At 34.9% G+C, this 144,179-nt stretch overlaps 1 protein-coding gene across 3 annotated transcripts; it reads right to left on the minus strand.

Moving 5' to 3' along the window:
- Positions 1-31,398: 31,398 nt before the first annotated feature.
- On the minus strand, positions 31,399-90,889 carry LOC149555475 (splicing factor U2af large subunit B-like). Of its 3 annotated transcripts, none has more exons than XM_089829527.1 (19): positions 90,517-90,889; positions 82,543-82,709; positions 82,171-82,287; positions 64,444-64,511; positions 45,043-45,116; positions 42,240-42,299; positions 42,084-42,144; positions 41,863-41,975; positions 34,349-34,464; positions 34,108-34,206; positions 33,935-34,010; positions 33,742-33,830; positions 33,248-33,311; positions 33,046-33,165; positions 32,886-32,967; positions 32,671-32,741; positions 32,290-32,485; positions 32,064-32,192; positions 31,399-31,771 (listed from the first exon to the last, which is right to left on the minus strand). In XM_089829527.1, the coding sequence occupies exons 1-17, from the start codon at positions 90,580-90,582 to the stop codon at positions 32,348-32,350; spliced, it is 1,581 nt and encodes a 526-aa protein (XP_089685653.1). In that variant the 5' UTR covers positions 90,583-90,889; the 3' UTR covers positions 31,399-31,771; positions 32,064-32,192; positions 32,290-32,347. The 3 variants fall into 3 exon arrangements, with proteins under 3 accessions (XP_089685653.1, XP_089685652.1, XP_089685651.1); XM_089829526.1 differs by having other exon boundaries at positions 32,001-32,192; XM_089829525.1 differs by having other exon boundaries at positions 31,399-32,192.
- Positions 90,890-144,179: the final 53,290 nt, after the last annotated feature.

Here is a 144,179-nt window from a genome sequence, read left to right on the forward strand (position 1 = left end):
AGACATCTCAAACTCTTGCCTCATTTCATCTACAAATAAATTACACAATGCATCCTTTTCTCCAAATATGATATCATCCACAAGTATCTCAGTTAATAGTATCCCTTTTTCAGATTCAATCTTAAAGTATAGATTCAGTCTTCACCAAATAGGTGTGCAACCTTTCATACCATGCTCTAGGGGCTTGTTTCAATCCATACAGTGCTTTGTGCAACTTACATACCATATCACATTGTTTAGGTCAAAAAAATCTTCAGGTTGTTCAACATAGATTTTCTCTTCTAGAATTTCACTCAAAAATGCAAACTTGACATCCATTTGGTACACTTTGAATCTCGTGTAAGAAGCTCATGTAAGTAGAGTTCAGTGATAACTTTAAGAAACCCCTCCCAAAAAAAAATGCCTAAAATGCTAGCGAATCCAACATTTTGTGGGTAGGAAAATTTTAATGTCGAGGGCAATTTTTTTGTTCCACATACGGAAATAAAATATTATATGTTGGTGATTTTTTCTTTCCCTAGCAAAAATCATTTTAAATGTGGCGAATTAATGTTTTTTCTTGCTGACAAATAAATAAATGATGGGTATTTTTCCCTTGCCAAAAATGAATTAATAATGTCAGAGGCAAATTAATTATTTTGTAGGAAAATGAATAATAATGGTCTTGGCTAATCTTTAGTGGTAAACTAAAAAATTGTTTAATTTGAAAGTGAATTTGCACATGTATTGGCTAGTGACTGTACTGACTACTAAGTAGTCACTTCAAGTTTCAACTTGTGTATTGTCTTAGGTCTATTATTAATAATGTCATAATGTCCTTACATCAGTGTTACTATTACCAAGTCGGCTACTATCACTTTCATATTGTTAATAGTATAAACAATAGTTTTATTGATCATTGATTAATTAGAGATCAACAACAGAAGACGCATTTCAGGGCGACTCACTTGAAAAGACCTAGAGTTGCATGAAATTCTTTGAAATGGAGACACGTGAAAAGTTTTGCATGAAAACTATTAACTAGAATTCACTCAATGTGAGGCACTTTCAACTGTCCAACATTAATGCTAGTACATTTCGGCATTTCGCACACTTGAAAATTAATAGGAATACAAAAAAAAAGATATGAAAGATCGCAAATGCCGAAGAATTTAATGCAACTATCATTAAATAGCCTCTTCAATTCCTCTTTCATTATCATTAATCAAATTTTTCAATATTGAATTTGGTTTGCAGAGTTTCTTGATTCTTAGTCATGGATATGCCAATTCACTTGAAATGCACTATAATGGCTCTGCAAAATCCCTTTTTGGCAGGATTCTTAATGATGTCCTTGCCATGGTTTGCAAACCAGATGCCCAAAGTCCTTTTATCCGCCATGCTATATTCATGGTCCTCGGTCATGTATTCTTAAGAAATGATACAAGGTATCGTGTGTCCACAAATATTACCTCCCACTTCCTTGCATCTCTTCTTGACCTTGGAGGTAGTCAAATAGACATTCTAAAGCTTTTGCATAACATTTTTAGAAGATGTCAAAATTCTTGTATTGGTCGAGCAGGTACCAGGGTTAGGCATTGGCATCCTTTTTGCAGACGTAGCAGACAAGTTTTGGGAGCAAGGCATAAGGAGAATTATACAGAAGCATCATTTCCTACGCAGCATGAAAGAACGGCAATTGACTCACCATCGAAAGTGGGCGTGACTTAGAAGGGATTTTCTATGGAAGTGTTTGTTGTTGGACGACATCAACGAGATTGACTTCACATGGCTGGACGAGTTCAGAAACATCATCTTCTCCAACAGATTTCTCGTGGAGGGACTTGAAGACCTTTCTGATTGAAGGCTTCATACCTTTGGCCCCTCAGCCTGCTGATGCTTCCAGCCTCCCCATTCCTTGGTTCCCTGTTCCTTGTTTCTTGAATCTTATTTCATTAACCATTGCCCTTTGGGCAAAAAAATGTTTTTAAGATATCTATTTTTTCTTTGGATTGGGTCTTGCCCTTTAATGTAAATTATGAAATAGTAAAACCAGGCTAATTTAATCAACTATTTTCAATATCTATGCTTTGTACATTCTAAAATATTATCAATGAAAACAATAGTTTTTGGCTTCTCGAATCATTGTTCCAACTTAATGTTAGTCTACAACTTTTTTTTTGGCATCTTGATTCTCAATGCAGTGTTGAAATGTTAGTCTACGACTTTGTTTAAAATAATTAACTATTAATAGTTATAAAGTTAGACCTCAGAAAGAAAAAAAAAGGGTTTCAACAATCCCTTTATGGTTTCATATAATATATTTAATTAATGATTTATCGTTAAAAAAATATTCAATTGAAAATTATCCAATTAAAAGTTTTGTAATTTCTGAAACTATTTTTCTTTAATCTGATTGGATAAAACAAATGGAGTAATAAGAGCAGATTGCAAGGAAAACTAAAGATTATAACCTTAACAAAGTTAAATAAAAAAAATTCATAATTTATGTGTCAATTTTTTATTTTATACCTATCTTGTCACCTAACTTTTTTTCATTATGAAATATTTTAAATGATGAAGAATAGTTTATAAACAATTATCACAATTTTCAATATATGTTAATAATTTATAGATAATTAAACTATATTACATTTCAATTTTGAAACTAACTAATAAATATGAATAAAAATATCACATTTATAATTATATTTTTAAATTTTAATTATTTTATTTACATTAAACTATTGTCATTATTATTTCATATCTTGCACCAATTTTATTTTATAAAATTTACTATATCTTCATTGAATTTTTCATATCATCTTTACAATAAAAAGTTTATGATAGAAAAGAAAATCATTTCTATAATAGAAAAGAAAATCCTTTATTTATATTATATTATAACTATTATAATTATTATTATAAATTATATTATATATATAATATTTTATATATATAATATTTTATGTAAATAATTAAATTAACATCATGATTTTGACATGGTAAACTTAAAAATATAATAATAATAATAAATAACAATTTCTTTAACAATATTTATTTCAATATTTTCCTCTATATTAATCAATATGCTATTTAAATTATTTTCAATGATCGTGGCTCTTCGGGCCAAATTTTAAATGATTGAAGTTAAATTTTATTTCTACCTGAAATCGGGACACATGTACTTGAAGATTCTACCCGAAATCCTGACCGTTGACTAAAAGAAAGATCAACACCCCGAGATAAATTTCGGGCCAATTTGGAGAATATTTTTTCATGTGCCTAGATTCATCCAGAATCGTGACATGTGTTCAGTCATTGCAAAGTTCAATTAATTGTTAGGACTCGATTAATATTATTAATAATTATGTTTATAAACAATTATCACAATTATCAATATATATTAATAATTTATAGATAATTAAACTGTATTACATTTTAATTTTGAAAGTAAATAATAAATATGAATAAAAATATAGCATTTGTGATTATATTTTTAAATTTTAATTATTTTATTTGAATTAAACTATTGTCATTATAATTTTTTATGAGTACTTGTTGGTAGGCTAAGGGCTAAGTACTATTGTGATACATTTTGGATTTTAGACTTTAACTAGTGATTAAATTTGTTTCATGTTTTTATGAATGAGAATAAATCATTGTAATTTCTTTTATCAAACTAATATATTACATAGCATAGATGCCAAAAAAATTAACTTTAAAATTTTTATGAAATATTTTTCTAAGTTATGATTGGATGAATTCATTTAGCTCTTATATTGGCCAGATATAAGAGCTAAATATTTCATTTTCAATGTGTTTCATTAATGTTAATATTTTTATTTTTTTAATGTAAGTGCATTGGTTTATATTTTATATTTTAATAATGTATTTTTTATAAATTATAATTTTTTTTGTCATTCAATTAAAAATAATATTACTTATATTATATAATCATTTAAGATTTTGTACAAAAAGAGGGGTAAAAATTTATTAAGATAGAAAGAAATACAACAAGGAGAGCTCAACAAGGAGCTCGATCCTGAGCAACAAGATCATCAAATTCTTGCACCATCTCAAAGGACAGTTGCCTCTTATCCCTAATATTCCAACCCGGATCATGAGTAGATGCCCATTTGGCTAAACAATCAGCAGTTCTATTCCATTCACGAGGAATATACGTGAACCTAATGAACTGAAAAGAGGAAGAGAAGAAAAGAATCTGCTTAAGAACAGTGGCCAGCTGCCAACTAACATCCTCAAGCTCTTGCGAAGAAAGCATGTTCACCACCACCTGGGAATCAGACTCACAAATAATCTTACTCCATCCCCGCAAGCAACATTGTTCCACAACATATAAAATAGCCTAAGCTTCCATGAGATTGTTAGTATAATCACCCTTATGAACTGAGAAGAAAAATTTAACATCCCCAGAACTACAACGAGCCACTCCGCCAATACCAGCCGGACCAGGATTCCCACGGGAAGAACCATCAGTGTTAATTTTCAGAACTCCACAGGGAGGAGGAGTCCAGTGCCCATCCCGGTTAACCTGACCCTTCCTCTGATGGTGAAGCTACCTGGACATAGAAGGAAACCTATGAGTTGTAGCCCCATCTTGCAGATGAAAATTGAGGCGATTACAGATAGCAAGATCAACCGGATCCATAACCCCATCAAGCTCACACTTCACAAGAATAGTTTCCTGAAGAGAATGTGATATTTTCCACCAAAGATGCAAAACACCAAGCCGAACATCTTGGAATATGTGACGATTCCTCTCCAACCAAATATGCCAAAGCATGAAAGATGGGCCAGCAATCCAAGTAGCATGGAGAAAAGAAGACTTGGAGGGAGCAGTACCCAAGCGGGCCCAAAACTCAGGCAAAGAGGAAGCATGCTGACAAGAGCAACCCCAAGTGCTCCCCCAAAGGTGCCATATCTGAGTAGAATAGGAGCAATGGAAGAACAGATGGGAGATAGACTCCCCTCCATTACCACACAAAACACAATAAGAGGGGCCCTGAAATCCACATTTACAAAGATTATCCCAGGTAAGACAACGGTTGTGAGCCACTAGCCACATGAAAAAATTGCACTTGGACCAAGAAACTTTATTCCAAACTTGCTTCCACCAAGGGACCTCAGCATCCCAAAATAATTTTCTAGTTATCTCCTGATACCCAGCAGAGACATGATATTTACCAGACAAGGTACCGCCCCAAGCCAAAACATCTAGACTAAGCAAAGAAGAACACTCTCTAGAGGCCAAAATTTGAGAAAGCTCCTGACAATCCATGTCTATACCTCTAGGAGGCCAATTAGAAGAATGCTTCCATCTGTAACCAACAACAAGTCCCAATTGATAAGGAGTCTTGTAATGAGCCACTTTATCCCATCCAGCGGCAAGAAAAGAGTCACAAAGAGGCTGAAGATGAGGGTATATGGATAAAATGGAAGGGAATCCATCCCAAGCATCAAACCAAAACAAAGCCTGAGAACCTCCTTTACATATCCAAAACAGACCCCTCTTTACCAACATCGCACCTGTCTTCAAAGTATGCCAAACCATTGAGCCACGGCCTTCAAGAGGAAGTGCAGAAATAGAGCAAGGATCAGCACCATGAAAATATTTATGAGTGATAATACGAGCCCAAATTTGATGTTTTCCAAAGCACCATAGCCAATAAAGTTTAGCAGCCAAAGCTTGACTACTCAATAGAGCAGATCGAAGACCAAGACCACCCTCCTTTTTAGGCCTACAAACAGTTGCCCAATTAACCAGGCTCCATTTAGTACTACGAAAATTACCACTCCAAAGGAATTTTCAAGAAAGAGCATCAAACTCCTTGAGAAAGTAAATAGGTGCAACGTGAACCATGCTTCGATAAGTAGGAAGAGCTTGGATAACAGCTTGAAGAAGAGTAACCCGGGCAGCAGTAGAAAGCCATCTATGAGTCCAATGATTTACCTTATCCTGAAGCTTGGTAATAAATTTTTTCCAGAAGAGACATGGCTGCCTGGAAACAGCAATAGGGATGCCAAGATAAGTCAAAGGAAGTGATCCTATCTGAAACCGTAGGATACCAACAATCCTGTGCTGAATAGAATCAGGAGTGTTAAAAAAGTAAATGGAAGATTTGTGCTCATTAACTTTCTGGCCTGAAGCTGCCAAATAAACGTCCAAAGCATGTCAAAAGGCTTCATCTTCCTTGATCCTAGCAAGACCAACAAGATCGAAATCATCAACAAATTGAAGATGGGAAAGAGAAGGTAAGCCATTACCCCACCGCTAGCCTTGAATAGAATTCTGGGACACCTGATGCTTAATGAATCTGCCCAAGCCTTCAGCCATGATGATGAATAGATATGGGGAGAGAGGGTCACCCTGGCGGAGGCCTCTAGAAGCACCAAATAGTTGAGAAGGTTGACCATTAATAAGAACTGAAAAAGAGGTGGAAGTAACACAACTCATAATCCAACTCACCCAGTCAGAGCTAAATCCAAAAGAAAGAAGAATACTCCTTAGGAAGCTCCATTTAACTCTATCGTAGGCCTTAGCCATATCCAGCTTAACAAACATGGCTATCTCCCTGGAAGTAGCCATAGAGTGAATAGCCTCAGTAGCAATAACCACCCCATCCAAAATTTGTCTACCAGCAACAAAACCACCTTGTTCTTCTGAGATAATAATGGGAAGCCACCTTTTCAATCTCTCAGCAATCAACTTAGTAATAACTTTGTAAACCACATTACATAAGGCAATTGGTCTAAAACACTCCAATTGATTAGCACCCTCTCTCTTAGGAATAAGATTCAAGAATGTAGAGTTCAAAGCTCGAAGCATTTGCTTGCTAACATAGGATTCTTTAACCACCGCCAACAAATCATGATTAATGATGTCCCAAAATTCTTGAAAGAATTCAACTGGAAAGCCATCAGGACCAGGAGCCTTCCCCTTAGGCATGCCAAAGACCACCTCCTCCAGCTCTTCCAAAGAAATAGGACGCATGAGATAATCATTCATTTTTTGAGTGATAAGGGAAGGAATACAGGACAAAATAAGATTTTCTTCATTATCAGCAGGAGGAGAGTCCGAGAAGAGGGTAGATAAGTACCAAATAGCCTCTTGGAACAAAGATGGCAAGGGATTCAGTTGGATACCTTGATAATTAACCAAAGAAGAGATAGTGCTCTGATTCCGGCGAGATTGCACTGTTTTATGAAAAAAGGCAGTGTTACGATCACCTTCTTGGAGCCAATCAACTCTAGCCTTTTTCTTCCAAAAAATTTCCTCTCGAAGTTCCCATTCTTCTAGAGCTCTAGAAGCAAGGGATTCAGCCTTGCCAAGAGCCTCTGAGAAACCTCGATCTCTAATCTCCCTTGTGATGACATCAAGATCTTCTTGAGCAAGCCTTTTCATAAAGTGAAGGTTCCCAAAGCAATCCCTATTCCATATCTTGAGATGCCTTTTAACATATTGAAGCCTTTTAGAAAATGAGAACATTGTAGTACCATATGCAGGAGCACCATCTTTCCACCAACAGAAAACACAATCATGAAGAGAGGAGTCTCGAAGCCACATCAACTGGAACTTAAAAGGAGGATGCTTCGGAACATAAGCCCCTATAGCAGAAAATTTGATTGGCCAATGATCTGAACCCCTCCAATCAAGGATTTTTGAAGAGATAGTAAGGGTGTCACTAACCCAGAAGCAAGAAACAAGAAATCTATCCATACGTTCTGAGATAGCAGCAACACCAGTCCTGCGATTATTCCAAGTATAGAGACCATTAGAAGGCTTAACATCAAAGAGATGCAAAAGAGATATATGTTGCCGAAGAAGAGCAGAAGAAGGCCCCAATCTAGCCAAACCCCCATGCTTCTCCTCCAGACTTAAAACTGAATTGAAGTCCTCTGCTAACACCCAAGGATGATAAGGATGACAATTTCTAACATATTGAATATGTTCCCAAAGTTCCTCCTTTCCCACAAGATCAACAGGTGCATACACATTAGTAACCATGATTACCTCTCCTGAGTCTAGAGCAGAAGCTACCATAGAGAGAGCTGAGCGAGAAGACATCCAGCCAAGAGAAGAAATTTTTTGAGGATCCCAAAATATAGCTAAACCACTCGCACTGCCTATTGCCCCAACACACTAGCATTGGCCACGAGACCAAATACTAGAGGCATGTTGGACCATAGACTCCACAGAGAGCTTAGTCTCTTGGATACAAAAAACATCAGGGCTATGATCAACCACCAAGTTATGAATAGCCTTTTGTCTAGGGATGCTATTCAACCCCCTTACATTCCATGAGAGAATAATCATCATTGGGTAGAATTGGGAAAATGAGAATCCAAAGGTTTCATTGAACCAGACTCAATCAATATATCACCTATGAGTTTAATCTTCTCTTGGTCTATTTTGCACCCACTCCTTAGAGGAGTAGAAGAAGCCCGCTTAAAGGGTCGAGACATTAACCCCAAGGGGAGAGGAGAACCCTTGCCCTTACCTGATGGTAGCACATCCTTAACCAAGTCAGCTAAAACAACATCATTATCCTCCAACACTGCAGGAGTCACCAGAGCCTCTGTCATAGGAGCTATAGGGCCCTCACAGTTCTGATATACTACAACTTGGGATGCCCCACAAGCATCATTAGGAACAGATCTCTCATCTGGGCAAACTGGATCAGAAGAGATAGGAGGAGGAATACCCTCCTCTAGAACCATACTATCCAGCACCTCAAACCGGTTAAAACCTGAATGAAATAATCTTTCTTTCAAAGGCCTCTTTTGACCGCGGCCCTTAGCATGAGGGCGAACAGGGGTAAATCCATCCTTATCCTGCATTTGAGCCTTACCCTTACCTGTAGCATCTTGCGGATTCATCCCCTTGGTAGTATTAGCCATTTGAGATTGTCCTTTCCCTATCATATCTGCCAAACCACCAGTATTGCTAGCTGTAGAACCATCCACTCCTTTGAAACTTGAGTTACGGGGGCACTGATGTAGTAAATGACCATACTCATGACAAATTTGACAACGAAAAGGTAGAGATTCATAATCTAACTGCTGCACCCAAGAAAAATCCCCCATACAAATTTCCAAAGAATCTGGTAATGGGTTATTCAAATTAATTTCAACACAAATTCTAGCATAAGAAATAACCTTTTTATCGAGGAATTGATGTGCGATCGCAGTCGGCTTCCCCAACAAAGCAGCAATTTGTCAAAGGATGTCTTCACGCCAAAATTCGAAGGGAAGACGAGGCAAGCGAACCCAAACTGGCATTGTTGAAGGGAGATCCTCAGTAGAATTAAAACCTGAATGCCAAGGTTTGACAAATAACCCCACATGGTTGTAGAAATAAGGGCCTCCTTCAAAAACACGATCCCGATCAGACATGCAAGAGAATACAACAAAAAAATAACTATTCCCCGCCAACATAATCTCCATATCACCTTCCACTTGCCATGAGTGGTGGATCCATGCCTCAAGAACGGATAGGGAAATCCGGATTCCAAGAAATTTGCATATCAAAGCATGCTTGGTCCAATAATCAATGTCCTCCATTACAGCCGTTGGAGGAATAACCAGAACAGGGCGTTATTTTTATATTATAATTATTTATTATATAATAGAACATATAATATAATTATAACCATATGATATATATGTAATAGAACATATATATCAATGATTATATTTATGAATAAAATTTAAATTTAAATTAACATCATTATAGAAAAATACAATTATATAACATTTTTATTAATTAAAATATTTTATATATTATACTAAATTTATTATATTTATTTTATATTTATATAAAAACTAAAGGCAAGTATTAAGCCACTATGAGGGACTTGTTTCATATCTTGCACCAATTTTATTTTATAAAATTTAATATATCTACATTGAATTTTTCATATCATCTTTACAATAAAAAGTTTATGATAGAAAAGAAAATTATTTCTATAATAGAAAAGAAAATCCTTAAATTATATTATATTATAACTATAATTATTATTATTATAAATTATATTTATATATGTATATAATATTTTATATAAATAATTAAATTAATCCAAAATCGGGACACATGTACTCGAAGATTCTACCTGAAATTCTGATCATTGACTAAAAGAAAGATCGATGGCCTGAGATGAATTACAGGACGATTTGGGGAATGTTTTCCCATGTGCCTAGATTCATGTGGAATCGTGACATGTGTCTGATCATTGCAAAGCTCAATTAAGTGTCAGGACTCGATTAATATTATTAATAATTATGTTTAGTCTTTTAAAAAAATTATTACTTAATCCTAACTCAACAATGCCACAATTGTTAAGTAAAAGATAGATCAATGGCAACGAAAATGACCCAGGATGAATTTTGGGTAAATTTTGGGTCTGCCATCACTGTTGTCAAGAAACATCTGGAATCGTGACACATGTCCTTGACAAGTGTCACGATTTCGAATGACTCTTGACAACAATGATAGCATTCCACAAATTCACCCAAAAATCATATTGATAATTAAGTTTGATTTTTATTAATTTATTTATTTAAAATGAACAAATTTCAAAATTCAAATGTATATTAATGTATTAAATTTTTACTTTTTATTATTATAGTTATGTACAGAACTACATTATTGGGTCTTTATGTCATTTACATGTACATTGTACATACTATTAGTAAAGTACCTAAAACCATTAATTACTTAATACTTTCATTTTAACTTTTAACTATTAACCTTCTATGTTTTTAGAGTATGAAGTTGAAAGTTTTGCAAGTCAAGAGTCTGATACGATAGGCTTTTCAAATTTCAACTTTTCAAAAACTGATAGAATTCCATTTTGTGTTCTGAAGACTGAATTCTAAAAGTGTGAAACTTGAGTATCGAAGGACAACACTAACTATTGAATCTCAATTCTGGGTATTTAAATTTATTTTTTTTAAATCATTGCAATTTCCAGCAATAGAAATCTTGATTTTAATTATCTTAGGTTTACACTTTACAATTTTTTTAAATAGGGCTTGAAGAAGAATTTTATGTAATAACCAATAGTAGGCATGGGCAAAACAAAGTCAAAAACTTCCTATACGAGTGCAAGCATAAAAGAAAAGAAAGATATTAAAGAACTCAGGCAAGTGCTACAAACCCCAGGTTTCACTGATGAATGTCATGATATTTTTTTATCTTGTTATCCATGGAGATTTTGGAATCATGGGAATTAGACATTCATTGTTTAATAAGTGGAAAGATCCATAGAAGGGGAGAATTAATTACAAATACAACAATAGTATTCATGCACATACAAATAAACTAGTTGCTTTGGCTACTAGATTAGCAAACCTCAATGTACCCAAAGTATTCGCTTGCCCTGAAATTGTAATGTTATGTGCTTAGAATTATGATGAAAATAGAAAGGCAATTGTAAATCAAAACACTCAGGAGGAAATTTTATCCATAACTGAGAGTGAATTTTTCACTTTGTTGGACCTAGGGCTAGGGTTTAAACCAGGAAGCTTTAACAAGTGCATTGACTTGAATAAACTAGCCCAAGCTTATGAAAAATTGGAAAGAGTTTTTCAAGATTCATATATTAAGGATTTAATAAACTCAAAGTCCTCTACTAGTGTTACATTGGAGATAGACCATAAGCCTCCTTATCAGTGTGATATTTTTGTTCCATGGGTTCAGAATACTATTTCTTTGTTATCATTTTTTTTGAGATTGGACAGTAACAAGGAAGTGGGGGCTAGTGTTCTTGAAATGATTTATAATATCCATTGTCGAGGTCAGTCAGTTGAGAAGGTAGATGTAAGATATAATTTTGTTTGGCACATTGTTGAATCTATGCAACAACAATTACTAATGATTAAACAAAGTACAACTATAGGCAAGACGAAGACATTTAGGTTCACAAGTTACTTTTGCTACCTTCTTTTAGCAAAGCATCACCCAATTTTTGAGATAGAGAACAGCAAGTTTGATATTGAGGTCTAAAAGTTTGATGAGAAAATCCAAAAGAAATCAGAGACTCCAGGTCCATTATATGAGTGGACACATAAGATGAGGATGACTACTAACAATAAAAACTACAACCATTTTGTAGACTTCTTTTTGGCACCTATTTATCAAAAAATCATAGGGACTACGATGCCTAGATTGCATGTGTCTTGTAAAGATTGCATTCAATTGGGAAATCAAATTCAATTGGTTGACTGGTTCTTCATGGAAGAGTACACTATCTTAAGGTTTTATAATTCAGCGGTTGAACCCTACAAACTTCAAATGTATGTTACAGAAAGGGTTTTTGCACTGGAATATGTACGGCAGATGGAAAGTGCAAATGAATTTTTTACTGGACAAAAAAAAGAAAATAATATTTTCTTCCTTTCCTTTCGCAATTGGAGGCCTCACATTTGAGAGAAAGGCTTTCAAAGTGGCAAATGAATCGGTAACTTTTTTGGCTTTGATTTTGTCAGTCACTAGAATTATTATCCACTAAACATAATAAAAATAAGACTTATTGCGAATGGGAACTCTGCGAGCAAATATCAACATCAGGAGATGTCATTGATAGAAAAGTTTTAAAAAATAAGGATTCGTGGGATGAGGTTAAGAAAGAGATGGAGAAACATGCAACAGAGAATAATATTTTAATGCAAGAATTGTCATCCCAAGTTATGACATTGCACATATCAAAGTCACACAAATTAGAGCCTCTGACATACTCAAATTTCTACAAGAAAGTATCTCAACCTTCTAAGAGGTCTATGCTGAGAGAAATTAAAGAGGCATGCGCAGCTGAATTGTGGTGTCAAACCAAGATGACTAATTTTTGGAAAATGAGGCAAAATTTGGGTGAACCAATGACATCAACAGGTTTTGAGGAAATTGAGGAGGATGAATTTTTCAGTGATTATTGGAATAAAGAGCATCCAACTACATTATATAATTTTGGCAGTTGTAGTGACAATGATATTCAAAGACAGAAGGACCTCGAGTATAATGCCGACATTCAAAGTATTCAAGATTCTAGATCAACCGGGTGCAGACATATTTTTAATCTTCAAATGACTGATTCTACTAAACAAATGTATAGTATAGGGTAAATTATGATACAAATAATGGGTTATGCAGGTATAGGGCCCATTGCTTCAAGTGATGAAGGGATTTGGAATCCAGTTCTAGTACCAGACCCACCCAAAAGAGGAAGTAAACCAATCATTGGACTCTCCAATGATATTGAAGATAATTCATCTAGAAAGGGCAAAAAATTATATACTTCTACTTCTAAAGGTCATCCGAACACATTATTTGTTAAATCTTCAAATCTAGTTGTAGTTGATCTCACTAGCACTACACTGGCATTAGCATGGATGAACCTTGTGCAAAAAAGCAAAAAGTTATCACAATTACACTACAAGCAATGTCAATGATTACTTTACCAATGTATGCATCAGTAGCTTCTGTACAAAACCCTGAAAATAGTCCTAAAATGTCAGGATTTGGAATGGGCCATCTTCAGTATGTTGGCAATCCTCAAAATACAATTGTAGGTGGAATAAATTTAACTAGAGTTGGAGGAGCATACAATGATACAATTGATAATTCACCTTTCAAACACTCAATTGTGTCAACAAACCCAAATTTTAGTTTGAACGAGTTTGCATCAAAGTTTGATCAGACAAGCGAAAGAAATAGGCAAAGTATGAAGACTTTGAAAAGTGATGCACTTGTTGAATGTCAAGGATCTACTAACAAAATATTTCCAACATATGATCCAAATAACAAAATGATGAATTTCATGGCTATTATGCCCCTTGGTAGAGATAATAATCCATCAAAAAATGTAATCAATCGTAACAATATACAAGTTACTAGTCTTCAAATGGATTTGTCAAAAGTGAAAAATATTGACAAAATCAATATATCAAAAGAGAGCAACAAAATGGTCTACTCTACACTTTTGAAAGCAGAGAGGGAAAACAAAAGGCTTACAAAGAAAATAGAAAAGTTATAAGAAGACCTTGATAATGTGAAGGCCAAAGAGAAAGCAGCAAACAATAGGTTCAAAGAATTGCAAAACCAGATAAAGAATTCTTCTCCTATAGAGGCAATTGTCTAGCAAGAAAAGATGATTGAAAAAGTGCAAAATTTGACTAAAGAATTGGATGAGTGCCAAAAAAGAATTCAGCGTGAAAAAGCCTCTACTACATAGTTGTTCAAGTCTGTAGAGAGTAGTGCATAGGTCAACAATAAATTGAAAACTGACCTAGACTATGTTGTTAAGGAAAATAATGAATTGGAGAATGAAAAGAAAAAATAGGAGTCTAAGGCAAGGATAATTTATAATTTGCAGAAGGAATTGGGGAATGAGAAGAAAAAAGAAGAGTCTAGTGCAAACACAATCCACAATTTGAAGAAGCAATTGGAGAATATATTTTTAAAAAAAATAAAAAAAAAGAGGAGTCAACTGCAAAAACAATTATTGATTTGAAAAAGGAATTGGAGAATGCAAAGAAAATGGAGTCTAGTGCTACTGCAAGCAGTAACACAATCCACCATATGAGGAGGGAATTGGAGAATGCAATGAAAAAAGAGGAGTCAGCTGCAAAGAGAATCCTGGATTTGAAGAAGGAATTGAAGAACGTGAAGTAAGAGGAGTCTACTCAAACACTCCATGATTTGAAGGAATTGGACAATGCAAAGAAAAATCAGGAGTCCACTGCAAAGTCAATCCATGATTTGAAAAGGGAACTTGAAGATGAGAAGAAAAAAGAGGTAACTACTACAAATACAATTGAAGATTTGAAGAAGAAATTGGAGGATGAGAGGAAGAGAGCAACTAATTGGTTAAGGGAAACTAGAGGAAATATAGAAAAGGAGTGAAAATGGATGTTTGAAATGAAGAAAAAGATGGAGAATGTAATTGCAAAAAATAGAACGATATCTTCCAAAGACCATCATGTGAAGGATACTATAATAAACACAGTTAAACTTATCAAACAAGAAAATTGGGACAAAATAATGAAGAGTAGTGATAGTTTTTTTGAATGGCTTGAATTAAATAGCAATCTCAAACTTCTCTTTGAAAACGTTAAAAAACATGTTCAGGCTAAAAGAGGAATCTTCACCAATTCCTTAAAAAATCATGCTAAACAAATTTTGAATAAAGTATGAAGATCCAATGACAGGGATTTGGCAAACCATGGAATAAACAACTGCTCGGATGCCTCTGTAATGTCCTTTTCTATCTATCACAATTGTGAATAAGTAATGGAATAGATGAAGCTCTCAAATCTGCTTCCAAAGACTTGATGAAGATGAATCACAGCATACTGAACTCGCTAAATGTTGGATTACCAAATCCAGCTAACTCAAAGGGTAGATTCATTGGAAAAGAAGATTACATGAAAAAGTTGCAGAACACCATGAATTATAATTTAGGCAACTTTCCTGAGGAAACCACTCCAGAAAGAATTGCAAGTTGCATCAATCCACTATCAATAATGAATGTAGTTATAGATAAATTCTTTGATTCATGTAAAACTATCTCTGTGAAGTATTCATTGTTGACGAGGTTACAACTATTTAGCTACAACCTCAAATAAATGGAGCTTCCCAATGATATAGAATGGAATGCCCTAAAGAACTTCATTGGAGCTAGCTTATCTTCTCAAACTATTACTATTGCTATCAGTGATAGTCATAGCTAATAGCACTACAAAGTATCAACTTAGTAAGTGATAGTACTATAACTGTTTTGTTACTTGTTGCTCTTTAATTTCAAACTTTTTGATTTAATTTCAACTTTGTCTAATGTTAATTGTTACAGGAATCAAGAGCCAACATATCAGGATAGTTGGACAGCCAGGCACTGGCATACTATTACTACATAGAGCAGATGGAAAAAATTTCCCTGCTACTTGAAAAAATTTGTACAAATGGTAATGTGACAAGTTGGAAATGTGATTGTACACGCATAATGTATTATGGAGTAATAATCTGATTATGTATACAATTACAAACCGACCTACAGCTATTGTTACTCTCTTGTATCTACAAAAGGGAATTCAGGGTCATTTCAATTTGACATTGAGTCATTTGCAAAGGGTTGTAATTGTTTGTAATTGTTAAATGTATTATGTTATAGGCTAATTTATAATTATAAATTATAATACAATTTTTTTTAAATAGAACTTATTCTATTAAATGCATTATGTTACAATTTCTTAAAGAAACTAGAATCAATGAAATTCTAAAAGTAAAAATGTCTAAAAACTAGAATGAATGAAAATCTCAAGTTCAACGTGTACTATTGTATTAAAACTAGAATAAATCAAAATCCCAACATGTTTTAAAAAACCAATCAATGAAAATCTCAACATGTGTAAACTCTAAAAGTAATAACTAGTTTCAATGAAAATCTCAACATGTAAGTTTGTAAAATCAACATGTTGAAAAAAAAATTAAGCATCTATAAAAGGATAGTGAATGAAGGCTATAAACTAACTCCTACAAACATAATTAATTAGTATATAGAGTCTTAGATCAGATCTACTAGACTACTACTGGACTCGCGTAGAAGTTAGAACTTGAGGTTGAGAAGTTGTTATAGTTGTCACTCCGTATAGCATCACTATCATTAGAATCCTCATTTATTGCATATAAAATTTCATTGTTCATTGTGTTTTCTTCATATGCACTATTAGCGTCAGTATGCATGCCAAAGTCAACATCATCTTCATTGCTTCCAATATTAGGACATGAACCACTGCCACTGCCACTTGGGTTTGAAATGTTGGCAACCTCTCTTCTTTGACATTGGTTTCTCCAAATGCTGAGAGCCCTATCATAAGGGAAACTATCTACCTCATACCTAGAATTATAGAGCCTCAAACAATTATCCAAAATTTTGTCTAATTTGTTTCTAACCTTTGACTTCAAGAAGCCCAAAGTACTAAAAACTCTCTCATCCTCCACTGAACCCAATATCATGGTCAAACATAAATCGGTAAGCTTGAAATATTTTGGTATTGACTCTCTCAATTGATTTCTCTCACTAAGGTTTTTCCTAAGCTTTGTTACCACTCCCTTTTCATTTGGGTTCTCCATAAAATCATATTGTTCCCTCATTATGTTTGCAAAAGAATATGATTGATCTCTCAGTCGAGATTCATCTAAAATTCTATTTATAGTTACTTCATTGATTATTTAGGTTTGCAAAAATGTTAAATCAAAGTTGTCATCCTTCTTCGAAAATCAATCAGACAGTTTAGAGACCAATATTGTGGAAAAGCAATTGACATTGCTTCGAGCAGTTCCTCTAGCGGGAATCTGAATCTAATTTTTGACTAAAAATTGTAGCAAACTTGCTTGACTTTGTCTTTGATCTTCTTGAAGTATTCACTTGTAAAACGTGAAAGTACCTTCTCTAGTTCTGATTCAACTTCGCTTCTTGCTTCGTTGGGGTTGGAGTCATGGTTGACGTGGGCAGAGTATTGCATTGGTATGTTAACTCCACGTACCCTGGCATATACCTCATTGTTTGCAATAATTTGTAAAAAGTTCCCAGGATTGTTCAAATCTGTGATTTCTATCCACTTTCCAAACTTTGATTCATCTAATGGTAGTAATCGATACAAAGTATCTAGGCTATTACATGTTATTTTACGCAGCTTATTGTATTTTGCAATGTACATAGCTCTTTGTTGAACTTTTTTTATAATATTTATCATTTCCTATAGCATGGGGAGAATAGTTGCTAAAGTTAAGAGTGTCTTAACATTAGTTAGACTTGAATATAGTCAAGGGAATCTGTCTCGCACAAAGTGGATTAGTCCAAGCAATGATAGATATTCAGAGATTACTCGATGTGTTGGTCCATCCAAAGAGATCCATCTGGTATCATTGTCTTTAAGAAGCTTTCTCCCATCAGTAAGTCCTTGAGCAAAGTGTTAAAATTCTCGAACTCATTTTGGACTTCAACAAAAGTATTGGTAAATCTATTTGATTAGATATTTCACTTTACTTACAAAACCAAAATTGCTAACAATTCCATAAGCTAGATGCATTCAATGGGCCATGCAATGAAGGCGAATAGCATAGGGTGCCAAATCATTCTTGATCTTTTTGCAAAGACCACCTTTATGACCTTGCATAACCGAAGCTCCATCCACTCCAGCACACACCAACTTTTTGGCAATCTCCATATTATCCAAACCTCCACATTCAATTAGAGTAGTCTTTAATAATTCATATAAAAATTTTAGTTGTCACACTACAATTCAATTTAGCAACAGATAGTAGAAAGGGTTGACGACAAAGATCGTTTATAGTATAAATATGCATGCACACTTAGGAAGTATTATCAATTGTTGTAACTTCATCTAGAGACAATGTAATGAAATCTAAGTATTTTATTTTTTCCTTCATATCTTCTTTTTCAACCAATGCAAGACATCTAGCCCATGCCCACCCGTTGTTTACTTACCAATGACTGTTCAAATTGTTTCAAACTTTGAAAAAGTGCAATAAGGTAGTGATTGAAGGGTAGTCCATCATAGGATGTCCCCCACTCAAAATATAGAAGACCACACTTAATTGAACTACTTTTCCCATATTTTGCACTTCCATTGCTTTACCAATGAAATCTTCAATGGAACCTTTTACTATAGAATGTTTCCCCCATAATTGCTGGTGCAACTTGTATATTTCAAAATTTCTGATATGCAGACAATTGTCCTTTGTTTTTCAAGTTAGCACGAATTTTTCAACTCCATCTATAGTTTCATTTTTGTAAACTTTACCAACATGCTTTTCTATGGTATCAAGTCTAAGCTGCAACCTCTTCTCCTTCTTTGTTATCTCTATGCAAATCTTACATATGCATTCTATAGGAGGCTCACCATCAATTGGATTGGCCACTAGTTCAATGAACTAGTACTTTGCCACCCATTCTAACTAAAAATTCCTTTTGAACAAATCCTAGTGAGATCGATCTTTCATTGTTCCTATTTTCTTTTCCCCTTTTGTGCATGAACATGATTTATGGAATCACTTTTGGTTTTCTCACCCGACTAGTTCGAGACCGACTCCAACTCTATAATATCAACTTGTGACTCCCTACTCAGGGGAAGTGCCTCCAAATCATGTTCAAGTTTTTTCTTGATTGAGATATCAGGTTCACCAACTTAAACTTCTTCAATACGGTCTAAGTCTCCAACTTGTGACGAATCTCCTTTTTCAATAAGTACTGGAGATCTAACTTGTGAATCTTGTAGGTTGCCAACATTTCCACCACCAAAATATGCTGCTATGGTTTTGTGCTTTGGTAATGATGTCCTCCCTTGCCTTTTAGGGATCCTACTAGAACCCCTCTTGCTTGACATTGCAAACTAATAAAGGCTGCAAAAAAAAAAAAAAAACTTAGTTGTTGAACAAAAGACTCAAATAGTGACAACTCAAAGACTATGAACAGTGACAGTAGACTACTTAGACTACATATAATAACAATAATATGATTCATTCTCCAAAAAAGGGTACTATTGCTATGGTACTACAGTCTACGGTACTACCCAATATAATTCGCAAACCTATACACTATCTTAGCATGTGAGATGTCCAGTCACCAATGGACACTAGATAGTAAAACTAAAAAAATAACCTGTACCAGTACGGTAGTACCACTATTGACATAAAAAAAAATTAAAATCACTTGCCTTTTACGAAAACTAAGGTCCACGAGTCAATGGGCAATGCACTCAGCACTCTAGAACTTTGATAGCAATAAGAAATGCCACTCTCCAGACCAAAAAAGAGTGAATTGTGTAGAATAATAATATCTTATAGTCTAATCTAGGTTGTCGAATTACGCAGGATTAACAAGCGAGAATGTCAAATGTAGCATGAAATGCACCTTCCTATGCAAGCCCACAATAGGAAACAGTTGGCTAAATGGGGCTGGTGGTCAACACACGTCAAGAAAATGGTAGGTGATGCCCAACCTAAGAGAAAATTATTTGGTTGTAGTAATGGCGAAAGAACGTGGGCCAATAAGAAACAACATGCAAAGGATGGTGAAATGTTTAAAATAAATGTATCCAAAATGTATATTGCATTGGTGATTGAACCGATATTTTTGACCAATCATGTGATAACTAATGGGAGACTACCACAAGCATTGGACCCAAATCTAATAAATATCCAACAACGTGGTTGACCTACACACTATTTGCAAAATGACAATCGACCCATGAGACAGGATCACCAAAAGGAAAAGATTTTCCACTAAAGTAATCTCTGGTAGAGTTTTCACTCCTAATCTTGCAAATGTCTCCCCATAGTCAATTCCTTATTGTGCATATCCCTTACAAACTAGTCTTGCTTTTTTTTGTGACTTCACCTTTCTTATTCAGATTGTTTCTAAATACCCACTTTGTACCAATAATATTTTGTTCTTTAGTCCACTTTAGTGACCAGGATTTTTTTCTTCTCAATCTACTCAATCTCTTCATTCATTTCTTGAATCCAATATTCATTATCCAAAGCATCATTTACTAGTTTAGGTTCAAATTCACATAATAGGAATGTATCACTCTTGAGTCTTTTTCAGTGTTTTTCTTGTCATAACTCCTAAATCTTTGTCTCCAATTATTTGATCTGGTACATGGTGTCTTCTCACATATTTTTCTAGTGTACGCTCAGGTCTTCTCACTTCTTCTTCAGGTTCATCTTTTAGATTAGCTTCAGGTAGCACTTTGTGTATCTCAGATTGATCTTCTGGTCATTTGGAAATCACATGTTGATGCTTGGGATGCTCTTCCCGAAACTCGGTACCACTTACCTAATGCTTGACATGTTGTTGTTGTAACTCGACATTCACCGGCTATGGTTGCTCAATAGCTTTCTTCTCGAGTTCAAATAAAGTGTTGGACTCTCCTTCATCAATGTATGTGAAATTTATGTAATCTTCAGGTTCCTTCTTACATTCAACTTCATTTTTTTTGCATATTCATCAACTTTCACATTTGCACTTTTCACAACTTTGTTAGTGTTAAAATTCAAACACTTATATGCTTTTCTTTTAGTGGAATATCCTAAGAATATACCTTCATCACTCTTTGTATCAAGTTTTTTTATTTCTGTTATCCTTCAATATATAACATTTTCTTCCAAACATGGCTCCTCCTCAACACTCGATGTTGTTGCTCTGCCCGGCGCTCTACACTCAAACCATGGCCCCTCTCAGTAGTTCCTGAAGGGATCCTTTCTCTACTTGGTTGGCTTTCGGTGTCCATTCTACTAGGGGCAAATCTTTTTCCAATGTGGCAACTTTCGAGGCTGGAGTCCATGGTTTGGGGATTCCAACTATGGAACATTTGATCTTGTCCTCAACAATGAATCATTTCGCGGTTAGTTGTCTAATTTGTTTGGTTATGGATGATGATGTCATAGATGAAATCCCCCACACAATTGAGGACTTCTCTCGGAGGGCCACTATCTTCAGATTTCATGGATTTTGGCCTTCACTACAGGCTCTTCATGCTTGGATTTCCAAGCACTAGGACCCTCTGATTTCATAATCTATCTAGATTTTCCCTATGGCTAGGGGTTTTTTTAGCATAAAATTTGATGTTGATGATAGGAGGGCTATTTATGCAGCAGCTTCATCTAGGAGGATCGTTACCCTCTATTGGCCAAAGCTTAGCATGAGGATTTTGATCCTGCAATAGAATCTTTTTCTCACATGCCTCTTTGCGTTAGACTCCCTAATCTCCCCATCCACCTGTGGCTGGATTCGTATCTTGAAGCTATGGGAGATGCCATTGGTGACTTCCAAATGGTGGACTCTAAATCATCTAATATCCTGCATTCTACTTCTGCTCGCATGCTTGTGGTGGTGAATATGTCACACGGACTACCTGAGAAGATCAAACTTGAGGTCCCTAATGGTTCTTGGATTCAGACTCTTGACTATGAAGGAATTCCTTTCTATTGTAGGGTCTACTTCGAGACTAGTCATATTGCTACGCACTGCCCTACAAAAGTTAGAAAATCAAAGAAAAGACCCTCTTGGTGATCTGGGGCTTTGGTTCAGCATTACTCTATCCTTAAAGATGATGCTCTTAAGGATGCCCCCTAGTTCGTGGGTGTTGAGGGCAACAATTTCCCTACGCTGACTAGTCCAAATATTGTTTTGTTGAAGGATATGGTGGCAGCGGTTTTCCCTTCCTTTGCGGTTCAGGTTCTGTTGATCAAAGGTTCGGATGCAAACTTACTTGTTTCTCCAGTTGGGTCAGATGGCAAGGCTTCAGTTTGGGAGAATGAGGCTTCTCAGGTGGAGGAAGGTTGGACAAAGGTTAAAGGCAAAAAATACAAACATTCCCAACAATCCTCAGACCGCCTTCTTAGATCTCTCTTTTGGGAGTAGGAGGTCTTAAATGTTTTGAGTTGTAATTGGTGGCAGAAACGTACTGTGTTATATGTGGGATCGCCCTGGTCACCCTTTGTCAATTGGTGACGTGTTTCTTCTTTTTTCTATGGTTTCTCTTGTTTGGGCTCCATTGAAAATCTTTTGTATAAAGGGTTTCAGGCACCCTTCAAAACTTGTTTTCCTTAATCAAAAAATATTTTCTTCCAAAGAATTCAAAATATTTCACATTAGGTGCATATCCATACCATAACTCAAAGTGTGATATTTGTACCTTGCTTGATTTGTACTCTATTCAAAGTATAAATTGTCGTACTTACAGCTTGTCTCTAGTACTTATGTGAAATATTCTTGTACATCACCAATGTCCTAGCATAGTTCATGATTGATGTATTCCTCCTTTCAGCTATACCATTTTGTGGACAGGTCCTCGGTACAGACATTTGTCTCTTGATTCCTCTATCATTGTAGAATGTGTTGAATTCCTCATGTATGAATTCACCTCCTCTATTAGATCTTAGACACCTCAAGCTTTTCCATGTTTCCTTTTCAATTCTATCCAAATACCACTTAAACATTTAAAATGCATCAAATTTTTCTTTAAGAAACGTCATGGTCATTATTCTAGAGTAGTCACGAAAAAATAGAATAAAATATTTGTCACCATAGTAGCTTTGCACTCTAATAGGTCCACAAAGATCAATATGATTCAACTCCAAAAAAATCAAAAGTATAGGTCTTCCTCTTGAAACTAGAGTTTGTCATTTTTTACATCACATTCTTAGGCTTCTTCAATCTTGGTAATCCTCTAATTGTCTTCATCTTACTAATGCTTACCAAATTATCAAAGCTCACATGACATAGCCTCTTATGCCATAACCAAATGTCATCGCATTGTGCAAACAAGCATGTACCATAAGATAGGTCTAGATAGAACAAGTTATCTCTTATTTGATCTCCACTTCTAATCAATTCACCAGAACCATTGTAGATCTTAGTCTTCTTGTGCTGAAATTAAACTTTGTAGCCTAAATTGTTCAACTATGTCACACTCGACAAATTGTAGTTAAGTCCTTCAACCCAATAAGTATTATCACATTTAATCTTATCAATCAATCTTATTTATCCTTTACCTCTCACAAGACATGGTGCATCATTACCAAACTTAACACTACCTCCTTTATAATGTTCTAAAATTTCAAACTTACTTTTATCATCAATCATGTGATGTGAACAGTCGCAATCAATTATCCATCCATCACCTTTACTCACGTATGAAATAAGTGTAGTTTTTTCATCTTCGTCAGAATCATCTTTCATAGCAACATAAACAATGTCTTCATCATGACTATCAAAATAATCATCAGTCTCTTCTTCAGTAATGTAACAAGACTTGTTACCTTTTCCCTTGTAGTCTTTGTATCCTTTGTTATCTTTTCCATTTCTTGTTCCTTTAAACTTTTTGTCTTTCCTTTGATCCTTGTCATCTCTATCAAGACATCTTGTAGCAATATGACCAACTTTATTGCATGAAAAAATATACTATAGAAAGTTGACCAACAATATGCCTCTTGGTAGTCTCCTAGTCAATACTGCTTCAAGATCCTCAAGATCATCATCAGAAGATTCACTCTAACTATCCTTTTACTTTCCTTTCTTCTTCTTAGGCTTATGTAAAATTAATTGTGACTTGAAAGCATATTCAATAGCAAGGGCAGTAAAATTATCAAAATTTGACAACTCAAAAGCAGTAAATCTACCAACCAAACTGTCCAAGGTTGAGTCATTACCAAGAGTACATCTCAGTTCTTGTATTACAAAAACTTTAATAGAATAAATAGAAAGTAAAGCTCCCAGTGCCTTGTTGATCGTAGTTTCATCACTGATCTTTCCTTCTACTTCTCTGAAAGCATTCACCACTTCTTTTACTCTTCCAACATATTGAGTAATGTTCTCTCCTTCTACCATCTTTGTGGCATTAAACTTTCCTCTCAAGCTTTCTAATTTGGCTCTTAGTACATTCTTATCTTCACCATGGATCTTGGCCAACTTTTCCCACATCTTCTTTGCAATGTTGCAATCCTTTATATCCTCAAATTTTTAGTAGCTTAAGGCAGATGCAATCTCCAACATTGCATGATTGTGCTCTTGTTTCTCCTTTATTTGTTAGGTTGACATAGGTGATGGTATTGTTATGTATTCAATATCCAAGTAGTATATTGTTGAATCTCCAATTCTAGCAATGTGTAGCTTCATCAAACTTTTTCATGCAAGGAAGTTCTCTTTGTTCAAATTGGATATCTCCTTTTTGTACATCTTGATCTTTAGCTTTAAGGCCCTTCAAACTTTTCTTCACAAGCATCAAAAGCTTGATACCAATTGTTAGAATGATTTAGAATAACTAAGACAAGGGGGTGAATCAATTATCCTCTTCTCCAAATGTACCAATTAAACTTTTGAATACTTCAAACAACTTAGATCTAATCTTTAGTCCACTTGGTCTCTATAGAAACTTATCAATAACATAAACTTGCAGTCCATTGTCCCAATAATAACCAATTAGCAAAATGTAAAACTTTAAACAGTAAAACATCTCAAATAATATTCACACGAGTATAACACTACGATATAATGTAGAAACCCAATTTAGGAAAAACCACCAGTAGCATGTCACCAATTTTTTACTCTTCTAAAGTGAGCTATGTTAGGAGCCAACCATGTTAAAGGTTACAATAGACACTATTAGGTGTGACCCTATTAAAGGATTTAATCACCCTATTAGGAGTAGCTTTGTTAGAAGATTTAAGAACATTCCATTAGAATGTCACCTAGATTAAAAGATTTAAAAATGACTGTTAGGTCAACCTTGATTAAAGGAATTTAACTAATACAATGGTTAGAAAGTAACAATAGGTTGATCTGATAAATACAACTCAATTTGCAAATATGTATCACAATGTAGCTCATATGTTAAATCATTACTAAACTCCATTCATGTCTCCATCATTATCTCTGATCTGCTTGAAAAATCCTTTGAGCAATCACTCTTCACCTTAGCTCTTCTCCTTTTTAACCTTATGCTCAAGTTCATTAGTCAACAAAATTAGCAAGTGTTAACCTTGTTAGGTTAATCCTTATGCCTCCTTAAATAGGTAGCTTTGATCTTTTACCATTTAAACATCACTATTGATCTTAGGGTTAGGTCAAATTCATCAAATCCTTCCAAACATTTCATTTCCTCCTAGAAACTTCTCTTAGATTCTATGTCTAGGAATGCTCAAACATGGTTTCTCAAACATTAAATGCTCTAGCTAATCACTTATCCTCCACGCGCTTTGACCAATCCAAAAATTCAACTATGTCAACTGGGAATCTCAATTTCTTCACAAAATAACAAATGCTAACACTCAATCAATATTAGGTTCCTCAGCCTTGGTCATCACTAAATAACTCGGTCAATACTAATTGTCTTGCTTGGTTTACATTATCTTCGCTCGACCTAACTTTTTTGATACTTGATCTTTACTAGTGTTCAATCGACACTATATTCACTTGGCTTCTATTGTTCACTCAGTCAACACTAGCACAACTCGACTTTAACTATAAATTCCTTAATCTTCTGCTTTGTAGCTTGATTTAGCCTATGAATTTGGTCCTTCATTGATCATCTCAACTAGGTTTTAACTCAACTATCTTCTCCACTTGGTGTTATGATTAAACAACACATTATTTTGTCATGGTCTAATTGATCAAGTGCCCATTGTAGTTCCACATAACTCAACCTTTCCACTAGGTCTTCTTGTCTTGATGTGGCACTCTACTCAAGTAGCGTCTCACCACTAAGGTTCAACATCAATGACAAGTTTCCAACAACATTCATCATCGAGGCATATTGTAAGAATCTACATATGAGATTTTTTCTTAAATGATTTCTTTTTTATTCTTGTGTTGAGACAAAGCTATTGCATTAACATACTTGATCACATATCAAACATAATTGTATCAATGTTGCTTTGATATTCTACATTGTTATATTTGAGTCTACTATACGTTATCAATCATTTATCTATCTATATTTTAATTTAAGATTGATTCCTCAATCAGGGCATGCCCAAGGAAAATCCCTCCCCCCAACCAATTTCCCCCCTCTATTACATTCATTGTAGGTTCAGAGTATAATTTTAGGTATAGATCCAAGGGTTATTTCTAAAGAACTTTCAAAATCAAAATTTGGTTCTAAGACCAACATTTTGAGGTAAGGGATGAGGATGTCCCTCACCCTGTAGTTCAAGTGGCAAAAAAAACACAAATCTAACAATGTACAGTGCAAATTTGGGCCCTTAGAAATCAATTCTAGGCCCACATAAGGGATGAGGTTATCTCTTACCCAAGGTTAGCGATGAGGTTATCCCTAATTTATCAAGTTTCCCCTAACATATTCAAAATGAAACCCCAATCCAATTCAAAATTTGGAGTTTGAAGTTTGACTCGCATGAAGTAAATTGTGTTAATCCAGCAGTATAATAAACATCATGTAGTTGTGTTTCATTATCAAGTAACACAGTATTGTTCCCTTTGATTTGTATACAATCATTTCCAAATGTCATAGATACACTTGAATACCTTTCACAATGAACAAACTTACATCTATCACCATTCATATGGTGAGAACAACCACTATAAAGAATCCAAAGATCTTCCTTAACAGTAGGCAAAGCTATTTGGACAACCAATGCTTCAACCTTAGAATTGTTTATCTTTATCTACCATATAAAATTGAGTTTATTATTGGTTTCAAGTTTATTTAACCGCTTTCTTATTGCGAATTTACAAAAAACAATTATGTCCCAATTTTCCCACATCTATAGGCATTTCGATTTACAAATCTAGTCATTCTTATGGATATTATTTTGCATTCATTTTCCCTATACCTAAATTGATCATTATAAAAGTAATAACCAAAAATTGAAAGTTATGCTTGGAAGACTTCCTTCCCTTGTCAATAGTCTTTCCTTTTCTAGGGGCACAATTTGAAGATTACCCTTCTCGTTTACCACATGAATTGAGCTTTTTTTTAGAGCCAACAATTTTACTCTTAAGCGACCATATCAAAAAATGAAAGCTATGCTTGGAACACTTGCTTTCCTTGTCAATTTTCTTTCATTTTCTAGCAACACAATTTGAGGATTGCCCTTCTCGTTCTTTTACCACATGGATCAAGCTTTTTTTGAAAGCCAACAATTTCTACTTTTAAGCAACGCCATTCATCTTCTTTGGTTTTCAACCTTTCTTGAGTCATCTCAAGTATCTATCTGGTCTTTTCACTTTAAAGTTTAAGATTATAAAGGAAAATAAAGAAACAACATGTCCTCACACATGTACAAGAAGACAAATTACATACATAGATTCCAAAGGATATCCCAAACTAAATACAAATAAAGAAACCTAAGTCAAGTAAAGATTCTAACAAAATTCAAGTTTAAATAGTTCTAAAATTGTTTCTTGTTTTTCAACGAGGATATAATTGTCATATAAGTACTTCTAACCAAGTAACCCCTAGTTTGACTCTAAAAGAATGTTTGGCTCTGATACCACATGTTGGAGTACAATGGACACTGAGAGGGGTGGTGTTTTCAAATATACCAAACAAATATAAATAACTTCCATGATTTTGAACAAATATAAATAACTTCCATGATTTGCTTATGAAACAATGTTAAGCAAATGACCAAAATGAAATAGTGACAAGTGAATCATACAATCAAATAATTTGACACATTAATTTCAAGAGTAAAAAATCTTGTTCAAGAATAAAAACCACTCGTAAAATTGTACCACTTGCTTATCTAAAAATCTCCAAGTTTACAATGCCTCACCAGCAAATATGTCTTTTGTCAAATATGTCTTTTTGACAATACTATCTCACTAATATATTTGAACTACCTTACTGGTTATACAATGTCACTTTTTAATTATTTTGAGTTCACATATAGAGTATCATCTTTGTTTCTCCTTGACAACTTCTGATTTCTTATCAAAGGCAAAATACAATCAATTTCACATACAATATATCATATTATTTATATTGTGATTATATACAATGATACATTATACAAACCAATTATCAATGCTCTGCAGAAGCTTTTCAAAAATTTCTCGATAAATCAAATCACTGTAAATCTGAACCACTGCAAGCAGATAATCAAAATGATGTTTCTTTCTATAGCAATCACTCATGTCTCTGAATCCCTTCAACAATGTGTATCACTCGTGCCTCTGAATGCCTTCAACAATGTATACACATATAGTGTTCTTTGTTTACAAACTGATATAACATTTGGCATTCTTTAAACGGTTCCCAAATAAGTACTCAAATGTGTCTTTGAATGACTTCACAAATAATATAACTTATTTTTAGAAATCAATAATATAATTCTATAATGTTGCCAAAACTGAATACAGAATGTGAATATGATCAACAATTTGTTTATAGAACCAACAAAAACCAATACTCAAATTGGGGCTGAAATTTGAATTTCTCAATAAATCAAATCACTGTAAATCTGAACCACTGCAAGCAAATAATCAAAATGATGTTTCTTTCTAAAGCAATCACTCATGTCTCTGAATGCCTTCAACAATATACATATATAGTATTCTTTGTTTACAAACTGATATAAGATTGGCATTCTTTAAACGGTTCCCAGATAAGTACTCAAAATGTGTCTTTAAATGACTTCACAAATAATATAACTTCTTTTTAGAAACCAATAATATTTATTCTATGATGTTACCAAAACTGACTAAAGAATCTGAATATGATCAACACGTCGTTTATTGAACCAACGAAAACCAATACTCAAATTGGGGCTGAAATTGAATTTCTCAGTAAATCAAATCACTGTAAATCTGAACCACTGCAAGCAAATAATCAAAATGATGTTTCTTTCTAAAGTAATCACTCATGTCTCTGAATGCCTTCAACAACATACACTAAACTTATATAAGATTGGCATTCTTTAAACGGTTCCCAAGTAAGTACTCAAAATGTGTCTTTAAATGACTTCACAAATAATATAACTTCTTTTTAGAAACCAATAATATTTATTCTATGATGTTGCCAAAACTGAATAAAGAATCTTGAATATGATCAACACTTTGTTTATTGAACCAACGAAAACCAATACTCAAATTGGGGCTGCAATTGTACAGCAGAACAAGAGTGAGTGTAATAACTTAAATCATGATCAAATTGCAACTACAATAACCCATTTGGGTAGATATGTGCAAACAATTTAACTTGGGTTACTAGAATATACCCAACCTTGCCACAAACAAAAGGAATTGATCATGAGTCAAAACTTTAATGTGATACCAACAAAAATGCATAACTATTTTGAAACCAAGGTATACAAAACCGTTCAAAACTCAGGTTACAAATACATACTATTAAAACACTTTGACAATACACTAGGGTTGACAAAACTTTACCTCCTTTCAAAAACCCTTACAAGGGTCTTCAAAACTAGACACCATCTTAACAAAACAAAAAATTGTTACTCTAACTAGCATAGGACTAAAACTCTATTCACGCCAAAAAAACAAAAACTCCTTTGATTTCCTATTATAACACAAACCAGAAATTAAACAAATTTGCTGTGCAAATACTACAAGAAACAATGAATTAACTTGGATAACAACAAAATAAAAACAAAAACTCAATTCTTCAAAAGAAATAGAAAATAATGGAATGAAGGCATTTGTTTTCCTTACATCCCAGAACCATCTCAAAATGTCAAATGCCAAATCGAACAATCATCTTGTACTTGTTTATCAAAAACTAGTTTCATCTCTCTCTAGCCAACATTGTGTCAAGTGTCAACTCTCTCCAACCAACACTACGTGAATGTACAAGTAAGAAGCCCAAGGGCTTGGAAAAACGAGCCAGAAAAATGAAATAAAAAAATAAGCTTGAACCCTTTGGTTTGCCCTTTGTACATAAATGTCATATAAACTTCGAACTTAAACCGGGATGGAGTTTAGTCCCTCTCATTTGTTTTAAAAACTTTTACAAATACTTTAAGCGTATCAAATGCTTATGTTCACAGATATGATTATATCAATACCTGTAGGCTTATACTAAATTTCCATCAAATAAACCTTGTAAATAGTGACTTAACAATAAGTCAAGACCTTATGTTATGCATGTATAATTTGGTATAAGCTTATAGGTGATGTGTATCTTCAAAGAATCACTTTGTCATATATGATAATCAATTTATTTTCAAACCATGCGATTGAACTTGTAAATGATCACAACTTCAACCTCTTATGACATATGTAATCAAAATTAGAGTAAACTATGTATGCTGTAATAACCTTGTATCCCAATATCAAGTGATTGTCAAAGTATTATAAAGAAGAGACCATTAACTGGATTATCAAACCAATGTCACTTAGTTATGAACCAGACAAGTATGTCAAAAGAAGATGCAATCAAGAGCATCTTATTGTTTGACATTAATGCCATTACTTGCCAACCAGAACAACAGAAAGTTGTAGAGAAAATAAATACATGGCCCTTCTGACAACCATACTAGATCAGTCTTTCTGTATTTACTTTGTTATGATACAAAGGTTGCTTAACAACACTCATAGTCAGTACCCACTACTTCAAAGAATAAAATATTGATTCAACAAACATATCGGCATTGTACCTCACATATTGGTTAGCAGCCATCTAACTTCACATTAAATCTTAGACACAAAATGCAGAATTGCTTACTTTAAATTCAGTAGTTGTCAACAAAGGGCTTTATGTTTTATAAATGTTATTGTTGTCCCTGCTGGTTTGAATCAAGTGTTTCGCCAGAAAAAAATGATAAAGCCCTTCTGGCCTCAAGAATAGAATGGTAATTCACATAATAACAGATCTCAATCATAGAAGCACAAGCAATGTCAATCCAAACGATGACTCATATTGCTACAACAAACAATACATACTTACCCATCCCTGATATTAAATTAAGTATGATTACAACAGAATATTGCATTTCATTTATCACCAATCCCGTACAAATAGGTAAGGTTTCTACATGATTCAAGCTAGCCATTCCAAAGAGCTTTTACCTCGGGCATTAAGTTGACTTCCAGGACTTGAATTTGCCTGCTGTAATTAGTAGCCAAGAAGTAGGGTGCGGTAGGTTCAGTAAATTATGCTATCTCAAAATTATATCTTCCGACAAGAATTGATGTTTTCTGGTACTCTTTCTGAAGCCAGCAGATATTCAGCCAAGTGAGCATGATGTGCTACGAAGTGAGAGAATATACTGCCATGCACAAGTGCCACAACAATTTTTTTTAAATTAAGGCTGAACTGGATAAAATATTCTGCATAACAAAATGTTTCTCTAGATCAAGTTATACCTTTTGTGGCCATACCCAACTACCTAATGCAATGGAAAAATTCAAACTGAAACACAGATCACAAGCACCTAATTGAAAGATGAACAATATAATTCAGAATAAAGGAGTCCTGTTAATGAATTCAACAAATACTTTTCGCATAATCTCGGGTTAATGTTACTGATTGACAAGATTGGCATGTATCAGCCTCCATACTCTCCTTAGTCCTCGATTGAACTTCTCTTCAGGATAGAATGTTGCAAGAACAACAATATTGCCTACATAAACGATGCGTATCTTGTGTGGCCAAACCCAAATGACACAACGCAATAGAAGAATTTACACCTGAAACACAGATTGGAATAACTTATTATAAAATAAACTATACAACCCTTGAATGATTTAACATATAGGAATTCTGTTAATGAATTCAAATACAGACAGAAAAACACTCAGCACTGTCCCGGGCTAATGTTACTGATCAACAGAATTGGTATCTTTCAGCCTCCATAATCTCCTTGTTCAAACTTCTCTTCAGGATAGAATGTAGCAAGAACAACATTGCCACCGAATTTGCGCCCATTAAGAGCTGAAATGGCTTTTGCTGCTGCTTGAGAATCAGAATACTCAACAAAAACCTGATTATAGTTTATGATGTCAGTACGGATAGCATAACTGAATATCAAGGTTGAGTGTGCCCAAGTATACATAATAACTGCAAATGGCAAAGTGGAGGTTAACTAGTAAGCCTGAATGGCAAAGATGAGAACTTTAAAGACTCTAAAACAAATGGCACATATGAAATGTGTTTGGTTGACTTTACCATCCCCACACCACATGAAGCTTCATTTTCGGATGGTCCAGGACGAGGGATAACAAGATTTATCAATGTTCCTACAATAGGTAAGTATTACTTTTCAATCTTAGAAGAGCATCTTTAATATAAACCAGAATCAAATATTGTTAACAAAATGCACCTCTAATTATTTTAAAACCAAAAGATGGTAAAGCTTGCCAATACTAAATCTTAATACTCACCATACTTTCCACATTCCTCACGCATATCTTCCAAAATCTCTTCATACTCATTATCATCCCTCAGATCCTCAGGTTCCACAACCTAATATGCATGATATCAATCATTCAAGAATAAAAACAAGAAATTTGGTGATAATGGAATGCCAAGTGTTGCTTATACCTGTGAAAGACGAACTACTTTTGTAGAATTATTGATCGGTTTATTGCTTTCAGTTTCTGTTAACAATCCCGGCATCATGCCAGACATACTAGCTGCTCCATTTAATTGTAGAGCTAGCTTCTGGTAGACATGCAAAGTAAAATAAAGACGAGAAATATATGGACCCAAGCAGAAAGCAGCAAAATTTGATTGTTACAAAGACCTGAACAGCAATTTGTTGCTGTGCATGAACCAAAACATCAACCTGCTCAGGCTTAGGCTGGCCACTGCATGTGAAATTAAGGACAGAATGGTTATGAAACCATTTCATTTAATCCAGTATACATCAGTTACTAGAAAACAAATGTGAAAAAGAACTAGAAATTACTACACTGATACTCCATTCACCCTTTAAGAAAATATAAGAGTAAATTAATTTTCTATTGTAAGATGACACATGCAAAGAAAAACTCCACTCAAACAACACAACACACATCAAAGGATTAAGAAGGTATAGCTTTGAATACAGGCCATATACTGTGCCAATTTAAAATATAAACCTCACAATTATTAAATTCTTAGTTCTCTCAAAGAGAGCTCAAAAATTGCCAAACTTTGGTATATAAGAAATTGTAATAATTTAAAAAATACAGGTCAGCAACTCCATTTAAAAAGTATCAATTAAGTTTTGAAGCTATGATAATGGATCCCCCAAACCTTGCCGAAGCTCGTCTGACAGTGAGTGTTCTATCACCCATCTTCAAACCATTTAGAGCAGCACAAGCAATATCAATCACTGCCGGATCCTGACATATAACCAGAGGAAAATTGAAGCCCATATTCATTAAAATTATATGCATAATTGCCCCACTATGTACACTGGTAGGACTCATTATGGTAAGATTCTAACCTGGTAGACACAGAAGCCATAACCTTTGGAGTTTCCTGTCTCACGATCCTTTACGAGATCAAATGCACCCAATGGTCTAAAAATATATAGAACGAAGATGAAATTACTTGATTCAGATACAACAGTTTTCTAAGTATCACAACAACTAGTGTCTAAGAAAGCCATTCACATACCCAAATGATGAAAGAAGATCAATAATCTGTTCTTCTGTTAGATAGTATGGCAAACCTCCAACAAATATACGATCAGGTCCATCTGCAATACTTGATGATCTACAAAGCACATGAATTCAGTAGCTAGTCATAAGTCCAAACTCTCAAGAAGCCAGTTACTAACAACTGAATTTTTAGTTTTTACTAATAGTCTGGGAAAGATAAGATCAAAACTTTTAATGAGTGCAGACTAAAAGCATACCCGGGAACCAATCCTACAGCAGCCAGGTTGAGATTAGAACTTGGTTGACTTGGTCCAAGTGGAGCAGCCAGCAAAGGATTATAATCACTTGGTCTCTTCACGCGAACAGGTACACCCTGATTTAAGCCATACATTTCGAATTTTAATTGCTGAAATTCTACAGAAAAATCTGGAACTATATTTGACACAAAAGCAAAGTTTTCTTATGAGGAATTAAAAATATCTCCCCAGTGCACCATTCTATCTGAATTTAGAAAATATCTAGAGTAATAGCACCACCATTTACCATCTTATCCAAGAGATTCACCAGAGGCAGCAAATATTTTCAAATATACAATTATCAAATGTAGGAATAAGATTGGCACCTGTTTAAAGTTCCCATTAAACTAAAGAATAAAGGTGTGCAAAACTTAATGTCCAGGGACGATTGTCACAGGCAAAACAATAAATGAATGCAAGACTCTTTTTCAAAAGAGCAAAGAGAATTTATGAAAATCATTAATAAAAAAAAAATTAATGAAAGAAACAAGAAAAATATCAATTCTCCTTTCGATTATGAAAAGCAACCCAAATTCTTCGAGAAATTTGAATAATATGAATCTTCTTTTTTTCAAATGTGACTTTACACTAAGACAGTTTACTCTTTCATGCAAATATCATGTTGAAAAAGTTGGACCGGCTGGACCATATAAAAAATTTGTACAGGCAAACTCAACTATTAAATCATGAACTAGACTAAAGAACACAGACAAGCTGTGTTCCACCAAGATTCCGCGAGAGGGGCAGGGGGATGTGTTTCAGGAACAGTTTTTAAGGCCATTTTTTGGGATGCCAGGGCACAGCAAAGGCGATGGCTATCTATGTATCTATCTATCTATATATATATATATATATATATATATATATAGAGAGAGAGAGAGAGAGAGAGAGAGAGAGAGAGTTGAAAATGTAATCATATTGACATTTACATTATAGAATTAAAAATAAAACACAACAGAGATCACATGAGAATCGAACAAATTAATAGTATTTAATTGTTTCCATAATTCACGTCAATGTGCATAAGAAAAAATAGTAATACTGCATACACCAAAATGGCCAAAGGCTACAAGCTTCCACAACAAAAGTCAAATAACAAACTCACAGATGTCAAAAACATCGTATTGGAGAGTATGATGGCTGCTTCTAATTGGCGTGTGCCAACATTGCATCAAAATCAGAACCTGTCACTGTCACTGTGAATGATTTTCCAACAGCACCTTCAGACCCTCCGTCTTTTTAAATTGCTACTCGGTTACAATTTTCTTTTGGATATAAAAATGAAGTCAAAAGCCTAATTAAAAAAATTGAAGTTGGAATTTTACGGCTTGAAGAGCACGTGGTTGACAAAAGGCAATTAAAAAATCTTTTTGTGCTTTTATTTTTGTTTGAAAATCTTCTAGAAAGAAGGGGACAATCAAGGAATGTCCAGACGTCGCCTCCATCCCCACAATGGCTAACCATCCCATGGCCTTCCTGTGACATCCCTGCCAATCATGAATGTTTCTTGTGCAAATGTTTTTAGGGGGGCATTGTTGTTATGTAGCCTAATCAGACTCGGAGGTTAATTTTTCCCCGCTTTGTTCGGAGAAGTTTCCCCCCATTTTTTCCTATGGAGGTTTGGGGGCAGCGCTCCCGTGCTAGGGGTCAAGGGGCAACACCCCTTGTCCCGGGGCAGCAACTAAAGCTGGGCGGGGTCAGACGCACTCCCTATCGTGATACAAGGCAGGGTTTGGGTGCAACACCCCTGAGGCCAAAAATGAATTTACTATTGTAAAAGGCGTCAGAAGTTATTTTTTCTATTGGACAACATTTTAGCCCTAATTTTGTAAGCGGCATATGTCTTGTATAAAATGGCTTAGGATTAGGGATTTTATGATGCATGATGGTTTAGTAGCTTCTTGCGGCAATATTGAGTTTGAAGGGATTGTAGCTAGTAATCAGGTTGAAATCACTGGATAATAATATTGAACTTCTTGTTTGGTGGACCCAACCCAAGGATCGAGTGAGGCACATTAAATCTTTGTGTCTTATGTTCGTTTATATGGGCTTTATTCCTTTTGTGATATAGGTTATTTTGAATGTAATTGTTATTTATGTCTCTCTAATCCTAACAAGCATTTTAGAAACATCCCTAAGGCGTCCCCTATCTTCAAGACGTTTCTAGAGCGGGGACAACAGCTAAAACACACAAGGATGCATCTCTGTGTATCACTAGAGACAAGACAGAGCACAAAAGTCTCTAAGCATGTATATGTAGTATGTTACATGCATATGGGAATATTAAACACCAACACTCATGGAAAAAAAAATTCAAGGAAATGAACCATAACATTTCATGATGAAGGGTGCACACAACATGTTCCCCAAAGTTGCCAAAAACAATTGAGGTGACCAAGGGTTACTCCTTCCTCATTGGAGAGGTCCAAAGTCCAAAATTCTCTAACCTTGTGGCGTGGAGGGCATACATCTGGCTGTCCTTAAAAGTGGCACAACAAGAGTACAAAGATCTCCAATTCTTTTACTATTCTACATAATTTCAATTAAGGGCACATTATCTCCTCGATATTTTTGTTACAAATTCAAGATATTTTATCATTAAAATGAAATATTAACATTACTCCACTTTGAACACTACATCACTTACCTAAATTTAGCTGATATTCAAAGAACAATAAAATATTTGAGGACACAGTGTACTATAGGCAGCAATTGAGTAAAACCCAAACAAAACAAGATTGACAATTACTGAATAGTTAAGCAAGATAGATCTTTGGTTCAACTAAATGCTGATACAAATTAGTAAGCTCTTTCCTTTTCCATGTCTTAGGGGTCCTTGATACAAATTAGTAAGCTCTTTCCTTTTCCATGTCAAAGGGGAGGGAATCTCTAGGAGAGGGAGCCCCCATCCTAAATTTGGAGTTCTCACCAACCTCCTCCCTCTCTATAGTTGAACACCCTCCCACTAAAAAATCAGTCTTTGTCTCCCTCACAATAAGCCATATTGGCCTCTGCCCCGATCCCTACTATGGTAAAATAATATATGTGTTATTAAACAAAGATCATGAATGATCTATATATACAAGATACAAGAGAATGTTTCTATAACAAACAGGAGAGAGGATATAGAAACCTTTATGGAAAAGAAAGTTTCCATAACGAACAGGAGTTTACGAGAACGTTACAAATAGAGTGACCATTAGAAAAAAACGGAAGAGAAAGTAAATAGGAACTATCTAATATCGTAATACCCTCCCTTAATGATCAATCTATCTTCAAAAAACACAAATTTGCATGTCCTTAAAAAGCGTAAAAGGAAGGCTCGGGTTGATGAGAGGTCTGCATGTTCTGCAATGTTGGTCTGTGGTAGCATTGACTATGGTAGGACAAGTCTTGGTACCCAGAACAAGAGCCTCAAGGCGACGGTACTTGAAAATCGTCATCATTCTTTGCCTCTAGGTGTTGTTAGTTCTTTCCGTTGAAACAATGATTGCCTTCCAGCATGAGACTGACGAGAGATGCCATTGCATGTTTTTCAATGAAAAAGTGTGAAAAAATCTGAGATGGCACAAACTTTGAGACAGATTGATGGAAGACCGAGAAAATTTGAAGACACCCTGATAAGATCTCGAAAAACCCACAAAGTATCTGATGTTAGATTTTGAATCTGCTGACTCAAAAATCGAGGCACAAAACAATGCACCCAGAAAAAAGTGAGACTAACCCAGTTAAAACCTGCAAAAATCCACCAAGAATCTACAAAAGTTTTTAAAACCAGCATGGAAAGAGAGAGTTTCAAAAGAAACCCTAGCCATTTTTATAAAAAAACAAAAAATGGCAGATTTGACTGGAAAAAAATGGTGGAAAATGAAACTATTAGACGAAAATCAGAGACAAGGTTTGAAACACCCTAAACGTCGGCCTTTGCAGAAGATGTGCAGAAAACACTAGCTCGAAAATGCCCAAAAAGGCCAGAAAATTGCTGACAAAGAATTGAATGCCAAATCCCTAGACGGGTTTGGAGGAAAAAAAATAGATGCAAATTTTGAACACACTCGGGCAAATATTTTGAAATTTTTGAACTAATAATTTCAAAAATGAAATTTAAAAATTTCGGCCATGAATTTGCTCTAATACCATATTATGGTAAAATTAAAAATAATGAATTTGTTATTAAACAAATATCATGAATGATCTAACACAAAGATCATGAATGATCTATATATACAAGATACAAGAGAATGTTTCTATAATGAACAGCAGAGAGAAAATAGAAACCTTTATGGAAAAGAAAGTTTCCATAACGAATAGGAGTTTATGGAAAAATTACAAATAGAGTGACCATTAAAAAAAAAAAAGAGAGTAAATAGGAACTATCTAATATCATAATACCCTCTCTGTCAATCTATCTTCAAAAAACATAAATTTGCATGTCCTTAAAAAGCGTAAAAGGAAGCCTCAAGTTGATGAGAGAGGTCTGCATTAACTGCAATGTTGGTTTGCGGCAGCATTGACTGTGGTAGGACAAGTCTTGGTACCCAGAACAAGCGCCTCAAGGCGACGGTACTTGAAGATCGTCATCATTCTCTACCTCCAAGTGTTGTAGTTCTTTCCATTGAAACGCTAACTGCCTACTAGCATGAGACTGGTGAGAGATGCCATTGCACGTTTTTCAATGAAAAAACGTGAAAAATCTGAGATGGCACAAACTTCAAGACAAATTGATGGAAGACCCAGAAAATTTGAAGAGACACCTTGATAAGCTCTCGAAAAACCCACAAAGTATCTGATGTTAGATTTTGAATCCACTGGCTCAAAAATCGGGGCACAAAAAACAATGCAGAAAAAAGTGAGCCTAACCCAATTAAAATCTGCAAAAACCCACCAAGAATCTACAAAAAAAAATTTAAACCGGCATGGAAAAAGAGAGTTTCAAAAGAAACCCTAGCCATTTTTAAAAAAACAAAAAATGTCACATTTGACTGTAAAAAATGGTGGAAAACTAAACTGCTGGACAAAAATCGGAGACATGGTTTGAAACACCCTAGATGCCGGACTTTGCAGAAGATGTGCAAAAAAAGTGAGCTAAAAAATGCCCAAAAAGAAGGCCACGAAATTGCAGAGAAAAAATTGAATGCCAAATTCCTAGTCGGGTTTGGAGGAAAAAAAGTAGATGCAAATTTTGAACACACTTGGGCAAATATTTTGAAAATTTTGAACTAACAATTTCAAAAAAAAATAAAAAAATCTTGGGCTAAGAATTTGCTCTGATACCATATTATGGTAAAATAATGAATGTGTTATTAAACAAAGATCATGAATGATCTATATATACTAGATAAAAGATAATGTTTCTATAATGAACAGGAGAGAGGAAATAGAAACATTCTTGAAGAATGAAAAAGAACAAAAAAGAAAGTTTCCATAACGAACAGAAGGAGTTTATGGAAACATTACAAATAGAGTGACCATCAGAAAAAAATAAGAAAGAGAGTAAATAGAAACTATCTAATATCGTAATAGTCCCTTGAGCCCCTAACAATATCTATGCTAATCCAATTGTGTTATCCTAGTGTGGGTAGGAGTAGGATCCAACCCCTATGTATATCTCAATAGCTTGGGTCGCACCCCAACAATTATGCACCTTATTATAAAGGAGAGGAAGATGGGGGGCATTCATGTAAAAAGAGGCACATCTTCAAGTATAATTAGATGCTCTGAAACCAGTTATTATATAATTTTATATTATAATAAATATAAAGATTACTAACAATAATTATATATTTTACATTATAATAAATATAAAGATTACTAAAAATAATTATATAATTTTACATTATAATAAATATAAAGATTACTAAAAATAGCAAATTGAGGTTCTCATGGTGAGAACCTATATACTCACCACACTTAACCTATGTCCTCCTTGGATGTTGGAATGTGCAATCAAGAGAGTAAAGAACTAATTAGAAAACTGAAAAGTTATATTGGAAAATCATTTAATATCAGTACCCTTTAATTCAAGTGGATATATGCATGAGTAAACTTAGGTCACAATTAATTCATTTAGGTTTGACCATAATGTAAGAAGAATCTAAATGCACCGATCAAACAAGAAGAAACTGATCAAAAAAGAAGAATCTAAATGTTGCATCCCCAAATTTATCTTCCATTGGGGCATGAGTAGGATTAGTGAATGGACTGAGGATGATCTTTGAATCTGATTCCACTTGTCATTATGAAGAATAGAATGTGATTTCTCTTTTAAGAGCAAATTGATGTTCTAGATTATCTGCTATCTCAAATCTAATCGGATCTTCCTTAACCTGGCTCTGATACCATATTAAAGTAGATTAGATTTATTGTTGAGTAGGAATATAGTTGTTTTTAAGTTTATTATCTCTAGAATAATGCTCTTACTAACTTACAATTCTTTGCAGGTTGCTATCAGAACAATGAGACGATAATATGTCACAATAAATGTGGATAATTCTGATATTGATAATACTTTACTTATTTCTGAATTTGTATCACAAATTTCTGACTATAGAATAGAGAGATCGAACTCCAAATGACCTGCACTAATGATTTCGATACTTGTCATTTCATCGATCTGGTTTGGAATATATATTTGTTTGAAGAGACATGTTGATAGATGACATAGACATGTCTCTCCATCACCATGTCTACAAACCATTTCATAACCGGAATCTCTAATCAAAGTAATATTAACAAATTGTTATCGGTAATATAGCAAATAATAAGATAAGAAACTGATATATAATTGATGCAATTTAATAATTTATACATTATCGATGGAAGTAATTTATGTTGAATGTCGATTAAATCGATACTCATTTATATAGAAAAGATAATGATATTCAATATCAACTTCATGCAGATTGATATATGCAGATTTCTACTTCGAAGAAATAACAGTAATGATAATCAAGTTGGTTAGCATGAATGGTGAATTAAATTCTCATATGATTAATATAATGATTTTTGGTTTAACGTTTAATTATGTATGTATGTATATCAATATACTCAATGTATATTGATATACATGCATGCATAGAATCATAGATCATTCTATTGATAATCATCATTCATCTTCATCTGACCAAAGCTATCATTATTAACAAACACAAATATATAAAACATAAAAGCATACAAAATACCAAAAACATATTAAGAAATTTGTGGGATCCGACTCATAACTGCCATTATCATCCCCAATACCTTGGGCAGCATCGATTAAAATGTTGGGAATACGGTGTTGAAGCTCTAACTGACATTGCAGAAAGGTGATTAAACAGCAACAAGAACCAATCAAAGTATACAATTTCATCCAAGGATAAAAAAGTCTTACAAAATTCTTATAAAAAAGTCTGGTACACACAAGGATTTAAAATAGAACAGGAATCCATCACATGATTTGATTAGATTTTCCAGGTTCCAAACTAGAGTAATACCTCATAAACAATCCCATCCAATGCCATGGCATTGCTGGCTTCCTCAGCTGTACGCATTTCAACAAAGGCAAATCTCTTCTCCTGGTTGATGTAGACATTAACAACGGCATCCCCTGAAAATGTTTCCTTGTAAGTGTTTGACGGCAAGTATTCACACTACAGTGAGCAACCAATGTTTAACATCTCTGGAAATATGCACCATTTAACTAGATTATAGATACCTGGCCCAGCAGTGTTTCCTCCAATGGCTGTCATCACCTGACTAAAATATGCAGCAACATTCTGCATCAGGAATCGGCTTTAATTTAGACTACAAATAAAGCCCTTAGTAAAAATGTTAAACTAGAAAGACTTAACATGTCTACACATCAACTCACCTGTTCATTGGCAGTAGGAGGTAATCCACCAACATATACTCTTCGAGCATGTCTAGTTGCCTACACAACAGAATAGACTTCAATTAGGCATGTAAATTTAAGTTTAAACAAACCTGCAAAGCTATGGTCAACAGTCTTAAAAGGCTTCAGGAAACAAATGCATATACGAGGAATTAAATTAAAATAGGACCCAACAAGGCATAAAAGTCGAGCAGTAGAACAGCACCTTTTCTACGATTTGTATACCTACTCATTAAGTCCATGAAAACTGTAACCATAACATTGTACATTAAACAGACAACTAATGTGTTTATAACACGATTTTATATTTCAACAGAGCAAAGAAGAAGCGAACAGTTTTAGCAGAAATGGACAGATTCAGCATCAGAACAACGGAAATTTTTAGCCTCTAGATGCAAGTTAAGGCTCTGCAAAAATGTTGTAATCATATCAGCATGAAGAAGTGTATTGAAAATCGCCCAAAAATGAAGGTAGCAGTTCCAGTGGTTGGACTCGGACTAAATATTTAAAGATTAATCTCGTATTGTATAGTGCTATCTAGTTTATTGTGTTAATTATTAATGTTTACTTCAGTGTTATAGAGTTCTTGCTAAATTACCACATATTGTAATTTACACTAGTTATTTACATCTATTTTGATATTGCTGCATATTCTTTATATATATATATATATAAACAACTTTGTATCGCAGGACAATTTAAATCTGCAAAAGCCTTCAATTGGTTAGCAAACCTTTGATTTGTTAAGACATAAAGTTGTTGAGGCTTTTGCAGTATAAATGTGAATATTTAACAATACATTAGAAGCCTCTACAATTCGACACGTTCATTTCAGTTGCTAGAAAAAAAGATTTGATATTATATCTATTTAATCTTATGGCATCCATCACAACCTACAAAACTGCTGACAAAATGAATATCAGAATAATATCTTTATTATTAATTATTTAACAGTCGGCATCGCAACTTAGTATAAATATTAGATTGTTTCTATTTTACACGTCTCCTTATAGGAACATCTGTTTTCTAATCATTCAATCATTCAATTTAATTCCTTCATTGTTTTACCAAAACATGGTATCAGAGCGGGTATAAAAACAATTTTAAAAATTTCTTCAATAAATATTTCGAATAAAAAAAATTTGAGAGCTTTTCTAGAAGGTTTAAAGTTGCATTGTTTTCCATTGAGGATTTCTGGTGGAAATTAGCAGGTTTCTGGTAGTCATTTTGCCTAGTCTCACCTTCCTCCTCTGTAGAACCGCCCACATTCTTCCATTTTTCTGCAACTCATGGCTCAAATATTGAAGTTTGATAATTCATGGATCATAAAAACACAAATTCTGCACATGATCTTTTCTGCAACGAAGAAAAAAATACTGGCCTGTGGTCAAATTTATCTAGCTCACGCAACCATTTCATGATGATTTACTGCCTTAATAAGGTCGCTACACAAATTTGCAGCCTGTGTTTTTGCAGATGCAAACGTATTTCACATTTTACAGAGGCAAAATCCATGACAGGTCTTCTATTCAGCTCATACGACACTACTTTCTGGTTTCTGGTTTCCATGGCATTTTGTGATTTGCAGTGAGTTTTTTCAAGGGTTTTATTCTTAGCTAGGGCTTTTCTTCAACCCTGTGAACTTCTGTGTACTGGTTCTTGCCATTTTTCAGTGTTTGCACACCTTTTTTCCCGCCAGCTAGGGTTTTCTATAATCCCTTTAATTGTTTGGTCAGTATAAATTTTCACCTATGTATTCTTTATGGGTTTTTTGCAAATATTTCTGGTTCTTCATCAGGAAAAATTGGGTCTGAAAAATCCGTACATTGTTATTTGGCCAGTCCTTGTTTTTAAGTTTGTACCTGGATATGCCTCTGTGCATTGGGATTTAAGCCTTGGATTTTGTAATCAAATTTTTGCCTTTTCAGAATTTCTCATTTGTTGTGCCTTGGAAAGTGTGCAGATGGCATCTTTGACTAATATAATTAGAAGGCAATCAGCAATTCATCAACAAAAATTGCAACATATGGAAGCAACTGATGATGACTATATTTGAATATTGTCATCTTGATGAGCTTGTTTCAGGTAAAGAGACTCATCCTACTGAACCTAGACAAGATAAGGATAAGTTTGATGAGCACAACCAAGAAACAGTTATGCTTATCAAACTTTCAGTTACCAATGATCAGCTACCGAAAGTACCATCTGGCAAAACAGCTGCAGAGATCTGAACTATTTTGAAGGAACTCCATTGGGACATCAAATAAGAGTCCTGTGTTCTTCCTGAACAACCAGCTATTTTCTATCATTATGGCTGAGTGTATGTTCTTACAGGAGCATCTGACAAAGATTTAAGGACAATCTACCTCATTCCTATGAGCACTTCATCGAAACGCTCAACATTACTGCAGCTAATGTTGACTTAAAGTTTCCAGACTTGTGCACCAAACTTTTGCAGCACAACTGTTGGAAACAACAATTTGGTAGTAGTGTCACTTCATCCTCCTCAGAAAAAGCCTTCACTGTCAAATCATTTCACAAGGATAAAGGCAAATCTCAATCAGCTCAACACAAAGGCCTCAGTCAGCCTCAGGATAGCTCAAAGAAAAGAAACATTACTGTATTTATTGGCATAAATTTGATCACTTGATAAAGGACTGTCTGAATCACTTATCAACCAAAATAGTGGACCAGATTTTGAAAGTATTGGCACTGCAATGTTAATTCAATATATAAGATCAAACAACAGGATTGCAAGATAAATCAGTCTTGGTGAACGTACTTGAGTACCACCAGCAAATGGAAACATTGAAGTGAATACTCCTGGCATAGCCTGTCCAATTCCGGGCATGAGGCCTGCATCAAAAAGCAAATTTCAATTATTGCAAAATAATAAATTTTGAAGCACTAAAAAACTATATTTGAAATTTCAGTTGAAAGCTGAACCTTAACTACCTGTTGTAGTTTTCACATTAGGTAACAACTGGAAGTATTTACCCAGACCCTAGCCATTATTCATATTCTCTCCTTATATAAAGGATTTTGTACATCTCAATATGCACATGGCAAGAAATTATTCCATTAACTACTAAAATTAATGATAGCATACTTGATGATGGATTACAGATATCAGATAAAGCAGAGAAAAGTAAGTAGTGCTGAAAATAGCATCCAAGTAATCAAATTTTGTAAAACCCATTAAGTACTGCCTCAAAGAAATACATATGCTATATGAAAAGACATCTTATAATTTTTAAATCAATGTAGATTTTATGTAAGCTGACAGCCATTAGATTAAATAACTAAAATTTCTACAGAGCACAGCCTTTTGTATTTGATCTTTTAAATACTGCACAATGGTAATAAAGAACAGCACAAATTTTGTCACCAAAGTTCAATCAAAAGATCTTTCTACTTGACGAAATTTCGTCAATGTTCTGTCTGAAAGCAGTTCGTGAGAACTATAAGTCTCAAACTGCAGCTAAATTACTGAATGGTCTGAACATGATGCCGTTTCCAGGCATGTGTCTTACCCGAACTTGCATCTGAATCAAACAGGGCTTCAAGAAATTCTTATTATGTATTTGGTAAAGAATAAAAACAATTTGTCAATATTTTTTATTTATAACGCGTTTACTCTATTCATTGTTCTTTGTATGCATCATATTTGGTAAGATTTTGTTTTTAATTTATAATTAATATATTTATTTTTTAACATATATAGATATTAATTTATAATTAATAAATGCAATTTTTAATATATATTAATTTATAATTATATACATATATGATTTTTAAATGCTTTTTTCTACAGATATGACAAAACATATACAATACTTTTTTTTTAAAATTGCCGCACCCATGTATCCAATTGCGATTCCAAATCCAATTCAACAACTTTAAACCACAACAATCAAATTAAGTAACATCAGTCTACTATTTCTTTGATGGGTGACTCAAAACTGAACAGTTACAAGTAATGAGCGTGGATAGTGCATCCTCAACCGATTAACAATTGTGCATATGCAAATAAATTGAAGTTGGTAACTAAAATTAATCTGCCCACTCCCATGACATTAGGTTCTTCTGATTGCTGTTTTCAAGTATAAATTCCACCAACATATTTTTTATTTGCCAGTTGTGAATTAGCAGAACTTCCAACTGATGGTACAGAAGAGATGGACCATAAGAATACTGGAAAGAATAAGAACTGGTGTTAACTGAATCTCTAAGTCTCTAGGATGATCTTTTGCTCGACTAGAAGTGCCTTTACCATTGACTTTAGAAATTAAAACTTGTTGAAATAATGTCCACTGTGCTTGTGCTGAGGACAGTAGTTCCTCCATTAACAGGAGGTGTTATACTCTTAAAAGGAAGTGTCTTGAAGGATGAGTTGACAAGCATGGAAAAAGCCAGCATGGCATGGAAACGAAGTAAAAAAATAATTAAGATGAAAAAGACAAGTTGGATTTTGCTGATCCCTGGTGTTTCTTGGCTTCCACCTTAACAAAGCTCAAAGCATGCCATCGAAGTAATGATAGTAAGAAGCTACGATCATTCCAGATATGGGGAAACAGTCTTTGGAAAAAGAAAATTCAAATTACAATGCCCACATCAGTGTCTTGTACTTACGACTTGGCATAAAGGCAAATAAATTGATCAACAAAGAATGCAGAGCTACATCTGCATGCTTGGTGAAGATGAAAACAAACTGTGAATAGTTTTTCTTTACATCTAAGCCTAAGGAAATAAAAAATGTTGACCAATAGTTTCTTCCATGTCGTCTGATAGCTATCAAGCTAGAGATAAACATCTGTAGTACCCAACACCATACTTTGCCAGCTCAGTAAATACCCATTGAATTTTTATGGCAGCAAGCTTATGCAGATTTAAGTCACTGAGCCCAAGAACCAATTTTTTTGAAAAACTCTGTAACATCCCCTTGTCAGGGTATACCGAATTTGCCCAAAGATAAAAACTCTAATAATAAAATTTATTTACAAGAGTTTTTTTTATTACACAATACCAAACAAATTTAGGAAATAATCAATTAACATCAAACAAAATGATGATGAAGATTTCTATTTTAAACATGCATACAACAGATTTTTCCTGATGACCAACTATATTAGAAACTTGCAGGGAAAGCACAACAGGATCTTGGGAGAATATCCGCTACAACTAAGCCAATAAGAACCGAACAACCAACCAAGTCAATCCGACCCATTGAACCACAAGCAATCCAACTTGATTGGTGGTCTACTTAACTGAGTGAACCCGTATTCCCGCATCTCCCTGTTATGTTTCCTTGTCAACTCCTAACATGATTGCTTTATGAAAACCCAATGATAGTTACTAATCCTAAGATTCTTGATGGATTGGCAAGTTAATTAAATGAGAAATCATTTTTAACCCACTTCACAAACTAATAAATATTGGATTCAGTCATGTGGCATGCCAACAACTTTGGAAATACAATAATCGGCTGTATCTTATTGCCTTGTAATTGAGATGTTTATTTCCTTATGATACAAATCAGATCTGTATTCAATATTTATTTCCATATGTTGCCCTGTTTCCGCTACAATCCATTTTTGAAAAAAATTGAGACTAATCTTTCCAAAACAAGCCTATTTTTATCAAAAATGGTGAAATGCTCGTAATTTATTCCTCATTGCTCAAAATATCAATTTTTCAAACTTAAAAGGTTTTAAATGCTCAAAAAAAGAGTGTTCACAACCTAAAAGTGCATAATATGCTCAAAATTTGAGCAATCAAAACCAAATCGGTTTCAAGTGCTCAAAAAATGAGCATTCATAACTTGCTTAAATATCAATTCTCAAAATTTGAGCATACATAACTATGTAAAGGTTGTGAGTGCTCGAAAAATGAGCAGGCATAACTAGAAGTGGTTGTGAATGTTTGATGAATGAGCATCCTGAGCTGGAAATGGTTGTGAGTACCTAAAAAAGTGAGCATGCACAACCAAAAGGAGTTCAAAATGCTAAAAATTGATCAAACAAAATTTAAAAAGGTTTTTAAGAGCTCAAAAATTAAAGAGTTTTGAATGCTTAAAAATTGAGCATTTCTAACTCATTACTCAAGCATGCTCAAAAATCGGATATTCATGACCAAAAATCATTTCAAGGATCAGTTATAGCCGGTTGTGATAAACAAAAATATGAGAACAGAAGTTTTTGACATAGCATAGAGATTTGTCTGAACAATATCCACAGTGCAGATGTGATAGACATCAGCAACTTTCGAGAAAATACAATTAACAGGTGTAAAACCATGTTCTATGCCCCTTTGCAAACATCTCATTTTTGGTTCCAGTAAGGATGATTGAAGTGACAACTTTAATAAGATAATATTGTACCATCATAAAATCGAAGCATCCATCATTTAAGACGTTGTAGCTCCCGCCCTTTACTGATTTTGTGAACCATGGATAGATTTGTGTTCAATCAGCTCTTTTCCCACTCAATTCCTTTTCTTCCATTTTCATCTATGTAGTTTCCAAGACTTCGGGGTTACCCCTTCTCAGGATAACCCTGGTATAGGTCTACCCAAGTTACCAAGATGTTAAAGTTGTACTTCAGTCGGATAAAATTGGCTTAAAATATGTAGATATATGTGTAAGTAGTATACATTTATATCTATAATTTTCATTTATATATTATTATTATAGTGAGAATGAATCAAATTATATATATAGATAGATAGTTATTAAATTGAAAATTTTTGAATTCATTTATTTGCACAGAATTATAATATATTGCTGATTCTGTAAATATTGGTCTGATCAACTAAACAAATCGAATGTCAAGTGAATTGTATTAACACTTGTTATGACCGATAGTCATGTTCGATGGACGTGACTCCACAGTGGAGTCACTCACTGCCATCGAACGTGACTTCTCATCATGACACGTACATAATCATCGCCCGACCTGTGATATAGAAATTTAATGTATACAAATTAAAACCTCTTCAGGATTATTATCGCAGGTTAAGGCATCTCTCTCTTCAGTCAAACACATACATTATAATCAGTCCTCTACGTGTAACTGCCACTTTATAACAATTGATACAATTTAAATATCTTAAGTACATACATAACGATATTTGTGCCTCTCGTCTGCAGTCAAGAAGTTGTAGAAATATTACTATTCAAATACAGTTTACAATATAATCTATTATTAAAAATCTGCAATCCATACATAACGATATTTATGCCTCTCATCTGCAGTCAAGAAGTTGTAGAAATATTACTATTCAAATACAGTTTACAATATAATCTATTATTAAAAGTCTGCAGTCAGACTTGTTCAAAGGCATTACATTCAAAATTGATACTAGTATCAACCTCATATACTTTAATAAATAAAATATATATCCATAACCAGTCTGATCGATAATTCACCATAAAACCATGTTCTATGCCCTTAGCAGACATCTCATTTTTGGTTCCAGTATGGATGATAGAAGTGACAACTTTAATAAGTTAATATTGTACCATCATAAAATGGAAGAATCCATCATTTATGACCTTTTAGCTCCCGCCCTTTACTGATTTTGTGGACCATGGATAGATTTGTGTTCAATCAGCTCTTTTCCCACTCAATTATTTTTCTTCCGTTTTCATCTGTATTTTCCGAGACTTTTGGGTTACCCCTTCTCAAGATAACGTTGCTATAGGTCTACCCAAGTTGACCTAGACCACGATTGACCTGCACCCTAGGTAATTTGGGTCTCGTGGCCAGTTTTATCTCGGTGATTCAAATTTAGAATTTAGGTGACCCCGTCGGCTTTCTTTGCTTTTGCACCCGAAAACTAGTATAAATGGACGCTTAGGCACCTCATTTTCACATCACTAGACATCCAAGGACATCAAGAAGCAACTTCAAGCACTCAATCTAGTTGCTTTCCTAAGGCATTTCAAGCATTCAAGGTGTTTTCAAGATTTAAGGATCCTTTGTGAGCATTTCCTCTTCGAGATCTAGCCTTTTGCTGGCCATCAAGGGAGGAGATCTACATTGTGGCATTCATTTTCTTCTTTTTTTATGCACATTTAAATCCATGGCTCCATGATTTAGTTTTGGTAGATCCATTGTATTTGTGAAGATTTCCTCCATCAAACAGTATAGATTCATTTGTGAAGCTTTATATTACAAGATTCAACAACTCATTGATAACGAGGTTATTCACATATCTCGTTATGATGGGCATTTTGATCCTGATTTCTTAAAATAAAATCTAAGTCCCTATTATGTTGCTCTACACCATGTAACATTGTTAGCCCATCTCTTGTGTATTACGGAAGTAATTGGTAAATACTCGCTTGATATTAACAAAGACCAAATGGTCAATTTATACAAAAGAATGAGAAGATGTATCATTAGGAAACAATCGTAAAGAATAGAAACATTCTATTCTAGAGAAAGCAAAAAACGAAAGCAAACTTAAAGCTAATTAGCATGGTTTCCGAGAGACCTGTCTCCCCCCTAAAACTCGCGTCTCGGAGACTTTTCGCGTCTCCGGAGACCTCAAAAAAGGTTGGAGACTTCATGACAAAGTCTCCTGAAGTCTCCCCGTCTCCTAATCCAAAAAGTGAAGTCTCCCTGAAGTCTCCTGGTAAAATATAAATGTAAAATATAATATTAAATAATTTTATATATTTTAGCCCTCATTTGAATGTTTTTAATACAAAAATTAAGACCACCGACAATTTAAATGATTAAATCATTTAATATATTTTATTTAATAAATTAATAACTTTAAAAACATTAGAAACACTTTTAAAAAATTATTTTTATTCAACAATTTAAATGATTAAATCATTTAAAATATTTTTGGAGAGTGATGATTTTTTGGAGAGCATGATAGCTGAAGACCTTGAGATGGATGATCACAACCTTGTGGAGTAGATGATATTACCATCGACATACTAATACTAGATATATTTCTATTTTTTGTTTATTGTACAAAGTGCTCATTTTTGTTTGCATATCGGCAATTCAGCATCAAACTATACTTTTTTTAATTTAAAATTTGAATATGTAATGATAATCTTAGCGATTATCAATCTGATATGATGGTGATCATATGCAATATTCGAAAAACAAATACGTCTATGAGATACAATATTGTGATCATGTGAGTTTTGAAATCTGACTCTATGAGTCTATTTTAATTTTTAATGTGACATTACTATTATTATTTACTTTAGCCTTACAGTATTACTATTTTCAAATCTTGTATTTACTTTTAGTATTAGACTCTTTAAACTATTTAAAAAATTAAAAATTAAAAATTGCTGTCTCCAAGTACCCCCATCTCCTATTTGAAAAATTGTCGTACCGGTACCAGTACCAGTACCGGAGACCTTGAAGTCTCCCCATCTCCCAATGACCTTGCTAATTAGATATTTACAATAGATAACCATTAACTAATAATAGACGACTTATCTATTATTGTAATACCCTCCCTTAATGGTTAACCTATCCACAACACCAAGCTATCCTCTGAATTTGACAAACTTATCAGGACCAAGAGGCTTGGTGAGAATGTTTGCAATCTGATCTGTGGTAGAAACATACTGCAAATCTATAGTCCCGTCTTCAACCAGCTATCGTATGTAATGACAGTGAACATCCACATGCTCGGTTCGTTCATGGAACAGTGGATTTCGTGTTAACTTGATAATGCCTTCGTTATCAACAAACAAAGTAGTCGGTCCTATTGGTGACATCTGCATCTCCCCAAGCATTTGACAAAGCCAAACAACTTCACATCCTGCCTTAACAGTCCCTCTGTATTTGGCCTTTGTAGAAGAGAGAGAAACTGCCTACTGCTTCTTACTGGTCCATGTGACTGCACCGGATACCAAACTGAACACATATCCAAATGTTGACTTTTTATCAACAGAGCCTACCCAATCTGAATCTGTGAACCTACTGAGTTTAGGATTAGAACTTCGAGAGTACAAAAGTCCATAATCTGAAGTGCCCTTCACATAACAAAGCACACGCTTTGCTGCCATCCAATGATCAGCCTCAGGAGCTGTCATAAAGCGTGAAATATAGCTGACTGCAAAGCTGATATCAGGCCTAGTAGCAGAGAGGTAGATGAGGCTGCCTACTAGTTTCCTGTATGTAGTATCATCAACGGAAGGAGAATCAAACTTTGTTGATAACTTGAGACCTTTCTCCATAGGTGTAGATGCAGGTTTGCAATCTTGTACACGGAATTTGTCTAACAGGGCCCTCGCATATTTGGACTGAGAGATGAATATACCAGAAGACTGTTGCCAAACTTCAACACCTAGGCAATAATGCATGAGCCCAAGGTCAATCATATCAAAAGACGACCCATTTTTTTCTTCATAAATGTCATGGTTTTTGGTCGCGAGCAGAAGAGAGACAATCACGACCAGTGAATCGAGCTTAGTACAGACGTGAGTGGCCGGGAAAATGCCTAGCAAAATCGTGATTTCCAAATGCAATTTTGTAGACGATTCGCCCAAAAATCGTGATTTTTCAAATGATTTGTAGACCCCAATTTTCAGATGTGATTGTGTAGACAATTTGACCAGAAATTGTGATTTTGTAGATGATTTGCGTCAACCCTAGTTCAAGAATTTCTCCAAACAGAAAACCCTAGGCAAGTTTTAGAGAAATTAGCTGAAAAAAATTTGAAAAAATTTAAACAAATAATTTCAAGAAGAAATTATAAATTTTTCCGAAAAAATTAAAGTATTAGCTCTGATACCATATTACAGAAGTAATTGGTAGATACTCGCTTGATATTAACAGAGACTAGATGGTCAATTTATACAAAAGAATGAGATGATGTTTCTTTAGGAAACGATCGTAAAGAATAGAAACATTATATTCTAGAGAAAGTAAACTTAGAGCTAATTGGATATTTACAATAGATAACCATTAACTAATAATAGACGACTTATTTATTATTGTAATATTGTGGGCTCATTGTCATGCATGATTTGATTTGCAAGTAGAATAATAGGTCCTCTTTCTCCTTATTCCTACAATTGTGGGGCAAGGGAACCCTATCCATCTTTCCCATTCTCCCAAGAATCCACTTTCTCCTTAGTTGTGTGTTATTTGTTTATCATGTGACATCCAATCTTACATATTTGCAATTAGGCTTCCATTGTAGATAGATCATTTACCTTAGAAAATCACAATAGCGTGTTATCCTCTACAAGGATTTCCTTTTTCACTTCTTGCAAGGTATCTTATTGCATTCTTCCCTTCTATGGTATCGTTGAAGTTGTGACCTCTTTGGCTTGGATTGGGTGTTAACTGCGGATACTATCTAATGTTGAAATTGCTTTATCCTTCTTCATTACTTCCTTAAGATGTCAAAACAACCACTTATTTTTCCATCTTAATGGCGGAGCATACATGGTCCCTTATTTGCATATGCTTTTGTTCATCTCAAGCACAACATATAGAGTACACTAGCATATCACAACTGTTGGAAATAGAAGATATTGTTGGAACTTGAGTGTTGCAGAGATGTTGTATTGATGTTGTGTTGCAGAGATGTCATTGATGTCAACATATGTTCTTTGGTTCATGACAAATTTAGATCCAGTACATCCTGCGCTACTTATCAGTTCACCATAGACAGTAGTTGACAGATATCGGTCTGCGAGGTTACATTTGTATCAAAGAATGAGGGTAGACATCATGTCTATGTTCAATTTAATTTATGTGATATTCTAGTTGAGTTAAAGCTTGTGGTAGCAAACCATTGTGCAGGAAAATGTGATTGAGTCAATTACACTACTTTTGCCATATCTTGATGATGGGCAGGAATTAATGTTGGTGAGCATAGAAGACGACAGAAGACATGTTCGTGCAAGTATGTCTGGATTTGTGAGTCATTTGACTTAATCTGAAAAGGTCGTTCATGTGTGACATGTGATGCGTTTCACTGCCAGCTGACTGGATTGTTGTAATGTGTGAATTATCATTGGCAAATGTTATATTCTTATTGTATCATGTGAGACACTTCATATAATATTTGTACAGATGCTTAAAAAGGCGTGTACGTGTTACATCCCTATTTATGCTTAAAAATAAAATGCTCTTTATAGTCGTTGTAAACTTCATGTGAAGTTGATTTGGTTAAGTTAGTTATTATTATCGTTCATGTGAAATGGAAGTGTTTGTTATTCATTATAAATTCATGGGATTTGGAATAATGGTTAATCTTTATGATGTCATATGAATTGGAAAAGGATAGTTATATGAATATGAATACTTGTTGTCGTAAAATTGATTTGATTGAATGGGGAGAAATATGTTATTACAATTTTGTTCATATGGTGTTGTGCGTATAATTGCAATAGCATTTCATATTTCACAAGCTTGCTGCAAATCCCACATTTTTGTGTCATGCTCACATTGTATTAACATTTATACCCCATTAGTTTCCTAGGATTGCACCTACAGTGCCATGAGATTGCACTTTTGTTTTCTCTTACATATTCAGTGTACTCCTTGACAACAAATCAAGGTGTCTTGTTACTAGAAGCTGCAGGCAGGGAGCTATATCCGGCAATCCAATTTCATTTGCTCTTGAGGCAGATAATATTACGAAGTAATTGAAAAATATTTACTTGTTAATAACAATGATCAAGAGATCAATTTATACAAGAGACTGAATGATGTTTCCTTAAGAAACAATCGTAAAGAATAGAAACTTTCTATTCTAGCTAAGAGAAAAATAGCAGTTATCTACAACTAACTAAAACATAGAAACATTATATTATAGAAACAAAAAACTAAATATTAGAAACATTCTAATATTTACAGAAGATTACAATAGATAACCATTAGATACTAAACAGAGATAATAGAAACTATCTATTATCGTAATAGATAATACCTTGGTTAGGTCATGCATTCTTAAGCTTTCTTACCATTTTGCTATATTAAAAGGCTTTGAAAGTTCTAGTTTGGAATTCAGAAAGAAATATTTTATGTATTATATAGAGACAGACAGATTAGCTCTGAAATGAATGCCTTGTTTGCATAAGATTATAGCATAAAGCCTGCATAAGGATCACATTAAATTATTGCATATTGTGATAATTGTTCCTTCAAAACTTAAATCAGAATTGGAAAGATCTCTAGCCCCATGCAAATACTTATACAAGGGCATCCTTAATATGCCTCTGAGATAAGAGGAAGCACTCTCAGTGTGTTAAGGGAACTGATAATAATTAACATGCACTCATTATGTAAATATTTGTCAGAAGCCCGAGTTGGGCAGAAAGTGATGGACTGAGATAAACCATAATTGTCCAAGGATATCGACAGTCATACTAAGATTCATCAAGGATGACCAGCAAGGTCAAGATGAAGAGTATGGGCTGATTGTTTATGAACAATGAGTTATACCTGCAAGATAAAAGGAAGAAATCAGTATTTAAAATAACATGTTAATGAACTTAACAAGTATTGTACACTAAGTCAGCTCATGGTGATCGGGGTACTAATCTTGTTGTCAAGTCGAGCGGTGGGTGATCGGGCACATAGTGTCGATTTAAATCCTTGGTCAGGGTAGGTTTAGTGGCATGCTTGCTAATGTGATTACTAGAAGTTTGGGTTGCTAGCAGTTGGATAGATGGGTTGATGGGAAGGACTCCATAGCCTAGTTGGTTGCCTAGCCGACACTCTAACACCAAGATGCTCAGTTGCAGGACAGGGTATCCCATGCCTAATCTCAAGTAGGGAGGGTCTTTCTCAATTGAGATAGTGTGGGGATACTTAAGGATCCACGTTTGGGAGGTAAGCACCTGACAATGCTTCTCTTCTCCACCAGATGCCAAGACTTGCACAAGACAGGGATATATTGCGCATTCAAGTTAACTTCTTAAAAGGGCACCTTACTTTATGTATTTCATTTTCAGTTGAAGATATGTTAGAATATTGCTAGATTAGTTACTCTCTTTCCATGTACTAGGATTCAGTTTATCTGTTATAGTCATTGATCCCTTTCATTTGAATGCGTAGAGTAGATTTTATAACTGTTTCATGTGAATATGAAAGATATTGTTTATAACATTTATAATTAATTGATTATTTAGAGGTGGGAAATTTTAGCATTTTACAGTATGCCTTGGCATGGTCTTATGTAATTAATTGTACATTGGGGAAGCCCTGTTGGGCCCATTTGCCGTTGCACCAAAAGCCATGACTGTTAGTGAACATGGAACACCACATAATTAACCACCTGTGGGCACGGGAGCGCGTCGCATCACCCAACAATCTCCCCCTCGACGTGCATACCAGGTGCTTACACAGGTCGGGAAGGCACCGGAGAGATTTGAACCCATGACCAGGCCAAAACCAGGCTCTGATACCAATTGTTGGGCCCATTTGCCGTTGCACCAAAAGCCATGACTGTTAGTGAACATGGAACACCACATAATTAACCACCTGTGGGCAGGGGAGCGCGTCGCATCACCCAACAATCCCTAATAGGCTGACGTAACTAATTATTTGTAATGAATATAAAGGATAGTCATTCTCCTTGTTCAAGATGTTTAGATATGAGCCTTGATCCTAGATTATCATAACAGAGCAGAGTAGTTGTTTGGATGCTTGTGAAGAGGTGTGAGTGAAATCTATTCTTGATGGACTTCAAAGGAATTGTTTTGGCAAGTAAGTTTCAAATCAATTAGTTCATGTTTATTAGGTACGTTGTCCTAAAAGATCTATTGTTCACTTTTCTCAAAGCATTTGGACTATGGGTCTACTTATTCTCATCAACCTTTAACAGGGTTAGAACCTTCTAGCAATGGTTCAAGGTCTCCTAACAGTGATTTGTCCTGTAACAGGGACCTTTGTCCTAAATGCACTGTATTTGACTCCTAACAAGGTCACATCCTTAACAGGGACTGTTGTACTAAATGCATTGTATTTGACTCCTAACAGGATCACATCCTTTCACAAGTAACTTATTTATTAATATACTATTTCGTGACTGACATCCCTTGTGCAAGGGCACCCATGGCTCCTCATGGATCCATCATTTGATGTTCTTGGTTGTAATAAGAGCCTCTTCCAAAAGCCTTTCACTTTTACTCATGTTGTCTTACATTGTAACCCTAATTAGCCTCATTAGGCTATTAGGGTCAACTATGGTCAACGATGGTCAAACCATCCTATTACATGTATTGATGAGAAATGATGTTTTCAAGTCCTTTAGGGTCCTTTGGATTAGTTATAGCTTAAATAAGTCACTTAATGTGACAATTGCAAAAAATGTCCTAATTGTGCAAAAGTTGCTCAAAATGTGACATGGGCAATTTGGCAACATTGTCAAGAAAGTTGCTTTTGGTAGTTTAAAGGCTAGGAATTTTGAGATTTGGTTGTAACTAATTGAAATATGTTCTAATTGATTAGAAAACTTGAAAATGGGGGATGATAAAGTTTTACAAGAAATTGAAGTGATTGGTTTTGTTGTTCCATGTGAAATTTTACTATTTGTCTACTATTTTCTAGGATTGTATGAATATATATTGATTGTGCCATTGGATTAATAGACATGGTTGGATAGCCCTATGAGTCTGTTTTCCATTGCATTGTTTGGAGGCATTAGGTGACCATTGAAGCAAGTTACAAGCAAATTTGTGAAGATTGATCTAGGAAAGCAATCTAACTTAGGGTTTTGGAAACTCGTGGCCTTAACCTAACATTCGACTATAGAATCTAGCTAGTTCTTGGGGAATGTTAGACTCACTTATATACTACATGATGCACTTGGTTTTGGAGCAAACTAATAAATCCCTGATTTTTGTCGTGAAGCCCTAGCTTTGCATTTGGATGTGACAAGCATAGATTGAAAACTCGTAGAGTAAGCAACGAGTTTTTGTATAAAACATGGCAAGCTTAAAAAAAATCTCGCCTGTGGCCGCATACATGTGCTTAAAGGCCAAAAACAGCTTTTTTATTTACCAGTTTCTTTTTGCAACTTTGTGGACTTGAAGTAGTGGAGAAAAAAAGCCTTCCAAGCCCTTGTTAGCTGATTGCAAGCTATTGAAGGCAAATTTGAGTGGATTTAAAGCGGATTTCAAGTTTTGGAAGAAAAATCTCATTCCCAGGTAGGCTTGTTGAGTTTGCTTTTATGCTTTTAAGAAACATTCAATTGCTTTTTTGTTGCATGTAAATGAATTCAAATTTATTCCAGAGTAGTTAGAAATGATTTTGAATCATTTGAAGACATTTCAACACTTTTTTTGACCAAACAAATTAATCTATCATTGTTTTTTTTAAGCATGTGTAGTTCTTTTTTCTAAGTTTGGTGAGATTCTACACTAAACAAAAAAAAATTGGTGAGACCCTTTGTCACAAGGTTTGCACTAGTTTTCTTGATGTTCCAAGGTATTATAAAAACAAAATTGTCCTTGAAACAAATGTTTGCAAGTCAAGAATGGCTTGAGTCACCTTACTAGAAGAGGTCTAAAGGAGAGACTGTGGCACATATAGTCTTTAACCAAAAAAATTTAAACAAGGCTACTGAGATTGTGAAGGTAACTTCAAAACATTAATTTTTTAATTATTCCCTATCAAGTTTCATTATTAATTTGTAACTTACAATGTCAATAACTTCATCAATCAATCATTTTGTAAACGAACCCCAATGGAATGCCTTTATGAGGCCACGAATAGGGCCAAAGAGTCTGTTAGAAATTACTACAAGGGCAAACTCAAATTTGATCCCATTTGGGAAATAACTGATAGGAGGTGGAACAATATGCTCCACCAACCCATTCATGTAGCAAGCTACTTCCTCAACCCCAATTTCAGGCACTATGATTCTTCTTCATAACTCAATAAGACTTCATTTTACTTTGCTTTTTACGTTGTGTACTAATACTTGATTTCACTTTATCTTTGTTTTAGGCATGATGATTCCTTTGAGATCCTAATGGAGAAGTCATGGAGAGCCTCTCTATATGCATTTGATGAGGATGATATCAGATGTTGCGCAAAGTGACTTTGTTGTGACCATACAAAAATCTACGGAGAATCAAAGGGTAATTTGTTCTCTTCTGAGCTAGCAAAGAGAGCAAGAGGCCTCAAACCCTAGGTAAACCATAAATTTTAAAACATTTAGAATTTCACCATTTGATAAGTTATGTTTTCTCTTTTTTCATTACTTTATAACTTATTAATATTTTATTTTGCAAACGCCTGGTGGCAAAGTTGGGGTGGCAATACCCCCAATCTAAAGCAATTTGCTCTCAAAATCTTGTGCCAGCCTTGTAGCTCATCCCATTGTGAGCGCAATTGGAGCTTATTTAGTCCATACAAAGAAGAGAAACAAATTGACTCAAAAATGCCTCAATGACCTTGTTTATGTGCAACATAATCTTACATTGCGCATAAAAAAAGGCACAACATACAATACCTAGTCCACTAGTTTTGGACAATATAGATACTTATTCTAATTGGACAGTACAGGACCTGGGTCCATATTTTCAAAGGATGACATCACTAATTTGGAGAGGCAGGCCATCGAGGAGGAGGGGGTGGATTGGATTTCACATTGGATGACATTGACGAGGAGGACGAGGAGGACGAGGAGGAGTCATTATTGACAAAGACAGGAGGAGATACATCCAAGATAGAGAATGAATTAGTAGGGATACTGAGCAAGGAGACACAGCCACAAACTTTACACTCACGCCTAGTGCAAGGTTCCTCTTCTAGGACTGGACCCTCTCCCTTCTATACTAGTAGAGTTGGGAAGATGAATATGTGATTGTAATAACATATTTACTTCTAGTTTGACACAAACTATTTACTATTTTGCTTCCCGCCAATCAACATTCCGCAAGAGAATGCAATTCAATATATCTAAACTCTGCATGTTTCTTTGTGTTCTCTTTGATTAACTCATTAGATGCATCTTCTCATTAGATTTTGTAAAAATAAAAGTATTTTTAATTAAATTTAATCCATCTTTTAGGTTCTCGAGTTTTTTCCCAAGTATATTTTAAAAATTGGCCAAATTTCTCCCAAGTTTTTTTTGGGGATTAGCGAGTTTTTGCTGAGTGAGAGTATTCCATCTATGCTGACAAGTTTGGCAAAGAGGAAAATGTGTGTTGCAGCAAAGAGATGAAGGGTGTGAGTGCCAATTTATTGTTGATTTATAGTCTCTAGACATAAACAGGCCTAGATCAAGTGCCATTTTGCCTTGGTCAAACAATTTGGATGGAGATTGGACAAACCCTCACTTGTTAGGCCTAATAGGCTTGTTTGGGCTCAAATTTGGTTGACCCAGTCAAATGCAAAACCCTCATCCCATTTTGTGATATATAGATAAAAGCCAAAATAGTCAATTAGGAGGGTTGATAACTTGATAGCATTAGGTCTCTTTCTAGCCTAATTTGTGCAGACTACTTTGTGGGTATTTGGGAGTGAGTTCAACTAGTGTTATTTGGTCATGTCAAGTGGAAAAGAGTTGGGAAAAGCACTGACACTTGTTTGAAGGATGTGCTCGTGAGAACTTGGTTGGCAAGCGAAAGTAGTGTCTAAGGTAGGTCTTAAGGGTTCAAGGTTCAAGAAGGAATTTGGAATTCCCCTCTTGTAGAGTCAGAATGCCTATTGAGAAAGGACACTTGGTGTGTACCTGGCAAGGTTGAGAAGCGAACACAACCTAGGTAAGTATTACAATGATAGATAACAGTCTATTATCAGTTAATGGTAATCTATTGTAAATATCTAGTTAGAATAGAATGTTTCTATTCTTTACAATCGTTTCCTAAGGAAACATTGTTTTATTCTTTTGTATATATTGACCTTTCGGTCTCTGTTAATAACAAGCATGTTACCAATTACTTTGTAATATGGTATCAGAGCTAATACTAAAAAAAATTCGACAAAATTTATAATTTCTTGAAATTATTTGTTTAAATTTTTTCGAAATTATTTTCAATCAATTTCTCCTACAACCCAACTAGGGATCCTGCCTCGAGGAATTTGATTGCAAAGAAACATGTTTCGCTAGAAGTAACGACTGTATTATTCCTAGGGTTTTTTGCATCGTTGCTAGGTTGCCGACTCAAATCACGATATTTTCTTGTTGTTAATTCGCAATTTCCATGTGTGCTTTCTTCTTCTACAACATGTGGCTTCCTCTTCCGTTTGGTCTGCCTGTATCTACAAACCACCGCCTACATTTAAACACAAAAAAAAACCCGCAATTTTTTGCTCCCCAAATTCGCGATTTTTAGAGCTCCGAAGGTCATTGTTTCATGGTATTTTTTTGGTGTAGAAACTCGTCTCTGTGCATCAAATTATCATATTTCTTGCCGTCTTAGATTGATGCATCTGCTACGGAAAACGTCCAATTTTTTTGTCTCCAAAACTCCATTATTCTACAAATTCGAGCTTTCTTGGCTGTCGATTGTGTTTTTTATGAAACCCTAATTTTTGAGCTTGGAAAAAAAATTTGATCTCAAATTTTTGGTGGGTTTTTTGAGAGCTCAATAGGGTTGTCATCAAATTTTTTTGGATGCCTCGATTTTCGTGTCTCGATTTTCAAGAGAACGGATCCAATGAACGACACCATATTCCTTCTGAGTTTTTCAAGCTCTCTTCTAGGTCACTCTCTGATATTTCTGGGTCTTTTGTTTTTTGCCTCGAAGAACATGTCTTCACAAATTTTCACAATTTTTCATTGAAAAACATGCCATGGCATCTCTAACAAACATTCTGCTCTAGCACATCTCCAAATTCAATGGTCAAAATTATGGCACTTGGAAGCAGCGGATCATCACAATTTTTGAATATTGGAACACCAATCAACTTGTTTTGGGCGTTACAAAACATTTGACTGCTCCTAGTTCTAATCAGGATACATGGGATCTAAATAATCGAGAGGTTATCCGTGGCTAATGATCAGCTTTCCCAGATTCCATCAGGCAAGACAGCTGCCAAGATCTGGACACATCTCAAAGGTCTTCATGAGACTTCTAACAAAAGCAAAGTCTTCTTTCTGAAAAACGCTCTGTTTTCTATTGTCATGGATGAGCGCACCTCACTCCAAGTACACCTTAATCGGATTTAGGAAATCTATGATCAGTTACTTGCCATCGGTTGCAAGATGGAGGAACAGGATATTGTGGTTATGACTCTTCGGAGTTTACCAAAGTCTTATGAGCATTTTATCGAGACTCTCAACACCACATCTTCTAGTGTTGATTTGAAGTTCACTAATTTCTGCACGTTGCTTCAGAAAGATAGGTGGAAACAACAGTTCAGTAGCAGCTCCAGTTCCACCTCCACAGAGCAAGCCTTCGCTATGAAACCCTTTCAGAAGGATAAAGGCAAGTTTCAGCAGCCATCTCGGCAGAAGTCTTCTACTCCAACATCAGATGGTTCCGGAAAGAAGAACATTCAATGCAACTATTGCCACAAATTTGGACACATGAAGGTTGAATGTTGGAAATGCTTAGCTGCACAATCTAAGCAATCAAGGTCGCAGCCCAAAGCAAATAGTGTAGAGCACACTAAGGTAAGGACGGAAAGTACAGGACCTTGGAGAAAAGGCGCCTAAGAATCTTGTATTGTAAGAAAACCCTAAGGATACCTATGGAACCATTGGTCACTCTGCATCAATTTCCACCAGGGTTTTTCCCTATGAACAAGGGATTTCCTCAAAAACAAAAATTAGTGTGTTATAGTGTATGGTTTCTTATTCTTGTGCTTGTTGGTGATCAGTTTTATAAGTTTGGATTTAATTATGTTTGCTCACAACTAATTCACACCACCCCCCCTTCAATTGTGGTGCGTAGACGTTACTTTTTATTAACAACTTTGTAGGACCAATTACTCTTCTCTTTGCATATTTTCGATGAGTACACTAGCATAACACAACTTACTAGGGCTAGTTACTCTTCCTTTTTTTTACATGTCTTGCATTGGTTGACTAGCATACCACACACACTTGCTAGACCATTTGACCTATCCTAGCACATACACAAACCAACTTCATAGTATAGGAGTACAATATCATGGGGGTGTAAAGCCGTCGTAATGCACAAAGGCTTCTAGGAGTGACCATTGGGCACACAAACCTGCTAGACCATTCAATCCTACCCTTTTATGTGGGACTGACTATTGGGCACATAAACCTGTTAAACCATTTGTTCCTACCCCATTTTTCATGGGATTCACTATGCGGCACACAAACCAGCTACACTATTCAATTCTATCCCTTTGGTGTGGTTCATAATAAGGAACACAAACCTTATTGGGCGAGTTGATCTCTCTCTCTCTCTCTCTCTCTCTCTCTCTCTCTCTCTCTCTCTCTATGATTTCCGATATGATAAAGACTCAAGCCTATTGGGGGCTTCATAGTTTCTTCGTCTCCTTAGTCATGATGAGATCAACTCTTGCTTTTGATCTACTTTACCGTGAGTATGAGGTAACTCATACTCCCACCTAAAAGAGCTAATTGTGCAGGAGGTTTGAAGATAAGTTGGAAACTGAAGATCATTATATCTAGGAATGTTCTATATCAGACAGCTTGACATAAATATAGCTATTATTCTCGCAAAAGGAATAAATGGACAAATATTCAAGGAACTGTCACTAGAAAAAATGTGATGAGAGTTATTCAACTGAGATATCAGAATTCAATAGTCTTTTATCTGTCAAAGGTTTTTGAGTGACTCGGTATGTAATGTTATTCTAGAAGATCTATACTAATGATGTAAAAAAAATTCAAGCTTACAATTTTAACTTGGCAGGCAGCAAATTATAGTCTTATGACATTTAATGCATGGCATTTCAAATGAACTTTAGAGGCCTTGTATACACTTAATAGGGTATGAACAACTAAAAACACTGTAAAAGGATTTCAAGCTTTTTCGTAATAGTTGCAGGAAACTTACAAGCACTGATTCTATCATAATTTGCAAGGCATTACGTCATAACAAATCACAACATTGCAAAAAAGAGCAAGTACAACAAGCAGTCAAAGGAGCAATCATAAAAGGATGCAACTGCCCTCAATATTTCCCCTAAAAATCACACTGAATTCTTACCCTTTATGAATAATTTAAGAATGATGAATTTAAACTAATCACAATAAGTCAGCATTACAATATTATTTTTAATCATCAAACCTGTAAGAAATGTAGTTGGAGCAACATAAGCGCCACCAGGTGTTAAATCAAACCCACTTGCCCGTTTACTGCAGAAAAAACAAGAATATCACACATTTAGAGTCAACACAAATTGAGAGATTTAAATCAGTCGTTGTCTCATAAAAGAACAATCAACAACAGGATTCAAAGAATTAACATCTTTTTATATAGGACCAAACAGAAATTAAATCTTCTGTGATGTTTCTCACCTACAAGAATAGAAAAGCGCACAAACAGTTTCATTTTAAGCCAACTGAACATAGTAAGCAATATCTTGTTAATATCATTTTTTTAACTAGCATGAAGACTAGTTTGTTCAGTTAAAACAATCACTCTATCATTCAGGAAGGAGAAGGAGAAGTACTTGAGCTCTACGGGCCTCACTCTCTCACAGGGGAAGCACACCTGAAAAGCCTTACCAAATAAGGAAATGGTCAGTTCCCCCCCCAGCCTTGCCGGAAGCCTTCCGAACCCTCCCCTTAAGAGTGAGCCCATTCTCATTTGTGAAGAAATCTCATCTAAAATATACAATCCAACAACAGAATACTATTTTTCTGATAAATAAGTGAAGGAAGTGGAATCCCTCTCCCGTTCATTAACTCCAGAATAGATTAAAACTTAACAGAAGGCATGTCATTAACATGGGACAAAGAAAAAGGTCTTTCGCAAACAGAGACACTCAGACAAACTCAACTTGCCCTACTTAGCTACAAATTGATAACAAAAATGAATAATCCTAAAACACGGTCACCATAACTTCAACTATCCCTTCTTAACTTGAGATTGGAAAACCATCCTGCATTTAATCTTTGTTTTCTTGGAAATGTTAATGTTTGATAGCTTCAGTCGGATAAGCCTATATATAATTATGTAAGAGAGATAATTTATATGTATATGTGTTCTTTATATTTGAGTTATAAGGTTATTGTTATATGAGGAAAATAAGGGATCATGAATCTAACCTATATCATGGTTGGTCCTCTAGCATGTAGTTCTCTCACCTTCAATTGAATGGCAGGGGTTGAAACCTATTGGAATCAGCCTTCAGGACATACAGTAAAGGGTAAACCGATCCTTAAGGCTGTGAGGCCCATCCCCGAGCAATCGTATCACCTAACCAACCTTGGTCTGTTTCCGTTCCCGACTCTCTAATATATATATATATATATATATATATATATATGATTAAGTTTGTTATTATATTATTTATCTGATTAATGAATAGACATGTCCCTTTAGGGGGCATGTCTATTCATGGCCTATTCTCAATATTAATCTAAGAAGTTGTTGCATTTGGAACACACATACTGAATAGGCAGTGCTATTACATTTGCAACAATCATATTCTTAAAACCTCAACATGATATCAGAGCGCGTTCGATCTTAGGGATCTTTTGACATCTATATGGTGAGCGGCAGAATACTACGATGGCGATCCTAAGTTGAATGTGTATAAGAGCGCATTCGATCTTAGGGATCTTTTGACATCTATATGGTGAGCAGTAAAATACTATGATGGTGATCCTAAGTTGAATGCGGTCTCACACCGTATTTCGAAGATAGTAACCATGTTAAATACTAACATGTGATCAAGTCACGTTGAGAATGGAGAAGGCGATCTTCAACATGCTAGGAAGCCGTGGGAGGAAGACATTTCTAAAACAGTGACAGGTAGCAATCAAACGAGTCGGCGAGAGCCCTCCTTCTGATATGTGGGCATAGTGCAAATACAGGAAGAAGCCTATTAACGATTCTCTGTACCTCGGGGTTACTATAGTTGCAACAACTCCTAGTTGTTTGGCAAGGTGGGATCAATGTTTTTTTGCAACAAGATTATTGTGCACACTAGTAGTGCCCACACTTTTGAATTCTACTACTACAAAGCCAAGCAGAAAGCCAGGACTAATAGGAGTAGTGTTCGACATGGATGGGATCTTGACTGTTCTTGTTATCGACTTTGCTCTCATGAAATACAAAGGTCTTGGCAACAATCACCTTTACCTTAAAACTGGAAGCACCTCGCATATTGATATGCTTCACGAAATTGAGCAATGGAGTCCTAAGAGGCAGGATAAAGCCTATTCTATTATTACATACATTGAGCATCAAGCTCATGAGCGCTTACAGATAATGCTTGTCTACATTGGGTACAAAGAAAAGTCATTTGCTTCTAATTTAGATGTTCTCATATCTGTTGTTTTTGATGCAAGACACTCGAACCTTGGGGAATGCTTGACTCTAGACAAATAAGGACATTCTCCACTTTCAAGTGTTATTGTTGAATTATGGATGACTACAGGGATGTTTTTCATGCGCAACAAAGGTGTTGTAGTACAAGATCGTACCAAAGACCAAAACTAAGCAACTATGTCGCAATTTAAACTGATAGGGTGAAGCCATCCTACAGGCTCCACCCACCAAACCCCATCGAAAAAGAATGCTCCAACGGAATCTCGAGCACAGAAGCAAGAGAATTGACAAACAATCATAATGCCCGAGAATAACCCCAATAGAGAGAATAATAACAATAATTAGACAGACTTCAAGCAAAGGTTGATTGAAGGTGCCATGTAAGAGAAATCTTCATATGTGAAAGGAAAGAATATTTGCATCGGTTTATATTTGAAGAGATTATTAAATGCACTGATGAAAAGAACTCCAATAATCATATTATTATTAGTCAACGATTTCAAACAAAGATTAATTTAAAGGTGATTGTCATACAAGTGATTTATTAATCAAAGATTCATTTGGAAGAAGTCTAATTATCAAGATGAGGAAATATGTCCAGTCAAAGAGATGTGACCATTAAGATATGGAAATATCAATGAACTTCAAACACCGAATATGAGGGAGTATTGATAGTAGCATCAATAGGACAAATCAAGAAGTATGAAAGATTAAACAAAAGGATATTGATGTGCAGTTAAGTATTTATTATTCTTGAGTACTTTAATTAGCTAATCAATGTAGTCTCTCTCTTATTTGTACTTTTATATATACTATAAGAGCTATGTGCTTTGATCTTTCCTCCAAGAATGTTATTGAAAGAAAAGGTAGATTGGTATCAAAGGGAGTCTGACACTTCTTCATAAGAAACTTGGATGAGGAGTTCAGATGATTGATATTCAGAGGGAGTTCAAAAGTCCATATGTGTGACTATGATTTTAATGGGCCTACCCCTTGTGTACATCATGAGGAAGAGATAGCTTCCAAATGATGTCACTTGTATTTGCACAAGTTACTATAAGGTGACGATATTACAATAACTTGTATTATGAGATCAAACAAACTGAGTATATGGTGAATGTCTTGCATCTCAACATTTTGGAAGGCCATTACCCAAAGTATTTGGTGAATGTCATTGATATTCTGGGAGACCAATACTCTTGATATCAGATGTGAAATCAAACCTTTTGAGTACTTGGTGAATATCGAATGTCGATATTCTAAAGACCAATACTCTTGCTATCAGACGTGATATCAAACCTTATTTGGGTACTCGATGAATATCATGTGTCGATATTCTGAAAGACCAATACTCATGATATCGAATGTGATATCAAATGGTGGAAATCTTCTAAGATATCCTTAAAATTGTTATTTGTAATATTACGTCGAAGTAATATTTATTCTTGTGTGTTTATCCTTCTAAGCTAAGAGGGAGTGTTGATGTTTGATAGCTTCGGTGGGATAAACCTATATATAATTATATATGAGATATTATTTACATGTATGTGTTCTTTAGATTTAAGATATAAGGTTATTGTTATATGAGAAAAATTAATATAATATAATATTATATATATATATATGATTAAGTTTGTTATTATATTATTTATCTGATTAACGAATAGACATGTCCCATGAAAGGACATGTCTATTCATGACCTATTCTCTATATAAATCTACGAGGTTGTTGCATTTGGAACACACATACCGAATAGGCAGTGCTATTACATTTGCAATAATCCTATTCTTAAACTTCAACGAGAAAGATTGTTTTCTCTACAATATAGTCCACTTTTCTGGGTTATCATCTGTTGATTCTAAAAAGGTCTTCTCAAGAACTGTCAATGAAAACCCCCAATCAAAAGAATCCTCCACGATTGAAGAACAGACAGAGCCACCTTGATATGTCAATGTTGAAGTAGATACTTCTATAACTTTGTTAGGGTAAGAGTGCCATTTGAAGAAGACGGAGTGTAGATAAAGAATCATTGTTCTTAAAGGATACATTTCAAAGAATCTGAAGCAACTGCTCCAAGACGGTTAGGTTGAACCAATCACTGCTTCCATTTTACCCCAATTAGGATAATTTGATAAACCGATTGATACTTAAATTATATACCACTTTCCACCAGGTAGCCTACCTTCGAGAACTTGGCTTCCTTGCAATAGAAGGGAATTTTGGATAGGAAGCCACCAAATGACCCATGGTCCCAAGCATTACACAATGGCAACCAATATCTGAATGTGATTTCTTAACAATTTAGTTGTTGCTTGCAAATTCTGTCACCCACTTTTAACCAAATTTTTTCAGGTGAACTTTTAGCTGGATCCAACTGCACAAGAATTCTTGCAAAGGTGAAGTGATTCAAAAGTAGAGGCGCCTCCGGACTGAAGATGAGTTTTTCAAGCAAATTCTCTGAAAACAAAGAGGAAGGTTGAACAGTCTGACCCATACTGGAGAAACCAAATAAGGTTTAGTGAGAGAATTAAAACTCCAAATAACCGGGTTTTATACCCAGGAAAACATTGTTCCAGAACCAAGGACCCCCTGAAGCAAAGAAACCATGTCCTTGAGGGAGCACAGAAGATAAGAAAAAATAATTTAGCACAAAAGCATGTAACAATGTTATTCTCCACAATGGAATTCCAATTTTTCAAAATCCAAGAATGTAGGTTAGCCATGCTAGGCCAGAAATTTTGAAACCTTCAAATTGAAGTTAACTCCTAGTACTATTCATCAGTCTCCTTGACATCTGCCCAAAACTTCATGATCTGAACTGAATCAGGCTGAACCCTGCTACACAGAGGATGATGCTGTGTTGCTAAAGAGGATTTAGAAGATGCCCTAACCTTTTCACTGGCTTAAGAATCCATTTTATCAGCATGAGAAGCAGAACGAACCCTAGGATTGTAATTGCAAAATCCCCCATCACCCTAAAAATATTAGAATTTAAGGTTAGCCAAAGCAGCATTCTTAGCCCCAGCACCAGGAACCTCCATGAGACAGGTATCCCTAAAGGGAGAATCAGAGACCTAAGCACCTGAAGCCAAAGTGAGTTCTTAGTAGAAAGAAGAATCCTGACGACAGAGCTGATGCCTCTTAACATTCATTCAACAACCATTCTAAAATCCTACTCTGACATGCAAAGCTTTTGCAATGATCTTATTCGATAAATGTTAAGTGAAAGGAAAGTGCACAGCAACAGAAGAGTTTCTTGGAGCCATTTCGCAGAGAAAATTTGGAACATCAAATGTGTTTTGTTAGCTAGTTTCTCTTTTTCCAATTTTTGTGATAATTTCTCACTTTTTTCTTCTGGATTGAACGAATGAATGTATCTTTCAAATTATGTATGGAATTAGAAAGGATACTCTTCCTGGTCCTAAAGGCACCTATCAAAGAGTCCATACATTCATAAAATATAGCAGAAAACAACCAGTTAGAATCCCCAATAGCCTATACCAGTACTATAAATATCTTGGTGCTCATATAATAATGATGACATGAGCTTGAACAAATATCTGTTGTGGCTGTATTTTTTACTTATAAGACATCGAATGAAATAGCAACTAAATACACAGTTCTTTAATTTGCTATCCTTTTCATTGTGTAGAAACATATTTCTGCACTTGATATCCTTACTTTTCTGAGAAAATGATGCTGAGAAAAATTTCAGAAAGCGAGCAATTCATACATGTGTTGCATTTCTATAGATGCCTGATGTGCTTTTTAATGTAAGGAGCTTATCAATGGCTCCTATTTTACAACTAAATAGCATGTTCCAGCCTGCAGCAGAAAGAAAATCAACAATTTTTTTGTGCTATTCATTGAAACTTCCCATTTTTGTGAGTTTAGAAAAATAAATTGAAGTGAGATCCTGTCTTACATAATGAAACGGGCTTATGACCATCATAAGAGAAGCACTCCACTACTTAACATTTGGAACATTTACATCTGCCCTTACATCCTAGAGGAACAGTTAACTAACTTCACATGACTGAAGACTAACCTACTTTTTTCTTTAAAGATCATAAGTGGCAGGTGCAGGACTCCTAAAGGCACCGTTCAATCTCTCATACCTATTTTCCTTACCTGTATCAGGCTGTCATCTATCTGAAAACCAATTCTTGTTTCCCGGCAGAAAACACAGTTCATAAAAGATATCATTTCCAGAGACTTTAAGTTCAACATTATAGCTCAGTTTATTTAAAGGCTGTATCAGACTGACCAAAATAGAAAAGAGCAGCATAATGTACTACACATTCGGAGTTCTGAATTTCATTTCCACATAGTATCATTTATAAGAATATTTGAGCATATGGCGAACTGAACAATATTTCTTGCAAGGATAAAAGCACACATACATCAATATGTTAATAGTCTATCCATGTCTACCTATGTCTGGGCATGTAAATATTCAGATGATGTTCAAATTTTGTTCTTCAAAAATTGTGCACATTATAATAGGAAAACACTTGTAATCAGGGAACATTTATAGTCCATGGCAGCGATAATTGTTTGGGGAAAGACAGCAAATCAAAAGTATATGTTTTTTTCTTAACTCCAGAAAAATCAGAAAAAAAATCAGGAAAATTTTGGATTTTAAAAAGATGATATAATCTAAGTAGCCGATTTGGATTCGAGTTCGAAGAACCAGATCACCAGTACAGCAAAATTTTGAAATGGGGTTTGGGTTTGTTAATACAAAAAATGTTATAATATATATATATATATATATATAGCCTATAAGCATGACTTAAGATTAGAATGTCAGATGATATCATATATATATATATATATATAGCCTATAAGCATGACTTAAGATTAGAATGTCAGATGATATCATATAAACAACAAAAACACCATAAACTTGTAATTTTAGCATCATGATCATATCATCATAGCATCATATATTTCAAGTTTAACATCAAAATATTAAAATGATAATATCATGTTCAAATATTTCAACTTGCAACAATTGGAACTTCAGATAAGTTTCAATCATCTAACCAGAATGGAATCTTCTTCTTCTTCTTCTTCAAAGGTATTAGTTGAATCATAAATAGTGCAAGGCCAATGGGATCAGCTGCATCAATAACAGTATCACTGTATGATTCCTCCAATTCAGCAACTGCAATCTGAGAAGTGGAAGCATGCAAGTCCATATGCTCTACACTTACATCCTTGGATACCAATGCGAGCCTCTTGACTGCAGAGGCGGAGGCAGAAGTGAGCCAAGGTCGAGGCGGGAGCTGATGCAGTCGGAAGCTGGCCGGAAGCCACTAGAGCCAGCTTCTGCCCACATTTGGGCTCCTCTAGCAGCCTCCTCAGACCCAGAGGGCTGAAAAGCCTGTTTTTTTTTGTCACTCAAAACACTTTATTAGCACATAGGGAAACACATTTTTCAACCTAATTTTTGCTCCTAAGCCCTAAAAGAGGCCATTCAACCAATCTTCATCACATTTTGTTTGAAGCTAGACTCTTTTCTCATTTAGTCTCCATTTTGGCATATTGATGACAACGTGATTATTTTTTAAGAGGCCCGTTCGTAGGAAAAGAGATAGCTTCCACAAACAAGTTTTAAGCATCTCTGGTAAGCATTTGATCCCGTTCTCGAGTTCTTTAATGAATTATATTAAGATTTAAATGAATTGTTTCAAGTTTGTAAAGAAATTTTTCAAGTTTTTTCTTTATTTCTTTTTAGAAAAAAAAGAAACAAAGAAACAAGTTTAGCTATCTATTTTAGTAGTCATGTATTATTTTTTTTGCACTTGTTCGCTTGATGTTTGTCGATTTTTTTTAATTTAAATTTATTTAATTTCTTATTATAGGCATATCAAGAAATCATATTGTACTGTGAAAGAATGACTGCCACTAGTAGTCAAAGTTCAGGAGGAGGGCAAGGAGACAACAGTTTTAAAACTGATGTAGGATCTTCTTTATGGAGATGTACCAAAAGAATCTCACAAGTTTCCAGATGGATCATATATTCGTAAGAGTAATTATTGTCCAAGTAACAAAGGCAAACCATTCAATAGCTCATATTCCCGGGTCAAACTTCATTTTATGGGCCCTGCTGGTATAGGATTTGCAATGTACAAAGGCACAGATGGGTGTTAAATTTGTAGCTTCATATGAAAACCTAAATTATTGTCTCACTTGTAATTCTTTGATCATGCTATTTCAACATGGTCATTGTGCTGATTTATTTCTAGCTTCTGGTTGTTATCGTGTTATATTTATTCTTACCTACGATCTCGCTGTTAACATCTTCTACTTGGTGGAAGATTTAGCATTTTCACGTGGTAGCCTCGTGTCGGCTTGATGTTCTTATTGTGGCGAAAGCGATTATTATTATTAAGCTGCAATTTATTTTTGGTGGTAGCTCTTTATTATGATCGGTTTCAAGTTTGTCATGCATGTGTCAATTCAATTTCAACTGTAACAATTCTTCTTTGTTCACCTTTCGAAAGCTCTATCGCATTAAATGAACTTACAGAGGTTGTATACAGGTGTCACTTTTACCCAGGCAAGCAAATATGCATTCATATATTATGATTCTCTTTTGGTTCAAAACGGGGTGATATTGAAGCAGCAGTTTTGAATCAACATGACCTATATTGAAGTGGCAATGTAGAATTGATGGCGACTTAGTTCTTGAATACAGAGTTTTTGCAAATATATAGATTTTCCTTGTGCGTTCATTCTGTCAAGACCTCAGATATATGTTCAGATTGCTTGGAATCAATATAAACATCTGTCGTTGCTGCTTGTATCAAGTTATGTAATAAATCACTGTGAAAGGTTTTACGTAGCTAAGTTTTTTTTTCAGTCTGTGTCAAAGACTTAAAAATATCAGAACACTGTAATTTGTTCCTATGAAATAAAGATTACTTTTTTGGGTTGTTTCCCTCTGTAACAAGGGTTTTTCCCAGAGTTATTATCTTGTTATGTTCTTTTGTGCTATTAATTTCTCATTTAATTTTCAACATTAGGAAGGGGTTGTTCAAAGCACAAATAGCGTCGTTTGGAAAAGAACAAGAAGCTTCTGATAAATTGATAAAAAGATCAAAACAAGGTTTTTATCAACCTCCATCCTCATAGCAAACAGTGCAACTACCCACAGAACCAATTGTATCCTCTAAACACCCATTCTTCAAGAACCTAACTGCAAGTGGAAGAAAAATAAAAATAAAAATATGCTCGCAAAAGAGGTCCATTGTACACCGCACTTAAAATGGAGGCAAGAGAGATTGTTGACCAAGCCATTGCACATTGCCTCTACGTCAACACTCTTCCTTTCAACTTGGTGAGATCACCATATTGGAAGGAATGGTGGCAGCCATAAATAAAGCACCGGCTGATTACACAACTCCCGAGTATGAAAAGGTGTGTACCACTCTATTGCAAAAAAGGGCTTATTTAGAGAGAGATATTCAACCAACAAGAAATTCATGGAAAACTTTGGGTATTTCTATTGTCTGAATTCATGGAAAGATACAAAAAACTGGCTATTGATTAATGTGATTGCAAGGTCACCCAAAGGGGCAATGTTTTTGAAGGCAATTGATTGTGAAGGGGAAGTGAAAGATTCACAATTCATTTCCAAAATTCTCATTGAGGCCATCGAGATGGTGGGTAGTGAGAATGTAGTCCAAGTGATTACAGATAATACAAAAAATTGCAGAAGTGAAGGTGCTTTGGTTGAGGGCCGGTATGACCATATTTTTTGGACATCATGCACCATACACTCTCTAAACTTGGTCATGCAACAAATTGGCACCCAAATAGATTGGGTGAAGTAAATATACCAAGAGGACGAGGAGATACAAATGTTTGTGACAAACCACCACATGTCACAATTCATAATCAGAACATTTTCCAATTTGGAGTTGCTAAAGGTAAATTGTAATTAGTAAATTTCAGTTATTTATTTAATTTGAATATATTTTAAATTTTAATGTCATGTTCAATTATCAAATTGTGTATAACTTTGCTTAACATTTACTTACATATTGTTGTGATTAAATTAATTAGGTGGGTGAAACCCAATTTGCATCTCATACTATTGTTATGAGACTACTTGTCAAGATGCAAGGGGTATCCCAGATAGAGTAGCACCATATGTGATGAAGAAGTTGGTTGTGGGTGCTACAAAGTTTTTGCAAGACTCTTCCTAGATGATGACACACAAAAAAATTAGGACAGAATTTGGCTTATTTGCCTTGGATGAAAAACCTAGTCCACTTGCAATAAAGGACCAATGTAGCATGTGAGCTATCACATGGTGGTACCTCTATGGTCAACCATTTAAGCATATACAACCTCTCGCAATCAAAATCCTCTCATAACTTGTATTTGTTTTTTTTTTACCACAGGTATCCTACAATTCTTTAACTTGTTTTTCCTTTTTATGTTTTGCTTTAATAATTAATTTTGTATTGTGAACATTGTCCAGTTTGCAAGTTCTTATGATGCTGAACACAATTGGAGTACATACTCCTTTATCCACTCAATGAAGCGTAACTAGTTGAGCTCTAAAAAAGATGAAGACTTGGTTTACATTCATACCAACTTGTGTCTTTTTCCACATAAGGAGGATCGCTACAACGAAGGAGTAGCCAAGCTTTGGGATATAAAACCTGAGTGTGCAAGCATGGATGCAACGATTCAAGATCTTATTACAATCTCGGATGATGATGTTGATAACATCATGACAAAGGGGGCCTCTAGTGCAAGTGGAACCGCTTTCGGTTCAAATGATCTTGAACTTGCAGCAGTTGGAGTCAGAGATGATAATGATTTTTTTGCGAATCCATATGATTCGGATTCAAAATGAACATTGAATGATTAAGTATATTTTGATTTTGTAATTGTGATGATTTGCTGATTTGCATTCGAATTGTAAACATAGACGTATATGATATGGCTTATAATCATATTGAATATTTTAATTTCAATTTGAATATGTATTTGTGAAGTTACAAGTATCATGCTATCAAATGTTTTAAATTTGTATATTTATTGCATTTGTTTGCATGCATGCATGTATGTATGTATGTATGCACATCCATACGCATCTGCATCCCCTAAAAAGGATGTGCATCCGCATACCCGCTTCCTGCATCTGCATCCAAATCGGGACCTAAGTTTATATCCAACATCTTTGATTCCCCTTTTTTGTATTTGCTTTTCTTGTGTGAAAGGATGCACAAGTTGGAATGCACAAATAAAAAGTTCTCCACTCTTTCTTAATTCCAACTTATTGCACTTTACTAAGTGGATGAAAGAATCTGTGCTCCAATTTTCTAATGCAGATGAACTAACAACCTATAAAAACAAGACAATAAACAATTTTTAAACAATTATTAAAGTTACAGAATTACTTGCAACCTATGAAGACATAAATTATAATTATTAATTAAACTTAATTGTGATATAAATTTGATTGCAAGGGGCTGCAGCAATTGGATTCATCAGCCACAAAGATATCACCAATTACAAGCATCCTTTCTAAGCCAGTGACAAAGAGCATCATTGCATAGACCTCTTGCCTTCACAAACTTTATGAACTCATATGTAATCAAATCCCATGTATCGTCATCAAGAAATAGTCTAAGGAATGTTGCCTTCTAGCCCTCGGACACTTCTAAATCTCTATATGCTGGAAGCCTATATAGACATGTCAAGATATTGGTTGCTATAATATTTTGATGTCAATGCATAAGTGAGAAGATGTAGATGAGTGATCATCTTGTTCCATCATTTTACAACAATTGTTTTGATTGTTTGAAGGATGTCTCCTCGAGGTCTTTCTCTTTGTCATTTACGATCTTCTTCATCTTCTCAAGCATTGAATCGATGCCATCATACACCTCTCCAATGCAAGGCTTGTCCATTACAGTGTAGCGAAGTAAACTCATACTCTACACGTTCTTACCATGACCCATCCAATATCCTTTGCTTCATTTTTGTTTCCCTATCAATGTTGCTTTGCCTCTATATAGATCGATTGTTGCTCATCACCATATTGCAAAGTGTCGCTTTAACTTTTACAAGTCATCTCAAGACGATTAAGTTTGACACGAGATGGGTCTCAGCAACCTGTAATAAAAATTAAAGCAAAAAATACAATGTTACCTGAGGACACGTCCACTACCTAAAAATCCATGTCCTTATACCCAAAACGTTGCGATGACTTGGGGACAAGTAGGGGATGTCCCCATCTCGTCACCCCTTTAAAAATTCACAGGAAATGTCGTGGAAACTTGGGGACTTTGTGGAAAAAAATTGGGGACACCCGTACATCCTAAGGACGATTGGGGGCGCCTTGGGGACGTCAACACTTTAAAAAAACCTTTTTTCTTTATAAAACTCTTTCTTTTATAATTTTACAATGGGCCCCTCCTTCCAAGTTCATCATAATATGCTTATTGCTATTTTACATTTCAATACTTGATGCCATCCTATAGGACTCAACTCATTCAAATTTAGGTCAGATTTACGCAATAAATATCAGATCTATGTTGCAAAGTTCGAGCTTACATATTGCAAAATAGGTCTATTCCCCTCCTAGAAATTTGCACATAACGGGCCAAATGAGCCACCCAATTATTTAGGCCCTCAAGTTTGACAGCCTGGCCCTTTAATCCTAGATAAAGGGCAAAGAAATAATGGATTTCAGCCTAGCTCTATATTGTTAAGGTCTAATATTTAGCCTCGACACAAATCACCATGCATATGGTCAAACTCGAGAGACCATCACGACCATTTACCCATATTTACCCATATATAGAACAAATTTGGAGTCCTCATTTTTCCATGTACAAAATGTTAGGCTCATTTTGCCTAAATTTAGGTTGCAAATCCTAGATCTTGAGATGAGACAAAGCCTTCTCGACCAAGCTAAGACAACTTTTACTTGGGTAGCAAAACACATCTCGGCCAAGCTGAGTTATACTTGGCCGAATTTAGCTCTTCTTTAGCATCACTCCCAATTTTGTTCCATCTCCCAGACTTAGCCAAATCCTCGATTCACCCAAAAAAAAAACTCATTCTTCTCAAACTTAAACCCAATGCCTACCCCAATAGCCCAAGCAAGAAAGAAAAAGAAGGGGGCCCTCATTTGCAATAGGGCGATGATGTGAAAACTTCACAACAAGATACAACTTTAATGTCTTTCCAAATGAAACTGCAATTAAAGATACCCAACATTTGAAAATGTATGATTCTGCAAATTGAATGCTTGACCCAATGACTTCTATGCCATTTCACTTCTGATCACAACCTTGCAAAGTGTTTCTCGACAAATGTAATCAATCAAAATATATTAGTATGCTTCCAACGTTACTCAGCTAAACTCTGACAATAGCTACAACACAATTTTGCTACCCACATACATTTGCATCTCATAGTAATATCTAGCCTTAACGATTCATTCTACCATAGTCCTTGCAATTTCTCATAGTAATTATGAAGACTCAAGACAATGTCACATTGGCATCAAGCCTATTAGCCAGAAGGATGTCGTCCCTCAAGCCCAAGTGAGAAAACCTTCACAAGTTCTCTCTAGTAGAGTTTCTCGACCTCTTCCTTAACATATGATCATTCTCTGCATTTCTAGGCTATGTGCTTAGGCGAAGAAAACATATGCTTTAGTTGTGGTAAAACAAAATATATTCGGCAAAATAAAATATATATATATGAATTTCCCAATAGAGTCGATCGCCTCTACGCCTTTCTTAGTTACCCATTCACCATAACAACATAACATACTTTGTGTTTTAAACAAGAAAACTAGGCAATACAAAAAAAAAATGAAAAGGAAGACCACAAACAGAGTCTCAACAAAACCGATCATGACATCAAGACAACCACCGACGACTAACAATAATGACAGACAAAAGTACCAACACACAGACAACACTTCCTGCTTATTCGGATTCTAAGATGATGAATTTTGAGCTAGGTAGGATAAGACAAGGAGAAAACAGAAATCGCATATGACAAAGTGTGTGTTAGCAAATATAAATTAAAATGTACATCATAGAACTAAAACGGCACATGCAAAAGACCCATTAATGGGTCTTCAAGGGTTAATCCTTTCTTTAATCAAAGAGACTGTGTTCAATGTCCACCAAAGAAGCGGTGTGTGAAGATTAACTTCGATGATGCCTCTAGGGGCAAACTTGGAACTTTGGGGTCTAGTTTTATGGCAAGGGATGAGAAAGGAAATGTGATAGCACTTGGGGCGAAAAGATTGGTTGGTGTCAAGCAGCAGTAGAGGTGGTTCTAATGGGGATCGAATTGGGATACAAAAGGATTCATCTAAAAGGTGATTCTCGGATTGTGGTTAACGACATAATTAAAGGTCATCTAGATATGTGGTAGTTAGACAAATATATCAAACAAGTCAGATCACTTCTTTCAAAGATTGAGGACTTTTGAGTGACCCACACTTTCAGAGAAGCTAATGGTATAGCAAATAAGTTGGCTAATGTAGGTGCCTCAGGGTCTTTGGAAGGAAAGTTTGAAATGTTTAAAGATTTTTGCTCAATTATTTGGAGTACAATGAAGTGCGAGTAGTGTTAGATGCTTTACACCTATCATACACCTTCTAAAGTTGGACAAGCATTCCAAGTGGTGATGGCAGAGTACAAGGCGGAGTTTAAGGACTCGATTTGAGTACGAAGGGGCAACTGGGCATGTGTATGATTCAATGTGCCATCATTTTTCCATAAGCCTTTCGCACTGAGGTTCTGGAATGACTTGAGTAGGACTAGATAGACCGATCTCTTCTATGAAATTGAGCAATTCTTGTGCGGGTAGTGACGAGTATGGAGACAAATTTCAGCTTAAAGTCAATTGGGTTGATTCCAAGCTTCACAGGTCAAGTTTTGAGGCGTCGAATTGGGAATTTTTTCAAGTTTAGGCTAATGAATTTCGAAAGGCGATCTCTTTGATGTTTGGTCCTAAATATTTGGAGGATTATTAGCATCCATGGTTTAACACTGACTTGTCATCGCTGTTTCTGGCAATGGGTCTCATCGTGGGGTCAAGTAAGGAGGAAGTGATGCACATTGTGAAAGTATGTCTGGAGCCTCAGTGGGCGGAGGGTGTGGAGGTGATTATTGACCGAGCTGTGATGGGTAAGGGCCTGGAGATGGACAGTGGTCAGTGGCATATGATTGGTGTCGGGGATTCTTCGATACAACCATTGATTATTTGGTCTTCTGCATATCCGTCATGGGTTCAGCTGCCAAAAGTGGAACAGAGCTGGGAGAAAGAGAAGGAATTTGTGGCAGAGCACATCAAAAATAGGGAGGTGAGGTTGTCTACAGGAAGTGTCTGATGTAAATCTTCCCTTCGCAAGTCCAACACACCAGTGGATTCTGATGGGAGACCAATGATTAGGGGGCAGCTCCCAACTAAGCAGAGGAATGGATGCAAAGCAGTGAAACAAGGTGGCAAGAGGGGAAAACATACAAGGAATGAGGGACCTCCTGTAGTCACGGTGGATGTTTCTCTGCTTCAGCGACAACAAAGGCCGAGAGAGAAGGAGCCATTGATAGACAAATCAGAGCGGAGCATTCCAAACATTTTGAAAGAAGAGGCAGCTAGGTCATTCCGAGACTGAGGTGTGGTGTTTGATGATTTTGTGTTGCAGTCTCTTTTTTTGTTGATGCCAGTAGATAGTGGTAAGGGTTTGTCTTAGTTTCAGGATGGGTTTGGATGGTACTTGTAATGGGCCTTCAGTTTGGGTATTGGCGTTGTTTTTTGAAGCCAGAGTATTGATGGGGTTAATCCCAAGTTTTTGTATGGATGAACAATGTTGGGGTGTTGGTGGGTTTAAATTTTTGGGGGGCAGCCATAGTTGAACAATGATAGCAATATGCTATCCTTTTATGTAATTCGGTTGTAATCAGCTTTAATATTAATAAAATAATCAAATGTTACTGATCAAAAAAAGCGGCACATACAAATAACACTTGGCATATATAAAATACAAATAGACTCTTAATTTGAGAACCACAAAAGAGAAATAATTGCATTCAAGAGGAACCACATCAGATGAGAGATATGCAGCACACCTAGACGATACATCAAGCTTACCCAGCAATACAACTATTCAAGTGAAAAAAAATCCCCACACAGATCAAAAGTCAATGACAAGGACATAACCAGTACAGCCACAGAATATTGGCGAAGGAGCAAAACGGAAAAAATCAACAGAATATCTTTCATTGAGTTCCGCAACAATCATCAGACGTTTGAGATCTGACTCCAGGCTACCGAAACTCAACACATACAAACAGCCTACAAAATACTTATGCAATCTGCAACAAATACAAGAAGTAGCGAACAAAAGAAACTTCCTTAATTGTTATTATCTAATCTGGTTCTGGTACCATGTAAATGTTTTGCACAGGAAATAAAGACAAACAGCAACAAAAGGAATAACAAAATAGATGCAAAATGACACCAGAGATTATTCTGGGAAAACCCTTACACTTTAAGGGAAAAACCCACCCATGCCACAAAAATGTCACTCTTATTGATAATAAAAATATGTTCAAATACAATGCTTTCATTAAATTACACTATATATAGAATTGAGAGACTCTTCATCTCACAATTGAAGGTCTCTTCAATTTCAAAAAAGAAGTCTATTCATATTTCTAAATGCATGCCTCTTTGCATGACACATGACACATGTCTCTTCATATAACATTATCTCAAATATTATCATAAATGTCTTCTTTAGCTGGAGATGACCATGAGGGTCATATAACTGTTACATGAAATCAGAAATAAAGATCTATATCGCGACTACAATCTTCAACAGAAAATACTCGGTAACTCTGAATACACATATGTCATATAACAACACAAAATATATAAACAACAATACTACCAGTATAGTACTTGTGTGCTCAAAACATGAAACTCTGTCAATGAATTTCTATGCCAAGCCTAATCTTAGCCATCACTCATTATTTAAACTAATAGCTGCTACATGCTTTTCCTGATACTAATGCATGTACAAATATATTCCAACTCTTTTGTGTAGGCTTATGAATTATTTTTCCTCTCAAGTCACACAATGAAAGTTTTGAAAAGTTAAATGTATTTATAATGAACAAGTTAAAACCATCATAGCTCCTTGATAGAGCCATGCAGAATATATAAGACAGAACAGACATAATTCCATCACAGTGAGTACTGAGGAACCTTCAAACGATCATAAATTAATAGTTAAAAATTTCACAGCTATGGTAAATGCTTGTGAATACCTTTGTCTTCAAAACCAGCAGCAGAGATTGAAATGATAGTATTATTAACATTCAGTTTCATTGACATCACACAATAAGATCGCAAACCAAAAAAAAAAAATTTGTCACCTAACAAAAGCATGTACAAAGCATAACTGCCAACAACTTAAGCTATAACAAGCAATTCTGTGATATATTCAGTACCTTTTGCGTTCTTGGGAACCTGATCTAGACTGTCGCTCTCGACGATCATGAGATCGACTAGGAGAACCCGACCTTGACCTTCGCCTATGCCGGTATTCTCTATCATGATCATATCGTCTGCTCACAAAAAGATATTTACTGCCAAGTCAGTTTCCATTAAAAAAAATATTAACAGTGCCCAGCCAATTAATCTTCCCAAAGATAGAAGACCATTTAATTAAACAAAGGTGGATAAGCAATTTCTTTGGCATCTTGCAAAATAGTAGACAGGTTATAAAATTGATGATAGAAAAGCAAAGCATAATCAATGACACATTTCAGACCATGTCAAGTAAGTTGAAGCTTTGCATTAAAATTCAAACATACACAGACCTGTCACGATCATTTCTATGGCTTCTATCAGTTTCCTCCCTATAACGACGATTGGAATAACTTCGACCACCACCTCTGGCTTGATCATCATCTCTTTGTCCTCTATCTCTGTATCTTCCAACATCTTCTCTCATCCGTTCTCTGGCTCTATCATTCTCATACAACAACTGCCACAAAGGCAGAAATGAAACCAATAAACCTTTGCACAGTTTCTAAAGATTATCAATCCATGCATTTATCAATAATCTTTAACAATAATAGAAATATGGATCCTTCATATAACCTTACTGGAAATTTCTTGCAATAAAAACCTTGATCCATAAATACCACAATAAAATAGTTGCTCTTATTTGACATACATACATACCAGAAAAAGAAATACCACCTTTCAAATAGAAATCAAAATGCTTTAACTTTACTTTTCATTCAAACATTGGGTCAAGAAATTGTTTCTTTATATTTGACTACTTCATAGTATATACTACATGCAAAAGATGTATATATTTAACAGCATTGAAATACTAGCAGCGTTTTACTTGTTCCGTGGATGATTGTTTAGCCATTGATAAAGCATATCCCCTATTTTGGAATAGAGATGTCACACATACAACTATTACTATAGTATTTTAAAGAAAATCATAAGGTTTCATAATCATTTGAACTATGATCTAATCACCGTAAAATACTTCAACACCTCTTATTCAGCAACCATTGCATTATTGAATTACTTTATTCTTTTCTTGCCAAGTTCAGTTATTTCAACTCTGGAGAATGAACTCCCTCTGCGGGATTTTTCTCTTCACATGTCTCTATAAGAAAGGAAATCGCACTAGAAATATTCAGCTTTCTCGCATCTTTTAATAAACAGTTTTGAATTGCTCAAATACAAAAAAGATTGGAGTTCAGAGGTTGGAGAACATAAGTATTTAATGAGCTCCAAGATTTACGAGTTATTTAATTACTGTCTTTGCTTACTTAATTTCAAGCTATCAAAACTCAAGGATGACAACCCACATCCTCAGCAGTCTTAGAAAATGATCACCAATTTAAAACCATGGAAGAAAGTTTTTAGGCAAACACTGTAGCCTATCAACTATTAAGACATATAAATGGATACCCCTCTAAAATTGCCATATTTAATCCTTTCAAAAATTACATCATTATTGCAAATATCAAATATTCTATGACAGCATTATTATTTAAGGCATAGTTGAAAATATCCCCACTCAGCAAACCCAAAAAAATCACTAACTTTGAACTCGGCAATAACGAAGCAAACTTATCAGACATTTGAAACTACGTATTTTTAAAAAAATCTACAAAACAAACATATATACAAAATATATAGAACATATAATTGACTCCCATTTGTACCATCCTAAAAAAGTAAACATCTATAATTAGATGCTCATTTTAGCCCCAATTTAGTATGTCCATCGGGCCTTTAAAATAATATCACAAATCCTATGCAGTCCATAGCATGGAGACTAGAGATCCCTTTGAGGATCTACATGAGTGCATTACCAGGTTTTCTACCTTAGGCAACATCATTATTATGGGAGATTTTAATGCACGGACCAGATACTTTCAAACCCCCCTCCACGACCGTGGGCATGATTCAGTCTATTCAACTGAATCACGTCAAGACACCCTGGGATTGCACCATTTTTCATTGGACAATCATGGACCCCTTACTCGATACAGTCATCATATTTTACAGTTGCGTGAGTCTTTGGATCTAGTGATCCTGAACAAGCTTCCCTACCTCCCTTGTTTGAGCCTCTTCTTTTAGTGGCCTCACTGCGGCAATGTAAGTGTTGTTGACTATGCTCTCTCTCATGCCTCCTCCATCCCCTCCATCAGTTGCTTCATCATTTCTAGCCTTCCCCTGGCTGACCACGCTCTCCTTAGCCTTAGCCTTAAAGTCTCCCCTCCCCCTCACTCCTTCGCCCGCTCGATGCTACTCCCTCCACCCGCACTTCCTTTAGCTCCGCCGAGTGTGATAGTGACCTCTTCCTCCACCACCTTAAGCAACTCCTTCCCCAAGACTCCTTCACTAATTCTAGGGATACTCCCTCCATGTTAGCTTCACTTGCTCCCGCGTTGTGGGAGTTTGTCCTCCTTTCCATTCCCCATGACACCTTGTCCCTCTCTCATACCCCCTCACGAGAATTTTTGCCCATGAACTAGTGGTACGATGAAGACTACAAGTCCTTCCACAATTCGGCTCGCTCTGCCTTCTCCACCCTTTCCCCCTCGTCCATCCAATTGAGGCTTGAGTACTGCTACTTTCTTCACCACAAGAAGTGGATTTTTTCTTGGCAAATTGTAGATCCCTTTGTGCCTCTCTTTTGCAATTCTTGAAGCTTTTTTGGCACACCCTTTTCCCTCGCATAGAATTTTTATCTCTCTTCCTCCATTCCAAGTAACAAAAGGAACTCAAAACATTAAGGCATAAACATTGCATTGGCCAAGTATAGGAATTCACTAGTAAGCAAGAAGATCCATACATCTACTATTCTTCCCTCACCTTCTCCATTAAGGTTATCAAGCATACATTCATTCGAGATCTATGATTAGCATGCATAGATGCATGCATTTATGAAGGCATCCTTAAATCTACAATACATCTCAAGCATGCATACAAGCATCTTCATGGATTTGATAGATCACAACATCCTGCAAAGTGAATCTAACATTATCTTGTTTACATTACTTTCCTTTATGTAATTTCTATTTCATTTCAAGGTTGATTCCCATACAGGATTTTGATCAAGGCAAACCCCTTCCCACCACCTTTCCCCCTTCTTTTTTTGCACAAGAACAATTTCAAAAGTTGTGGATCTGGACTCTAGAGTCTCAAAACTAGTTGTAGGCCCTCGGAAATTTTCACTAATTTTGGACCTAAAAGGACTAGCTCAACTTTTTCAACCTTGTCCAGGACTAGGTCAACCTAGACAACCTTGTCTTGCACTTGTTGGTTGCAAATTTCACAAAAGACAAATACATGTATCAAGGTCTCAAATTTATAGTTATACCTGATTATGGCATCTCGATGACAGTTAAAATTAGATTCCAAGGTAATTCTTCCTCTTCTAACCTCAAGGTAAGTTCATTCCTCCATTTTCCTCTTGCAATTACTTTTTATAGATCAGATCTGGTATCATACACTATCATTTTGTCATTCTTTTATCATAATATCAATTTTACATATCACAATCATATTAATCTTCGAGAAATAAACCCCAATTTCCCACTTTCACCTATATCTTGCATTAGCACCACTTCATCCTCTTTGGTTTGTGATAATCAGATTTGTTTGACGTTGAGCATTTGGGGATGTTCCTAATATCATTATATGATTTTAGTGAGTAATCTTCATTCCTAGTATCATTGCTCCCAATTACATATTGTACAGCGGGGTACAGTTGCTTGAGCAAATCAAGCTAAATTTGTGTCAAGCATATGATATGCCTGACTTGGGGCATTATTGTCACAATGTAGAGGTTTTCCAGACAGGTAACAATAGTTTCATTTCTAAGTTGAAGTACGCCAGGAGTTTGCTAGATAAGTTTCAAGTGGCCAATCGCAGGACTTCATCTACACCTATAGGTAAAGGGTTGAAACTATCAACTAAATAAGATTCACCAACGGAGAATGAATTTTCTTTTAAGCAACTAGTGTGCAGCCTTATCTTACAGCCACTATACCAGATCTAAGTTATGTTGTGAGCTACATATCTCATTTCGTGACAGGTACTAGGGCAAAACATTGGGCTGCAGCGAAGCATGTACTAAGATATGTGAAACGGCCATCAAAATTTGGCATTTTCTACAACTAAAACAAGGATACTCGGCTGACTGATTTTATAAACTCAGATTGGGCGGGTTTTGTTGATGATAGGAAGTCTACTTTTGGGTATGTCATCAGTCCTGGTACAGGTGCACTGATGGACCAGTAAGAAGCTGCAGATAGTAGCTCTTTCCTCAATCAAAGCAGACTATCAAAGAACTGTTAACTAAGCAAGGCACTATAGCTACAAAGGATGCTTTTACACATACAAATGTCTCAAGCAAAGCCTTCACCCTTATTTTGTGACAATCAAGGAGTGATAAAGCATACCAAGGATCTAGTCTACCACAAGCAAACCAAACATGAAGAGCTTTGTTGTCATTTCATCAGACAGCTAGTTGAAGATGGAACTGTGATATTGCAATGTTCCAACTATTGATCAGACTGCAGAAATCCTAACCAAGTATCTAAACCTGGACAAACTTTTAAAATTCAGGGACCAACTTAGTGTAGTCAGCGGAAAGGTTATTAAGGGAGGTTGGAATAATATTGTCATAGTTATCATTTTATGATCACTCGATGCATCTTTAGTTGAGTTTAGTTTCTTTCTATTTATGTTCTCAGTTCACGATTGTTTCTTTTAAAAACATCATGTATTTAATTCCTTTATATGGAGCATTACATCTATTGTTAAACAAATTACCATTTCAATAACACCTAACCTTCAAATTCTCGCCGTCCACATTTGTCTCAGCTGTGTAGCACTTTTGACTATGAATTTTATTGGAGCACATTTAAGGCCATCCATACAAAGAACACAACAAGCTGACTCAAAAACAGTTAACTATATCTTTTACTGTAAAACCAAGGTTGCACAGGTACGCATACCAAGACCCCTGGTACGCGTATCCCATACCGGCTACTTGCCTGGGTACCGTACGTTGCAGCTGGAAATGCTACATCAGCTCACAAATGTTTGCCCCCTGCAAAACGTTTAACAAACTGCCACATGGATTAAGATGTCCGATTATTGTTTCAGTTTTAATTTGCATATCGGCTTGCTGTTTATCAAGATTAATTCAATATGTAATCAATTTGAAACTTTGTTACAATATCAATTAACAGTAAACTACTAAAAAAAAATCTGATTTTCACTATGTTAATGCTGTAGCTTCAGTTGGATTGATTTTATCAAGAGATAAAACTGTTATGATTAGTAGTTAACCATGGGAAGATATCAGCCATGGGCAAATACTATGAGACATAGTATCGGTGGAGACACCATGAGCAGATATCTTCTCTGATAGACATCATGAGACTGATGTCAGTGTGCATACCAAGAAAAGATATGAGTACGGTGAATATCATATGGTTGATATTCTTGAGTATACAATACTCTTGATGTTACAGTGAGGTAATAGTTGTACACCATGTTGTTTATTTGGATAGAAATCATCCTCCCTAGCTAAGAGGGAGTGTTTATGATTGTAGCTTCAATTGGATGATTCGAATCGATGAAATCAAATGTTTAAATGGATTATTGGCCTTAAACATTTGATATCTGTCCTTCACTATCATTACCATGGAGCATTATTATTATTGATAATAAATTTTATATATATATATATATATATATATATATATATATATATATAATCATAATCATGATAATACATTGAGCGAATATTATTTGTAATATATGTTAAAGCAATAACTAATGTGAGTAAAGATATTAACAAGAGACATATCTCTACGGGAGACATGCCTCTTTATGTCATATATCTATTCATTGGAAGAGTAACTTGAAACACAGAAATTAAATAAGTGTTATTACAAGTTACAGCAGTGAATTAAAATATACATACAACGAAATCATTAACACACTGTTCAAGTTAGTACTAGAAGTTCATCATTTGCAATATGTCGTTATAAGATTGATGATCTTCCTGTTCATATTTAAAGTTTGCCTAATTTGTAATGCATCTAAAGTTTAACATTCAGCATATGTATTATGACGCATGTCTCATATTTTCAGATTACTTTGTTTTGAAAGCTCAATGTCATGACTCATGACTCAGCTTTTCAGATTTTCTATAAGATAGCAAAATTATTAACAAAAAATTAGGCATACCCCTATCCCCTATTTTGAAAAACAGTTGTACCTGTCCCAAAGTACTCAAGTACCCCCGTACCTGTGCAACCTTGAATAAAACCTTCCTCTATGTGCAACGAATGTGGAGATGTGGAGGGAAAGCAAATAGATAAGATGTGATGGATTCTACACATATTCAAATTGAATTGAAAAGGTTATGGAAACCATGTTTACAACAAATAATTATGCTGATTTGGAATGATGGGCAACAGGGTGGCCAGCAAATGCAACAGCAAACAAGGAGGCAAAAGGTGAGGTGACAACAAGGGCTTCATTAGATGCACATCATTGATCATCTGAGTGAGGCTCTTGTTTAGGATGACATCGATCATCTACAAGAAGCATTACTATCCAGTTCAAGGGCACCCACCTAGAACCGTAGAAGCTATAGTCATGTAAGAAATATATAGATTACGAACATAGGTTGACATAAGTGGCTACACATGATGAGCATTTAACTTTTCTTAGATATATAAATGAAGGAAAAACTATTTATGAATTCTCTGAATTCAATTTTATGCATATATATTTTAATGTTATTTTACATACTAATCTGTTTTTTTTTATGATTAGAATATTCACTGAGTTTTTGCCAAGCCCTAAGTCTGAGTTGTATCTTGGTTCTCCGAGGTTTTCACCAAGCCTGAGTTTGTGAACTATGACTGATTCTCTGTTCGGCTTATTTCTCTATATATTTACCAAAAAATATAAACAGAGTGCAATATTTCGTTAACGAGCAGCTTTGTAAAATTCACTGAATCTGCCCATGGCAGGCTGGACCCATAATAGAAAAAGCTTGACTGCATCCAAACTTCGAAAACTTGGAACCCAACAAGTGGAACTTATCCCAGGATGGCATCGAATCATATTCTTCAGAAAAAATGACTTGGAGACATGTAATCTTCGACTATTAAGTCAGATCCTATAAAAATAAAACAAAACCGTCCTAAGACAGAAAATAGTTTTTTCCAATCCCGCCATGTCAATGGAATAAGGACCAAGATCCTGGCTGCAAATGCTTCTGCATATAGACTGTTCCAGGTTACGTCAACACTCTGACAAAGTCTGGACCTGTTAAGGGTTGATGGCTAAGTGGAATGATCCCAAGAATTATTAAAGGTGATGTCCTGAGTTTAAATCCTAGCATATCAATATCTTAGAAAACAATATCAGGGCCAATGGCTATGTGTGATTTTCCAGATTGAATCCACACTGATCACTCTTGGATCATGGAATGAAAGCCTATTTCCCTATGCAAGTTAATCATGTCTGCCAAATCCAAAAGTTACAAAGCTTGGTAACCAAAAAAATCTATTCTCATCAAAACCTAATTACTATTACAAGGAATGTAAACTCTTCTCCCACAAATCCAACCATAATCATATTATTACTGGCTGGTGGAAGAAAATGGTTTAGTTCTGTAACAAGAGACAATAAATCATTTGCGATACAGGTTTCTGGTGCCTTGTCAACCGGTACACAGAATAGCAGTTTGCTAGTGTCAAGTTGACATATCACTTATGCTACCAACCGACTACTCGCGCCTTGTAATTCCTGAGCTTCCCCATCTCCTATATAGCAAAGAAAGCTAATCCAGCGAAGCGTAAGTTCATACGTTCAACATAAAATGAGGAACACGGCTACTACAATTTTCTCCCAGAATGCTTTTGGAAAAAAATCTCTCAAATCCAGAAAATTTTTGCATAAGTTGCTGGGGCTCTTTTACAAATCATGACTGGTAATAAATATAATTTCTGGAGGAGTAACAGGAGCGTAGATAGTAATTTCCTACCACCGCCATAAAACCCTCAGAAGCACTCACTAAACACACTCGAAATGCCAAAATGTACTCCCGACAAAGCTTATAAAGCCTGGATTCATCGTCAAAGAGTATGCCAACTACTCAAATCCATTTTGATTTTTTTCAGACTTACAAGCACCAAGGGTTTGCAATTTTAAACTGCTAAAACGGAAATTGTGAATACATGAATGTAGACATTGAACGTAATACAAGATAAACGTATGCCAACCTCATCTCTGCCATTAGTATCATCTTCCTCCCTGCGAGCCCTATTTCGACCATCATCTCTTCCCATTTTCCAATGTTATCTGCTTTGGTTTAAGATATATATTTCAATTCTAACTCACAATTCTCATTATAATTCTTGCAAATGAAATTGCTTCCCTGCTTCTCGCGTCTGATTAGAATTCGAAAGCGTGGGGGGAAGGAATCCCAGATATCCAGGGTCTAGGTGAATTTTTCAGAAAAATGCAACTTAATGGCTCGTCGTGATTTGCCTTAGGTTTTCAGCCAACTACTGCAAATCTTTTTTTTTTTTCCTAAAAGGTAAACTAGAAGGTTTAGGGGGTACATTGAGATGGAGTTTCATCGAAAAATGTATTAAGAGAATGGTGATTTTTTGCATTTTGTATTAATGTCGGTGGCATGTCATCAGAGAGAGAAGAATAGAGGTCTGATATTTTTAGTCCCTTGCCTATATATAAGCGGGGTACTAAATTTTTACCCAAAAAGAAATACTAAGTTCTAAAGTTCAACAAATTGTATATTTTTAAAATAATTTATATTGATTTATTACTTTTTTTTTATTGGTCTGTTGCATTTTTTGTAGGGTTTATATGGGCAGGAATACTTATGCATTCATGTGAGTGCTAATATGCTATTAAGACTGACCAATCAAATGAGAGAATTTAAAACGTTATATGAAATTTCAAATGTTTATATCTTTTTCTAATTTTTCATTATTTTATAAATCACATTTTTCATTCATTCTATTGGTTCATACTATTTTTGGTGGGGGAGAAAAAAAATTTTTTTCAACAAAAATACAAATATTTTTCATCATCTTCATCATGCATTGATGAATGCATTAATTACAAGTTTATCTTGACAAGTTGAAAAAAAAAATTTAATTTTTTTCAATGGTTATATCGTCCACCTCACACAACATGTCTAGTCAATATTAATTATCACAATCTAATTTTCTTACCAAGTTCAAATATTTATAGAGTTAAATATGTTTAATTCCTTATTTTAAATATATTTATTATTAGTTTTACATTGATGTTTATATAATAATATAACACAAGAACTTAACAACAAAATATGAGCTATCCTATCAGATCACAAGTGCATTTTTAGGACAAAAATTTAACAACAAAATATGAGCCATCCTATCGATCACAAGTGCATTTCTAGGCAAAAAGTAATGCATTAATAATGTTAATTTAGAACTATTTAACCTCATTCTCACTCATCTACACCTCTACAACCATTATGCATTATAGGCAAGAACTATGACGCATTGCGTCTCTTGTGCATTCATGTCATGTTAATATCACATTAAAACTAACTAATCAAATCAAAGAATTTAAAAGATTATATGAGACTTCAAATGTTTATATATTTTTCTAATTTTTCATTATTTTATAAATCACATTTTTCATTCATTCTATTGATCCATACTATTTTTGGTGGGGGAGAAAATTAATTTTCTTCAACAAAAATATGAATATTTTCTAATAACTTCATCTTGCATTAATGAATGCATTAATTACAATTTTATCTTTGTGACAAGTTGATAAAAAAATTTGTTTTAGTCATTTTATCTTCCACTTCACACAACATGTCTAATTAATATTAATTCTCAATAGCAATATAATTTCAATATGTTATATCTTTGTATTTAAATTTATAATTTTTTAAAAACTTTGATTTATTTTTTTTAAGTAGTTAAATTATTACTATTATTTTATTTTTGTAAAAATAAATTAAACAATATTATTTTTTAATTATAATTTATAATAGTGTTTGTAATATGTATAATTGATAAGTGTTACAATTTGTAAATTATATCATTTATTATTAATAATATTTTATATTTAAACAATTTATCATTTAGTTTAAATATATTTAAAACTTAAATATATACTTTAATATTAAATTAATAATTATATTTTACAATAAAAATATATACTAAAGGAAATAACCACAAAAAAAAATTCAATTCGAAAAGATATGTAAATTATTATTAAGTTTTTATAAACTATGTATTAAAATTAAATAGTTATATTCTATTTCTTATTTATTACATCATATTTATTCATCAACATCAAATTTATATGTATTAAATATATTTATTATTTACAAATGTACATATTAAATTATATAGATATTATTTCATAATTAAAAATTACTTACATTTATGAAAAAATTGGAAATACAAAAGATTAAATAGTAAACCTTCTCTAACTGGGTAAAATTAAACAATTAGTTTTATTTATAAAATATTTTTATATTTCAATACATTTCATTTTCTCTTATACAAATGTGAGTTTTAATATAAAAATTAAATTCTTAGTTTCGTATTCATTACAACCATGCTTTTATTTTGACTATTTGTTTTATTAAGAAAAATAATTCTCTCTCTCTCTCTCTCTCTCTCTCTCTCTCTCTCTCTCTCTCTCTCTCTCTCTCTCTCTCTCTCTCTCTCTCTCTCTCTCACACACACACACACACACAATTAATGTTGATATCGCTCTATCTTACTATTTTATCTCTCTTCCTCTTCCTCCTATATATTATGTATCATTTTTTCTTCTACATATATGTTTATGTTGTTATTGTTCTGTATTGCTATTTATCTCTATCTAATGATTAAAAATAGTGTGACTTCCATTTGATAATCAAGATGAGAATAATACATAGTTGGGGACTTTGGCCTCTTATTATTGGGCTTAAATGCCCAAACATATAATAATATAACACGAAAACTTAACAACAAAATATGAGTCATCCTTTCATATCATAATTGCGTTTTTAGGACGAGAATTTAACAACAAAATATGAGCCATCCTATCAGATCACAAGTGCATTTCTAGGCAAAAATTAATGCATTCACAATGTTAATTTAGAACTATTTAACCTTATTCTCACTCATCTACAACTCTACAACCATTATGCGTTAGGCAGGAACTATGACGCATTGCGTCTCTTGTTTTATTTTCCCACTTCAAAAAACACAATATTTTCTAACATGCATTAATGAATTCATTAATTACAACTCTATCTTTTTCATATTTGTGACAAAGTTACATTATTAATTACAACTTTTTTTTGCATATTTGTCACAAGTTCATTAGATTTATAAAATAATTACAACTTTATCTTTTGCATATTTGTCACAAGTTCATTAGATTTCTAAAAAATACATGTTTTTATCTTCCACAGCAAAAATAATGTTTTATCAATATTAATATCACAATTTTTAGTTTTCAAAATAGTTTTTAAAAATGTTAATATATTTTTAATTATTTTTAAAATTAGTTATATATAAATCAATAATTATTAAATTTAATTTTTTATTAAAATATATTATTGCTATTAAGAGTTGTATTGCTTTATATATATAGACTTTAGTATATATTAATTAAAAAAATTAAAAACAATTAATTTCTAAATTTAACTTATGTAATAAAATTCTAAAAAATTTAAAGTTCTTGATTAAAAATCTATTAATTCAAATCTCATGATTTTACAATGCATTACATTAAGTTGTATATTTTTAGACAATGGCTAGTCGCCACATTATTCTATAAAACTAAAATTTAAAATATTAATTAAAAATCTAAATTAAATTTGCTAAAATTTATAACTTCTCTTTTCAAAACCATAATTTTAAATATTACGTCCAATTTGTTTCCCGACTCCAACTCTCAAAGAGCTCTTGTTTAATAATTTCTAAATAAACGCCAAGTAATTGTAGTTAATGGGATAGTTTATTTTATTTTATTTTGGGTTTCATAAGGTTTTGGAAAAAATTTGTTGTGGTTTATGTAGAACAATCAAAGTTTTGATTTTGGATTAGGAATGTAAAGATTTAAAGTTGCGTAGGTTATTAAAAGATTGAAGAGCTAGTTCAAAAGATATTTTAGTGTAAAGAAAAAATATTTTAACAATGAAAAAGATGTTATAAGATGGAACTATTCAAGAAATAGGAATTATTTTTATAGTTGTGAAAAAAAGACAAAATATAAATTATTTTATTTTGGGTTTCATAAGGTTTTGGAAAAAAATTGTTGTGGTTTATGTAGAACAATCAAAGCTTTGATTTTGGATTAGGAATGAAAGATTTAAAGTTACGTAGGTTATTAAAAGATTGAGGAGCTAGTTCAAAAGATATTTTAGTGTAAAGAAAAAAATATTTTAACAATGAAAAATATGTTATAAGATGGAACTATTCAAGAAATAGGAATTATTTTTATAGTTGTGAAAAAAAAGACAAAATAGAAATTCTAGTGCACTTGTGTTAGAATAAACTATGTTTCCCAAGGTTGGAGTTATCTCATGGGTCAATATCTAAAAATGAATATTAACAACAAACCCCTTTACAAAGCTTATGTGTAATGGACATTTCCAACATTCTCTTTGTAAAAAGAATGAAGATATTATAGATCATCTTTGAATAGCCTATTAATTTGCTTAAGAATGTAATAGTTGTGTGTCAAAATGTGATAGAGAGATGCACTCACAAATGAAATTAAAAAATTGTTCAAAACATGATGGTCATAAAAAAGAAAGCAACCTAATTTGCCTTTGGGTAATAAGTCCACCAATCATGATTTGGGAAATATAGAAGAAATAAATAAGAAAAAATATTTCAAGATATCATACTTCCATTGAAGTTACTTTAGAGAAAAGTAGGCATTGGCATAGTGGAGGTGGCAAATAATAGAGTTTTCAATTTGGAAATGAAAAAGAATAAAGTCACAAGATGAGATAATGTGATGCTTATGAGTTGGAAAGGTTTCAAAATTCCTCTCATTAAGAGGATTAGGGGAGATGAATTTTGAAAGATGAGAACAAAGACCACACTGAAAGTGCCTCGATTTGGATGGTGTGAGTTAAAACTTTGATGGGATGTCTACTAGTAATACAGGAGAGTCCAAATCTAAATGTATAATTGATAATTCAAAGGAAGAGACTTGATGGAGAGCAATGTTTGAAAAAAAAAGGAACAAATAAAGAAAATGAATTACAATGTGTCCTTTTAGACTTGTAAATTTGATCTAATTTTAAAAGTGGGAAATTAAGAATCAAGGGACACTTTGCATTAATCGTAAACATGGTAAGGAAAAGGGCAACACATAATTGGAGATTGTAACAATTTTTCAAACATGGTCACGTTGTTGGTATATCATATGGAGGGATATACAATTAATCATATTTAGAGGGACGAAAATGTTGAGGGGGATTAGTTGGTCACCTTAGTGATTGACAATGAGACAAAGTTTTCTATTTCCATTGGGGATTCATTGCATGATAAGGTAGAGATTGTGGATTATTTCAACATATAATGGTTTAAAACATAGTCTAGAGTAAAGGGAAGAAGTAGGTTGGAAGGTTCATAAAGGAATTAAGATTTGTTGGTGAAATATACCAAAATTCACACTATTCTTAGTCCAATATGTTGACCTCACTTGCATCTTTTGTACGAAGATTAAGAGAAGTGTTGAGTGTTGTCATTGATGGCCAAGAATATCCTTTTGGAAAAATATGTGACAATTAGTCAGAGGAAGTAGCAGGAGAAAGCAGTCTAGATTCATCGATCGAGAAGCACATCGACATACACTCTAGCATACCCACATTGGCATAGGAGATCATATATGAATTACATCTTATCCAATTCATCAATGTGATGAGTCACCAATGATGTAACAAAAGATAAAAGATAAATGATGAAAGCAACCATTGGTTCAAGAAGAGATTTGCAGCTCTACCAGCCTAGACCCTAGGCATAGGGTTCACAGGTCCTCTATAAACAAAACCAACCTGCAATTTAAATTTTGAATTCAAGAATGTGTGAGATAATTCAATTATGGTAAATGTGCCCTGACATCGATAGAATGATATATACAACAAGTATCAAAGAGAGAGAGGAATTGTTTATAGTGATCAATTACTGCTGAAGAAGAAGATGGTAGACAATAGAGAGTTGTGAAGTGAAAATCTAGTTGAAGCAACTACAATAGAGGGAGAAGAGAATGATAACGAACTATTATAGGCAACCTAGGAAGAGGTGAGAACAGAGCACTCACCACGTGAGCAAGGAAGATTAGTGCATCTTTAGAGGAGATGGAGTGGAGATCTATACGGCAGTCTAGTGCCACATTTAGGTTAAATACTTAGTATGCTTTCTTACCATTGCATCTATTTGTAAGCTCCTAATAGGGCAAGCTTCATTAGGAAGCTTAGAGTAAAATCCTCTAACAAGGCGTCTCTCAAAAGGAAACTCGTAAGGCCTCTAACCAAGCTTTCATAACCCTAACAAGTTGTAGGCATTCCTAACAAGATGTGCTTCTAGAAGGAGCACTTGTAGTTCTTAATAGGGAACCCCTTTACATGCATTATAAGGGTTAGTGGGTGCATTATCCCCACCATGGTTTTCATCCTCACATTGAGGGTTTCTCATACAAAATATCTATGTTAATTTGATGAATGCTTTTGTGTGTGAGTTAACTTGTTTTTTATCTTACTGATTCACCCCCACCACCCCCCCCCCCCCCCCCACCCCTCCCCTTAGTACTACTTGGAATCAACAATTGGTATAAGAGCACAAAGCCTTGTGACAACAAGTCTAACAACCTAAAGGAAGATCTAATGGCACTATTAAGGAGACAACTAGAGGAAGCCCTTGACAATATTGAAGACTTGAATGAGAAGGTAAGAATTTTCTTAGCTAAAAGGAAGAAGTTGATGCAGAAACACAAAGAAAATCTAGGAAATCATTGAACATCATCATAGTGACTCTGGAGAGTCAAAGGAAGTCATTTCTAACCTACTGATTAAAATAGAACAACTGAGGGAAACAACAACCCAACTAAGAAAAGAAAAAGAAGAGCTAACTAGAGAGGTTGCCAAAGGTCAAGCAAAAAGAGATGATGGCATCTTGACAATAAATGAAGCTATCACAGAAACAAGGAGAGTGAGTGAATGAAAACTAAAGACAATAGGCATCCCAACATGGAATAGTTCCTGGAACTGACCTAGCAAGTGTTCAAGCTCATTGAAGAACTGAGAAGCACAAATGAACGAAATGAAAATTTGAGGAGATTTAATGAGAGCTTTGAAAAGATTGATGAGCAATTGAAGGATCAGAGAAGAAACAAAAGCACAGTCGGTCTTAGTTACCAAGGTGACTGTAAGACTGAAGAAGAAGAGATTTCTGGAGCAAAGGACCTGGCCAGTGGCATATTATAAAATGCATCTCCAAAAACTAAGGGTAATGCTAAACCCATATGTAGCTTTTGTGGCAAGAAAGGGCACACATTTGGCATGTGTTGGTTTAGGCAGATTACACCCATTCAACAATGTACCTATGAAGAGTATTGTAACCATTAATGAATATTTTATTGGTTTCTTCGTTCTCCAACAAATATGACTAGTTACAACTTAACATGACTCGAGACTTTACTAATTACTCAACACATAATTAATCAAACTTTTCAAAAAATTCAAGGTATCACTCCTTAGCATCATGCCTTTTCTTTTCATCCCTCCTTTCACAACTTTGGGGACCAATAGATAGGATTATTTTGTGTGCTTCCCCTAAGAAAATGGTTTACTTAGTTTGATGGTGAGTTCATTGCACCAGTTGATGCAAATTCCTTTTATTGCTCTCACTTTTCTTCCGTCTTTATCCAAGTCTTTTTCATCTCGCTTTTGTATCATCAAGAATCGCAAGGTTCTTCATTTTCCCTTTATGTGGCCTATTAGGAGATCGGTTTTAGAACTTGTAATATTTTGAAACATGACCAACCTTATTGCATTGAAAACATAACAATGGAAGATTGTTTCTAGAATTATTTCCTCATGCTCTAAATTTGCATTATTTTTTCAAGTGTCCTAATTTTTCATACACTAGGCATGGGGGTTTGAACTGCCATTCCCTTCTACTGGTATTCATTGGTAGAATTGGTGACTTATAAATCTTAAATCTAAATTCCTTAGCCTTGTGTCCAAACTTATTGCATTTTTAATAGCAACCATGGAATTTACTATTACCATCCTTATGATTATATTTATGCTCATAGACTTATTGTGTCTATGCTAAAGACAATTGAAGCAACAATCTTCAAAAGAACTGACTTACTAATAGGTTTGCTTTTATGCACATTTGTTGTATGATCGATCTTTTTGCAATTGAAGCAATTTGATTTACTCTTACCTACCTTTTTTTGGGTTGCCTTTGGATAATTATAACGCTTCTTATGTTTGGCTTTTGATGTTCCACCGATTATGTTTGTCTTCTGACCTTTGTATCCAAGATTGGTTGTATCATTGGGATTTTCTAGTTCTTCAATTGTTCATTTGATTTTTGCAAGCTCTCACTATAGTGATTTAGCTTATGATTTGCCTCTTTATTTTTTTCTAGTTCTTGCGCCTTAGTTTTTTAACTGTTATCTCTTGATTTTTCATTATTTTTGCCTGAAGATCTTCACATGTGATACTATTCTCCTATGAACTACTAAAGAGTTGTTAATCCTTCTCATGTAGTGCATTTTAAACATTTATTTTTCCATCCTCAACAATTTGCCTAGCTTCTTTATCTACTATTTTCCTTTCCATATATTCACACATTCTGACTAGTTGACCTTTCAGTTCCCTTTTTAGATTCTTAACCTTTTCTTTCAACTTTTCATTTTTTTTCATTAGTTCCTACATAGGTTTTTTCATATTCTTCTAACATAACACCTTTTGACTATTTCTATGCGTTCAATGTAGTCATGACTTTCAGTCAATTGCAAATTAAGCTCCTTTCATGAATCTTGTTAGCTTGCTTCTCAAGGTCTTTCTCATACATACACATCTTCATGATTATGGATTTTTCCCTCAAGTTGTTAAGCTTACTACCAAGAGTACCAACACTCTAATACTAATTTTTTGAGCTCACAAGTAATGAGAGGTGGGGTGGGGGAGGGTGAATCAATACATGCAAACTTCTACAAACTTTCATTACTCATCTATACAATTAAATTACTCACTTCAAACTTATCAAACATATAACCAGTAGTTGCAAATAAAGAATAATAAAATTAAGTAACCACATATATGAGACACATAACATTGGTCTTGTAGAAACCCTTGGTTGGAAGATAAAACTACGATGGAGATGGTACCCAAAAATCTTGACTACTACAATAAATGAGTTTGCTAGGTTAAGAACATAAAATTGTCCTTTCTGGGGGTTCACTCTATTATGAGTGATTTTTACCTTGTTAGAAGTACAATAAGATTTTGTAAGATCCAACTTGTAAATGGATTTACAAAACTTTATTAAGAGTCTACCTTGTTAGGCGATTTACAACTTTGAAATTGTTAGGGTCCATCCAATCTATGGATTTACTTTTTGTAACTGTTAGGAAACAACTAAAATCTCTAATATATAAATGACATTGTTTGTTTGTCAGATCCCTTAAGCTCTCTGGTCTATTTCTTCTGTATTGTGCATTTCTCTTATCTATATCTTGATAACAATTGCTAGATCTCTCTTCTTCTAGCTTGCACTGATCATATTCCTTCATTAGTTTCTATGTCAAAAACATATAATCTATTTGTTAAAGATCCTTTATGTTTACTTGTGATAATTTTTTCTCTTGATCTAGACCCTTCATTTGAATGTGTATTTCCCTCTCTATTTGCTCAAATAGTTTATAAATTACAATGGTTAGATTCATGTAAGTCAACTTATATTTTTGTTTACTTGTCTACCACTCAAACGTCTAGTCAAAACATATTACATATGGAGTGCAAACGTATTACATAAGTATGCCAAACTTGTTACATATACCAAGGTAATACATATTTATTTTCTTAGTCCCCACTATTGGACCCACATTATCCAGTGCTAATTATTCCTTGACCTATTTACTTACTGACCATACTATGTCATGTAGTCACCACTTGTTGCTTAGTGATCACTAATTACAATAGGTTTCTGCAGTAACATGTTGTATATATAGTTCCATTTGATCAAAGGTATAATACAATTGCCATCAATGACAATCATTTGATAGACATATACCTTCAATTTATCTTTATGGTATCTCAATGCCAATTGTCTTAATATGGTTTGAATATTTACTTGAAAATGTTATCTCTTTGAGCAATGTTTGAGGAATTCTCCTGCTTAAGTTGCCTACTCAGCTTGTTAATGGGTATTTTATAGATGGCTCTTTCCTTGAGCTCATTGAAGATAAAGATAATGTTAAAGAAAATATTTAGTGTTTGGACACTTTTTGTCTCACTTATGGGTTGGCTATTCAATAGCACAAAACTTTGTGGTACTGACAATCCTTCCTCCCAGCTCCACCATGGCTTCTATAGTTTGGGTGGAAATAGATCCAACATGGGAAATTTTTAGCTTCTTAAGCATTTCCTTTGCCTTATAACCTTCTACAATGGACCTTTAAAATATATTCACTATTGAAAAAGGGTCCATGGATGTGAGATGATGTTGTTATATGCATAAAACCTCAATTTAAAGATTTTGATATTTAAAAAAAAATCATTTGTTGCTACAAATTGGTGTATCTTCTCAACCTTCCATTCTATTTATGGGAATCTCCTTACTTTCCTATAATCAAGAATTCCATCAACAATTTTTTATTTGAGACGATTTATATCAATTCTAAATCTTCATTCACTCTTTCAAAAAATTTCACATTTTCTCACATTTTGGTGGAAAAGGATACATCAAAACCCTTACCTTTCACATGTCAAAGATGTTACAATGTTGGATGTAGTGCATCATATTGCATCAAAATATCCACTACATCCAAGGGGAGGGACACTTAGTGGCTTGGGGATAAACCCTATCGTCAACATATGTTTCCAATTATTGATGATGCTTCTATCGCATATGAGGTTCCTATGATGGTTGGGTCTCTTAATGATCTGACTACAAAATATCATTGTAAGGCTTCGTCCTCATTGATTCCTTGATACTCTTCAATTAAAAATGCCTCTTTAGTTGTAATGAATCTTTCACAATAAAATGGCATTGTTATCTTCCCGTCAAGAATCAAGAATCCTATATACATTTTTGAAAACTTTGGTTTTATATTATTGATAACAAAAATTAAATATAACATAACTAAATTTTAGTTAAGACTAATAAATAGTAAAAAAACACAACATGAAAGATTGTGACTTCCTTAAACATGAGATATGAAAGGGAGAAGATAACTTACTTTGAAAGGGTCCGATGAAGAAGGAAGAGAAGAGGGAAAGCGTGATTAGGGATAGAATTAACATAGATGAAAATAATGGAGTGACTCCTTTCAAATGCATAAGTTATGAAGGGTTGTGACTCTTTCAAATGGTTGCAATTCTAAAAGGTTGTGACTCTCTTAAAGGGAAGGGGTGATAAAGGGTTATGCTTTTGAAGGGTAATAACTTTGGATAATTGTGACCCTTTCCAATAGGAAGACATGATGAAGAGGTGTAACTTATCCCTCACATAAGAAGATATGAAGGGGATGGTTTCATTTAATGAAGACCCGTGAGAGATCAAATTGAAGGATTATAATATATTATTCTTAAAGGAAACAATTAAAATTAGTGATTGAATTCTCGTGAAATTTCCTTACACCAATAAAGTATATATGAGAAATTATTCCAAGCATCTAATAAGTTTGTTTATTATCATGCACCAAAACATCAAATCAACACTCCTCTTAATCATCATTGTTCACTCTATGAATTTTGATATTTTCAATCATCATTCACTGATCTATCAAATATCATAATTAGAGGAAACTATTTAATCATGCATCAAACATCAATGAGAAATAGATAAAATAAGTCAATAATGAATTCTTCCTCAATTCACTCGATACATATTAATCATTCAAATATCAACTAAGTTAGGGGAGCAAAGAGTGAGAAATAAACACTCGATCAAATATATGGCAAACCCAATATCAATATTTTAAACACTCGTTTATATACTTATCGAATACTGTGGTATGAAATATAATGCATTTCAACATGATTTCACACATATATTATTTGTGTTTCATCTAGTAGGGATATGAATGCATACTTATTATCTGGTTCTCTAATGAATACATAATTAATAATGATGTGGGTTGTTGGAAATCTAATGGGAAAGTGAGATGCTAAGCGGCGAGGCGAGGGGGAGGGGCGGGGGGGTGGGTGAATCATCATCTCTAAAACTTTTGCCACTTCGAACATGAATCACATCAAACTTGTTTCACCACATACACGTTATTAACCTTAACCATTCATAATCATGTGATAACATATCAAATGAGATCTAACATCTAATAACATGAATAACACACATAAACAATTGATCAACACATAACACAAGATGTGGTAATATAAAAACCCCCCAAGGTGAAGGTAAAACTGTAGTGGGGATGACACCCACAAAATATTCACTACTATTGCAATAAAGTGTGCCTATTAGGGCTACAATTATGATCAGTTGTGATGATCTACCCTACGAGAGGTCTTGTCTATTAAAATCTTATAAGACTATTAAGTCTACCTTGATTAAAGGATTTTCACATCATAATAAAGTGAGTACTCTTTTACTAGATTTATAATAGCTTGTTAGGACCACTCTAAAGGAAAGAAAGATTGTTGGTACTATGGAAAGCTCGGTCACCTGAAGAAAGACTATTGGTCTCGAAAAAACAAACAAAGACACAAAAATGAAGATGAAAGTAAGGAAGATAATGTTGCAAGTAATACTTTACAAGATGCTTTAATATCATGTTTGGACAATGTTGATGATTCCTAGGTAATAGATTTTGGAGCTTCATTCCATGTTACACCCCATAGAAAATATTTTCAAATTATGTTCAAGGTGATTTTTGGACAGGTATATTTGGGTGATGATGAGCCTTGTCCCATTGTTGGGAAAGGAAAAATAAACATCAAGTTGCCAAAAAGAAATGAATAGATATTGCAGGAGGTAAGGCATATCCCTAATTTAAGAAGAAATTTAATTTATGTTGGACAACTGGATAGTGAAGGATGCATAGTCATGTTTTCAGACAATACCTACAAGGTCACTAAAGGTTCATTAGTAGTAGCTAAAGGTGCAAAGGTAGGCACATTATATCTATGTACTAGTAATACTTATTCTACATTAGTTGCCACTGATGATGTTATGCAAGGAAAATTGTTAGAATTGCTTTAGAATAACTAAGAGGGGGGGTGCATTAGTTATTCAAGGTCCAAATGTCCTATTCAAACTTTTCACTAAGTATAGTGAGCCCTTTCAACCATTCATTCATCCAAACTCTAACTTATCTAATGAATAAGTTACTATAAATCAACATACAAACATAACACACAAGAAATCAACACATGACACAGTGATTTACATGGAAACCTAATTTGGGAAAAACCACCAGTAACATGCTACTCAATTCTCACCCTTTTGAAGTGATGCCCTGTGAAAGGCCTGCCCTATTAAAGGCTTACAACACACTGTTAAATGTGACCTTGTTAGAGGATTTAACCACCTTGTTAGAAGTGGGTCTGGTTAAAGGACTTTAGAACATTCACTTGGAATGCCACCCCATTAAAGGATTTACAAATGGCTATTCGGACAACCTAAGTCCATAGGATTTTCAGATCTAATACAATTGCTGGAGAGTATTAGAAAATCTTGACTTGAATACAACATACAACTTATCTTGCAGATTTCAGGTCACTTCTCAGCTCATACCTTTGCCTGGCCTTCAATCTCTGCAACTCTTGACAGCTTGCCTTCCTTTCAAGCTTTGTCCTCTTGAGTCTTCATACTCAATGTACCAATGCAATCATCTCTTCATGACTACTTGTATAAGCAAAGCCTCTATGCTCTTCCTTCTCCTAGATGTCACCTCCTTGACACCCTTCAACCACTTTGCAGACTTGGCTCTTCAATAGCAACAATATCAATAGCTCTGCGCTTCTTGGTCTATGACTCCTTAAATATAAGTCTTGGAATTCCTTTTCCCACTCAATTCTTCCTTTCTTTGATTTCAATTTGCATGGATTAGGTAGAATTCATTGTATCTAAGCCATATTTTGTTTCCTCTAGAAACTTCTTGAATAATCCTTTAGAATTTGCCCAAAAATGACTTACATAGGATTATATGCCAACAACTCATCATCCTTATCTTCCAACTCATTCATAAAATTCAATGCAACCATTGTGTCGGCTTAGATTTGGTGAATCTTCGTCATTTGAAATAATGCAACAGCTCGAGACTATTGAAATACTAGTGCTCGACACATACTGTGGTACTCAGCATCAACTATGTTTTTCCTGATGCTCGACACATGAAGATCACTCAGCACCAACTGAATTTTTTTTTATGCTTGGCACCTGATCTTCACTTGGCACATGAAGATCACTCGGCACACACTAGAATTTCCTGTCACTTAGCTCCTACTAAGAATTTTCTCAGCTTCAACTAACTTGCTTGACACCCACTAAAGATTTTAGTCTAAGCTTTACAATCAACCTTGTTACAACTTCTTCCTCCAATGTTTCTAAGAGTGACCAACCTCTGTATCTTTGAGTATGTCATCAATACATTACTTAAGCATTGTCTTAATTGATCCTTGCATTCATTACAACATCATAACTCAACCTTTCCCTTAGGTGCTCTTGTTACATCTTGTTGATCAAATCCTCTTCATCAATCAACTAAGTGATAGTACTTGGATCTTATAAGAAAATATCATCCCTACAAATAGCAGGTTTGACATCAATGACAAAACAATATTGAAAACATTCTTTTACAACAATCTCCCTCTTTGATCTTCAACAACAATGAGCTTTTCAATCAAATTTCCAACAAAAACTACTATAGATGTTGTGAGAATAGATTAAAAAATGTGGCACCATAGGTTTGGGCACATGAGTGAGAAAGGGATTAAAATCCTTTACTCTAAAACTCTATTACTGTGACTGAAAAATATTGATTTGGAGTTTTGTGAAAATTGTGCTTATGGCAAACAAAAAAGAGTCAGATTTCTCAAAGTTGGGAAAGAAAGGAAGAGTGAGAAGTTAGAGCTAGTGCATTTAGGTGTATGGGGACCACCTTAGGTATCATCTCTTGGTGGCTCTCATTATTATGTTATTTTTATAGACGATTCAACCAAAAAAACATGGATGTATTTCTTGAAACAAAAATCTGATGTTTTTGAAATATTTAAGAAATGGAAAGCTTTGGTTGAGAATGGGAAAGAATTTCAAGTGTCTTAGATCCAATAATGGAGGTGAGTATTGTAGTACAACCTTTGAAGATTACTATTCTATTAATGGAATTCGAAGGTAGAAGACAGTTCTAAGAACACCATTAGAAAATGGGGTGTCAGAAAGAATGAATAGGACAATCATGGAACATGCAAGGAGCATGAGATTGCATGTTGGTCTGCCTCTTCATTTCTAGATAGATGTTGTAAGAAAATTATTATTTATTTGATAAAAGGAGGACCTTCAGCCCCTTTGGATGGTGGTATTCCAAAGGAAGCATGGACTGAAAAAAGGTGAATTATTCATTTTTAAAAACTTTTGGTTATGAAGCTTTTGTCCATGTTGACAAAGAAAATAGAACCAAGCTTGATGCTAAATCTTAAAAACTTACCTTCATTGGATATGGAGTAGATGACTATGGTTATCGATTATGGGATTTTGAAAATCTTAAAATAATTAGAAGTAGAGATGTTATATTCAATGAGAAGGTCATGTATAAAGAACAGTTGTAGGAAAAGAAGCATGAATAGGTCAAACAAGAATATGTGGTGTTGGATGAGACTCCTAAAAATGAAAAGTCACTAGTACCTGATGCTCGGCAAGAACAAGTTATCCCACAAACTCCTGTAAGTGTTAGACATTCTAAAAGGTCAAATAGACCTCCTAAAAGGTTTTCTCCTTCTTTGTATTCCATTTTATTGATTATTTTGGTGAACCAAAAGATTACAAAGAAGCAATGCAGGTGGATGCCAAACAACAATGGAAGCTAGGCATGGAAGAGGAGATGGACTCCTTGTTGAAAAATAAGACTTGGGACTTAGTCCCTCTACCTAAAGGAAAAAGAGCCTTGCCTAACAGATGGGTTTATAGGTTGAAGGAGGAAGATGGAGGAAAGAAAAGGTATAAGGCCAGACTTGTGGTAAAGGCTTTTGCACAGAAAAAGGGTATAAATTTCACCGATATATTCTCCCTTGTTGTAAAAATGACTTCAATTAGAGCTATACTAAGTCTTGTGGCTGCAGATGACTTGCATCTTGAACAACTAGATGTCAAGACAACTTTTCTCCATAGAGATTTGGTGGAAGAAATTTACATGCAACAATCAGAGGGATATGAGGTCAAGGGTAAGGAGAATTTGGTGTGCAGGATAAGGATAAGTTTGTATGGCCTAAAGGAGGCACCTCGACAATGGTATTTAAAATTTGATAGTTTCATCACTGAACAAGGGTACCATAGATGTCATTATGATCACTATGTATATTTTGAGGGATTGGGTAATGTGAGTTACATTATCCTATTACTCTATGTTGATGGCATTCTTGTTGTTGGGTCTAATATGCAACAAATAAATGAACTTGAACATAAATTATCAAGATCATTTGCTATGAAGGATTTGGGTGTTGCTAAGCAAATCCTTCATACGAGGATTACATGGGACATGAAAAATAGAACCCTGAATTTGTCTGAAAGTTGATATATAAAGGTGTTGAAAAAATTTAATATGTAGGATGCAAAAGCAGTCAATACACCTTTGGCTAGTCATTTCAAATTGACAAAGAAAATGTTCCCAAAGGCACAAGAAGAGGTAGATAAAATGTCTAACATCCCATATTCATCATGTTAGTTTGTGGGGACTAATCACAGAAGTACTATACATACTTCATAAGATATATATGATAGCTTAGGGTTAGGGATTATTTAAATGTGGTGTATAATGAGATAGGTTGTTCTTGCGGCGATATTGAGTTGTAAGGGTTTGTATTGTAATCACTGGATAAGAAAAAAGGTTGGACAACTGTGTAGGTGGATGTAGCCCAATTTTTGGGTGAACCACATTAAATCTATGTGTTATCTGTGTTCTTATGGTTTCCTTCTTTTGTTTCCACATTTAACTATTTATTCGTATATTGTTCCAGATCTGTCAAATCATAACAATTGGTATCAGAGTGAGGTTTGTTGATGTAGATTGATAGAATTTTAGATTTGAGTCAAAGCAATGGAGGATTCCAAATTCAATGGCTAGAATTTTCAGTTATGGAAAATGTAGATGGAAGATTATCTGTATCAGAAGGATTTGTGGAAGCCATTAGAAGGGAAAACAAAGAGACAAGGAACGATCACAGATGAAGATTGAGAGATCTTGGATAGGAAGGTACTAGGATCTATTCGATTGTGCCTTGCATCGTCTATAATAGTTAATATATCAAAGGCAAAAATGACTATAGAGTTGATGGAGACACTGGCTAAATTATACAAGAAATACTCAGCTTTGAATAAGGTATTTCTTATGAAGCGTTTATTTAATATGAAAATAGGCGAGGGAGGATCTATAGCAAATCATTTAAATGAGTTTAACATAGTCACCAGTCAATCATCACCCATACAAATTTTATTCAATGAAGAGGTTAAGGCTCTCTTAATTTTATGTTCTTTGCCAGAAATTTGGAATAGCTTGGTTATGGTTGTAAATAACTCTATCTCTAGTTCAAATACTTTGAAATTTGATGAAGTTGTTTTGGTTATCCTAAGCAAGGAAATGTGATGAGAAAACATAGGTGAAATTTTAACCTCATCAGGTTATGCATTGAATATGGAGAACAGAGGAAGAACAAGTCAAAGAGGAAAAGGCCCTTCGCATGACAAGTCATGAGGGAAGTCAAAGAAAGGACATTCTTGATCTAAAGGAAAGAAAGATTGTTGGTACTGTGGAAAACCCGGTCACCTAAAGAATGACTCTTGGTCTCAAAAAAAAAACCAAGGAGACAAAAATGATGATGACAGTAAGGAAGCTAATGTTGCAAGTAATGATTTACAAGATGCTTTAATCTTATGTTTAGATAATGCTAATGATTCCTAAGTAATAAACTTTGGGGCCTCATTCCATGCTACAACCCACATGAAATATTTTTAAGATTATGTTCAAGGAGATATTGGACAAGTATATTTGGGTGATGATGAGCCTTGTCCTATTGTTGGAAAAAGGAAAAATAAAGATCAATTTGCCAAATGGAAATGACTAGATATTGTAGGAGGTAAGGCATGTCCCCAATTTAAGAAGAGATGTATTTTTTTCATGACAAGTGGGTAGTGAAGGTTGTATAATCATGTTTACAGACAATGTATGGAAGGTAACGAAAGGTTCATTAGTAGTAGCTAAAGGTGCAAAGTTTGGTACATTGTACTTGTGTAATGGGAACACTTATTCCACTTTAGTTGCTACTAATATTGATAATGCAGGGAAAGCTACTGTAAATGTTGCAAGAATAGATTTAGTTGCGTGGCACAATAGGCTTAGGCACATGAGTGAGAAAGGGATGAAAATCATTCACTCTAAGAATTTTCTACCAAGGTTGAAAAATATTGATTTAGAGTTATGTGAAAATTGTGTTTATGGTAAACAAAAAAGAGTCAAATTTCTCAAAGTTGGAAGAGAGAAGAAGAGTGGGAAGTTGGAGCTAGTGCACTTAGATGTGTGGGGACCAGCTCAAGTATCATCTCTTAGTGGCTCTTGTTACTATGTTATTTTCATTGATGACTCAACTCAAAAGACATGGGTATATTTTCAGAAGAAAAAATATGATGTCTTTGAAACTTTCAAGAAATGGAAAGCTTTGGTTGAAAATGAGATAGGAAAGAAGCTAAAGTGTCTTAGATCAGATAATGGAAGTGAGTATTGTAGCAAGTCCTTTGAAGATTATTGTTTTATTAATGGAATCAGAAGGCAAAAGACTATTCTAGGAACTCCATAAGAAAATGGTGTGTCCGAGAGGATGAATAGGACAATCATGGAACGTGCAAGGAGCATGAGATTGCATGTTGGGTTGCCATTTCATTTCTTGGTAGATGATGTAAACACTGATGTCTATTTGATAAATAGAGGACCTTCAACTCCTTTGGATGGTGGTATTCTAGAGGAAGCATGGACTGTAAAAAGGTAAATTATTCATTTACAAAAACTTTTGGTTTTGAAGCTTTTGTCCATATCGATAAAGAAAATAGAACCAAGCTTGATGCTAAATCTCATAAATGTACGTTCATTGGATATAGAATAGATGACTATGGTTATTTGTTATGAGATTTTGAAAATCTAAAAATAATTAGAAGTAGAGATGTTATATTTAATGAGAAGGTCATGTGCAAATAATAGTTGTAGGAAAAGAAGCATGAATAGGTCAAAAAATACTATGTGGTTTTGGATGAGACTCCTGAAAAAGAAATGCCACTAGTATCTGATGCTCAGCAACAACAGGTTATCCCAAAAACTCCTATAAGTCTTAGACATTCTACTCAGTTGAGTAGAGCTCCTACAAGGTTTTCTCCTTCTTTAAACTCTATTTGATTGATTGATTCTGGTGAACAAGACGAGTATAAAGAGGCAATACAGGTAGATGCTAGACAATAGTGGAAACTAGGCATGAATAGGAGATGGACTCCTTGTTCAAAAATAAGACTTAGGGCTTAGTCCCATTACCTAAAGGAAAAAGAGCCTTGCCTAACAAATGGGTTTATAGGCTGAAGGAGGAAGATGGATGAAAGAAAAGGTATAAGGCCAGACCTGTGGTAAAAGGTTTTGCACAAAAAAAGGATATAGATGTTGATGAAATATTCTCCCCTGTTGTAAAAATGAATTCAATTAGAACTATATTGAGTCTTTTTGCTAAAGATAACTTGCATCTTGAATAGTTAGATGTAAAAAGAGCCTTTCTCCATGGAGATTTGGAGGAGGAAATTTACATGCAGCAACGAGAGGGATATGAGGTCTGTTGGAAATAATCAAGACTAGCTAGGTTACTGAGAGGGGAGGGGTGAATTAGTAACCTCAAAAACTTTAAATCAATTCAATACTTGATCCATTCATCATTCATTCATCTAATATATTGTATGCATGAGAAAGATAAACATTTATAACACATGAACACATAATTTTGGTGACCCATAAACCTTCCAAATAGAAAGTAAAACTAGGGTGGGGATGATACCCACAAAACTTCACCACTGCAATATGAAGTTAGCCTAATAGTGCTTGCATTGATCACTTCTGATGATTTGCCCTGTTAAGAGAAATTTGGACTGCTAGATCTACCTTGTTAGAGGATTTACAAACGTACAATGAAGTATGCACTCTGTTAGGAGATTTATATAGAGATTGTTAAGTCTACCTTGTTAAAGGATTTACAAAACTGATTCACCTGTTAGGATGAAACAATGGATCTACTTACAACTTGATTTCTGATTAGATCCTTGAAGTACAGATCACCTCTTGTGACTAATGAATCTTTACTGCTCCTTGTAGACCTTGCTGAATACTCTGCTCTGTTGTTGATTCGCTTTTATTCTTCTCAAAGCATTACATGTCCATACCTTAAAACATATACATACATTGCAAATGATATAATACATTACATATATACCATTCCAATAATTACAATTGCAAGGTCGACCAAAACACAAGTGAACAAAATATTACTAAGTTGGCCAAACAGTAAAAAACTTGGGTTCTTCAAGTTGACCTGGTAACCTTCTGATACTCGACATCCACTGCATTACTCGGCATCGTCATGCACTCGGTAAAAGTAGAAGCTTGGTCCATACTAATCACACAACGTAGCTTGGAACTCAGTAACCATTGGAGACTCGGTAGACATAGTGTCACTCAGTAAAAATTGAATCCTTCATTTACCTTGCTTTCACTCGGTAAACACTACACTTCCATCACTCAGTAAACACTAGCTTCCATTACTCAAACTAATGACTTGGTAGACACTGTGAAGCTCGATGAACACTGTAGGCTCGGTAGATACTGCTAGGCTGCACACTGACTCGGTAGCTTCAAGAATGCTTGGTATGAACTGCTTAAGTGATGAACCTACAAGGTAACCACTGAATGCTCGATATACACTGTAGACTGAGTGATGAACTCAGTAATCATTTAGAATCGAATAAGTATTGTCACTAATGACAAATACAATATAATGCCAACAATCTCCCCCTTTGGCATTAGTGACAAAAAAAACTTACGAGCCAAACATTGTGTACACTGACATACTGGATTTGATTTTTCAAAATTGATCTTTGTAAACCTGTTGTATATACATTTCTTACATGTCTTTACATATCTCCCCCATACATATGGCATGGTATATACATAGCTTATCATTGTACATATATCAATATATTCTCTCTTATTTTCTCCATTGTCTCTTCCTCCCACTTTGACATTCACAATAATCTCCCCCTTTTTGACAATAATGCCAAAGGTAATCATACTTATACAAAGACACCAAAATGTGAGAAAAACTCATAATGTACCTTAAGAATAAGAGCCAATGTCTTATCCCAGTTCTCTTGTAAAATTTTGCAGGTGGAGAGAGCCACTTGAACTTCTACAAAAAGTTCAATCATATGATCAGCTATAGAAAAATTGTTTTCATGGATCAATGTTTTTGAATAAGCAATGTGCTTCTGCATTGTGTCCATGATAGGAAGGATCATGTTCTGGATGTCTATTGGTGTAGACCGGATCCTTGCTTCCTCTCTTAATAGTTCTGTCTACATGTCTGATAGGAATCTAATCTTTATGTGATGTGCGGAGCTTGAATTGGGGTCAAGCTGCAACTTTTGAGCATTGACCTTTAGATCTTCATTAGTTTTATTCAATTTTACCTTTATTTCTTCTGTGTACTCGGTAACATCACATAGCTTGGAAAAAAGGGATGTTACATTTGTAAAAGAATTTTCAAGATTGCTCAAAATTGAAGATAGTTCAACTTGCTTTATTGCAATGTGTTGAGCAATGTGCTCAAGCACTTTATTATCAAATTTCTTCTTTGCCTTTTCTATAAGCTTCTCTTGACCAGAAGTGTCCTCATTGAACTTTTGTACGACCTCTTCTAATTGTAACAAAATGTATTGAGATGAATCCACATCAACACCTATTGCCTCAGTAATTATATTTTTAGCACTTACAATTATAGTGAATTCTTTATCTCTCCCATCTCTAAGTTGTTTCTGCCTTGCTCTTTGCTCTAAACACTGACTAACCAGTCTCATTTCATCAACTGAGGCAGTATCCAGATCTATCTTAGGTATAATAATTTTCTTGTCCAAGTCTATATCCTCATCAATTGCCTTGCCAGTAAGCAGAATTTTTAGTGGAGTCTTTGGTTTTACTTCAGTGCTTACAATAGTTGATGAAGTTGGACTAGCAGAAAAAAAATTGAATTGAGCTAACTGAAGGAAAATTGAGAGAGGTGCTAACTATATCCAAAATTGATGTGCTTCTAAAAAATGAAGTATCAATAGGTAATGTACCAATTGGAATATTTACAATTGAAGTACTAACTGGAACAAAAATTGATGTTGTTGAAGCTATGGATGACAAAACCGTAGAACAAACTGGCAAACTTACTGTACAAGTTGCAATAGATGACTCAGGAGCTGATAAAGAGGGTTGCAACTCAGTAGATGAAGTGCTTGACACTTCCACTGAAGATACTTGCAGCTGGGAGGTGACAGGTGATGATTAAGCTATTGATGTGGCAATTGTGCTCATAGTCTCACTTGTAGAAGCTATCTCCATAGTAGATGTAACAATCTTTGGTGGAGAGTGAGGAAGGGATGCAATAACTTCTGCTGCAATTTTTACTAGATCTTCTTCATCCTTGTGTTCCTCCTCTTTTTCTTTCATTAGTGCATGCTACTCTCCTGGTGTAACTGTGATAGATGGAGTATTATCAAAATCATCATTGTTACTACTATCATCATCCTTAATTTCAACAGGATCATCTAATGGCTTCCTGAGATGATATGCATCATTCCAAACATCTGTAGCATTTTTGACAACTGATTCAATGTCTTTTAATAATATAAGACAAGTATTGAATCTCTTATTCATTCTTCCTTCATGATCTTTCAATGCCTTTTTGACTTATGCATTTGTTAGACTGGGTACTAATTCCTTTAGTTTTTGTTCAAATATATCTTTGACAGTTTGTACTGAGTTCTTCCATCTGAATTTTATTTTGTCAAGAAGTACTGTTGGAATTTGAGATGCAAATTGATCAGGAGAGAATTTTCGAGTTCCTAACTTTTCCATTACCAAGTCTTCAATCTCCTTTTGTTCTGTAGGAGTCCGAGTTTCATATTTGAGAGCTTTAAAGTTTTTGATACCTACTCCAATCCTTAACTATTTTAGCCTTTCCTCAAATGTGAGTGTATAGTTTCCTGCTTGCCTTACCTGGTTCTCCTAGTGAATACTGCAGTTGGTTGCTTTTAAGGTTTGGTGATAGACACCTTTTCTTTCTTCTTTGGCGGTTCCTCTTCTTTTTCAAATTCATGTTTTTCACCTTCTTTTTCTTCTTCTTCCTCTCCTTTACCTTCAGTAATTAGAGGGCTAGTTGTAGTTTTTAACTTGGCAACCTTTCTCTTGCCTTTATTAATTGCTTGAGGAAGTTTGATTTCAATCTCAATTCTGGCCTTTGCCTCATCATATGTTCCAAAAATTGGTTGCTTTGGATCAACTGGCTCATTCACCAGTGCTTCAATAATATCCCTAGTTTCATCAATATTCACCTCATAAGGAAGAGGTTTCACCCATGCAACTCGGGGCCTGACTGCTTGAATGTATACTTTATCACAATCAACCTTAAAGCATACATCATCTTTGTATTCTTCAACCAATTTTGGTGGAATTCGAAACCTATTATTCATCCTTTCCTTGAAATCTTCAAAATAATTATCCATGACGCTATCAAAGTTTACACCCATTTCTGCTACAAACTCATTTATTTGATATAGAATACAAATATATTTTCTTCACACAACAGTTTCTTTGGTTGGAAAGAATTTTTGTACATAGAAGAAAAGACATGTCAACAAAGAACCAAATTTGCAAGGGTTGTTCTTTGAAGTCCTAATGCTATCCATATTCTTGTTCAGTTGTATCAACAATAATTCTGACAGATCAAATTCTAGATTTTTCTTCACAACCTTGAATGCCAAATCCACGGCCTCATAGGGCACACTGTTCAAATGACTAGAGCTATAAATCTTGTGAGCAATGATGTGAATGCCAAACCTTAATTCAACATCAGAAACAGTGCTAACCTTCAAACCTCTACCGTCCCATTCAGCTAGGGTTTTTTTTTGAAGTTTGTCCCGACCTAGGGTTTTGGTAGTTTTTGCTTTACTTAGCATGGGGAGACCAGTAATATTATGAATCATCTTCTTGGTGATTAATACTGGCTACTCTAACCATAGTTGACCATTATGCACACGACTGAGGATGTACCTAATCCACTTAATCTGAAAACTTCTTGGCATATGCGAGATATGGGTTAATCCTTTGGTCTTTAGATGCTTATGCTTAGGTTTCAAAGAGCCATAAACACTCATTTCTCCTAGGGCATTGTCCATTTCTAGGTTTGCAATCTCTTGAATAGAACATTTGAAATGAGTACGAATATCATTTATGAGGAGTACCTTTGGTGGAATTTGGGATTGAGCTCCATTAGGATCAAGTGACTCTGCAATGGCTGGAACAATTTTGAAGTTTAGCGCATTCCATTCTACACCCTTTACCAGCATCTCCAAACCCTTCTTTACCTTGCTGCTGCTGCTACTCCCGGATGCCATTGATGCTCGATAAAAGATAGAAATTTTTCAAACAAATCCTTCACTAGAAAATCACTTGAAATCGCTTGGAATTTGCTTGAGTGCACCTGAAAATCTCTTAGCTCTGAAATTGCGATGAAGAATGAAATCAAATTCTGCCTTTTTGACAAAAATTTGCCAGTAATGCTTGTTCTGAAAGTTGCTATGATGACATAGTGCTTGACAGGTTGTTGTCCACTCACTTGCTCGATAAAAACTTGAGACTCGGTGATCGAACAAAACTTTTGTTACTCCTGATCTAGCTCGATTGAGTCTATGACTAACCTTGCTCAATATGACCTGATTTCTTATGACCCTTTGTATCTGAAATACTAATTGGGTCTTTTGCTTTCTTTCATTTGGAACTGCTCTAGATATAGCTTGATGATATAGTTCCAGATCCTCCTTTATGAATCTAATTGAAAATGGTGGAGTCACCCACTTCTTGAGTGACGTGGCCATCATTTTAACTATTATGCTTGGTAGATTTAGGAATCCACTATTGTCTCATCTATTTTTGAATGTTATCAGCTTTAGCTTTCTTTTCATCTTCAATTCTTCCTATATTCATGCAATTCTTGGCTATATGACCGAGTTCAGTGCATGTATAACATCTTACTGTTGTATCTCTTTTTCTCAAGTGATGCCTTGAGCAGTCTTTGCCAATGTGTCCATATTCTCCATAATAATGACATCTGCACCAGGTATTGTAATCCCATCCAAAGATTGCCTTAACAAGTTGTTCAGCTAGATTGAATGATTTTGATCTACATTGGAATGCCTTGTGACCATGCTTCTTGCATTTGTGACATTTGCCTTCAAATTTTGGTTTTTCTTTGCATTCATTAGCTTTGTGACCATGCTGATTGCAGTCATAGCATTTTCCATTGAATTTTTCTTTTCCATTACTCCAACATTTGTTTGATGTATGGCCTAACTTACCATAGTGATTGCAAGTAGGTTTTTGATTCCTTTGAGCACCTTGTTTGGAAGATTCACCTTCTTCATTATATCCATGTCCTGCTTTACCCTTTTGTCTATGAAGATTTTGCTCATTTTGTTGGTTTAATTGATTCATATCTTCTTGAGACTTCATCATTCTCTCAATGATTTTCTTTTCAACATTTAGGTCATTTTCCAATCTTTCATTGATTTGTCTTTCAGTGATTAAATCAATCCTTAGGCTTTCATTTTCAGATCTTAGATTCATGATTTCTTCATTTGCATTGGCTAGTTGATTGATAAGACTTTGATTTGCATTGATCCTTTCATTTGTCTCATTTTTAGATTTGTTTCTTTATTCCAAGATTTCACATAGCTTGATTGATTGGATTTCTTGTTCTCTTTTAAGTTTTCTTACTTCTTGTTGTAGAGAGCCATTCTTTGCTAGGAGTTCCTTGATTGCCTCATTAGCTTCATTTGAGCTATTTGATGGTAAAAGGTCTTCAATCTTTTCTTCAACATATTGATGGTCATTCATTTGTCTTGCAAGTTCCTTCCTTCTCTTCAGGGATTAAGAAAGATGCTCCTTTGCTTCTTTGAGTTGAGCCATGGCCATTTCCAGATCTAGCTTTTCATTTTCAATAGCTTTGTCAAATCTGAATATATCCATTGTCCTTGATCTTTGCTCAAGTTGTCAAACTTTGTCCTGAGAACCACAATGCTCTGATACCAATTGTTGGAGATAATCAAGACTAGCTAGGTTACTAAGAGGGGAGGGGTGAATCAGTAACCTCAAAAACTTTAAATCAATTCAATACTTGATCCATTCATCATTCATTCATCTAATCTACTGTATGCATGAGAAAAACAATTATAACACATGAACACAGAATTTTGGTGACCCAGAAACCTTTCAAATAGAAAGTAAAACTAGGGCGGGGATGATACCCACAAAACTTTGCTACTGCAGTATGAAGTTGGCCTATTAGTGCTTACATTGATCACTTCTGATGATCTGCCCTATTAAGAGCAATTTGGACTGCTAGATCCACCTTGTTAGAGGATTTACAAACATACAATGAAGTATGCACTCTGTTAGGAGATTTATACAGAGACTGTTAAGTCTACCTTGTTAAAGGATTTACAAAACTGATTCACCTGTTAGGATGAAACAGTGGATCTACTTACAACTTGATTGCTGAATAGATCCTTGAAGTATAGATCACCTCTTATGACTGATGAATCTTTACTGCTCCTTGTAGACCTTGCTGAATACTCTGCTCTGCTGCTGATTCACTTTTATTCTTCTCAAAGCATTACATGTCCATACCTAAAAACATATACGTACATTGCAAATGATATAATACATTACATATATACCATTCCAATAATTACAATTGCAAGGTTAGCCAAAACACAAGTGAACAAAATATTACTGAGTCGGCCAAATAGTAGAAAACTTGAGTTCTTCAAGCTGACTTGGTAACCTTTTGATACTCGGCATCCACTACATTACTCGGCATCGTCATGCACTCGGTAGAAGTAGAAGCTCGGTCCATACTAATCACACAATGTAGCTTGGAACTCAGTAACCGTTGGAGACTCGGTAGACATAGTGTCACTTAGTAAAATTGAATCCTTCGTTTACCTTGCTTTCACTAGGTAAACACTATGCTTCCATCACTTGGTAAAAACTAGCTTCCATTACTCAAACTGATGACTCGATAGACATTGTGAAGCTCGGTGAACACTGTAGGCTCGGTAGATACTGGTGGGCTGCACACTCACTCAGTAGCTTCAAGAATGCTCGGTATGAACTGCTTAAGTGATGAACCTACAAGGTAACCACTGAATGCTTGACATACACTGTAGACTGGGTGATGAACTTGGTAATCATTCATAATCAAATAAGTGTTGTCACTAATGACAAATAAAATATAATGCCAACAAGGTCAAGCATAAGGAGAATTTGGTGTGCAAGTTAGGGAAGAGTTTATATGGCCTAAAGCAGGCACCCCAGCAATGGTATTTAAAATTTGATAGTTTCATGGTTGAACAAGGTTACCATAGATGTCATTCTGATCACTATGTATATTTTAAGAGATTGGATAATGGGAGTTACATTATTATGTTACTTTATGTTGATGGCATGCTTGTTGTTGGATCTAATGTGCAACAAATAAATGAACTTAAATAGAAATTAGCAAGGTCATTTGCTACAAAGGATTGGGTATTGCTAAGCAAATTCTTGGTATGAGGATCACGCGAGATAGGAAAATAGAACCTTGAATTTGTCCCAAAGTGAGTATATAAGGAAGATGTTGAAAAGATTTAATATGCAGGATGCAAAAGTAGTCAGTACACCTTTGGCTAGTCATTTTAGATTGACTAAGGAAATGTGCCCAAAAACATAGGAAAAGGTAGATAAAATGTCTAACATCTCATATTCATCAATAGTTGGTAGTCTGATGTATGGAATGGTCTACACGTAGCCAGATATTGCTCATGCAGTGGGAGTTGTCAGCAAGTATATGAGTAATTTGGGTATACTCATGCAATGGGAGTTGTCAATAGGTATATGAGTAATTTGGGTATGCTCATGCAATGGGAATTGTCAGCAGGTATATGAGTAATTTGGGTATGGAACATTGGAGTGTTGTCAAATGGATACTTCGATATTTGAGAGATACTACTACAAAGGCATTATGTTTCACAGGATCCAGTTCTGCTCTGAGTGGATTTGTTGACTCTAATCTGGCAGGAGATGTTGATACAGGGAGCAGTACCACAAGGTATGTTTTTACTATAGGGGGTACTAAAGTTAGTTGGATTTCTATATTGTAGAAGGTTAATGCACTTTCAACCATTGAAGTCGAGTATGTATTTGCTACAAAAGCTAGCACAGAGATGATTTGGTTATAATATTTTCTAAAGGAATTAGGTCAGAAGCAAGAAGATTGCCCATTGTACAGTGATAGATAGAGTGCCATTCATCTTGCAAAGAATTCTAATTTTCATTCAAGGACAAAGAACATGTAGCTTGGGATTCATTTTATACAATCTATTTTGGAGGATGGCTAATTATGGCTTGGAAAGATTCACAGAAGTGATAATCCAACAGACATGTTCACGAAGAAAGTCCCCAAGGAGAAGTTGGTTTCTTGCTCAACTTCTGTTGAGCTTCTTGACTGATGATCGTGGAGTTAATACACAAAAAAGTCTTTTATCCAGTGGGAGCCCCATGTGGTAGTGGTATTGCTACAAGATCAGTTTCCAAATGGGAGATTGTTAGTTTGTGGTGATTGATCAAAGAAGTATTGTACATACTTCATAATTCTTTACGACGCCTTATTTAGATAGGCATATTGTAACCCCAAAGTGGGAATATATTATATAAGATAGCTTAGGGTTAGGGATTTTTAGAATGAGATGTATAATGAGACAGGTTGTTCTTGCAGTGATATTGAGTTGTAAGGGTTTGTATTGTAATCACTGGATAAGAAAAAGGTTCGACGACTATGTAGGTGGATGTAGTCTAGGTTCTGGGTGAATCATGTTAAATTTGTGTTCTTATGGTTTTATTCTTTTGTTTCTACATTTAACTATTTATTTGTATATTGTTCCAGATTTGTCAAATCCTAACACATCAGTCGTTGGCAATCTGATGTATGCAATGGTATGCACATGGCTAGATATTGCTCATGCAGTGAGAGTCGTCAGCAGGTATATGAGCAATCCGAGTATGGAACATTAGAACATTGTCAAATGGATTCTTTGATATTTGAAAAGTATTACTACAAAGGCACTATGTTTCACAGGATCCAGTTATGCTCTGAGTGGATTTGTTGACTCTAATCAGGCAGAAGATATTGATACAAGGAGGAGCACTATAGGGTATGTTTTCACTATAGGGGGTACTGCAATTAGTTGGATTTCTAAATTGCAAAAGGTTAATGCACTTTCAAACATTGAAGCTGAGTATGTAGCTATTACGAAAGCTAGTAAGGAGATGATTTGGTTACAATGTTTTTTGGAGGAATTGGGTCAAAAGTAGGAAGATCGCCCATTGTACGGTGATAGCCAAAGTTCCATCCATCTTGCAAATAATTTTACTTTTCAAGAAAGGATAAAACACATACAACTCAGGTATTGTTTTATAAGATCTATTTTGGAGGATGGCCAATTGCAGGTTGAAAAGATTCACACAAGTGAAAAACTTGCAAACATGTTCACGAAAGTAGTCCTCAAGGAGAAGTTGGTTTCTTGCTCAACTTCTATTGGGATTCTTGACTAATGATCATGGAGGTAATACACAACAAAGTCTTTTATTCAGTGGGAGTTGCATGTACTATATTGTCATCTATTTTCAGTCTCCAAATGGGAGATTGTTTGGTGTGGAGCCTGATCAGTCTCTTTTAGTGCTTTTTTTGGTAACATAACATCAAATTGTAAAAACCCTAAAATGGTTGATTTTAGAGGTTGCCCTTAAAATGTTTTTATAAGTGACTGATGCATCATAATGTTGGTGAACATTTTTGCTGGATAATAGAAATGTTGAAGGCTGTGTAGGTGGACATAGCCGAGGTTTTGGGTGAACCATGTTAAATCTGTGTTATTTGTGTTTTCTTCTATTGTTTATCCATATAACTGATTATTATTATATTGTTTCGGATCTGTCAAACCCTAATAATTGGTATTAAAGCAAGGTTTGTTACTGTAGATTGACAGGACTTTTAGATTTGAGTGGGATTAATGGAGGATTCCAAATTCAATATTAAAAAATTCAATGGCCAAAATTTCCAGTTATGGAAAATGTAGATGGAATATTACTTGTATCAAAAGGATTTGTGGAATCCATTAGAAGAAAAAGCCAATAAACAGAGAACCATCACAGATGAAGATTGGGAGATCTTGGATAGGAAGGTGCCAGGATATATTCGACTATACCTTGCACCGTTTGTAACATTCAACATATCAAAGGCAAAAATGACTATAGAGCTGATGGAGACATTGGCTATGTTATACGAGAAACCCTCAACTTCGAATAAAGTATTTCTTATGAAGAATTTGTTTAATATGAAAATGGGCGAGGAAGGATCTATAATGAACCATTGAAATGAATTTAACATAGTTACCAGTCTATTGTCATTTGTGCAAATTTCATTTAATGAAGAGGTTAGGGATCTCTTAATCTTATGCTCTTTGCTAGAAAGATGGAATAGCTTGGTTATGGTTGTAAGTAAGTCTATCTCTAGTTCAAATACTTTGAAATTTGATGAAGTTGTTGGTGTTATCCTAAGCGAGGAAATGCGACAGTGAAGCACAGGTGAAACTGTGACCTCATCAAGTTTTGCTTTAAACATGGAGAACAGAGGAAGAAAAAGGGAAAAAGGAAAAGGGCCTTCACATGACAAGTCATGAGGGATGTCAAAGAAAGGACGTTTTCAATCTAAAGGAAAGAAAGATTGTTCGTATTGTGGAAAGCCTGGTCACCTAAAGAAAGAATGTTGGTCTCGAAAAAACAAACAAGGAGACAAAAATGAAGATGATAGTAAGGAAGCTAATGTTGCAAGTAATACTTTACAAGATGCTTTAATCTTATGTTTGGATAATGTTAATGATTCCCGGGTAATAGATTATGGGGCTTCATTACATGCTACACCCCATAGAAAATATTTTCAAGATTATGTTCAAAGTAATTCTGGGCAGGTATATTTGAGTTATGATGAGCCCTGTCCCATTGTTGGGAAAGGAAAAATAAAGATCAAGTTGCCAAATAGAAATGGTTAGATACTACAAGAGGCAAGGCATGTCCCTAATTCAAGAAGAAATTTAATTTCTACTGGACAACTGGGTAATGAAGATGCATAATCATGTTTTCATATAATACCCGGAAGGTTGCTAAAAGTTCATTAGTAGCAGCTAAAGGTGCAAAGGTAGGAACATTATATTTGTTTATTGGTAACACTTATTCTACCTTAGATGTTACTGATAATGTTAATGCGGGGAAAACTACTATAGATGTTGCAAGAATAGATTAAAAAATGTGGCACCATAGGCTTGGGCACATGAGTTAGAAAGGGATGAAAATCCTTCACTCAAAATCTATTGCCATGACTAAAAAATATTGATTTTGAGTTCTGTGAAAATTTTGTTTATGGCAACCAAAAAATTAGGGTTTTCGACGAAATGCACAGAACCACCAGTTCGGGCATCTAGAAACCCTAGCAATAGATAGTATAAGGCGAGGAAAGCCTGTGATCTTTGCCCATTTGCCAATAAAAACCCTAAAAAACTCAATTTCATTGTTAAAATGTTGAATATGTTTGCCATCTTAGATGAAACATATGGTCTGGAACTACAAGATAAGCAGCGAAATAATCACAAATTAGGGTCTATCTTAGTAGAAAACTCAAAAAATAATGATGAAAGAATAGGGCATCAGATTTTGGAAATACCAAAAGGAAATTTTAGCAGCTGAACCGAATGACGCCCATATTAGGTTTCTTTAGCTCCTCTTCCCCGTGCCAAAATTAAATCAAGTAAACATGTCACTATATCCCAGATTGTGGATAGGGATACTCGCCCACTTATCCTCTCTACATTATGTCTTGACATGCAAATTCATTTTCTCAACCTTACCAAATATGCAAACAATAATAAAAATACCCTATATGCTCAACATACAGCTTTTTTAGTAGATTCCTATGAGGATCCTAGTTTCCCTCCACAAGAGTCATCCTTGGAAGATTGAGAACTCAAGTATCAATCCTTCCTCTTCCACTCCTAAAACTTATATCCCACCACACCGAAGGAACTCAGATTTCTTTCCCCATTCTCATCCTGTTACCCCGCCCCTTTCTCCTATCACCCCTAATCCATTCAAATCTAAAGAAAAGGTCCTTATTATTAGTAATCAGGACAATGAAAATCGTTGGTAGGAGCATCTAAATGTTGGTGTATTTACATTCTGGAATAGGCCTAGATCATAAATCTACAATCTTATTACTTGGCTTGAAGATTTCTGCAAAAATAAGGTAAGTATTTCTCACTGTTCTGATAAACTATTATATATTCATTATAGTGATGAGTGTTTTTGATTAGGAAAACAGGTATTACAGGGATCCTGAAACCCAAAGTTTTATAGCAGAAAACAACTTAAAGCAAAAAAGACAAAAAAAAAGCTGCCTCAAAAGGCCAGAAACAAAAAGGCCCGAAGCCTAAGAAACAAAGGCCAGGAACAGAGCCTGGCAAGCAGACTAGTGTCCCTTCTTTTCCATTGCCTGCAGGGTTTCTGCAGCATCACTTTCCTTCTGGTTGGCCTCTTCCTCCTAGATCGTGGGGAGGAAATGCATCTAGTCCCCCTGACTTTCCTAGATTCCAGTCTCTTTCTGAGGATCTTCCCGGCTGGTTCCGTGCTCTGTACTCTGCTCCACGTTCCCCACAAGACTAGCATTGGTCAGATAGTCCCCCAGATTAACAATGTTTTCGTTCAAGGTATGGAGGGTATCCACAATCTGTTTAGTCATAATTTGGTGGACGGAATCCAGCCTTTGGACCTTCTGCTCGAGCCGGGTGATTCTGTCCTCCTGATTATCTCTGGGGTCCTGGCTTCTGTCTTTTTCCTGGCTGCCCGCCTGGTCTTTACTACCTCTGGCCTCATGATCCTTGACATCCCCCCTGTTGTTGATCTGGTTGGACCTGTCCTTCAGAGTCTCAATTTCCTGAAAAAGCCACTTAATGGAGTGAAAATTGTCAATTAGGTTGTTCTTTGCATTGTTGAGAAAGTTGAAACCCATTTCATGAACATTGTCAGAGAGAACCAGAAGAGTTAGGTCAAGGAGCTCATCATAGTGGGTGCTACTGTCGAGATCCCCCAACACCTAGATTTTAGCAGGTTCTCTGACAATACCCATACTGACCCTATCCACATTGAAATTGCTCCAGGCTCTTCTCTTATTCTTCCTGATGGCCTCCCCCCCCTTTTCGACCATGATTTCTATCATCTCTTCTGGGGGCGAAATGGGGACCTCCAGGGGGGAGGTGGGCGCAGTAGGGCTGGGGGGCAAATTGGTGTGGTCACTAAGATGATCATGGGTTGGGGTCTGGTCCAATTTTCTTTTCTTGGGGTTATCTTGGGTTACCAAGGGGGTCACCTCCTTCTTGTCATTATCTTTCTCCTTGTCATCTTCCAACTCACTTTCCTTCTCTGCCACCGAATCCACCTCCTCCGACTCCGTATCCGACTCATCACTAGAATCCTTAGGATGAGGGGAAGGGGGTTAGGGGGAGGGCACCTGGGGCTCTTCCTGCTAGGGAAGCGAGGAGAGGGATTGGTTTTTGGGGTTTCAGACTTAACAGATTTCACAACGCGCACTTCCCCTGAGTCTGAGCTGGCAGTGTCCTCTGAGGAGCCACCCGAAACCCCAATGGACTTGACTCTTGTCTGGGTTTTCAGAAACTCAAAAATGAGGAGCAGAAGACCTTGATAGGACATTTCTTGTAGGGCAGGCTTCTTGATAGGACATTTCTTGTAACTCTCTATATTCTTAGTCATAGAAGTATAAATATAGAAAGGAAAGGAGATTTTCACTTTATGTCTAAAATGATTAAGTAGAACAAAATGATGGGTCCTGACTTTATCAAACCTGGGCTCCAAAGTGACATAATCTATGATGATCCTCAGAACATGCCCCCAGATCTTCTTGATGGACTCAATGTCATAGTAGGTGTCAATCTTTACTAGTTTGCTTTTCTCTTTGTCGTTCTTGAGGAAAGCATTGACAACATTGGCGGACATCTTCTTATCCCTGAAGAAGCTCATGCCTTCCTGGGAGAAGCCTGTCACCTCTGCAATAAGACCCTCTATGATTTGGTGGGAGACACCATCAATTTTGACCTTTCCGTTGTGCCAGGTTTCAACCATAATCTTGGTAACCCCCGCGTCGAAACCATGGAGCCTCTCCATGAAGCTGGTTATGCCGCCCTTCTGGAGTTTTTTCCAAACCTTCCCTTTTTCTTTCCAACTCTTCGTTTCTCCCCATGGCTCTCTTCTAATCCTTTCTCCCACCATTGCGATATTATGCATCTCTAACCCTAAACCCTTAACAGATTTGCAGAGCTCAAATATGAAAAAATCCTCTATGTGATGAGTGTTAAAAAAAGACATCCTCTATGTTTCTAATTGTTTCTTTAAAGGATATGCAATTAAATTATTTGAGTGGTTTCCAGATTGTAAGGAGGATAGTTTAAATTTCTTGATACCCACCTGGATCTCCCTTCATTCCATCCCATCGGAACTAATGCAAATAGAAATAATCAGGAAAAATAGGTCTTTCAATTGGAGGCTTGATTATTTTGGATGCCTCTTTTAAATTTTGCAATGACATTAAACTTTTGATTAAATGTAAGGCTAATAACATGGAATTCAATCCCATCAAAGTAATAACTAACAAATCTCTCTATGAACTAAACTTATAGAGATGTGAAGGTAAAATCTCAAAATTATTAGACTAGGTGATGAGAGGAAAATAACCCTCAAAAAGTTGCAACCTACTATATATCTTCCTACTACTTTCCCCATGATGAATATTAGAAGTCAAAGATTATATCAAGAGAAATCCATATTTGGGCAAGGCAATATGAAGGTTCCTTAGGATAGAGCAGAGAAAGTAGGCTAAAAAATAGAGATTGGAGCAGTAGAAAAAGGCAAGACAACTAAGTCAAATCCTCCTACAAAGGACAACAGTAGTCCTCCACACACCGCCACGAAAGATCATAAGAAAGCACTTAAGCGATCACAAGAGGACAAAAAGGGAAAATCTCAAATCGTAGAATTGGAAAATCTCCCAATGTTAGTTAAGAATAAAGTAACCATTGATATGAAAATTTTGAAGGATTCAAAAGGTAGCAGTCCTAACTTGGAAATCTAGCCTAAGAAAGATGACATAAATTGCAAAGATCTCAACGAAGGAATAAATGAAACTAATCATGATATGGCCAATATAAGAAGATAGATTACAATAATTTATAGCAAAAAGTTTAAAATAAGATCAAAGTATGTGAAGAAGGGTAAGAATCCAAAAGGTTTTAATGGAGAAAGGAAATTATTGGAGACTAAGCCAAGGATCTAAGATAAAATGTCCCCTGACAACATGATCAATAACATAGAAGAGATTGAAAATAACTTATTATTTTCTACTGAAACTCAGAATTATGAAAAGACCAAATACATGGAAGGAAATTTGGAGATCCTGCATAAATAACCAAAAGAAACTATGAAGGAAACCAAAATGTTTGACATCAAAGCAATAAACATGTTCATCAAATTTTAGCAGACTCCTTCTACAAGGAAAGAAACTCTAGATCATAACTTAAGTGAGCACAAGGCAAAAGAAAATGAACAAAGTAAGGTGAAAGGAACATTAATTCAAGATCTTTAGGATTTTTTAAACAAGGATTTGGAAAGGATTGAAAACCAGGAAATGATAATGCTAAATGAAATTGAGCTGGAAAACTTGGAACTTTTATCTGAAGAATTGATCTAAGTATTCGATTATGAGAACTTAGATAAGAGCAATGAATCACAGAAAGAGGATCTTATGCACCGAGTATTAAAACTAGGTGGAGATAACTATACTTTTGAAGATCTTAAAAAGGATTTGCTATTAATTGAGGATGAAGAAAATAATAGTATAACCTTCCAAAGATAAGAACATAAAACACTTACAACATAGGGTGATGGTCCTGATGAGGTTAGTTATATAAAGGATTATTTGATAGATGCCAATTTTTTAAATGATCAGACAATCGCGACAGAACAAATAATGCAAGAGTTGGTTAATGAAGATAAAGATGAAACAGAAGGTAAACAATTTGAAACCGCTTTAAATGCACATGAAAATATAGATCAATTGGGTTTCTTGATGAACCAGGAAGGGATGAACTCACCCAATTATGGTAAAGTTAAAGTTAAAAGAGGAAGGAAATCTCTTAAGGAGCTTAGAGAAGCTGATGGAAAGGCAAAAAAATAGCAAAAGATCAGTCAATTACTTTATCTAAGGAAGGGGAAGATCCTTTCCAAGGCAACATGAAGATCACTACTTGGAATGTTAGGGGCCTAAATGCCCGTAGCGAGAAACTCCTATTAAAACATAATCTAAAACAATTTGAATCTAAAATTATCATATTGCAACAAAAAAAATTGAATAAAGAAGGAATTAAGCTAGAAAATAAATTGGGTAGTTGGAACTGTTACCTACATAAGCCTCTAGCAGTTTAGGTATGATCTAGAACCCTAGGAAAGTGTCTTTAAATATCTTAAGATCAAATAACTCATGGGTGAGCAGTAGAGTCAAAAGCATTAAAACTAATCTACAATTCATCTTAGTTAACATTTATGGTCCAACCTCTAATATAGATAAAAAATTGCTATGGGATGAAATCAGTATATTTATGAATAATCACAGCAATTAACTCGTTCCTATTGGAGGTGACTTTAATACTATTTTAAATATAGATGAGAAATTTGGAGGCATCCAACAAATTTCCCAAGCTACTAAGCAATTCCAGAATTGGTCAACTCTTAACAAGTTGATAGATATTTCCTTCATCAATGGAAAGTATACACAGAACAATAAAAGGAAGAATTTTGCTTATATAGTTGAAAAGTTAGATAGATTTTTTCTCAAGGGAGAATTGACCAAATTAAATTTCAATATCCAATCTTCAATTCTTCCAATAGTAGGATCAGATCACTATCCTGTTTGTGTCAAATTCTCTGAACCTCATAAACTAGTTAGAAATCCTTTCAAATGTGAAAAGATGTGGTTTTTAGACAAAAACTTCATGGAACTTATTAGAGAATGGTGGTCCTAAGGTGATTTTAAAGGCTCTAAAATGTATATTTTTGTCTCAAAAATGAAAATGATTAAAGAAAAGATACTTAAGTGGAACAATGAACATTTTAATAATATATTTAAAGAAAAAAATAGATATTGAAGAAAGATTAAAAGAATTTAACTTAGAAAAGAGGGGATGAATAATGACATCTATAATCTAGCGAAATAATTACTTGCCAGGTAGGAATTCATCCTGGCCAAGGAAGAAGTTTTTTGGAGACAAGAGTCAAGGGAAAATTGGTTGGAAGATGGAGATCGAAACACAATTTTTTTTCATAAAAGAGCCAATAGAAAAACAACTAAAATCAAAATTCCAATGGGCATCATCATAGATAATCATGATAAAATAGCTGAGATTTTTGTGAGTCAATTTTATAAAATATTAAATAATCATGACTGCTCGAACATGGCAGCACAAACAAAAATGCTTGAAGCCATACCTAGAGTAGTCTCGCAAGAAGATAATAAATTATTAAATAGCCCTATTTCCTTGGAAGAAGTTAGACTTGTGGTATTTAGTATGAACCCAGAAAAATCTCCAAGTCCAGATGGATTCCAAGCTTTTTTCTACCAAAAATATTGGGACATTGTTGGTTCTAACTTGTGGAAAACCATAGAAGCATCTAGGAATGGTGGTTCAATCTTATTTGAAATTAATAACACATTTCTCACCCTAATCCCAAAAAAAGAAGCTCCTAAAACCCCAGGAGACTTCAAACCTATAGCCCTTTGCAACACCATTTATAAAATTATGTCTAAAATTCTAGCAAACTATCTTAAATTGTCTCTCCCCGAAATTATATTAGAAGAACAAACTGGCTTTGTTCCAGGTAGATCAATCCTAGATGGTGTACTCATAATACAAGAAACTCTACACTCATCCAACAAGAATAAATTGGCAAGCATGTTCATGAAATTGGATATTCAAAAAGCTTATGACATGGTTGACTGGATATTTTTATGCAAAGTCTTAGAAGCCTTTGGATTCTCGTCCCAATGGATTAACTTCATCTACCAATGTATCTCCACAACCAAGATCTCAGTCCTTATTAATGGAACCCCCAAAGGTTTCTTTGATACTTCAAAAGGAATAAGACAAGGAGATCCACTAACTTCGTTCCTTATATTATTATGGCATAAGCTTTCAGAAGAGCATTAACTAAAGCCCATATAGAAGGGAAAATAAATGGAATTATAGTAACTAAAAAGGTTCCTAATATTACCCATCAACAGTATGTAGATGACACCATCCTGCCAAGTATTAGCTCAACAAACAAGGCCCTAAATATCAAAGCTATCATCCAACAGTATATGGAAGCCTCTGGTCAAAAAGTGAATGCTGCAAAATCTTAAAAAAATTTCATCAACACCAAGCTTGAAAAGGAAACACAGGTTTGTAATATCATGGGCTACAAAAAAGGCACATTTCCATGCAAATACTTAGGAATATAATTGGAAAAAGGCAGTAAATCTAATAAGGCATGGTACAGTACACTTGATAAATTGGATGCACAAATAGGAGGCTCGAAAGACAAATGGCTTACTAAAGCGGGTAAAGTTACTAAGATTAAAGAAGTGTTGTCTGCCCTCCCAACCTATCCTCTTTCTTGCCTTCCATTAGCTAAACATACTAATAAGAAATTCGAGGCTAAATTCAAAAAAATTCTTTGGAATGATTTAGATGATTCTAAAAAATTGGCCCTAATAAAATGGGACAGTATTTGTAGACCTGAGGAATTAGGGGGTTTAGGCATTAAAAACTTAAGCTGGTAGAATGAGGCACTTGGAGCTAAACTTACTTGCCGTCATTTTGTAGAAAGAGAACATAAATGGGCCAAATTTGTGTCTAACAAATAGCTGAATGAAGCTAACCCCTGTTCCATTTTTAGAATGTGGTCCCTCCCTAAAGGATTCGAAAGCTAGAACTTTATAGTTAAAAGTTGAGGCCTCATTAGTAAATACCTGACATGGGATGTTGTATCAGGAGACAAAGCTTTATTTTGGGAAGATTCATGGGATGGGTTCCCCCCAATAGATAGTATGGGGATCCCAGAGAATGCTAAAGAGCAATTAGTTAAACTCTGGGGGTCCAAGATCGGTGATTATAAAAAAATAAAATGTATTGATGGTACCACAAGATGGGAATGGAAATTGGTGGAGTATATAGATATAGGCCCAACGGTTAAAAAGGTATTCAAAAATCTAATATGAAATAGGAAAATCAAGCAACTAGACAAAAAAGATGAACTCATCTAGGCTGCATCACAAGATGGTAGGTATAGTGTAAAAATTGGATATAGAGCTATCACTCATTCCCAAGAAAGGGAAGAAGTAGACATTCCTCTTAATCTATGTTGGGACTCGGCTTGTTTTCCAAAGCCAAGATTCCTTTTATGGCTAGCATCTCAAAATAGGATCCTAACAGTAGACAGACTACTTAGGCTAGAAGTTAAGGGCCCATCGAGATGTGCACTTTGTAAGAAAGATAGTGAAGATGCTAATCACATCCTATACAAATGCTCATATACACAAATCTGTTGGGATTGACTCAGACAAATGTTGTGCTTAACCGCTCCCTTTCTAGTATCCCTTAGTAAATTCCTAAATGGATGGCCCACAAAGAGGAGTAGAGGGATATATAGTAGACCATGGAATATCTGTCCATCTATCCTTATGTGGGAAATATGGAAAGAAGGAATAGAAGAATATTCCACAATTAGGATATGTAGTTAGATGAGATTCTAAAAAAAAATCGAACCGTGTATGGTTGAGACATTAAACTCTCATTTAAGGAAAACCTAGAAAGAAGAATGGTCATTTTTGAGTTGGGATGGATTAATCAAAAAAATTAGAAAAACCTAATCAACCCACTGCTCATATATAAAAGGAAGAATAAAGCAAGGAAGAACTACATATGGTCCCCCCCACCATTGGTGTGGACCAAGTTAAATTTTGATGGGGCCTCAAGAGGCAATCCCGACATTGCTAGAATCAGTTGTATCATTAATAATGCATCAGGCAAATGGATAGCTAGAAGGGCTAAACCCTTAGAACCTACAACTAACAACCTTGTGGAACTAGAAGCCATATAAGAAGGTCTCCGAATTTGCTCAGATTTAGGTTTGTCAAAGATTATTATTGAAGGTGATTCTCATATTGTCCTAAATACCATTAGGAAAAGATCCACACCAAAATTGGTCCTAAATTCAAAATTGGAAGAAGTCCTTAATATCCTAGATCGTTTCTCAGATACTTAGATCTGCCATATTTTTTGGGAAGGTAACCAAAACGTTGATCAGTTGGCTAATAAGGGTGTTGAGGGCAATTTTTAAAAAATCTTTAATGAGTAATAGTTCACAGGAAACTCGAGTATATTAAGCTAGCTCTTAATACTTATTCTTAAACAATATAATTAAAGACTAATAAAAATTCCATATATAGCTGGACACCTCTACTTATTTTGCCTAGTAGTATAAGTCTGGTTATTAGGACTCATATATATTCCATCTCTATTGATAGTTTGTCCCCTTTGCCCAGTCTATTGAAGTTTTAAAACATTTCATATTTATCCTCTCTTTGTACGAATATGCAATCTCTATCAATATAGTAACCATAGGGGGAGACGGTGTATTAGCAGTTAGGTTCATAAAACAAATAGATTTATAAGTTCATCATCTAATATTAGAACATAGTAGGTATTCTTAATATGATGCAATATGCCTTCACCCTCATCTAGGTGGTATGATTTGCATTTTATTATTAGAAATCTTAGATGATGTCCTACCAAGTATTAAATTGGCACCAATCATTTCTAGGTGTGTCGATATCCTGTCACCCTTTCAGCTCACCCTTAATCTTCCCCCCCCATCATATTAGGTAACTAGATCTATGAAACATTATTAAGATATGACATCATGTGGTGGCTTCTGCTAGTGACATCAAATATCTAGGTTTTTCTAGACCCTTTGCCTGTAGCCTGTTATTTCCTTTTTTTATTTAGTTTTTCCCCCATTTCTATCAGTATGAGCCAGTGTAAACCCTAGGATGGATACTAACATCAACTTATTCCATGCATTGGAGGTGTGGACCATGGCTTTCTAAATAAATGTGAAACTGTCTACTGAAATGAGTGGATAATATGAGAAGGATTGCAGTGAGTCGTGCCATTAGAGAAGGCACTTTCAACTATGATTTTTTCTGGTGGACTAACAGTGACATAATAGGAACATTCATAGGTTGTTTGGCCAGAGCTAAGATAGATAAGTGGGCAATGATAAGACTCTACATCAATATTTTTGACCCAATTTGGCATGTGGGGCTAGAAGAAGTCATTAAAAGCATTGATGAGAAACTTAGGATTCCTCTTCCAGAAATGTATATAGTGCACCCACCTGGTAGTTTCAATTTGGTCGTTGTTATCAGGTGTCTCATCTTGGTCATTCGAGAGAATGTGGCCTTTCTTAAGGAATGGCCCAAAATGGAGGCCAACATTCAGTTCCTCCTTCACTGGAGAGGGACTATCGAAGATAATAGCAAGGTCTGAGTGTGGAACTTGACAATCTCAAGGAATTGGAATTCTGCACCCCAAACATGGAGAAATCGAGTCAAGAAAATAGTGCTTTTGAATTCTTGCCAAACTTCCAAACAAAGAACCCTAAGGACCTCTTAGAGATTATCATGATTTTTTGGAAATAGGTAATGGATCTAGAGGTATTTCATACTCTAGTGTCACCTAGTCTCTTTTGTTTGTATTCAGTAGTCTAGCTGGGGGTTCCCCTGTTTTGTCCCCCCTCCCCTATTCTTGACCCTTCTTGCTAGTTTGGCCCTTCTAAGCTTTGTAAGCTTTGCTTTTTGTTCTTCAAAACATTTTTGACTTTTGCTTACTTCTTATTTGTATCTAAGTGTCTTAATTCGGATCCAGATAACTTATAGTTTATCCTATTGTTAAGCTTAAGAATTTTTGCAGGTTTAGGTTAGGATAGCTCATATAGGTTGATATGCATATTATCCTGGTCCTTATTCAGAAGGTGGTCTATAAACTTGGTTGTATATATTAGTAAATCTTATTTGATCCAATGATATCGCTTTATAAATCTTATTATCATGAATATATATGAATTACATACATATCATTTTATTGTGATTATCTACAACATTTTAGCCTCTTCAAATGGTGTTGTTTGTCGGGTTGGTATTATTACCCTAATAAATCTACCTAGTTTAAGCTATTACAGAGGAAGTGTTTTATTCATAAACTAGATATGGAAGCAAACTAATCATATGTATAAAGTAACTCATAGAGTCTTCACCGATAAGTACAAATTGAAATATGATACTTGAGAGGATAATAAAGTAAGTAGTAAGGTCCAGATTTAAATTTATGTTTAAAATTACTAATCGACAAAAAATAATATTAGATAAATTAGCTATGGGCTTAACTAATTACTCTCAACATGAACTTCATTCAGATTTAAATATGTTAGGATCTAGCAGGTATTGATAATGATCAATATTATAAATAGCTTGTTATTTTTATTATCTATGTAGTGTACTAAGGACAATATTAGATCTTTGTTAGGACGTAGCTTGACACAAAGAATTTTGGCATCGCATCCAAAAGAAGATCAGTAAGCTTGGTTAATTCGGTTAGTAGTTTGGATAACTCCTATCCTAATTTCTATAAACTTGTAATGATATCAATATATTTGAATTTTACATCAACGGTGACCTTTATTATGCTTGGAGTATTGTTCCTAAATTCAAATTGATTAGGACGTATTCCTTCTACTTTTTGATAATGAGGTATGTTTTAAGTTGCAATAGAATGAATGTATCATGAGGATAAAAAACTAATCTCAATAGCTACTCTCAGCAGACTGGAAGGATCCAAAACATCCTAGAAGCGTAATTAGGATATCATAACAGAGCAATACACAGAGGCAATTATTATAAGAATAAATTTTCAATATAATGTTTAATACTGGCATTATTTTAACAAGGTTAGGAATCTCTTTGCATACATGAAAGATTTATTCATTAATATATAGTGACTCCCAGATCAATATGGTAAATCTCGTTCTGGTAGGATACAATGTTATTGAAAATGTCTCTTGTTTTTATTATAAAATGATGGGCTCTAATTAATATAATTAAGTCTAGCTACTAAATTGGTTTACTCCAGTATTTTGTCCCACTTGGGTAGCCAGATATTTTTCTTTTCATCAAATCACAAGGCCACTGAAAGTGCACTCATGCGAGACAAAAAGCTATGTAAGAACAATATGGCAATCTCTTCTCCAACTAAATACGTCAACAAAATTCATAAACACATGGCAAACACCAAAACTAAATGACCGCACAACAAAAATAACACAATAAAACTATTGGCTCAATTACACTCCATGAACATACATTCACAAAATATAACACACTTAGGCAAGAATAACTACACTCCAAATACGAGCACCAACAACATATATTATCGCATTAAAATAATGGCCCAGAATACATATCACATTCTGAAATTTATAAGAAATCCTTTCCTCAATTTGTGTTGAGAGTGAGAGATCTCTTTATGCAAACATATGGTTCTAAACTAATAAAACAAATCTATTTATGTACAAACTGACTCTCTAACTGGTGCTAAGCAGGACTCCACCCTTGTTTATATCAATTAATGGATGCATGAACCTTTACATGTCTTAAAACAAAAAAAGCATGAGAAAATAAGAAGAAGAAAGCCATTAGATGATGTAGGAGTCTTTGGAAAGCCATTAGATGATGCAGGAGTCTCTGGAGAAGCCAAAAATAGAAGCTCCATCTTCACTAGGTGTTTGTAGGAGTTAAAGTACCATCAAAATGCATTTTCAGTGCATGGAAAGCTCTAAATTTGGAATTGGCAGTTAACTATCGGCACACCTTTGAACTCTTCAAAAAAATTTGGCACACTTGGGAAAAGTGCACCTCAAAAGTAGTGCACCTACCACACCTCAAAAGCTCTGTAGGTGTCAATACTGAAATTCTAGCTTCTAGGTTTTGTTCCCCTTCATACCAGAGCTATGTCTGGGTATTTGCTCTTGAATTTCTTTGCAATCTCAGTGACTTGGGTTGCATCCTGCAAATCTAAAGCTTCATATTTATCTTTCACTTTTTGTCAATAGTTGCCTACTTCTATACAAGTTTATGTAAAATCTCCTAATTTCACATCTAATTCCAACAATGCCTCTTTGGTCTTAAATGCTTGTCTGATATCCTCATTAGTGGAAGCTTCTTCAAAAGTCTTTCAAAATTGTTCTACAACTGCTTGCACAGCCATAAATCTATCTCTTGACTCATCTTTAAAAATGTCTAAGCAAACATCACTGTAATGTCTCTCCGCCTCCAAAATCTGCTCTTGGGTTTGATCCTTGAGCTTATGAATATTTGTGTGTAATGTTTCCATTACTTTATTGCCATCAACAATCTTCTCTATCCAATAATCTATCTTATCTAACTCATCTATAATATATTCATCCAACAACATCCAATACCTTTGTCCTTTTATTGACTGTAATGCCTATAAGTCTTTACCCCAAGTATGTACTTCATCCATTAACCCAAAATCCTAGTTTGATACAGCAACCAGCTTATTGTAACGCTCCGCCAAGGGATCCAAAAGAATTAACCTAAAGTTTCACTAAGTTTGCTAAACATTTTTTTTAAAAAAGTAAGAAAGTATAACATACACATCAAACATATAGTAGCAGAAGCAATAACATGTAATCATCAACAAACATACATAACAGGTTACATTCCTTAAGGATCCCAAGACGTTGAGTCACATTTAAATTTAATTAATTCTAAGTCTAACAACTACCACATCCACATGAAAGAATAATAAGAAAGTCCAATGTCCACATAATATACATTTGTTCCGAATGCCTCCTGGCAAATTAATTCGGAATGCTCAATCATCCACTGTACATGTCACAGGGTATGAAAGGCTTAAAAGAATATACATATGTAAAGATAAAGATACATCATCCTCAAATCCATGATACGAAGTACAGTAAAATAAATGCAACTAATAACATACCTGATACATCCATACATCCGTAATGATATAACATCCATCATAAAATCTAACCATCCATCATAATAATCCATGAACAGAATGAAAGTATATGCCAACAAGAATACTCCAGCCATGGTGTCTCGGACGGATCTCAATGGTAAGAGTAAAAAGCACTACCACCCGACTGCGTGGAACCTAAATGGTCCACTCCCACTGCGCTGAGGAGATAGTCTCAAGTCCCAAACCGGATATCAAATCACTTAACACAAGGCATAAGTACTCTCTAAGTCTGGGAAATCCTAAAAGTGTACTAACTCAAAGGTTCCAACATAGATAGACATCTACACCCAGAGGAACACAAGACACGTAGGAAACCTACTATGCAAGCGAAAAAGTGTCATTGCAGAAGTCACATTGGAAGTTACCCGAGCAATCCCTTAGGAATCTCGGGTCCCCTGTGATCCTGCGGCCACCAGTATCCTCTCGTACTAACGAGGCATACTACGGAATGCAAGGTTGTAACCAAGCGTTCTCTCTACCCCATCCTAGTCTATATTAGCACTCAAGGCATGGGAGAGAACGTACATTTATCTTATTAGGTTTGTTTAAGTCAGTATTTAGGTGAGATGTTTTCACTTATTAGAACAAACAACTTACAATGAGTCATGCCCAGAGCCACTTCGGGTCTCCCGTCCCTTATTGCAAGCCACTTCCCAACACTACACATAGATAACCTACCCTAGGCTCATGAAATCACAAATCAAGAATCATAATAAAATCACCTCAGTCCTATACAAGCGACTGAAAACATCATAAATATAATCTACAATAATCACATCAGTTCTCCACGAGCAACTGATAAGCATCAAATAATAATCATGATGATCACAACAGTTCTCTATCAGCAACTGAAAGCATCCATGATAAATGAAAATATCCAAAGGTTCTCCAACAAGCAACCAGAAAGTATCCTAATAATAAATCACAATACTGATCGAAGACTCCAAAATGGTCAAGTCACACATGTCACAACATGACATCATCAAGAGCATAGCAAAACACTTCAGTCCCATCAAGGCGACTGGAAAGCAACCCAAGTACAACTGATCGATGACTCAAAAATGGTTAAGTCAAGTAACTCAAATACATACACCATCAGTTTCTCACCAAGAAACTGGAAAGCAATAACAACTAGTAAAAACATCCATCATAGAGCATATCAACACATCACCATGGTTGGGTTTAGAAAGATCGAGAACAAATCATCATAATGTCACAATAGCATAACCTCAGAGCCTCTGGTAACAACCTAAACTGGTCAACCTAATCAACCCCAAAACCCCAACCATAATAGCATAAAGAAAACAGAACAGTATAGTACAGTTCATAGTTTGAGTTTGTTTCCATAATACACACTAAGGTTTAAGTTGAAATTTTCAGTTTGAGTTTCAATGAACATTTTTTTAATGTAAAGGTTTCTCACTTTTACCCTTATAGTTTAACCCAATTATTTATTCATGAATATACAAGTATTCTCAAATTTAAAGTCAAATTCCCTAAAATAAATCAATCTGGAATAATCTTTATTTTATTAAGTTATAAAAATAATCAACAGTGATTTTAAATAAAATCACTATGATTTTATTAAAATCAACTATTTAATCTTCATTTAATAATAACTCTTTTACTATAATTAGATATTACTCTAACCATATTTAATTAAATAAATTAATATTTTATTTAAATATAAAACATTTATTATAATAAAATTATTAACAATTTTTTTAATAATTAAATTTTTTTATTAAAGCAAACTTTAAACTTATTAATACCTATTAACAAAATCATACTTTTAAACATTGATAAAAAAAAATAACATAAAAAGGAAGAAGTTATATCTAATATAACTGTTGCCTCCCTTATAAGAAGTCGTGCGGCCCTCGTCATAGGGTACCGCAGGCTTTAAAGGCCGTGCGGTCCCCTGCTGACGCAGGTCGCCGTCGGCAATACTGAGAGCACTTGGGGGGTGGGGGGAAAGGTAAGACCTGCCCCCATGCATTTTATTTTATAAATATATTATTTATTGATAATTTTGTTTTTATATAAAACTTTTAAATTTAATTGTAATCACCTCATAAAAATAGTTTTGTTTACTAAAAGATAACCCCCTCTAATTTAATTTTAATAATACATGTTTATTAATATATAAATATTTTATATATAATTATATGTATATATTATTATTATTATTATTATTTTATTTATTTTTTACAAATATTCACAAATATACTCTGATAGAGAAAATTCTACTAACCATTCGTATTTCAATCTACAATTTTCATTTTTTTTTATAAAAAAATTTAAAATTCAACCCTTCCCCGATTAAATCCATATTTATTTAATTTAGAAACAAGGGTTCTCTCTGATCTCTTTTCTAATCCCTATGTGTACAGAAGATTAATTGATGAGCATTTGTTAATTTTCAATATTGGAATGTTTAAACTTTCATCACAAAGAATCTACAGGCACGAAGAAGACATGAAGTAGGAAAATTGTGTAGTTAATCAGTGATCACAAGACCCTACGTGATCCTGATGCTAATTCGAAAACTCTGAAAAACTGTGAGAGAATTTGCTCCTCTCAATAACTTTCCTTTGAAAACTTTCCTAGAATTCTCCTTCCGAAATTCGCTACCAAAAGATGTCTCCAAAATTCCTGTCTCCCCAAAATTCTTTCCCAAATTCGTTGTCAAAATTCATGTGTCCCAAAAAATGAACCCCCAAAGTTGTGATAAGGAGTTTTCTCCTCAAATCGGAGCACTAATTGTGCGTTCACCCGAGAGGACTCCTTGCTCAATTGAGTTAACTCTAAAATTAACTTTATTTATCTCTGCTTTATCTTTTTAATGCACATTAAATGAATTATTAAATAACTTTATTTAATATTCCACTTGACTTCTATTTTTAATCTTTATTACTTTTAATCCCATGCGCACTTTATGAAATTAAAATAACATTATTATTTCCACTTATTTTATCTTTTAATTTATTTCTTTTATTTTCAACTCATGCTCGCATCATGCGATCTAAAAACTTTAATAATTTAATATCTTTCAACTTTTAATTTATTTTAGAAACTTAATTGATAAAATATTTAATTAATTTAAATAACAATAATATTTAGCATTTATTTAAAAATAAACTCTAAATATATTACTATTAAATTAAATAAATATTCTCACGTTTTAAATTTATCCTTACAATTTTAATCTCCAATTTAATTCGTTTTATTTAATTAATTTTTCAATTAATTAAATATAATTAAATATTAAAATGTCATAATAATCTTCTATTAAATTAAATCATTAATTAATCTTTTTAATTAGACTTAATTAAAAGAAAATACACCAAAGACTCATAAATCAACATACGAAAATCCATCATAGAAAAATACATACTAAATCAAACAAAAGGGTTATAATCACGAAATTACATCATTTGATGCAGTCGGAGGGTACTTAACTCTGATACTTGTCCTAATTATCAATTAGGACAATTGGCTAAAGGATTTAAGATTTGGACTTAAGAGTTTATCTCCCCTCTCTTACCATTGAGATAATGCGATAGGGTACGCTCATCCTAGCAATTCAGGGAAGTCAATACCCAGTACCTGCAACCTGCATAAAATTCACGCATGTACAAACACAATATTCTAAGCTAAAAAGATAATGGCAAGAAGTGGTGCATCATGTAGATCCCGACTAGTAGGTGACTACGACTCCCTTCCTTAACCATATCAGAAACACCATACATAAAGAAAACAAACACACACACCATACACATGCAGTATGGGGTAAGTATCCATAAGAAATCACATGTGATAATAAACCATCTAGCTATTCATCATCGATAACTGGAAACACTGAATAATCATCATACATGCATGAAATATAGAGTACCAAGTAATTTCATCATATAATAAACTAAGTTTGAAATAATATCTGAAAATCTAAAAGCAATGCTACTAAAATCAAGTATAAAACTGGCCTAAAAGAGTTTGGCAAGGATAACAGAAATGCGACATAGGGGCAGGCACTACATCCACCCCCCCTAGACTTAGGCTTACTCCTAGAAGCCTGCAACAAAAGAAAAGCTAAGGACTCACTATGCAGGTCCCATTGGACCCTTTCCCCCTGTAGGAGGATAAGACTCCACTGAGTACACTCTCTGGGCTCTACCCATGTCACCAACTGTAGGTTCTGAAGCTGCGGGTCCCTGGCTTGAGAACTGTGGTTTCCTTTGAGCGCAATGAGATTATTTGTGTCCACGTTGTCCACATGTGAAACACTCTCCATTGAAGTTCCTCTGAACTCTAGGTGCACTAGACAACTAAAAAATACCCCCACTAGGATAAGATTGAACACTCTGAGATGGTCGATCATACTGGTTGGGCTTGTTGCGATGAGCCTTGTGATAGTTCCTAGCATTGGAACCATCACCACCATTCTGTGCTGGAGGATAAGTACCTTCCTACCGTTGATTACCCCTAGAAGGAGGTTTCCTATTGCCACCTGCTCCCTGACCACCCTTCGATCCTGATGTTGAAGGTGCTCCTACAATACCCCCATGTCCTAAGTTCACACTCTGCTCTACAAGGACGGCTCGATGTACCGCCTCTTGAGGGTTTTAGGTTCAAACACCTTAACACCCCTAATTAAACGGTTGTTCAAACCTCTGATGAAATGTTGCACCAACTGTGCTATGTTGTCACTGAATCCCGAAAAGGGCATGAGCTTAAAGAACTTGCGCTCATACTCTATAACGGTCATAGTGTACTGCCTCAGGTTATGGAATTCATCTGCTCTATGCTGCTTCCATTCCTCTGGTAGGAATCGCTCATGGAAGCTCTCTAAGAATAACTCCCATCTGACACTGTTCATGGTTAAGCCCAACTTCTTTTCCTCGATTGTCCACCAAGTGGCCCCAAAGAACTCTAAGTTGGTGATAGCAAACCTCGCTTTGACATTACTGTCAAAGTCCTGCATAGCAAAAATCCTATCAAGGGCAATAAGCCACTGCTCAACTACATATCCAGAACCCTGCCCATTAAAGGGCTTGACCTTGGACCTCTGAAGGTCCTTCATCTGTGAAGATACAATGGATCTATGTCGATCCCTCAGAGGGCTCCTAGACCTAGGTCTATGCTCATGTCCTGCCCGATGAGCTCTATCCTTATCATGAACAGGAGGTAGGCGATCAATGATGGTTCGCATCATTTGCCTCAGACCAATCTCCTCTGAGTCAGCATGTTCCTCTCTATGGTTCTCTTCCTGATGCTCACTGACATGCTCTTCCCTATTTTCTTCTTGATTAAGGTCTTCATGGACAGACTCGTGGACACTGATAGCTTTGCCTCGTCCACGGCCCCTACCACGACCTCTAATGGAAGACCTCATCCCAGATAACATCCTACAATAATATCCAAGACACAAGATGCTATAATAACCATCAAACATACTACAAAAAACATAGATAAAAGACACACATTTTGCAAACAGTAAAAGTGTCATTTTCAGTTTAAAGTTTTAGTGTTGAATTATGAAAAATATGCAACTAATAGTTTACATCATGTTTTAGTTCAACCAGTTTCAAGTTTCAGTTTGAAAGAGATACACATAATAGTTTAAAGTTTTCGTTCTTGTTCAACTAGTTAACACTAGTGGCATTCCAATATATCCAAAGCCCCCAATGTAGAAACTCAGGCTCTGATACCATATGTAACGCCCCGCCAAGGGATCCAAAAGAATTAACCTAAAGTTTCACTAAGTTTGCTAAACATTTTTTTTTTTAAAGTAAGAAAGTATAACATACACATCAAACATATAGTAGCAGAAGCAATAATATGTAATCATCAACAAACATACATAACAGGTTACATTCCTTAAGGATCCCAAGACGTTGAGTCACATTTAAATTTAATTAATTCTAAGTCTAACAACTACCACATCCACATGAAAGAATAATAAGAAAGTCCAATGTCCACATAATATACATTTGTTTCGAATGCCTCCTGGCAAATTAATTCGAAATGCTCAATCATCCACTGTACATGTCACAGGGTATTAAAGGCTTAAAAGAATATACATATGTAAAGATAAAGATACATCATCCTCAAATCCATAATACGAAGTACAGTAAAATAAATGAAACTAATAACATACCTGATACATCCATAATGATATAACATCCATCATAAAATCTAACCATCCATCATAATAATCCACGAGCAGAATGAAAGTATATGCCAACAAGAATACTCCAGCCACGGTGTCTCGAACGGATCTCAATGGTAAGACTAAAAAGCACTACCACCCGACCGCATGGAACCTAAATGGTCCACTCCCACCGCGTTGAGGAGATAGTCTCAAGTCCCAAACAGGATATCAAATCACTTAACACAAGGCACAAGTACTCTCTAAGTCTGGGAAATCCTAAAAGTATACTAACTTAAAGGTTCCAACATATATAGACAGCTAGACCTAGAGGCACACAAGACACGTAGGAAACCTACTATGCAAGCGGGAAAGTGTCATCGCAGAAGTCATGTTGGAAGTTACCCGAGCAATCCCTTAGGAATCTCGGGTCCCCTGCGGCCACTAGTATCCTCTCGTACTGATGAGGCATACTATGGAATGCAAGGTCGTAACCAAGCGTTCTCTCTACCCCATCCTAATTTGTACTAGCACTCAAGGCACGGGAGAGAACATACATTTATCTTATTAGGTTCGTTTAAGTCAGTATTTAGGTGAGATGTTTTCACTTATTAGAACAAACAACTTACAATGAGTCATGCCCAGAGCCACTTCGAGTCTCCCGTCCCTCATTGCAAGCCACTTCCCGACACTACACATAGATAACCTACCCTAGGCTCATGAAATCACAAATCAAGAATCATAATAAAATCACCTCAGTCCTATACAAGCGACTGAAAACATCATAAATATAATCGACAATAATCACATCAGTTCTCCACGAGCAACTGATAAGCATCAAATAATAATCATGATGATCACAATAGTTCTCTGTTAGCAACTAAAGGCATCCATGATAAATCACATTATCCAAAGGTTCTCCAACAAGCAACCAGAAAGTATCCTAATAATAAATCACAATACTGATCGAAGACTCCAAAATAGTCAAGTCACACATGTCACAACATGACATCATCAAGAGCATAGCAAAACACTTCAGTCCCATCAAGGCGACTGGAAAGCAACCCAAGTACAACTGATCGATGACTCAAAAATGGTTAAGTCAAGTAACTCAAATACATACACCATCAGCTTCTCACCAAGAAACTGGAAAGCAATAACAACCAGTAAAAACATCCATCATAGAGCATATCAACACATCACCATGGTTGGGTTTAGAAAGATCGAGAACAAATCATCATAATGTCACAATAGCATAACCTCAGAGCCTCTGGTAACAACCTAAATTGGTCAACCTAATCAACCCCAAAATCCCAACCATAATAGCATAAAGAAAATAGAATAGTACATTACAGTTCATAGTTTGAGTTTGTTTCCATAATACACACTAAGGTTTAAGTTGAAATTTTCAGTTTGAGTTTCAATGAACGTTTTTTTAATGTAAAGGTTTCTCATTTTTACCCTTATAGTTTAACCCAATTATTTATTCATGAATATACAAGTATTCTCAAATTTAAAGTCAAATTCCCTAAAATAAATCAATCTGGAATAATCTTTATTTTATTAAGTTATAAAAATAATCAATAGTGATTATAAATAAAATTACTATGATTTTATTAAAATCAATTAT

This window comes from Cupressus sempervirens, chromosome 5 (assembly GCF_028749045.1).
Source record: "Cupressus sempervirens isolate cs-2001-9-10 chromosome 5, ASM2874904v1, whole genome shotgun sequence".
Lineage (NCBI taxonomy): Eukaryota > Viridiplantae > Streptophyta > Pinopsida > Cupressales > Cupressaceae > Cupressus > Cupressus sempervirens.

Coding starts and splice junctions, on each gene's coding strand:
- LOC149555475 (XM_089829527.1), bottom strand. CDS start 90,582: ATGGGAAGAGATGATGGTCGAAATAGGGCTCGCAGGGAGGAAGATGAT. Junction 42,300..45,042: donor CATTTGCTGGTGGTACTCAA/GTACGTTCACCA, acceptor TCTGTTGTGTAG/GCAACTAGACATGCTCGAAG. Junction 34,207..34,348: donor GCTGTAGGATTGGTTCCCGG/GTATGCTTTTAG, acceptor TGTGCTTTGTAG/ATCATCAAGTATTGCAGATG.